This window comes from Taudactylus pleione, unplaced genomic scaffold (assembly GCF_031769625.1).
Source record: "Taudactylus pleione unplaced genomic scaffold, aTauple2 ptg000114l, whole genome shotgun sequence".
NCBI classification, from domain to species: domain Eukaryota; kingdom Metazoa; phylum Chordata; class Amphibia; order Anura; family Myobatrachidae; genus Taudactylus; species Taudactylus pleione.
The window spans coordinates 8,757,766-8,875,468 of record NW_028284516.1 but is presented as its reverse complement, the minus strand read 5'-3'; the positions used below and the strand labels follow the sequence as shown (position 1 = coordinate 8,875,468).

Below are 117,703 nucleotides of genomic sequence, written 5' to 3'. Positions count from 1 at the left end.
TTTCCCTCCAAAAAAACGGAACTCAGAAAGAGGCAAAACGTCATCTTGCATGGACGAACATCATCATTTCTGGACTTTTGTCCAGGAATGATGATGTTCGTCCATGCAAGATGACGTTTTGCCTCTTTCTGAGTTCCGTTTTTTTGGAGGGAAAAATCCGAACTCCACGTGCAAACTCGAACCTATCCGAGCCTGCACATCCCTAATTTAAACCATAAAGTATAAAATAATAAAGTATTGTACTGTACACCAGGCAGAGGTGATTTTCTTTTTTATATAGAGATACTATTCTGAAAAAACAGAACATTTTCCAAATAGAGTTTACACAAATGCACATATGTCCCTTACATGGCAAAGTGTCTGGTAGTATTATTTCGTTTATGTCATTAATCTTCTGCATCAATACCTTCTTGTACTGTCATCATAACACAACACGCCTGTACATCTAATGGGGATGTTTTTGTCAGCCCTCTTCTCTGTAAGTCTGCCATATAACTATGGCAAAATGAAAGGGCACAAACATTTCCTTCTGAATATGTAAGAGGGTGGTTCAATAAAAAAGGTAACAAGACCTCTCATTGCGTAAATTTATTCCACTCATACATATACGTATAATCAATAGTATTGCCTTGGTACAGATTATTTTTCCACATAGTCCCCATACTTGTATAACAATTTGTTCCAAGGCATCTATCTCGGCATAAAAGAAATCAGTGTCAAGCGCCTGAAGCCAGGACATGACGGTTGCTGAACTTCACCCAGGTGCTACTTCAATGGTCCAAAGAGATGGAAATCACCCGGTGCCAGGTCAGGGCTGTAGGGAGGATGGCCCAGTACCTCCCAATGGTAGCGCTGTAACAACTGACGTGTGCGGTTGGCTGAGTGTGGCCTGGCGTTATGGTGCAGCAATACGATATCTGTTTGCAGCAACCCAGGTTGTTTTTGACTAATTGCCAGCTCAATGTATCACAATAGCGGTCAGCATTCACAGTATCTAGCTTGGTGAGGAAATCAACAAGAAACCAGCCCTTGTGGTCCCAAAACACTGTCGCCATGACTTTCTTTGCTGATTAAGTTGTTTGAATATCTTTGAAGGTGGGGATGATGCATATTCCCATGTCATGGATGCTTGCTTCATCTCCATTGTCACATGATGCACCCACGTTTCATCGCCTGCAACAATACGCTGCAGGAACTGCACTCCCTCCTCGTGGTACCTCATCAACTGCATGAGAGACGATCCTATCCTATTATATTTGTGAACTTCTGTGAGATGCTTCTGTACCCAGTGTGAACACTTTTTCCTGTACCCCAGTTGCTCATGAACGATGTTGTGTACAGTTCAACTTCCCACTGAGATGTTCAGTTCGTCAGCAATATCACTAACTCGAATGCGTCTATCCTCCGGAATCAGACCTTTAATGTGGCACAAATTGTCATCTGTGGTGGATGCGCTTGGCCAGCTCGATCGCTGCACGTCTTGAATGTCTGTCCTGCCGTTATCAAAGGCAGTGTACCAAACCCAAACCTATTTCAGTGACATGACATTATCACCATACACCTCGACAAGTTGGCGATGAATTTCAGCTGCTGATGTGCCCTGTAGACGCAGAAATGAGATCACACTGTGCACCTCAATCAGGGCCATAGCTAGGTGCCACGGCACAGAGCGCAACAGCGCTGAGAGCGGAACACCGGCCGCCCACCACCTCATCTATCTGCTACAGCTGGACAGCTGCTACAGTGCGGCCACGGTGCCCATCACTGTTTAAAGAGAGACACAGCCTTGCCCCTCCTTTTCACAAAGTGTGACTCAATCTGAGTCTCCGCCTCCTGAGTCCCGGCAACCTATTGGGACGGGAGAGACATCATTACGTCTCCCTGCCCAAGGCTCCCAGAGTTCACTGAGGAGCTGCTGCTGCTGTGCGGTGCCATGCGGTCAGGATGGCAGGGATCGTGCGGCGCTGTAGGTGGAGTTGGACATTGGATGACAGGACCTGCCAGTTAAGGTCCGATCCAGTGTTTTAGAGACGGGTGAGCTGTATCTAAGAGCAGTGGCCAGAAGCCTGCCCTGGCCATTGCCACTCCTAGTGAGTGAGTCACTGTCTGTGAGGGAAAGTGAATTCTGGGTTTTGCTGTATAGCTGTGTATATAAATATATACCAGTGATCTTTCTCGCACAGGGCACCAAAATGTCTAGCTACGGCTCTGACCTCAATGTTTGACCATGTTTCCGCCATCTTACAACTGGTGTTGTACAGTGGTCTACCTGCTCTAGCCTGCTGGGAAATTAGAATGAAATAGATACACACGTTAGAGAGGTCTTGTTACCTTACTTATTGAACCACCCTCGTATATTTATGATACACAATGCAGAGATCAGTATTCTCAGATTCCATATAGTAGCTCAAATGTTGTGATACATTCAATGATTAAAGGCTTCTCTGCTACATAAAGGTAGAAAAAAATCTAAATGTATACCATTATGACTCTGCATAATAGCACTTTTGCAACATTGTGTAGTAATTAAATACACCTGACTTAAAATATATTTTTTCAAGTGTATGTAGAAGCTCTTTCTGCAGGACAGGATAAGAGGAATCATTTGTTAGTAATGATAGATACAGTAAAAAAAAGTGCTTAGGCCTTTCACTGACATCTAGTGGTAATATAAAATAGTGGTAAAGCATAGTCGATCTGAGGTGTCCAAACTTTCTTCTCAGTTAGCTGCAGCAATTAGGTTATGGTTTTTGCTGAGTAAATTTTATGCTAAAAAACACTAAGGAGGGAATGCAATTAGCTGCAATAAGCCGATTTTTTTCGAAAAAATGACTAATTAGACAAAAAAGTGCAAAGTGCAGGTAATTGTTTAATTGACGGGTTGGGTATGAAATGCAGACGGCCGGGAAGCCAACTCACTGAGGGGTCTATTTACTAATCAGTGTTAGGAGACAGAGTGAAAAGTGATAAGAAAGTGATAAGGTGCCAGCCAATCAGCTCCCAACTGTAATTTTTCATACACAGCCAGTGAGATGACAGTTGGGAGCTGATTGGCTGGCACCTTATCACTTTCTTATCACTTTTCACTCTGTCTCCTAACACTGCTTAGTAAATAGACCCCTAAATCCCAACGCCGCGAGCCCAAACGCTGAAGATCCCGACTGGGGTAGTAAGAACCCTAACTCTCCCCTCTCCCCCCCCAACCCTCCCTTCGTGGTGCCTAACCCTAACATCCCCCGGTGGTGCCTAACCCTAACCTCCCCCTGGGGGTGCCTAAACCTAAGCTGCCTTCCCCGCATTCTAGACCTAACCCACCCGAGGTGGTGCCTAACCCTAACCTCCCCCCAGGGGTGCCTAAACCTAACCTCCCCTCACCCACCCTAAACCTAACCCTCCCAGGATGGGGACTAATCCTAAGTCCCCCGGGCGTCCCTAAACCTAACCCTCCGCCCACACGGCTAATCGCTAACACTGCCCGGCTTACCTTCGTTCGGGAAGCCTTCTGTCTAGATTCCGGCGTTGGGATATAGACCGGCGTCAGGATTTCGACGCCTGTCTTTAGTCCCTCGTCGGTATTTAGACGCCGTGATTTAGTTAGATGGCTTCCCGGCCGTTGGCATTTTGACTGTTTCCCAAATGGGACAGGTGTTTTTAAGATTGCAGGTGGGTGTTAGAGGCGTATTTTGAAGTTTTTTTTAAAAGGGTATTTAAATGACTTAAATATAGTCTGATCTGCATTTTTATGCACCACCAATTTAAGTAGAAATTTTATTTAGCCAAATACACTTGCTTTCTATCATTATTTGGCTGTTTTAGAAATATTACAGCCATTTGCAACAATTTATGAACCCCAAATACTTTCATTAGGGCCACTAATACATTTCTGCATTGTTTTACTATATCACTTTGTCTTTTTTTGGGATACAGGCAGATTTCCCCATTTTCATCTTTACTTATCGCCGGTAAAAGCAGCAAGAATCTTTTCCGCGAATGCTTCGCGATTTTTGGGATTGAATTGCACGAAAAAGGGGTGCACACATAGATGCCATAAGCAGAGTTCGGACGTAAAGGTTACGAACCAAAAGTTACTGCATTATCGCGACTAATTGAATTCCCCCCCTAAAACTAATTAAAAAAAATGTAAATTCATTTTAGATTTACAATTTTACTCATTGTGATGAGATGCTATATTGATGCAAACAGTGTAGTTGTGTCTGACTACAGATGAGAGTCACTGGTCTATATTTTCCTCAGATACTGTCCCTCAGATAAAGGCTAGTCTCTATCCTGCTCATATTATGGCCATTTCCTTTTCTCCTCAAATAATGACTGTGGTACAGTATGTATAATTCTTATTTTATAGTATCTCTCTCCTCAGGTAATGGTCCTGGCCTCACTCTCTCCTCCTTAGAATATGCCCCCTGACCCAAGTCACCGTCCTCCATCAGATAATGGTTCTAATCCCTACAATAGCTATCAAGAACCCTATCCTACAGATGCAGCCTCCAGTCCTTGTCTGCCCTTCATCTGACTCTGCAGTTGGGTGGGAGGCCCAGGGCTGGGTTGTGGGATAGCCTTTGGGTGGGATACATGAGCAGGCTGCTGCTTCCACTCAGTGGGGCATCCTCTCAAACATTGCAGCAGAAGCTCTCCTCACTCACCAGGTGGAGGTGCAGGGGTGTACTGGCAGATATAAGGTTCCAAATTGCAGTTAGGTTGGTAGGCTGGATTGGTGCAGGTGGTGGGTTGCGTTTGGACCGTGTGTCGTAGTTTGAATGCCCCTGCACTAAATACAAGTCTAAAGTCATCCAAACACATTACAGTATGAACTTTCAAAATGTTTTACAACTTAATGACCACTTCAACCTTTCATGAATGGTGTAGTTTTTAAGATTGGAAGATGTGTTGGGTTCATTTTCAGAGAAATGTTATATTGTTTTATTTGTATTCTTTTCTGGGCGTACATAGCTTCCTGAAGGCTTGTATGGGGATTTTACAGCGTGGGGGTCTGAGTGCATGTTGGGGCATTTGTAGCAAGTTGGGGTTTGAGGACATGTGGGGCTACTTTGGAGCAAGTGGGAGATCTGAGTGGCATGTCATGTCCTTTTTTTGATCAAGTGTATGGCAAGAGGAAGCATTTTGGGTTGTGAGATGTGGATGTGCTGGTGTCTTTTTGGGGCTGTTTTTTTTTCATTTTTGAAATTAAGTGTAATAATATGCAGCTCTTTTGAGAGTAAAAGGGCTGCACATGTATTTCTTTAAGTATATCTGTTTTCTCGTCACTTCCTTAGAAAATATATTGCAATTAGGCAGTAATGCAAAGAACCTATATTCATAAATCCTTATCTTTTGGGTATGCCATTAGCAATCACTTCAGTGACTTCATCAGCCCAAGTGTACCACCAGTATAATGGTAAAACCATGAATTCACTGTTATTTAAAAAAAAAAAATGAAGAGCTGTAACGTATCCTTTAAGTTTTGCTGTGTCATTTTATCCGTGACACTAAAATGACAAGCTACCGTTCTCCAAAGCACAGGAGTCTGTGCCGGTAAGCAGCTGCTGCTGAGAGGCGAGATGGGTGAAAACAGGAAGGTGTAGAGGAAACAAATACAGATGAATAGGGAACGAGATGGAATCATTGTAACAAAACTAGTTTGGGAGTGTGAGGGGCAGAGTAGTAGGAAGTAATGGAGGGAGAGAGATTTGGTGAGAACAGGGAACTGAGGGCCTGATTCAGACCCGGTCGCAAGCGCTGAGCGCTCACAACCGGGTCGATGGTGGCCCACAGCGCATGTGCACGACGGAGCCGGCTCCGTCGTGAGCATGCGTGAGACCCGGGCAATCCGTCACTCCGGGTCTCGCACCAAAGGGGGTGAGCTGTCGATGTTGAGTGACAGCTCGCCCCTTTTGCTGGGCGGGCCGGGGGAGGGTGGCTGCCCAAACGGAGGGAACGCTTGCCATTTGGGGGCGGCCCCACTGACATCATGGGTGATGTCAGTTGGAGAGATTTCGGCTCTGTTAGAGCCGAATGCTCTCTGGGGCTTACGATGAACAACCACAAGGGCTTGCGATGAACGACCACAAGGGTCTCGTCGCAAGCCCGATGGTCGCGATGGTCTTGACCATCGCGACCATCATCATGGCCGCTCGCTATAGCTGTGAGTGGTCACCCACAGCTATGCGAGCGGCCAGAGCGTCCGGCTCTGAATCAGGCCCTGAGGGAGGGAGATTTTGTGAGGAGAAGGAACTGGAGGGAGAGAAAACCTGATAACGGGGAGAGTAGTAAGGACAGGAGAGCGGGCGTGTCAGTGAAAGCAGCTGCATTCCCAAATAAACAGCTGCATCCACAGAGGCACTCTAATTATCGTGCGGGAGCTCCTCTACCCCTCCATACTGGCTGGTCAGCTACACTGTGCTGCAGTCTATGGCCAACTTAAATGAGGCTGGTGTATTGGGGCGTGCTTCTATAACATGGGCACGTGTCTTGCATGATTCTGCGTGAGCCTGTTGGTAGATAGGACCGTGGGCCTATTACTATGACTTCCAGGGTGTCTTTTTTTTTTTAAGCACTTTTTTGCCCATTTCTTTAATAACCTTTTTGAATATTCAATAAAAACTAGATTTAAAAAAATAAAAATGAATAAACAAAAATGAAAACCCAAAAAACATTTAAAATTTCTTAAACATTTGATGCAAATTATAGTGATACTTTTAGGGGAAAAAAGATACATACTATGTGAATCCATGTTCATAGTCAAAACATTATTTTAAACATTTGTACATGTCTGTATAATGCAAATATTTTATTAATAAGAATATTATATACATGACATCGTCAATGCTGGCACGATGCGCTGTGAGGAATGTCCTTGCTGGCATGATATTTGGGATTGTTACGGGAATGAGGGTTATTTATAGGAAAGATGCTCTGACTATCCTGCCTTTGAGTGGCTGGATGGGACGGTGATTGGTTTCCATGCAGCAGGACGCTTCTCCATCTGTTTCACTGGTGCTCAAAAGGCTGCGGAATTTGGATAGCTGAAAAACAATTACATTTTATTATTGGTAAATACAGAGGACTGTAAGAGGTCCTAAGTTATTATATACCTGTATAACCCCTGATATCAACAGTCTAAGGGTTCTACTTTTAAAGATCACTCAGGTAAAACAGATTTTCTATAGCTGTTTATTGCAATTTATTAAAATAAAGTCACCAGGGTAGCTGAGAAGTGCTTTGCTGACCAGCAACACTGGCCAGCAGTAAAAGTAGTCTTACTGCTCTACAGGCCAGTTAGGAGTGAAGAAGCACATGCGTGAGCCGTCTTATCGAATCTCGAAGGCTGTACTCAGGCTAGAAGCCCAGGCTCGGACTTCCAGATTCAGATTCCATTAAAAAAAAAGTGCTTTTAAAAGGGTTTTTTTTTAGCTAAAATGAGAAAACTAGAACAAATGCTTTGTTTTAATATTTTTTTTTTGTTTGATTACTGTGGGCACCCACGGTTAATGCCATGCTGAGATGGTGTTAGTTATCGGTCAGCTGTAGTACTTGTACCACAAATGTACATGATGAATAGCTGAATGACCCACGTTAGGCCAGAGAGAGCATTCACAGGATGGAGGCTTAGATAAATAGGCCAACAAATCGAGGTTTTGCAGGGTTTAGGGCTTTATGGCTTTGATAAATTGACCCCTGAGGGTGAATAAAACTCTTTCCTTTCGGTACATATACAGTGGATGCTGAGGCCAAATACCGTTTTACTGCACTACTTGAATTACATCTCTGTGCAATTACCAAGTAGGCAAATGTGAGGTTCCTACTGTACATGAGGGTTAACTCTACTCAAAAATGACTTGTTTAGTTTACTCTAAGTAATTACGCTTGATATTATCAAATGGCAACAACAGTGTGTTTCTGGGTCTTCAACTTTTTTTCCAGTGAAATATATTTTTAACTAAGAAATTCTAACTTTCAATATATGTAGATTTCTCATGTAGAACAACACAAAAAGTACCATAACTACACACACATCATACATATGGGATGCAGTTAGTATGCAGGCGGGCCAGATGCCTGCCGTTATAATCCCGGCGTCGGTAGCCCGACCGGGACTAAAGATTGGCGTCGAAATCCCGACGCCGGAATCTCGACAGCCACCATCTTGTTAGCCGCGGGTGGGGGGTGTTAGGTTTAGGCACCACGGGTGGGTTATAATTAGGCTTTGGGGCTTTGGGGGCTTAGGGTTAGGCACTAAGGGGGGACAGATAGGTTTACGCACCAAATGGAGGGTTAGGTTTAGGCACTAATGGGGAGGGTTAGGGTGCAAGAAGGGAGGGTTAGGGTTAGGGGGAGAAGGGGGGAGGTTTAGTATACTTACCCGACCCCTGTCGGAATACTGAGCTTCAACCCCATATATAGTTACCTGTCTGGTGCTGACTGTTATTGGTTCCTTTAGAAAAATCCAAGTCACACACTCTAGTAGGGGAGGAACAGTAAGTGATCCTGGATAGGTCCAGAAATCCATGCAGCCAGGAAGTAAAGTTGATGGATTATAGTTGGTAAAAGATGACTGCTTGCCCTAAAAACATAATGCTCTGATTACGTGTGTAGACAATGATCAAAATACTGTGTGCGTGTGTGTATGTGTGTGTGTATATATACAGTATATATACATATATATGTAACTAGGTATACTCAATGTAGTATTTTGAACGCATCATAGTAGGACCATGCTTGCCGACATTCAGCTCCCTCATTCCGGGTGGGAGCTGAATGCCTGCATACAGCGGGGGGGCATGGCCGGACTATGACACCATTTTGGGGCGGACCAGGGGCAGGACCACACGATCGCGTCATCGTGGCCCTGTCCCCTCTTCACAATGCCGAAAATAAAGGCATTGTGAAGCAGGGGGCAGAGCCACGATGACGCGATTCAGCGCAAATCGCGTCATCGGGCCCCCCGCTACGGGGGTTTCTAGAACTAGTCTGGGGGGCAGGCGGCAGCCAGGAGGCTTGCCAGCCTTTCCGGGGGGGTCGGGTGTGGCACCCGATATTTGGGAGGCTCCCGACCAAATCGGGAGGGTAGGCAAGCCTGAGCAGGACTCAGGTTATGGGCCTTGACAATACTACCAAGAGACCTGCTGGATAAAGTAAAGCTATTTTTATGTTTGTTTCTCCCCAAAGTAGTCACAAGCCTAGAAACCACATTTAAGGAATCAGATGTTTATGGTCTATCAGGTCTTCCAGAACAATATCCTGGTTTAAATCTCACTTGGGAAAATAAGGGTATATTTACTAAAGTGCCAGTTTTTAGAAGTGGAGATGTTGCTCATAGCAACCAATCAGATTCTACTTATCATTTATCTAGCACCCTCTATAAGATAAAAGCTAGAATCTGATTGGTTGCTATGGACAACATCTCCACTTCTATAAACCAGCACTTTAGTAAATATAACCCTTAGAGATGTCATTTTATCGTCTTGACCATTGGGTCAATATTTTGTCTTTTGAATAGTGATAAATACATTATAAATGAATTAATTTAATACATTTTTGGTTTAAAATAAAATAAAGAGGTTGACTCTGTTGATGACCTTTATTTACTTTCCTATAGCTCCTGATTAGCCTACAAATACATTATATTGAATATCGATGCTTGTACCTTAGCGTTGATGGCATCAAATGCATCTGTAATTCTCTCTATGCTTTTGTTGTGGTCCCCAATCTGAAATTAAAATAAACACGGGTTTCATAAATGTGGAGTCATGATAAATACATATTAAAAGATCACATTGATCATAACATTTATATTTTTCTTGTATCTACTGTATATTCACAATGGTATTCTTAGTTACTTGTGTACTATGATTTTGTTGTCCTGTGCCGATAAAGTAAAGGAAATTACCATGGCCGTTTTTATTTGGGGGGGGGGGGGTTGTTGTTGTTGTTATAAAAACAGTATACCTAGATGAGTGACAACTTACAAATTTTTTGATAAATTCAGAGATAATTGGGATGCAGTGTATGGGCTCAAACCCATCAGACGCCAGTTCCCTCACGTTGCGAGTAAGTACGACTTTACGGTATGTTGCACTTACGGTCCTTCCGGACTCAAGGATTTTTGTTCACAGCCCCATAGGCCGCTTACAAAACGCTATTTCAACGGCAACTTGCTCCATTCGCAGCTAATATGATGGAGTCCTATGTATCATTGGTGTTTGGCCGTCAGCTCACTCAGTGAATATTTATGATGCTTATATACTGTGTGATTGAGGACTGCAGATTAGACACTCTCTCTGAATTCATAGTACAGTATGTACTATAAGATGCAAAGGTCAAAAGTAATACGTAACACTATAGTGTACTGTACTGTTCATAATGGACAAGTAAACTAGAACCGGACTCTCAGTAATAGAACTCACACAGGTTTATTTATTATTTATTAATAGTTATCTATATATCGCGCACATATTCTACAGCGGTTTACAGAGACTATTTCAGTCGGACACATCAGTCCTTGCACCAGTGGAGCTTACATTCTATATTCCCTACCACATGTACACATACACACTAGGATTAATTTTTTTGGGCTGAATATAATTACAAGTATGTTTTTGGAGTGTGGGAGGAAACTGGAGCACCAAGAGGAAACCAACACCAACACGGTGAGAACATATAAACTCCACATATATAGCCTGGGTCTCATGCCCTCAGGCCTATGAGGCAGTAATGCTAAACACTACACTAATCAGCATATCACCTGGTATACAGTATATACCACAAGCTGACAAAAGGTTTATATGAGATATTCTTAGTTTGCATTGTATTTAGGTTATTATAAATAATGTTCTCACTAATTATGACACTGGGGTTACTATATGCTGTGCAAAACTGATCTGTATCTTTTGCTATATTGATCATTCAGTAAATTAGCTCTGATGTTCAATTCAGATGTAACATGGATTTACAAGTTTGTTATTGGATAATAATATATAATTTTTCCAATACTGTAAGTCAAACAGCTAAATGCATGTAGGCACCAACCGGATTATCATCTTTCCATACAGTAGCTCTGCTGCTGCTTTAAAAATAACTCACTTCCGAAGCTCGCCATCGTTCATAGAATTAGAATAAATGTCAAAATGTGATTTGTCTGAAACCTTTACTTAAGGGCAAAGGACCATCACAATATTTAACATTTCCACCATTACGCCAACCACCTTCCCAACTACTGACATCTGCTCACAATATATTCTTCACCTTTTTTCCTGAACATCCGCAGAGCTAAGAGAACGTTACACCTGTAAATAATTTGGTCCTGGCCATTGGTTCCTTTGTTGCCCCAGTGATGGTAAGTACCTACAGTATTATAATTACCCATGGGAGTCCATTGATTTAAATCAGATTTTCACTATACTGTATATTTCTTTGAGCTTCACAGGAATATTTGAGTTTACAATAAATATAACAATTTAAAAGGACTTTTGACAAAGAAGATATCTTACCTTTAAATGTACCCCCAGAACACACAGCCCATCTGGCTTATAAACAGCCTCCACAAAATTGGAATACTTTTCTGAGTTCCAGTGAACGATGTGTAGCTGTAATACACAACATTGCTGGTAACTTGTAATAATAATCTATCCACTATTAAATGTTACCCTAAACAAAATATAGGGAAGCAATCGGGAAGCCGACTGCCTAAATACCGGCAGCCGGCTTCCCGACTGTCTTATCCCGGCATGGGTGAAATGCCGGGCGTCTAGATGTAGTGACGCCAGGCGCCGGGAGTGGACAGCCGCGCGGGGGGGGGGGGGGGTTAGGTTTAGGGCTCCCGGGGGGGACTTAGGGTTAGGCACCCCCCGGGGGACTTAGGTTTAGGCAGCGGGGAAGGGGGTGGTTAGGGTTAGACACTTAGAGGGGGGATTAGGGTTAGGAACTTGGGGGGAAAGTTAGGGTTAGGCACCCCTAAGGAGGGTTAGGGTTAGGGGGGTTAGGTTAGGTTAGCAGATACTTACCTAGCCATGATCGGGATTTCCAGCGCTGACGGGCTTCCGCTGCTTCGCACTCTGCTCCTGTCGGGCTGCCGCTGCCATGCGGCCGGCGGTATATCATACCCATTCCCAAAATATACATTTGGGCACAAATTAGTCACAAATAATAGTATTAATGAGCAACATCCCTTTAAACAAAATTGCTGCTACTACACAAATATATTCAGAAATATTCCTAAAAGTAGCACAATAAAATTAAAAGGTGTTTCTCAAGATTAAAAATAAAAGCAACCAAAGAGCATAACAAATATGAATCTCAATTAGGAATGTAACAATTCACATTTATTAAAGACACAGTCACTGTAAAACACCATTATAAACACATACTGTCCAGATTAAAAAATGTAAAGAAATATATCATAAATGTAACTATATAGACAGGGGAGCTGTAGCCTGAGGGCGCGGCCGCAGTCACCACGTCTGATCTGACAGCGACCTCCCGCCGTGCTGTCAGTCAGTAATACAGCAAAACCTCATTGATGTCCGGTTGCTCTCTCCTCCCACCATTTTCCAGAATGCTGGTGCCCACTGCCGTGCATGACATCATACTGCGTGATGTCATATAGGTCACACATGTCATTCTTGGACTGAGAGTGGCCACAGGGGAGAGAGGAGTGGCTCATGGAGGAGCAGCCTGAGCCTGCTTGCCTGACTCTGAGTAGGCAGGGGTAGGTGAGGCTCTGGGAAAGGGGGGGCATTACAGTGTGGCATAATGTGTAAAGGGCATTACAGTGTGACATAATGTATAAAGGACATTACTTAGAGTAGCATAATGTGTAAGGAGCATTACTGTGTGTGGCATAATGTGTCATAAAGGGCATTACTGTGTGTGGCATAATGTGTAAGGGGCATGAGCATCGCTATGGGGCCTTCAAAAACCAAGTTATCCTGATAAGGGGAATTACTGTGTGTGTCATAATGTGTTAGATAGTGCTTTACTGTGTTTGACCTAATGTTTAAGGGGCATTACTTAGTGTGGCATAAGGTGTAAGGGGCAATACTGTGTTGCATAATGTGTATGGGCATTACTTTATGTGGCATTATGTGTAATGGGCAATACTTAGTGTGGCATAATGTGTAAAGGGCACTACTTAGTGTGGTATATTGTATAAAGGGCAATATTTAGTGTGGCATAATGTGTAAGGGGCATTACTGTGTGGCATAATGTGTATGGGGCATTACTTAGTGCGGCATAATGTGTAAGGGGCATTACTTAGTGTGACATAATGTTTAAGGGGCATTACTGTGTTGCATAATGTGTAAGGGGCATTACTGTGTGGCATAATGTGTCTGGGGCATTACATAGTGTGGCATAATGTATATGGGATGTTGCTTAGTGTGGCATAATGTGTAAAGGGCATTACTTAGTGTGGCATAATGTGTAAGGGGCATTACATAGTGTGGCATAATGTGTATGGGGCATTACTGTGTGTGGAATAATGTGTTATAAAGGGCATTGCAGTGTGTGGCACAATGTGTAAGGGACATTACTATGTGGCATAATGTGTAAGGGACATTACTGTTTGGCATAATGTGTTATAAGGGGCACTACTACAGTGTGGCATAATGTGTATAAGGAGTATTCCTGTGTGGCATAATGTGAATGGGCTCTGTGTGGCATAACGTGAATGGGCTCTGTGCGGCATAATGTACAAAGTTCGGGGGCGCCATATTTACATACTGTGCTGTTGTTCCCAATCCCTTCCAGTCTCCCAGAAAGCCGGTGGTGGCATTGTCGCACATGGCATTCTGGGAGTGGCCACAGGAAAGGATGGAGCAGCAGCACATCCACTTTTTGCTGGGCATGCCCCCTAGAGTGAAGAAACAGGGGGCGTGTCATGAAGCCACCAGTGATGTGCGGTGAGGTGAGGCAGAGCCTTTCCTGTCATACTTGGGTATACTCCAGAGTTTTCACTATAAAAATTATAAGAGAAATTTTAAGAAAATATAAATATCCTCGTTGTATTATTCTAATAATTTGTATAGTCAAAACTGTTGAATAAAAAGTGTTTGGCAGGTGAGGCACTGCCTCCCCTGCCTATCTTTTCTGCACATCCTTGATCAAAACACTCCAAATTTACTGCACTATAAACTGCTGCACCTTCGTATAATGCCCACATGAACCCTCGGGTTCATATATTTATCTGTAAATCCGGCTCTGAGATTAGCCAGTGCCTCCCCAGCCATTTACCACACTTCACTGGAAGCCACTTCCCCGTTTTGGAAGTATGCCTCTTAGGTCCACAAGGTCTACAACTGACCCTGTATTACTGACCCCCAATGTATCTAATAAGGCTAAATTTGCTTCTTCATACCACTGCGGTTGGGGGGATACTTAAGAGTTAAAATTGCACAGGTAATACAATGAAACCTCCTTCAGATCACCAGTGTATAGGAGTATTAAATAAATCTGATCCGCAATGATCTTATATCAATCTTGGAGAAATCCTTGTATTGTTAAAGGGCAACTATGGAGCCTGCAGCAGTCATCAGATTGATTATTGGTGAATATGACTTTAATACCGGGACTGCTGCTCTCCAACAAACCACATAGCCCACGATGTCACCACCTATGGAGCAGGCACCACTCAAAAGTAAACGTGTGAGAATTATTTTAGGTTGTTCAGATGGAGAACGCAGCAGTTAATTGATACAAGACAGCTTGTTATGAAATACTAAAGTACTGCTGTAAAATGCATCTGCAGCCGTAATGCTGTTTTAGTATTTAAATGTCAGCTTCTTGAGACCACAATATAAATTGAGTTCCATATTTTTTGGGCACTTTGATTGTTTTTATTTTTATTCTTTAGAAACACCTTGTGAATTTATTGCAATAATCTATCCTTTAGTTGTAATGTACACAAGTTAATATCAATATACGGTATAATACACAAAATAATTTAAATATCAAAAAATTTGGTAGGACAGTCCCGAATTCTGGGGACCAAAAATGTATTAACATGCTTTGAAGGGCCGTCGGGCGGTCCAGGCTTTATCGCCACCTGAAGCCCCCTTGAGTGGGTGGCAGACTTCTTCTCCCTCTCCATCTTTTGGCTATCTATTTTTCTCACTACACGTAGATTTAGGACTTGTTTTTTCTTTTTTGTTTAAAATGGTTTACATGCGGCTAAAAGCCCTTAATTTTCTCTTTACTTGTAATTTATGTAGGTGGTTTGTAGTGCTGTGATTATATTTGTATGTTGTATATATTATAGTTGTGTATTGTCTAGTGTAGGTCATTAGGATTAACAAATTGGTAAGCCATAAAAAATATATGTAAGATTCTGTTGGTTTATGCTATGATTTATGTATAATATGTTATTTTGCCCTTAATTGTGTTTTGGCCTGGTTTTATGTTTTATTTATATATTGATCAATTCTATGTGACAAGTTTTCTAATAAAATAATTAACCATGCTTTGAAGGGGCATACTCTTGGCAGATTGGTCACTGTCTGTTTGGATTGGTGAGGAGGTACTAAATTGTCCTGATTTTGCAATTGGAAGTTTTGGCAAGTAGAACCGTGTGATAGAGGTATCATTATTAAGTTGATAAAATTATTTTATTCTGTGTTTCCACTATAGAAAGGGTTCTTCCCAACTTTTGTCGATTTAACACCAGAGAGATCAAAAATGTCTCCTGTGCTTTGCACCTTAGCTCTGTCAACCTACTGTGGATATCTCTGTGGGGATGAAGATACACCACTATTTAGCAAGCGACGTTACCTTATACCCATCTATGAAGGACTTGCAAAGCCCAAGATCTCCCTCCTTGTCAGGTTGGCCTTCATGCTAACCCGATGAACGATGATGACGAACGACATGCGCGTCGTCGTTATTGTTCATCGTTTTTGTGTTAAAAATGGACTATAAAGTGGACGACTGAACGATAACGATATCGTTATCGTTCAGTCGTCCACTTTAATCGCCCAGTGTGTACGCACCTTAATGCTCATACTGCAGGATCTCCTCAACGACTACATTAACCACTTAACAGGCTCATTTAAAAAAAAAAAACACACCCCTAGTGGCCACAGACTGCTACGTCACTGTCAGGCAGTGACGTAGCGGTCTGTCACCACTAGGGTTATGTTTTTGTTTTTTTAAATGAGCCTGTTAAGTGGTTAATGTAGTCGTTGAGGTCGAGCAGGGTTGGACAAGCAGGAGGAAATCCATTGTGAACATGTACAGTACAGAACGGATTTCCTCATTGACAGCTGGGGGACGGAGCGGACGGCACGGTCACATGGGATGTGGCAATGTCATAGAAAACCCAGCTGGCTGCAGCCACATCCCATGCGACCGTGTCAGGTAAATGTTTAAGCTGCTGGTAAAGTGGTAAGGGGAAAACCCTTATATAGAAAAGGGGTTTTTGCGGGGGTCAGGAGCAATAGATTGCTAAATACGGGCTCAATATAAATCTATTTTGCAGCAAATAAAACAGATGTACAGTTTGCACAGGGTTGCATAAATAGACCCCTAAATGGCACGGTAATACTATTATATAACATTCAGTATTTAACAATTAGCATGTCCTTCAGCAGCAATGATTTCAGTCTCATAATACCTATATCTTCATTTTCTCACTTGGAAAAGTACAAACCAGATACTTGTATATCACAGACATATTCTAATTGACATTTACATCTAGTTATAACCTGGCTCTATTTAGAAAGTAACAGGAGTACCCACATGCCATGTCCAGTGAGGTATTAGATAGAGAACCAGGCTGTACGCTGTGGAGTTACATAAGCCTAACAATAAAAAACAAGCTCATCAGAACTCAGGACATAACCAAGGACTCAAAGGACCAAAATAGAAATTACAGATTTTTGCAAGAAATTAAGAATAATCGGTAGGCATAGATACATGTGGGGCTTCAATATGTATGTTCATCGGGGATATATTATACCAGTATTTTTTCCCCATCATTTACCAGGTCACTTGTGCAGGATTTTTTTGTACATCTCTCTTTTTTTCTAAACACTGCTCAGAAATTGTCAGTTTTTTAATGAGTGAATTGGGTGAAGAACATGTATTTCAACTTATCCAAAATAAAAATCGTCATTTCAAACAACGGAACATCGGATCGCCATCATCGAAACATTGGGAACATCGTGACCATCGCAACTTTCCTTTTCTCAGTGGGTTTAGGCACCAGGTACACCTTAGGCGGTGAAGGAGGGGGGGGAGTGTTAATTTACTTTTTCCCAGCGGCTGCTAATCTCTGGTGACTGGACACTCTGCTACCCATGTACGTGGTGGAAAACTCTCCGGCGACTGGACACTCTGTTACACATGTATGTGATGCAAAGGGAATCGGTATGATATACCGGCGGAGGGGATGCCGGCGGTCAGAAGACCGATGGCAGCATCCCGATGGTGAAGATCCCGCGGGTTGGTAACCTAATCCTCCCCCTCTCCACCCCTAATCCTCCCCCGGTGGTGTCTTACCCTAATTTCCCCCCGGTGATGCCTAATCCTAACCTCCCCCGGTGGTGCCTAAACCTGAACACCCCTTCTCGCACCCCCCTTCCCGCACCCTAAACCTAACCCTCCCTGGGCGGTGAATAACCCTAGACTGCGAGCGTAATCGCTATTGCGATCGCAGTTGTGATCTGTACTGAATCAGGCCCAGTGTTCCCGCTTACCTGGTGTGTCAGATTTAAAATATACATTTTGCCTTTAATGTCAGCGGGCCCTTCACAAGCGTGCCAATAGCCATCACTGTTACAAAGATGAAGCTTTACAATGTAAGAGGAGACTTTTGCTGGGAGTCCTATGCTACTTGTAAATATACAGCCCGCAGCATTGTAGCTATTTTATGTCATTGAAATCCACATGAGTGGGATATTATTTATTTATGTGCATTCATGGGAAAAAAAAAATATATTTTTTTTAACATGAATCTCTGGGGCAGTCAGTTTTCCCTTGGCTTGTTTACTCGGGCTGATATTGCTGATTTACAGTTCTGCGCTGTTCCACAGTATCATGTGACTAAATGATACTTGATATAGTAAGCAGAGATTCTTTGGAAAACCCCTCTGAGCTGGGGGCCTGATTCAGACCCGGTTGCAAGCGCTGAGCGCTCGCAACTGGGTCGATGGTGGCCCAGAGCGCATGCGCACGATGGAGCCGGCTCAGTCTTGCGCATGCGCGAGACCCCGATAGCAACGGGCAATCCGTCGCTCCGGGTCTCGTACCAAAGGGGGCGTGCTGTCGATGTTGAGTGACAGCACGCCCCCTTTGGTGGGCAGGTCGGGGGGGTGGCTGCCCAGACGGAGGCGTTCCCATGTGAACGCCTCCTTTTGGGGGCGGCCCCACTGATATCATGAGTGATGTCAGTGGGAGAGATTTCGGTTCTGTTAGAGCCGAAATCTCTCTGGGGCTTGCGGCAACAAGACCCGACCACAAGGGTCTCGTCGCAAGCCCGATGGTCGCGATGGTCTTGACCATCGCGACCATCTTCCTGGCCGCTCGCTATAGCTGTGGGTGGTCACTCACAGCTATGCGAGCAGCCAGGAGGCCGTTCTAAAAAAAAAAAAGACCGGCCCTGATTCAGAGCGAGCGCACTGTCAGAGCGTCCGTCTCTGAATCAGGGCCTCTGTCTGCACTATAAAATCCTTTCACTCCTCCTCCCTCTGCCATCATATTACATGCTGAGACAAGTGAGTCTGGGCCTGATTCAGACCCGGTCGCAAGCGCTGTGCGCTCGCAACCCGGTCGATGGTAGGCCAGTGAGCATGCGCACGATGGAGCCGGCTCCATCGTGCGCATGCGCGAGACCCGGATAGCGACGGGCACTCCGTCGCTCCGGGTCTCGTACCAAAGGGGGCGTGCTGTCGATGTTGAGTGACAGCACGCCCCCTTTGGTGGGTGGGCCGGGGGCGTGGCTGCCCAGACGGAGAGCGATGTCAGTGGGAGAATGATGACAGTGGGAGAGATTTCGGCTCTGTTAGAGCCGAAAGCCCTCTGGGACTTGCGGCAACGAGACCCTACCACAAGGTTCTCATCGCAAGCCCGATGGTCGCAATGGTCTTGACCATCGTGACCATCATCATGGCCGCTCGCTATAGCTGTGTGTGGTCACCCACAGCTAAGCGAGCGGCCAGGAGGCCGTTCTGAACAAAAAAAATGCCCAGCCCTGATTCAGAGCGTCCGGCTCTGAATCAGGCCCTCTGTGTGTATGTAACTGGCTACCCTTCAGAGAGATTTTGAACCCTTGTTGGAGGACATTTAAAAAAAGATTACAATGAGATGCTTAAAATGTGTTTAATTTGCTATTTAAATGCAGCAATTATGATGTAGAGATTTATATCCTAAGCTCCGGATAAGTAGAAATACAGTAGCATACAGATTTAAGCTACAGTACATAAACCATGAATCAGTGATTGACCTACCTCTGCCGGATAGTCTTTACCATCCACCTTATGCTCAGCTCCATAGTCATCACATGGCCCCCAGTGAAAATGTGACTGACGCAATCTGTAGCTTCCATGAAGCGGTCCACCACTTACCACTAGTAACAAAAATTAGAACATTTCTTAGAACACAGTTCGGCAAATTGCTACTGATAAAAGAACCAAGCTAATGAACTTGATAAAAATCAGGTGTATGTGTTAATGGTAAATTATTAACTTTAAGGGCTCTATTTATTATAATAATTTTTACTAAAATAAAGTTAAAAAAGGTGTTTTCACAGCCTTTTCACATTATTTTAGTATCACCTAAAGTTACTAAAGGCCAATTGGAGTAGAATTCGTAAAATTCTACTCCAACCCCTAATTGTCACTTATTTTTAGTAATCAGATCTCATGTCCCATCATTGTAATGGGAAATGCAATCTGCTTGGTAGTTACTAAAAATAAATTGTGTAAAAAATACAGGGGGAAGCCATGTGATAATAACGCCACCTGGAGGTGGCGTTATCCAGGGTCTCCCCCAGTTACCAGACTCCTGCTCCACTCTAACAGGCAGAGCAGAGCCCGGAGCCGGCCCCAGTGATCAGCTGTGTGGTCTAAACAGACCACACGCTGATTCACTGTAAAAAAAAGTTTAAAAAAATTAACTTAACATAACATGCTGATACACTGCTAAAAAAATTGTAAAAAAATTGTAAAAAAATAACTTACCTGAGTCCAGGGACTGGAGATCGGTGCTCCGGTGATGTCCTCCCTCCGGTCAGCTGGTCTCCCATCCTGCACTGAGGCCCGGTTGGCACCTGACCGGGCTCCATCCGGGTGCAGGATGGGATGTCAGCTGACCGGAGCCATGGGGGACATCACCGGATCACCGGAGGTAAGTTCAATTAAGTGATGGGGGTCACAGGGGGGAAGGGTCGCGATCGCAGGGGCGGGGCTTAGTGATGGGGGGCGGGGCTTAGTGACGGTCGGTGCATGCATGGGCACTTGTCACGGTACTTTTTGCGAAAATACCGTGATAAGTGTGCGGAGGGGATTTGCAGGGACAGAGCTTTATCGCAAGCTATGTCCCTGCAAAGGATTTTTAGTAAATCCCTGTGATATTGGCTGAATTCGCAATGTGAATTCAGGGCCTGATTCAGAGCCAGATGCTCTGTCAAGAGCGCTCGCTCTGAATCAGGGCCCTCCTGACTAATATTGGAGCGGCCTCCTGGCCGCTCGCAAAGCTGTAGGTGACCACCCACAGCTTATGTGAGCAGCCAAAAAGATGGTCGCGATGGTCAAGACCATCGCGACCATTGGGCTTGCGACGAGACCCTGCGGTAGGGTCTCGCTGCCACAAGCCCAGGAGTGCTTTTGGCTCTATCAGAGCCAAAAGCACTCCCACTGACATCACTAGTGATGTCAGTGAGGCCGGCCCCAGACGGTAGGCGTTCCCATGGGAACGCCTCCGTCTGGGTAGCAATGCCCCCGGCACGCCCACCAAAGGGGGCGTGCTGTCAATCAACATCGACAGTACGCCCCCTTTGGTGCGAGACCCATAGCGACATACAATCTGCATTCAAAATGCGGCTTATAGTAAATAGAACCCTAAGTCATATAACTCCCGTGTTTATTTTGTATGATCTTCACTTTATAGTATCACATTACAGTATGTTTGTCAGTCTGCCAAATCGTTACTTTGAAACAAACAGATAAACAAATAAACGTTCACTGGTTTTGTTCTATTCACATCATTGGCAGACAGTTATAAACAGGTCTTTTTCCAAAAAAAGTAATGAAACTCACATTTTAATTTATGACAAGCTGGGTCGTAGTAGGGCGCATCCGCTCCCTGTGCCGGCCCCCACTGCCCAATGCCCACAGAACATGCGTTTTCATTAGCCCACAAAGAGGGGGCTGGGTCTTGAGCAGCCAGGTAGTTGAGCTATGAATGCTTCTCCTTGTGCTCTGGTGTGGTGGCACCTTTTAAAACACAGGGCCTGATTCAGACACACTCACTAGATGCGCATTCTCGCTCCCAGCATATGCAAATCTGGCACACACCCAGCAAGACAGGCGATCGCACGGCAAGGCATAAGCACGCCCACTATGTCTTTGCGCGTGATCACTTTGTGTATGCAGATGCCCACTTGCGCACGTCATCTCCGGGAATTGTATGTAACCATCGGTACATCGGGTACCATCGGAAGCAAATGCAGCGCTTGTGGTTGGCTATACCCTACCGCAAGCACTGCAAGCATTTCAGAGTGAAATGGCACCAAGTGACATGCACTATGACGCTGCCTTTTAATTATGCATGCCTCTGAAACGGCGTTGAAGTTCTCAAGCATGCCTGCATTCGCACCTTCACTCCTCCGTTAGTAGTGGCCTGCCCCTGTTACCACCCACAAATGGCCTCTCCTGTCACTCACTCTGCTGGGCTGTCTATGTGCAGCGAGCGAACGCATCCCGGTCTCTCGCTCTCATTCGCACACTGCGATGCATACGCATGTGCAGAAGAGCGACTATTGGCCAGCTACGAGCGTTCGCATCCTAGCGAGTGGGTCTGAATCAGGCCCACACTTCCTTAAGGCCCTGAGCTCAGGATTCAACAAATGTGACCCAAAATAAAGACATATATTGGTTTAGATATAGTTTAGCTTTTTAGAACAAATTCCAGCACTTTTTCTAGAATTATTTGGACAATTATCTATATATTATACGGACTGATTGATGTTAGGATCAATATACCACAAAACATGCAAAAATGCTCTGCAAACCAGTGTTAAAAGTTACAGTATATAATTCTGCAGTACTCTTACTATAAATGGTGCACAAGTACAAATACTGTCATTGTAGTGACGATATTTCCAGCAGGAAGACAGTATAAAATACATTCCGGATCACTGCTACCCTACAAGCAGCAGGCACTAAGGATATGTAGAATAATTGATGAACTGCACCACTGTATAGCCAGGCTTGCCTACCCTCCCGATTTGGTCGGGAGCCTCCCGAATATCGGGTGCCGCTCCCGACCTCCCGGAAAGGCAGGCAAGCCTCCCGGCTGCCGCCTACCCCCCCAGACTAATAGTAAAAAACCCCGCTGGCAGGGGGCCCGATGACACGATTCGCGCTGAATCGCGTCATCGTGGCTCCGCCCCCTGCTTCACAATGCCTTTTTTCCGGCATTGTGAAGAGGGGGCGAGGCCACGATGACGCGATCGTGCAGTCACGCCCCTGCCCCCAAAACGACATCATAGCCCGGCCACACCCCCCACACAATGCAGGCATTCAGCTCCCTCCCGGAAGGAGGGAGCTGAATGTCGGCAAGTATGTGTATAGCACAACTACTTACCTTAGGACACAAGGGTGTATATTTACTAAAGTAAGAGTTTTCAGAAGTGGAGATGTTGCCCATAGCAACCATTCAGATTATACTTAACATTTAAAAGCTAGAATCTGATTGGTTGCTATTTATAGTTCCCCAGTAGCCTCCCTCTGTTACTGGTGTCAGCTTTCATGGTAATTACTAGTTAGCTCTCAGCTGGATCCTTAACAACTCTCAGTGCATTCCTGTGTTACATTTCCCTGTGTTCTCAGTGCAAGTCAGCGACTGGATGCTTTACAATTCTCAGTGCATTCCTGTGTTACATTTCTCTGTGTTTCTCAGTGCAGAGACTGGTTCCTTTTCTCAGTGCATTCCTGTGTCAAATTTCCCTGTGTTTCTCAGTGCAAGTCAGCAACTGGCTCCATTTCTCAGTGCATTTCTATTCTAGTGTTTCTTAGTGTTATTACATTCCTAGGGTTTCCAGTGCTAACTCTTGTAAATATAGTTACCGGTCTTCCTGCCACTCTCAGTTACCTGTCCAGAGGGCCGCAACCTGCTCACTTGGTGCAGCGAAACCCATATCCCAACTGGAGGGGTCACCGGTGAAGACCACCAAGTGAGTTAGACTTCGCGTCTTTGGGCAGGTCTAGCCAAACCTGGGTTTAGCTGCAGTAGGGAGACCTCATCACTGTCACTCTCCTGATTGTTCCCTAGCCACACTAACCCCCTGGCTTTCTGTCCTCATCTGAGGAATCTCCTATATGGATCATGACTGACTCCTTGGCAGGCCTGGCAACATGGGGGTGCAAGGGGAACACCTGTACCAGGACCTGAGATTCTGAGATTCTGAGGAACCCTACCCACTCAGACCTTCCTCCCTTCCCCCAGTGCCAGTCCTGTCATTGTGACCAGACCATGTCTGAGCCATTGTTGTAAAGAAAAATGCACTCCTTCAATGGCATCACACAGCACAAAAAAGTTTTATTTCATTTTGTCAGACACAGCAAGCTTGACATCATGACATCTGTGCTCTGAAGAACAGTGGAGTGAGGAGCCTGCCACTGCCACCATGAGGAGGAGCAAGCAGAAGATCCAGGCTTTTGAGAGAGATGGGGGTGGCTGAGACTATGGAGAGACAGAGGGGGGTTGATCCATGGAGAGACACAGGGAGGGGGAAGCTGAGGTTATGTAGAAACACAGTGGTGGCTGAGGCTGCTGCAGTGGCACAAAGTGGCGCATAAGTTGCTGGAGAGACACAGAGGGTTAGCTGAGGCTATGAAGAGACAAGGGGGAGTTAAGGTTATGGAGAGACAGAAGGGGGCTGAGACATGAAGAGACTAAGGGAGGGGAGCTGAGGCTGCTGGAGAGACATCGGTGGGAGCTGAGGCTGCTGGAGAGACATGGAGGGGGGCTGAGGCTAACGGAGAGACATGGGTGGGAGCTGTGGCTGCTGGAGAGACATGGGTGGGAGCTGAGGCTATGGAGATATATGAAGGGACAGCTGAGGCTACTGCAGAGACACAGGGGGAGAGCTGATGCTGCTGGAGAGACATGGAGGGTAGCTGAGGCTATGGAGAGGCACAGGGGGTGGAGGGTGCTATGGCTGCTGGAGAGACACAGGAGGGGCTGACGATATGGAGAAACACAGTACAGGGTGAGCATAGGCTTCTAAAGAGATACAGGGAGGCTTAGGCTATAGAGAAATGGTCAGCTTAGTATGCTGGGAAGACACAAGGGGGTTGACACTATGGAGAGATACAGGGGGGCTGTGGGTGCTGGAGAGACATGGGAGGGCTGAGGCTGCTTGAGAGACACATGGGGAAGCTGAGGCACAGAGTGGAAACAGGCTGCTGGAGATACACAGTGGGGAAGGGGCTGATGATTTTCTGCAACTTTCAAGATTAGAAGGAAAAGACTGGGGAACTATAATCTACATTAAGACCAAAAAAGAACATATTACCTTTGTTCTATGATGATATGCTTTACCTGGCCCTAGGATTTCTGTTGCCTACCCTGCTCCTTGGTCACAGCTAGAAATCATTACTTTTTTTCCAATATTGTTCAATAAAATATTTCCTCTGTGGTAATTTAAAAACAGTTTTACAATAATTCCCCCAAAATACTATTGAATTATTTGGTTAAGAGTAAAAGGTAATTTCAATCAGGGACGTGCAGTCAGGGTTAGGCTGAGCCTCCCCTGTCATGTTCCTGAGATTTGATATGAAAATGATTAGAAAAATACAAAGAAGATATTTATAACTTATAAACATCTTGTTTATTATAATCATTGTTATAGTTAGCACTGACCAGCTTTGTGGAGCTCCCTGGGACTGCAGGGAGATGAGAGATGAAGCAGCAACAGCTGAGCCTTACTTCTGTATAGTTAGACACTGCTTGCGGAGGTGGGGATGGGGCCACACCATGGGCAGTAAGCTGCACAGAAAGAGAGCTAATAGAGGCATGCCTCTCAGTATGGAGGGCGTGCCTTGAGCACTGATGAACACCTTGAATGTGTCATGTGACCAGGAAGTGCACTGCAGTGTTTAGAGATCGGAGCTCAGCAGCAAGAGAAGACAGTGATGCAGGTAGGAGAGTGTCACGTGGCCAGGAAGGGCACTGCAATGTTTAGAGGGGATGTAGTCCAAGCATGCTGGATTCCGGCGGTCGAAATACCGGCGCCGAAATCCCAACTGCCGGCATCCTGAAGGTAAGTATTGGGGGAGGGTTAGGTTTAGGCACTGGGAAGGTTAGGGTTAGGCACTAAGGGGGGAGATTAGGGTTAGGTACCGGGTAGGGATGGTTAGGGTGAGGGTTAGTGTTTGCTTACTTACCTAAGGGTGTCGGGATTCTGACTGTCGGGATGCTGCTGTCGGTATTCTGACCGATGGCATCCCGACCAATAGAATCCAACCCATTTATAGCAAACTTACCTACTCTTCCGGCAGGTGCGGGAGGCTCCCACACCTAAGGGAGAGAGATAATTGCTGGGAATCACGGCATAAATGCCATGAATCGCTGCTCCATATGGAGGGGGAGAACTAAATGAAGTGAAAGTGTGTAATTTAGCCCCACCCTTGCCTCGTGCTCCCGCGATTCGCATCAGTTTGCCATGATGGGGGCAGGGCCTAATGACATAGGAACCCGGCCCTGACCCCCAAAGTGGCCAGTTGTGTCTGCTCTCCGGGCATCTCCCGGGGTGCAGATAATAAAAGTCGGCAGGTATGGTTTAGAGATCGGAGCTCTGCAGCAAAAGAAGACACAGTGATGCAGGTTGGAGAATCAATGGACACTGAAGCTTAGTGTAGTGAGTGGAGAGTTACTGTGAGTAGGGAGTGAGACAGGCTCCCAGCCAGAGCCAGCTCTAGCCAATATGGTGCCCTAGGCAAGATTTTGGCTGGTGCCCCCTAGCATATAACCCCACCACCAATTTTAGTGTTTATACGCTGACGCCAAAAGATTATATGTATATATTTTCTTAAATAATTCAAGTTCCAAACAGTCCTTCAATGTTTTGGGTTTATTTCAACCCTTCATCAGGATTGAAAAAAAACGAAACGTTGAAGGACTGTCTGGAACTTGAATTATTTAAGAAAATCTGATGAGTGCCGCTGCATGTGGGTGTATGTTGGTTTAAAATTCGTCTGCTGGCACCGCGGTGTTCCTATGAAGCAAAGGAGTACCGACCTAACAGAAATTGTGTGTGTATATGCATATGTATATATATATATATATATATATATATACACACTGTGTGTAACTGTGTGTATATGGGTTGGGTATGAAATCCTAGTTTTCGGGATGCCGCAGGTCACAATACCGACAATGGCATCCCCACAGCCAATATCCAGACACCCATTAGAAGATAAGTTTCTCCCTAACCTCTACCGTAACCCCCCTCCCTGGTGCCTAACCCTAACCTACCCCTCTAGTGCCTAAGCCCAATCTCCCCCTCCCCGCACCCTAAACCTAACACCCCCTCCCCGATACCTAAACCTAACCTCCCCCTAGTGACTAAAACTAACCTCCCCCTCCCCAGTGCCTAGCCCTCCCCCTAACACCCCAATACTTACCTTCAGGATTTTGGCACCAGTATTCAGACTGTTGGCATCCCACACGACAGGGTGCCGACTTCATCCCCTGTATATATATCTATTCTATCTATCTGTATAAATATATATATGTATGTATATATATATATATACAGGGCCGGCAACAGAAATCTTGGGGCCCGGTACACTGATGTCTCTGGGGGCCTCTGTTGACCACATCACCACCTCAACCCCTGCAACCACACATCCCTCACCTGCATGTGCTAATACATTAAACAACAAATATAAGGCACAGTAATACTGTAATGCCAGGTACACACTGGGATGATCGTATAAGTATTAATGATTGTATTGGAACACTCACGGCGTGAACAGTAGCAGCTCCAAAACCTTATCCTATTCTGCAAAACACAATAAAAAATGAACATAAATGATAAGTTTAGATAATGTCACAGGAGCGCTACTCAGAATATTATACTTAAGTTGAAAAACAGTCCTTATGTCGCTTGTCGCTCTCTTCAGAAATTCCTCTTGAAATATTCAATATATAAAATGACAAGAAAACAAGGAAAAAACACATGTGTAGAATTGTTTTGTCCAAATAATCATGCAGATGAAGTTATTTGCAGAAATATTTTCAGGAGATGGATCCTATCTTTCTCAATCAAACAATATGATGACGTACCATACTCATTTATATGTGGTATGGTTTAAAACATATATAGGTTTCTTTTATGTTCATTTTTTCTTGTGTTGGGCAGGATAGGATAAGGTTTTGGAGCTGCTACTGTTTTGAAATTCATGCCGTGAGTGTTCCAATACAATCATTAATACTTATACGATTTCTTTCCCAATTATATTGGAATATACAGGCAGCAGAATGTTCAATCATTTAAAAAATAGAGTAGAGAGTGTGAAGGAAATCTTTGATTCTAATATTGGTACTATACAGCCTGAAACAACTGATGATGATTTAGAAACAGCCATGGAAAGCCTGAGTTCCTTATTACTTAAGGAGAATAGTCTATGGTGGGAAGTAGCAACATTAACAAAATATCTATCCGATAATATCATTCCAAAAGGTTTAAGAATTAAAAAGAATCCCACTTTCCAGGATTCCAGTGAGAATTTCAAAACAGAATGGAGGGATATTTTGAGTACATGCTCATTTTCTTTAATAAACCTGATTATAAAAGAAAGGATAGATAAATTAAGATCTAACAATGAAAGAATAATAGTATTACAGACACTTGTACAACCCTTTGGAAATTCTCCAGAATTTACTATTATTGAGAAAGAAATAGAAATTCAGATAGAGAAAAACACTGTAGAATTGATTAAAAAGAAACAACGAAGATTAAAAAGGGATTATGATTTCTATAGGAAAGGAGGACAAGAGTCCGAGAGAATTAGAGAAATTGTGAAAAAGAAAAAGAAAAAACATAAATACAAGAGAGAAAGGAAGGAAAAAGAAATAAGACATGTAGGATTCTCCACTCGAGAAAAAAGTAAGGGCAACAGTAGATTATCTAACACAGACAGAAGAATTAACTCCAATCAAAAACTCTTCAAATATCATGCAGGGGATTACCAGAACCCGAAGAATGGGAAAAACCACCTTAGTTATCCAGGAAGTAATTATTATAATAAAGACACATCAGAATGGGCGTATCCAAAAAGATCCTTCAGAAGAGATAGAAGATGGTATGAAAGAGAACCTAGACCGCCCATATATCATTCAAATAGATTTGATGTACTAAGAGAAGATTGATATTTGAATAATGGTCCTAATTAGTCACCTTTTTTTAGTAAGGAGACACCCATCCAATTTTCACCCGATTCGGTAAAAAAACTAAAAGAACAAAGAGAGGCACCAGGGGAGGAAAGAGGAAAAAAGAAAAAGAATAAAAACTAATAAAAAGAACAAAGAGTGGAAGGAGATAAATGGGGAGGATATAAAAATCTTTAATTTAAGTAAGAGAATGCTAACAAATGAAGAAGAAAGTATCCTTAAGAAGGGTTTAAAATTTGCCCCAAGTAATCACATGAATGATTTCAACACTTTTTTAGATGTACATAAATTTTCAAGAAAATTAACGATAAAAAATTCTTTAAGTTAAAAGAAAAAGAAAAAGGAGAAAATTATCCCATTGAAACCGAACAAATTATATTTAAGAAAAAGTCAACATTTAACCCCACACATATGAGAGGTAGCATGATTGACTGTTTTACTAGATCAGTTTTAGATGACCTGAAACATTTGAATAATTTTAAACAAAAGAAAACTTTGGGAAATCTGACTAAGAAATAAAAACAGGCGATAAAAGATCTTAAAGAGGATGAATCAATTGTAATTAAACCCTGCGATAAGGGAGGAGGAGTAGCAATTTTAGACAAATAATACTATATAAAGGAAATTGAAGATCAGCTTAATAAAGATAATACTTATCAAAAATTAAAGACTGATCCAACCATTAGAATTAGAAAAAAATGTGAAAATTTTTTAAAGAAGTTCCTGGATAAAGGAACTATTAGCAAGAAAGAGTATGAATGTCTCAACATTACGAATCCCAAAACTCCAGGAATTTACACTTTACCGAAAGTACATAAAAACTCCACTGCCCCGCCAGGAAGATCAATCATTGCAGGAACAGGTAGTCTGACGACCAACTTGTCTGAAATGATAGATCATTATCTTCAACCATTGGCACAAAAGAGTAAATCATATTTGAAGGATACTTTGGATACCATCCAATAGTTGAAAGATGTAGTAATTTGTGATAATATGTGTCTAGTAACAGCCGATGTGGCGTCTCTCTATACGAGTATTAAGCACACAGATGGAATGGAGGCCGTAAGATGGCATTTATCCCAAACCGAGGTGTCAGTAGATAAGATCGATTTCATCTTGGAAGGTATTCACTTTATTTTAAACAATAATTATTTCTTTTTTGAAGGCAGTTATTACCTTCAGCGAATAGGGATGGCCATGGGTACCAAGTTCGCGCCCGCCTATGCCAACCTATTTATGTCTCATTGGGAGCATGATGTGGTTTGGAAGGAGGGCGCGGACTTGGTATCATGGAACAGATTCATTGATGACATTTTGTTTCTTTGGAAAGGAAGTGAAACTGATCTAAAATCCTTTTGTGAAAGACTCAATCAGAATGAGAAAATCATCAATTTAGTTTTTGACATTAGTAAAACGAATGTCAATTTCTTAGATCTGACTATATATCTAAAAGATAACAAAATCCACACTAAAGGTTTCATCAAGCCCACTGACTCAAACAGCTACATCCCTAATATCAGTAATCACCATCTTAACTTGTTGAAGGGAATCCCCAAGGGTTAGTTCCTACGTCTAAAAAGAAATTGTAGTGAAGAAGAACATCTAAAAACACAACTATTGACCATGAGTGGTAGATTTATTGAAAGGGGTTACAAAGTAGATTTTATCAAAGAGGCTGAGAAGGAGGTTTTAGAAATGAATAGAGATCAAATTATAGGAAAATCTGAAGATTATGGAAACAAAAACCAACAACAAAAAAATATTGAATAGGCATTCATCACAGGATTTAGGGCCTGTTTCCGACCCACTCGCAAGCGGCTGTCCGCTCGCAAGTGGGTCGATGTTGTGCACTGCGCATGCGCACGATGGCGGGAGCTCCGTCGTGCGCATGCGCCAGACGCAACAAGCGAAGGACTTTCCTTCGCTCATTGTGTCTGATCAAAGGGGGCGTGCTGTCGATGTTGATTGACAGCACGCCCCCTTTGGTGGGCGTGCCGGGGGCGTGCCTCCCAGACGGGGGTGTTCCCAAGGGAACGCCTACCGTCAGAAGCCGGCCCACTGACATCACTAGTGATGTCAGTGGGAGTGATTTTGGCTCTGATAGAGCCAAAATCACTCCGGGCCTTGCGGTTGAAAAACTCAACCACAGGCTCCGGCTTGCAGTGGCGATGGTCGCGATGGTCAAGACCATCGCGGCCATCAAACTGCACGCTCGTATAGGCTGTGGGTGGTGACACACAGCTATACGAGCGTCCAGGAGGACGCTCCATGATTATGGAGGGCGGCCCTCATTCAGAGCGTGCGCTCTGCTCAGAGCGTACGGCTCTGAATGAGGGCCTTAGTTCTAACTATAGAGATATGGAAAAAATCATTAAAAAACATTGGGGGATTTTATTAAAGGACCCAATATTGAGAGAGACCATACCGCCAAAACCCATGTTTATTTATAGGAAGGTACCTAATTTAAAAGATACTTTAGTGAGAAGTGCACTTCCGAATAAAGTACCAAACTTTTTTTGGCAAAGATCTGTCCCAAAATCAAACAAATTGGCCCAACATAACTGTTGACATAAACATACAACAAAAAATTAAAAACATTTCACAAGAAAGGAGAGGGAAGTTTTGACCAGAAAGGAATATGAGCCAAGCACAGAAGGATTGTGGGAAAAGTCGCCATTGCTGTCACCGTTTTTTCCCCTGTTTGGATGGGGGAGGGAGGGCGCCAGACCGGGTCCAGGATGTCATCGGGCTGGCCTGTCCAGAGGCAGATGTTGTGGCCTCTGGACTAGGCACAGGGCTAGGCACATTTGGAGGATTGGCTGATGTTGTGCCAGAGGTGGAGGATCCTGATGTTCCGGCAGGAAGGGAGGTCGGCTCCACCATGTGCTGGCGAACGAGCTGCTCCAGGGCATCGGCGATGCGGATGTTGGCCCTGGTATTTTCCGCCAGGGCCTGACCAATGGTCACGTTGGCCGCAGCATTTTGCTCCAGGGCCTCAGCCACCCGTAGCAGACTGGCGTACATCCTCTGCAGAATCTCCGTATGGAAATCCAATTTGAAATTGAGTTCTGTGAGGAGGGACACTGCCTGCGAGGGGGATTGCCCTGGACTGGCTTCTGCAGGGTCCTCAGCCGGATGTACTGGTTCCTCCCCTGCCGAGCCAGCAGAAATTCGGCGGCCAAGGCTCCCCTCTGGAGCAGACTCATCCGCCTGTGTCTCTGTTAGGAAAAAAGAGAAAAGACTCACATTATAATCTACATATTGGCACAATAACATTTCAGAGTTGGTGACATCAAAAGATTTACCTGGGCCAACATGAGGAGCCGCAAAGTCTGGCATGTCCGTATCCATGTTGGACACGCCAAACACCTCCACAGGCTGCACACACCCCTGTGCCAGCTCTTCTAAATCCGTCAACTCCAATGACACAGGGGTGGGACCCCCACCTGTCCCCCTTGCATGCCTAGCCCTGTCCGTGAGTTTTTGCTTTAGGCGATATTTGAAGTCGCCCCATCTGTGGGAAAAAATGGAAGCCATTATCCTTTAGTTTAAAATGGTGTTTGTTTTTAGGGGGGGCAAGTGTTTACTTACCGCCGTTTGACATCCCGGGCTAGACGGACATAATCACCCACCTTATTGACAGCAACGGCTACCTCTTCCCACATTCTCCCCTTCTGGCTTAGACTCATATTCCTGTCTGCCTGTGGCAGGATGTCCACACACTTCTGTATCAAAACCTCCATCTCCTTTCTTGTGAAATGTGGCTGCCTTTTTTTTTGGGCAGCTTTGGCCGGAATACTGGGCCCAGCAGCCTCTTCCATGTCATCCTCCTCACCTATTTGTGTAAATATTCATATTTCACAAATTCACAACTTGCCCAATCTTATGTTTCAAATTAATCATTGATACAAAATGCATGAAAGACTTACCGCCTGACTCTTGGGCATTGTTTCCCTGGTCTGTCGCCATGTCTGAGGTCCAAACAAGAAGTACACCAGAATTTTAATGTGTTTTCGTGACGTATTTATACATGCGTCCTTTTTTTGCGGCCGCATCATTGATTGTGCGTTCCTATGATCCCTCCTTAATTTGTGCGGGAAACGAAACACTATTTATGGCTTGGTGTGTCTCGAGTCGAGGTGGCGTTTTTGGATTGTTGGAGGTTACCTTGGCTGGAGTTTCTTGTTTGCGGATAAAGGAGTTGGCGTTTGGATTTTTTTTTGTTTGCTAGATTTGCGTTTTTATTTTCCGTTCTCTTTTTTGTTTTTTTGGCCTCGTTTCTTGATTTGGTAAGTTTTGTGAAGTCTAACTTTTGATCAATTGTTGTCTCATTGTGTTTCTTCTTGTTTTTAATTTTTGGATCCATAATTTCATATATTTTAGCTTTTTATTAATTTCGGACCCAAAGACCTTTTGATTTGGACTCTTATATATTTGCTCTTGGTAAGTCCATTTTTTATCTTGTATTTGTGAACTAATTAGCGCATTTTTCTCAGTTTGTATAGTTACTTGTATTTGCGAACTAATTAGCGCATTTTTACTACTTACTATTGTGACTTGTATTTGCGAACTAATTAGCGCATTTATACTACTTACTATTGTGACTTGTATTTGCGAACTAATTAGCGCATTTTTACTACTTACTATTGTGACTTGTATTTGCGAACTAATTAGCGCATTTTTACTACTTACTATTGTGACTTGTATTTGCGAACTAATTAGCGCATTTTTACTACTTACTATTGTGACTTGTATTTGCGAACTAATTAGCACATTTTTACTACTTACTATTGTGACTTGTATTTGCGAACTAATTAGCGCATTTTTACTACTTACTATTGTGACTTGTATTTGCGAACTAATTAGCACATTTTTACTACTTACTATTGTGACTTGTATTTGCGAACTAATTAGCGCATTTTTAAATGCTTATTAATCCTGTATAATTTTTTGTGGTTGCCCTTTCGCTTTTTTGGCAAACATTTCAACCCATTTTGATGTACTGTGTGCAATGTCGTTTTGCTCTTTTGCCAAATGTGTGTTTCGCATATTTTAAGTTTTGTCTAGCACAAAATTTAGAAACAAAAATGCACAGAGTGAAATTTGTCAAAATATTTTTGTGATTAATTTCAGTTTGGACGTATTATGACAATACCCCGGCATGTAAGCAGCAATGGATGGTATCATCAAGCTAAGTTGTTTTTAATTTTCTTTTGGGGTGGGTCCAAAGCCTTACATTCCAATCTTGCCATTTCAGGTTGATCTTGGGCGGATTGTTCTGGCCATGCTCCCGGAAGCCGACCAACCTCAATCTCGTCCCAGGCGTAGGCATTGTAGGCGTGCAAGGCCCCAGATATTTCGAACACGTGTCACCCTTTTTGGAATGCCCGATGATGAGGTTTTAAGACGCTACCGTCTTCCTCCCAAAATCATCATAGACACTCTCTCATTAATAGAGAGTGATCTTGAGCGGCAAATTGACAGTCCTACAGCAATACCACCACTTACGCAATTTATGGCGGTGTTACATTTCTGTGCCTCAGGATCGTTTCAAACAACGGTGGGAATAGTGGCGGGCATCTCACAATCCTCCTTTTCCCGGATCCTGAGGGCAGTGATGGAGGCACTTTTCAAGCACCTCCATCATTTTATTCAAATGCCTTTGGATATGGGTGCCCTTAGTGTGGCCAAGGCCAATTTTTACCAAATAGCTGGCTTCCCACACATCATAGGGGTTGTGGATGGTACTCACATACCACTTCAGCCTCCAGCACGGCTGGAGGCCATATTTTGAAACAGGAAACACTCCAGATCCTGTCCCTGAATGAAAAATTACCAGGAAGTGCACATGACTCCTTCGTCATTCGGCAATCAGGGATATGGCACAAATTAACCAACCTACAAGCTGGTGATGCGTGGCTTCTGGGTAAGTGGAGACCTTTAGTACATAACAATGTTAAGCTTGATACACAGTGATCCTGATGTTGTCTATTCTTTTTCACAGGAGACAGTGGATACCCTTGCATGCCCTGGCTGCTCACTCCTTATTTGGCTCCCACACCAGGTCCACAAAGTGAGTTTAATACCGCACTTACAGCCACCAGGCAAGTGGTGGAGCGCTGTATCGGCCTTTTAAAAGGCCGATTCAGATGCCTCCACCGCTCTGGTGGCGAGCTCATGTATTTGCCGGGTATGGTTTCGAAAATTGTGGTCCTGTGTGGGATCTTTCACAACATCGCCATAAGGAGTGGTGTTCCAATGCAGCCAGAGGATGCCTTACCTGAGGATGGCCCCCCGAGGTTGGTCGGAGGTCAGTATGTGGGGGGGCCATTCGCGATGATGTGGTGTCCCGATATTTTAGGTAATTATTGATCAAACAACAGTGTGTATACCCAATGTGTTATGGTTTTTTAACGTTCATCTTTTTTGATATTAATTCTTGCACCATCTTCTGTTTGTTTGCATAATCTTTGGCACTCCCACGATGACTACTTCCTGCTACCCTTCAAAAACCTTTCTGTTGAAACTTCGGGAATATATTCTGACACCAATATTGCAACGCCATATTTTTGAAATCATGTGGGCATGGACCTTCGTCAACCAGTTCTTGATTTGTTGTGTGTTTGTTTAGTGTTTTTGGTATGTGGTGTTTTTCTGATTATCACTGTGTGTTTTGTTTGTGAGTGACCACTTTGTATTTTGATTTCTGTTGTGAATAAATATTTGGAGAGTGTAATTTGTTTCCTTTTTGGGCACGTTAGAAGCAAGTGTAAACAAACTCCCAAACGTTAATTTTACCTAAGGGGTAACCCAGTAATGAAGCAAGTGGAGCTAAAATGTAATATGTTTTCGGGGTACTAACCAACACAACAAGGAATCGTGTACAATCAGTTGCCTTCGTAAGATTGTCCGAAGCAGTTTGGCCACCAAATAGGAACCTGAAAAATGGTGTAAACTATCATGTTGACCACCACAAAAAAGGAAAATGACATTGGTACTGGGAGGTGTTTCTTGTGTCTGTTTGCATTCAAAATAGAACACACAATCTGTAGTGAGATTCTGTGGCAAACCTTGCTTGAAGAGTCTACTTATGTCAGTGTAAAGAATCTTGGATTTACTCCAAACGCATGAGACAGAGCTTGATTTAAAACTGATTTATTAAGAAACAATTTGTAAAAAAATTAAAAAAAAAACTAATTCCTAAGGAGGACCAACAGATGGTCAAGGCCCTGCATAAGCCCGGTGACCTGCTCCCGCATACGGCCCACACAATTCACTATGTCTTCCCGACGCCTCTGTTCCTCTGTGGGTGACAAAAGTTTGGGGATTAATAAATCGATAATGAAGCAACATTGTAAAAAAACACAAAACAAGCAAACCAAAACTTACAAGCTTGTGGGCCAAAAAAACATTACACGGATAAAACCCAGCCCCCCAAAATGTATAAGGGCAAAAATACAAGGGCCCTAAAAAAAGGCACACAGGTGTGATATGTGTATGGTGACATCAGCAGGAACAGGTAAAGACAACCCCCAAAAATACCCTAAGGCGACAAAAAGTCAAAGAAAATGGGGACGACACATGATTACATACAAACAGTTTGTGGTGTCCAAAATAAACTTTAAAAACATACCGTTCTCCAAAACGACAGAGCCAGAAGCCACTCCCTGGACCACCTTGGAGGTGGCTACATTACCCAACCCGAGGGGCAAGGTGTTTTCGGGATCCTGGGAGGGGGTATTTGGAGGAGGGACGGATGGAGGAGAGGGGGAATTGGGCTGGAGGGGAAGTAGGCCTGAAATTTAGGCCACAGGGTCTGGGGAGGAGGGGGTAATAGAGGAATTGGGGGTTGGAGAGAGGGGCCGGGACCGGCGTCTTGTGTGGCGATGCCGCCGTAGTGTTTGCTGTGCCCCTAAAAAATGACAAAAATATTGTGGTTAGTTTCAAAAGGAAACCAAAAAAAAACACACAATAGGACAGACATGAAAACATGCACATGCAGATATGACTACAATGACTCAATAGGACAGACAAGAAAACATGCACATGCAGATATGACTACAATGACTCAATAGGACAGACAAGAAAACATGCACATGCAGATATGACTACAATGACTCAATAGGACAGACAAGAAAACATGCACATGCAGATATGACTACAATGACTCAATAGGACAGACATGAAAACATGCACATGCAGATATGACTACAATGACTCAATAGGACAGACAAGAAAACATGCACATGCAGATATGACTACAATGACTCAATAGGACAGACAAGAAAACATGCACATGCAGATATGACTACAATAACTCAATAGGACAGACATGAAAACATGCACACGCAGTTAGGGCCCACAAGATAAACTTGAAAACCACAGTCCAGAACACTTACTTTTCGCAATCTGCATGCGAAAGCATGCCAGCAAGCGGGGCGTCCGCCGGTGCAGGTCCGACCACCTGCGCTCCAGCTGGCCAATATGTCGGCGTGAGCCGAAGGAGCGCAGGCGTCGACGTACCTCCGCATATGCGGAACGCTTGCGCCTATTGGAGATGGGTGGAGGCTGACTGGTGATCCTCCTGTCCATCACCTCCGTCAGCACCAGCAGTTCGCGCCTGGTGAATGCGGCGGATCTCATGATGGCAATGGTGTTTTTTTGTCAAAATAGTTTTAATAAAGCACCACAAAAAAATTTGATTGGCTAATGTATTTGGGAAATTAACAGGACAAATTCTATTGGTTAGTGTATGAGTCATGTGTTCGACAGGGCCACAAATCTCTTGAGAGTTATGATAGGCTTGATGCAGTGACATGCGTAAGCAAATTTAAATAAAGAAATTAACCACAGAAAAATTGTGGGGAGACAAACAAATAGAACAATTGATTAATTGGGGCTAACATGTCTTTTGTAACAATAAAAGCGAAGGTTTCAGCCGTACGTATTCTGCGAGCAAATACAAACACGGACAAGATTAAAGTTTATTGCATTGTGTTGAAAAAAAAAACCAATTCAGCTAATTGATACATTGATTGGCATGATACGATTGAGGGAGGTAGGCCGAAAAAACGAGCAGGTAATCGGAATCTGACAGTCCCACTTCCGGTTTGTACTTGTGCGTGCGTTCCCTTCAAGCCATTTCGGGGATGTACGCTTGCTATTTGGCACGCTCGTTAGTCAGAGGAGGGGTCGCCTGAGTTTGGGGCGGATTTTTAGCTGCGTACGAAAATACGAGCGAGTGCTTGAATTTAAATATTTTTTTACGTACGCCGAACGTGCGTACGCCCACTGGCGAGTGGGTCTGAATCAGGGCCTAGGTGTGCTTTTTAGAGATCAGTCCGGACTGTCTCTGGATGAGCACATCTGAAAAATAACTGTGCCTGGATGTTTTTGTGATTTTTTGCACTCCTAAAGGATTTTCCATTTAAGAATTTTATATTGTGATACATTTTATATTCTTTACATATTTTATCAAAATAAAATCTATGAATCATTCACCATATAATTTTGGGAATTTTTTGGAATAATCAACTAAAAGAAACCTTGATGTGTTTTATCCATACTTATTTGAAATAAGTTCTGGTGCGTTGATCATCCTGCTAAAGATACCGCTATATGATTTACCCCACTCTGTTTTATTTGAGTAGGGTACGTGGTGGACCATATGTATTCTATGCCTATGCCAGATATACCATTGTTTGAGAAGTTGTGCCTTTAAAAGAAACCTATATATGTTTTAAACCATACCACATATAAGTGAGTATGGTACGTCATCATATTGTTTGATTGAGAAAAATAGGCTCCATCTCCTGAAAATATTTCTGCAAATAACCTCATCTGCATGATTATTTGGACAAAACAATTCTACACGTGTGTTTTTTCGTTTTCTTGTCGTTTTATATATTGAATATTTGAAGAGGAATTTCTGAAGAGAGCGACAAGCGACATAAGGACTGTTTTTCAACTTAAGTATAATATTCTGAGTAGCGCTCCTTTGACATTATCTAAACTTATTATTTATACTCACTGGGATGATGTCGATATGATTTGGCCAAACCATAATGAAATATCTTGCATATTGTGCAGTGTGTATGCACGATATGTGCGCTCCTGCGGTCACATGCAACGTCGTCAGGTTTGATGTGCTGCACTCACATTCATGTTAATGAAGGATGGAACGAGTAATTATTCCATCATTCATCACATCATTGAGATGTGTACCCGTGTTACGATATGTCGGTCCAATGGGCCGACATATCGTCCCGGTACACATCATCCAGTGTGTACCCACCTTTAGTGTACCCCATGTTCTGAACTTGAAACCATCAAAGATGTCGTTGTGTGTATATACTGTGTATAGTCCCATGTCATCTGCACTCCCATCCAATGGTAGCCAGCTGAGGGGGTACACCACACAGGAATTTCCAAATTCATTGGTCCAAAACAAATACAGTCAATAGAGAAGTCACTCACCAGTTCAAGTTGTGCAAAAGTTTCTTTATGATAAACTCATGTCACATGCAGTAACTACATGGTACAGGGTCACCAGAAACTAAAATGACCCTGTACCATGTTGTAATTGCTGGTTGTCTTGAGAAAAACTTTGCACAACTTGAACTTGTGAGTGCACTCTCTACTGAATATATATATATATATATATATATATATATATGTATATATGTATTCTCTCTCTCTCTCTCTCTCTATATATATATATATATATATTCTCTTTATATGTATGTATGTATATATGATAGATGATGTGTTTTTGATGTGTTTTTGATTTGGCTTGGAGGTGTGGAAAGGTTTGAAGTGTTGATGCGGGAGATTAATGTACTTAACTTACCTATAAAATTTACATACAGTTATAGCACCAGCCAGGTAAATTTTTTGGATGTGCATGTGAAGATTAAGGATGGTATGATACAGACAGAGGTGTTCCGTAAGCCCACGGATAGGAATACCTTGTTGATGGCCAGCAGCCATCACCCACCATATTTAAAGAAAGGTTTGCCACGTTCACAAATGATGCGGGTGGCACGCATTACTAGTGACCCTGCTAGGATAGAATTTGAGTTAGACATATTGATTGACAAATACGTTTCCAGGGGCTATGATATCAAGATGCTGCAGGAACAGAAAAAAGAGGTCTTGGGGATGGAGAGATCACTTTTGTTAAATCCTATGAGAAGGGATGAGGCCAATGTAATTCCGTGGATCAGTGATTACACGGTGGCCAGTCCGATAATTAGGAGAGCCACCAAAGCGTTATGGCCGATTGTGAGTACTGACAAAGATCTACCTATGTTCCGTAAAACAAAAGACCTTTACAAGCCTTTAGGAGAGGCCGGAATCTTAGAGACAGACTAGTGCGGTCTGATATCTCTGAGTTAGGTAAATCTCCCTGTCCTAATGTGTATTTCAAACCACCTGGATGTTACAAATGTAATGGTTGCACTACTTTTAAATTCTTGATACCGTGCAAAACGTTCAAGCATCCACACAATGATACTGTGTTTGACATAAGATATGTTCTCACTTGTCTTTCAACTCATGTTGTATACATTATTATATGTCCGTGTGGATTACAGTATGTTGGTCAAACTACCAGGAAATTCAGGGAAAGGATGACAGCACATCGATCGGCTATTAGGATGCTAGGGATATTGACCAACCTGTGGCACGCCACTTCCGGGAAGCCGGGCATACATTAGATTCGCTGCGATATTATATTATTGATCATGTCCCTGCCTAGGTGCGGGGTGGTGACCGGGCTAGATCATTGTGATTTAAAGAATCTCGTTGGATCATCAAGTTAGGTACTACTAAACCAGGGGGGGTTAAACGACAAAATTAATTGGAATAGTCTTCTTTAAAAACTGGTCTGTGCTTTGTGCTTATATGATTGATTTATAGCTACTTTCTTGTGGGATCTTGGGAATGACAGAGACACATATACTATATTTGTTATTTTTATTGATATTATGTTCAGATCTACTTCTTTAGTATTATGATGTCATTTATATTTAAGTGTTTGTCTGTATAGTCTAATGTATTTGTGCATTTGTAGATGGGGTTGTGTATTTATTGCTAGTCTATGTCTTCTGCAGCTGTTTCACATACGGGTGGCTCAACATGGTGCCCGTGGGTGACAGTTATGAGCTTGAACACGGCTGGAACGCACTAAGCCGGCCAGTGGAACGCAAGCCTGCAGTTCCTATGGTGACGGCTGAAAGGTGATACGGAAGTCCGGCAGTGACTGCATCCGGTGGGAGGTGCGTGCGCCCGTGGTGTTTGGTGATGGAAGACGGCTACAGGTGGGGTATTTATTGGTGGGGTAAGTGATGTCTTTGTTTGTATATATTCTGTCTTGATGATGGGGTGGTGACCCCGAAAACGTTTGATATTATACACCGTATTTGAACTTATGCTGACTCCGAGTGCCAGTTATTGATTCCTCTGGATTTTTTCTGTTACACTGGATGCACCGGAGCAAGTTCTTTTGAGTTATATGAGTGCCGGCAGGCTGTGTTTTCCATATATATATATATATATATATATATATATATATATATATATATATATATATATATTTATTATATATATATATTATCTCTATGGGCGGCATTCAATTGTTCTCAGACCCCTTTGTGCCCAACGGAGCTATTAAATTGTTGCTCATGTCGGGCGCAATCAGTTGGCAGCGCTCCATTTCAGCTTGCAGCCACAGGGGGGTGCGAACTGAAATGGGCGAAAAGTGACCTGTTTGGGCTCCCAAATGGCACTTTTCGTGATTGCGCCTAGCACTTTGGTCGGGGGAAGCTGATTTACGCAGCTAAACCTGACCACTTTGGGCGCGATCAGCGCAAAAAGCAGGAACAATTGAATAGCGGCCCGCGATCTCCCGTCACTTTAGACGGGAGATCCGGACCACGAAAACAAATGAATACCGCCCTATATATTTTCTTTCTCTCTCGCTATATATATATATATATATATATAAAGCAACAATACACTTACCACATGCTCGTTGCTGCTGCGGCTGCCACAGGGTTCGGGAAGGTGTCAGATCGCGAGGCAAGCTTGCTCTTGCCTCCATTATCTCTCCCTAGGTGGCCGCGGCTGCATGGTGGCAGAAGGCAGGGAGACAGAAGAGATCACACACCGTCAGATGAGACTGCGCACTGTCGCAAGAAATGACACCCCTGCAGGGCACTGTCACCTGATATGGCGCATCAGGTGACAGGGTTAGCTGAGGTGGAGGGGGTCATCGGGGAAGGTAGTCACGGTAGTAGGTCACTGCGGGCGGGAGGGTGTTACACTGACTGGCTGCATTTCTCTGCACAGCGCCGGTTGAATGGCCAGTGCGGTCAGTAGGTAAATTGCATTTAGGTGCCGCGGCCCAACTAGATGCCCCTCAGAACTCCTTCCGGGAGGGAGCTGAATGCCTGCATACTGCGGGGGGCGTGACCAGACACTGATGCCGGATTGGGAGCAGAGGTGGGGGCGGGGCCACACGATCGCATCATCATGGCCCCGCCCCCTCTTCACAATGCCAAAATTAAAGGCATTGTAAAACAGGGGGCAGGGCTGCGATGACGCGATTCAGCGCGATTCGCGTCATCGCCCCCCGCCGCTGTGGGGATTTCTATTAGTGGATGGGGGGGGCAGGCAGCAGCCGGGAGGCTTGCCTGCCTTTCCGGGGGGTTGGGAGCGGCACCCGATATTCGGGAGGCTCCCAACCAAACTGGGAGGGCAGGCAAGCCTGCTTTACTTCCAGGTTCGGATCCAGCCACAGAATTGCGCATAAACAGCCATAAAGCCACACATGTACAGTCCAAAGTAACTACAGCAAACCAGGGAGACATTACAAGATCCCTATCTGGCTGCGCTTCTCCATAGAGATAAGTAGGGTAACGTCATCTTCAGATCTTCAGATGGATTTACCTTACGCAGACAAGCTCCAATAACTTGGTTTTCAAAGCTTGTAAATTGCACTGCAGCGACATGAGTGCAAATTGCAGAAGATCTTTGTGACATGTCTTACTTTAGAAATTGGTAAAAAGATACCGATAGGCTTGACAAATAGGCCCCTATGCGTTCAACATTGCATTCACCCCTCGACTTACCTTACAGTAGTCCAGATTATGATGAGACTGACCTGACTCTCAGATCATGCAAGGGTGTAGTCTATAGGAAAATGAGTGTGGCTATTCTGAAATATTGCTGTGTAGGACAGATTTGGGTGGAGCTTAGTATTGGCAAATCATGGGTGGGGTATTATCTTTTTTTTTCCTCCAGATTGCACTTATACGTGTTGGATGGCATGTCTCTCTCAATGCAGAATTACTGCAGCTAATGTTTGGGCAATTGGTTTCTACAGAAAATGTGAACGCATTGCATCAATACATCTACTTGTGAGCACAGCCGCTACCACTATCAGTGTGCATGTGCACCAAAAATATCCTTGGTGCAAGAGTTCCATCTGAAATCATCCAGATCTCTGTGTACGTTTGACTGAAGATCCAACAATTCTGTGGCCAGGCCCACAGTACCCTTATCCTATGTACAAATGCCCTGCTGACACCCAGTTATACCCACTAACATACAAGTGCAGCTAGGGTTGAGGTGCAGATAACTCTGAATCAACGATAGTTGCTGAAAGTTGCATATGCAGGCTCCAATGCATGCACAGTTGCTAAAAATCATGAGATCCATCTAGGGGCATCTTAATGTATAGGCACACAGGGCAGCTGCCCAGGACCCCACAGTTCTATTGGCCTTCGAGCAGGGGCAGGCTGGGCAGGAGGGCATCTACATGGAGTGTGCATAGGGCCTCCCAGCCTATAGCCACAGAGCCAAATTTAGGGGGTACAATCCTCTGGGCGCATAATCCCCCGGGCACCCCTCTATCAGGAGGCCCCCAACTTTTATCACAGCTGCAGTGAAGAGCAGGAACTGCACTGCGAGCTGGAGAAGAGTAGAGGGACATGTAATCTGTAATCCTCGCTTTAGATCACGTTTTCTTATGTTTAAATATTGATTTTGTTGAAAATACAAAAAAATCTAAAGGTTTCACTTTATTGACAGATTACATTTGTATTCTCGTGAATGGTTGGGTAAGAGCCCCAGTGCATTGCTTTCCCCAGGACCTACAATGCTGTTAAGTTGCGTGCAAGTCCAAATCAGGCCATGACTTTATGAGTTCTACAACGGTTTTGTGTAATCAGAGATACTTAGTAAATGACAAGTGCACTTTTACACCCAAATAAACAAAACAAAACACACAATGCATTTTGCTTTATATAAATTAATAGTAAAGTCCATTTTTTATAATATGAACTCATTATAATCATAGATGTCTGAACAGGTTCATTAGTGAAGCTGGAACATTAATCAAGGGAGACATTGGGGGAGATGTATCAAAGTTTGGAGAGAGATAATGCGGAGAGAGAGATACAGTACCAACCAATCAGCTTCTAATTGTTATTTTTCTAGCACAGCCTGTAAAATGACAGTTAGAAGCTGATTGGTTAGTACTTTAAAATAATGGGTAGAACATAAAGAAATGCATTAAATAGCTATAGTAAGTGCTGTATATCATTCAGAAGAAAACGAGCAAGTGAATAATCTTTTATGGTTTATAAATGCATAAAGAATTTTACATATTTAAACATTTTCTCGAAGATTGGATCGAATAGATAAATACAGAGAACAAGTATGACTATTAATATTGTTTATCTAACAAACAAAAAAAGCTGCAACCAATCAGGATACAAGTCTACATATTCAGTTATCTGGTAAAGGTACAGCCTATCTAGCCAGAGGGCCACTGCTTATGCTGGGCATACACTATGCAATTATCTGTCAGATATCTGTCCAATCTGGCTGGTTGAAATGAAAACCTGGTAATGCATGGGAGCAAATGATAATAGAAATTTGCTCCCAAACACTAGAAAATGGACCAGATTTTCCTTCCCACCAGACAGATTTGACAGATATCTGACATATAATTGTATAGTGTATGCCCAGCATTAGCAATGGAACAACTACTTACCTGGTAATGCTGGGCATACACTATACAATTATCTGTCAGGTAATTGTCCAATCTGGCTGGTTGGAATGAAAACCTGTTAATGTATGGGAGCAAATGACAGTCGATCATCTGGTTTTAAACACTGGAAAAAGGAAAAAAAACAATTGTAAAAATTGGTTAAATACGTGTTTTTTAACCATTAACCATTTTTGTCTGTTTTCCAGTGTTTGTGAGCAAATGGTCGATTGTCATTTGCTCCCATACATTACCAGATTTTCATTTCAACCAGCCAGATTGGACAGATGTCTGACAGATAATTGTATAGTGTATGCCCAGCATAAGTCATTGACCTCTCCCTGTGGCACACCAAGGGCTCTATTTATTATCATTATTTTTACTAAAATAAAGTGAAAAATAATGTAGGTGATACTACATTATTGTAGTATCACCTAAAGTTAATAAAGGGCAATTGGAGTAGAATTCGTAAAATTTTACTCCAAGCCCTAATTATCACATATTTTTTAGTAATTGGATCGCATTTCCCATAATTGTAATGGGAAATGCGATCTGTCTGCAAGTTACTAAAAATAAACAGTGAAAAAATATCGGGGAAAGCCCTGTGATAATAACACCACCTGGCGGTAGCGTTATCCAGGGTCTCCCCCGGTTACCGGACTCCTGCTCTGCTCTAACAGGCAAAGCAGAGCCCAGAGCCAGCCCCAGTGATCAGCTGTGTGGTCTAAACAGACCACACGCTGGTCACTGCTAAAGAAACAAAAACAAAACTTACCTGAGTCCATGGACCCGAGATCGGGGCTCCGCTGATGTCCTCCCTCCGGTCAGCTGGCCTCCCATCCTACACTGGGACCCGTTCATCAGCTGACCGAGTCCCATTGCAGAATGGGAGATCAGCTGACCGGAGCTACGGAGGACATCACCGGAGCCCGATCACCGGAGGTAAGTGTAATTAAGGGGTGGGTCGCAATAGTGGGGGGCGGGGCTTAGGGGGAGGGGCTTAGCGGCAGCCGGTTCGGCACATGTGCGGGCACTTGTCACGGTTTTTTTTGCAAGGGATTCGAAAGGACAGAGCTTTATCGCAAGCTCTGTCCCTGCAAGGGATTTTTTGTAAATCCCTGTGATATTGGCTGAATTCGCAATGCGAATTCAGCTGGTAATATCACACTACAATCTGCATTCTAAATGCGGACTGTAGTAAATAGAGCCCTAAGTGTACTAATATACAGTATATGCAGATACACACAAAGCAGACTTACAAAAGTTAAATAATGCAGCCTCTGAAACGAAACTAATGATGCTTGTTTTTTTCTAAATATAATCTAGAAATTGTTTAAATAGGTAAGGCTTCAGTACTTTAAATTCCTAAAAGAGGCAGAGAGAGGGTAGTGGTCCATAAAACACCAGTTTGACAGGTGTACTCTGTAATAAGACTCTTACATACTATACACACCTTCCCACAAGGGTTTATTTGTTTAACTTAATACTGCAAAGAAGATGATTGTGAAAGAGTGGCTATAAGAAAAGACACCTATGCATTTCTGGACTATAATAAAATTATAGAATATATTTGAGCTCAAACTGTAATCAGTGCAAACAGAAGACCCATCATCGTAATTTTATATTTACTGCAAACCTCATGTTCCAAGTATTTTGCAATAAATAATAAGAATGACAAATCACTTACACAGTACTAGGCATATTCAACTTTTTGTTAAGGACAGTTGCACCACTAAAAAGCAAAGTTCAGGGCTTCATTTATCACACTAAGGTCCAGAATACCACCTACATGTATGCCTCAAACAATTCTATGTACACAGGGCCTGTTTCAGAGCCGGACGCTATTTGCGGACGGTCGTTCTGAAAAGGGGGCTGGCTATTTAAATTAAGCGCTAGCTCTTTGCGGTCTGTTGACGCCTCTATGTCTGAACGAGCGAACGAAACATGCGCTCACTATTTTGGAAAAAACGCCCCCTGGCCGCTCGCATCCTACGTCATCTCCGCTATTTATTTGATTAATCGAGTACATCGAAAGGCGTATGAACTGCTCGCAGTGCTTGTGGTTGGATTTTCCTACCGCAATCATGCGAGCAGTTCAGGCTAAAAAACAACCAAGTGACGTGGTCGATGACACTGCTTTGTTAATTATGCACACCCTTAAATCGCCCGTTTTGACCATTTGGCACGCCTGCGTTTGGATCTCCACTCCCCATTTTCAAGCACCTTCCCCTGTTACCACCCACAAACGCCTCATTCTGTCACTCAAATTAGCAGGCATTCGCCATTTTGCGAGCACACGATTTCCAACCGCACTGACCCATGCGCAGATGTGCGAACATCGCTCGGAGCGAACGAGCGGCCGCTTACGAGCGGCTCTGAATCAGGCCCACAGTTTCAGTACTTTATAGTTGAGATGAGCTGTCCAATTTTATCTGGCTAAGTTTGAATCTCAAACAAGGTATCTTATTGGCTATCTGGCTATCACATGTTTTGGATAGCCAAAAGATAAATTTGAACTTGCTCTAATTTGGCAAAAAGAAAACCGCTCATCTCTACTTTGTAGTAAACTGTAGTTTACACTAGAGTTGCCAAACAAGAAAAAAGTTGTATAACCCCCAAAAAACTAAATTTTGTTAAATTCTGTATGTTAAGTGTATGTGTTAATCACCTCCATAGCTTCACATCAGTTTCAGCAAACTCTCGCCCATACAACTACCTTATATCTTAGTGGACAATAGGTTGTGTACTCAGAGCTGGCCTGACCAATTTGGTGCCCTAGGCAAGATACTGGCTGGAGCCTCCCCCATGTGGGACCCAAGAATGGGGGTCAGCTCACGATTCGGCATGGCCTCATGACAGTGGGTGTCTGGGGAGATAGAGGGTGTCAGTGTCTCCAGCCATCAAATATCTCCCCCTTGCGGGTCTCCTGCCATCAAATCTCTCCCCATTGTGTGTATCCATTCATCAAATATCTCCCCCTTGCGGGTCTCCAGCCATCAAATGTCTCCCCATTGTGTCTCCAGCCATCAAATTTCTCCCCTTGTGTATCTCCAGCCATCAAATGTGTCCCCATTGTGTCTCTCCAGCCGTCAAATTTCTCTCCATTGTGTGTCTCCAGTCATCAAATTTCTCCCCTTGTGTCTCCAGTCATCAAATTTCTCCCCATTGTGTCTCCAGTCGTCAAATTTCTCCCCATTGTGTCTCCGGTCATCAAATTTCTCCCCATTGTGTCTCCAGTCATCAAATTTGTCCCCTTGTGTCTCCAGTCATCAAATTTGTCCCCATTGTGTGTCTCCAGCCATCAAATCTCTCCCCATTGTGTCTCCAGTCATTAAATCTCTCCCTCTTCTGTGTCTCCAGCCATCAAAACTCTCCCCCTTGTGTGTCTCCAGCAATTCAATGTGCAGCCTATCTCTTTAACAAGCACCATAATCTACTTACCTTTGCTGTTTACTCGAAGCTTTTATCCTCCGTGCCCTGCTCTTTGCTGTGAATGACGCTGAAGTGACCTTAGGTCACGCCAGCGTCACACTGATGAGCTGTGTGATTGGCGCTGGGCTGTAAAGGTTTTCTGCTGCTCTGCTGTCTGTCATACAATATGACAGGCAAACGACGGCAGTGCCGGAAAGCCTGTACATCCCATCGGAGGATGACTACTAGGGGGCATCTGGTGCCTAGGGGCACCAGATGCCCCTAGGCAGGGCCGGATTAAGGTTTGAGGGGGCCCTGGGGCAACAACTTTGTGGGGGCCCCTATCAATATAATTGTATATATTTATATAAACACATACACCACACACATATATTTATATACTTACTTACACACACATACATACATTCACACTGAAAAACACATATATACACCACACATGCATGTGTCACACATACTGTACATTACACACAAACATACATACACACACACAAGTCACACACACACATTTCACACACACACACTTACCTTGCACCATCTGCATTGCATGATGTGGATGGGGAGGGGACCTGGCAGGAAGGCACCAAGTTATTAAGCTCCGCCCCCTCGTTGCTTTGGCCGTAATTCGCGGGTTAATCGGTAAGGGGCGGAGCCAAATGACAATTGTAATGGCAATGCATCATACTGGCTACGCCTCCAGCTGCTGCTGCAGTGTGGGGGCCTTTTAGGAGTGGGGGCCCCGGGACGACCGCCCCTGTCGCCCTCCCTATAATCCGGCCCTGCCCCTAGGCTTTTCCAGATGCCACTAGGCATTTGCCTATACTGCATATGTTTAGGGCTGGCTCTGAGTGTACTATCCGGAAAAAAAAAGAGTAGGCTACAGTGAGTACTAAAACTGGGTACTTACTTCCTGTCATTGTATATGTCCTGATTCTGACAGAGTTAAGATACATTTGAGGCTCGTATGAGTTACAAAGTCAGCGCTGACATTTAATAAAGGGTTTTGGCAAAAAATAATGAACACAGCAGTGCTCAGACTGATTTTATACCTAGCTATAAGGGCTTTGGCAGGGTGGTGTGTAAATTTTCAAGGTTCAACCAAAAATGTCTCAAATGGGCAAATTTATGTCCATTGGTGTTCACAGAAGTGTGCACAAAGGGTATTCACTAAGGGTCTGACACACAGCTGCATGCAAGTCAATTTTATGGACAGATCTTGCAGGTTTTTTTACTTAGCTTAGAGCATGCATATACAGGCAATTCAGAGTTGTATGCAACTCAGTCGAATTTTAATCTGCGGCTAAATAGGTGTAACTGGGCATTCACACAAAGGCTAAGTTCAGTGAGGGCGTGCATACAGAATTGTGTGCTATGCTGAGCTGTGCGTTGTGATTTCAGGCAAAACTCTTCAGGCACTAAGGATAGGGCTATGCACGTGCGTACTAATAATGATGAGAGCTATGCACGTGCACACTAATAATGATGAGAGCTATGCACATGCACACTATTAATGATGAGAGCTATGCACGTGCGTACTATTAATGATGAGAGCTATGCACGTGCGTACTAATAATGATGAGAGCTATGCACGTGCGTACTAATAATGATGAGAGCTATGCACGTGCGTACTAATAATGATGAGAGCTATGCACGTGCACACTAATAATGATGAGAGCTATGCACATGCACACTATTAATGATGAGAGCTATGCACGTGCGCACTAATAATGATGAGAGCTATGCACGTGCGCACTAATAATGATGAGAGCTATGCACGTGCACACTAATAATGATGAGAGCTATGCACGTGCACACTAATAATGATGAGAGCTATGCACATGCACACTATTAATGATGTGAGCTATGCACGTGCACACTAATAATGATGAGAGCTATGCACGTGCACACTAATAATGATGAGAGCTATGCACATGCACACTATTAATGATGAGAGCTACGCACGTGCGCACTAATAATGATGAGAGCTACGCACGTGCGCACTAATAATGATGAGAGCTATGCACGTGCGCACTAATAATGATGAGAGCTATGCACATGCACACTAATAATGATGAGAGCTATGCACATGCACACTATTAATGATGTGAGCTATGCATGTGCACACTAATAATGATGAGAGCTATGCACGTGCACACTAATAATGATGAGAGCTATGCACATGCACACTAGTAATGATGTGAGCTATGCACGTGCACACTAATAATGATGAGAGCTATGCACGTGCGCACTAATAATGATGAGAGCTATGCACGTGCACACTAATAATGATGAGAGCTATGCACATGCACACTATTAATGATGAGAGCTATGCACGTGCACACTAATAATGATGAGAGCTATGCAGGTGCGCACTGATAATGATGAGAGCTATGCAGGTGCACACTAATAATGATGAGAGCTATGCACGTGCACACTAATAATGATGAGAGCTATGCACGTGCACACTAATAATGATGAGAGCTATGCACATGCACACTATTAATGATGAGAGCTATGCACATGCACACTATTAATGATGTGAGCTATGCACGTCCACACTAATAATGATGAGAGCTATGCACATGCACACTATTAATGATGAGAGCTATGCACATGCACACTATTAATGATGAGAGCTATGCACGTGCACACTAATAATGATGAGAGCTATGCAGGTGCACACTAATAATGATGAGAGCTATGCACGTGCACACTAATAATGATGAGAGCTATGCACGTGCACACTATTAATGATGAGAGCTATGCACGTGCACACTAATAATGATGAGAGCTATGCAGGTGCACACTAATAATGATGAGAGCTATGCACGTGCACACTAATAATGATGAGAGCTATGCACGTGCACACTAATAATGATGAGAGCTATGCACGTGCACACTAATAATGATGAGAGCTATGCACGTGCGCACTAATAATGATGAGAGCTATGCACATGCACACTAATAATGATGAGAGCTATGCACGTGCGCACTAGTAATGATGAGAGCTATGCACATGCACACTATTAATGATGAGAGCTATGCACATGCACACTATTAATGATGTGAGCTATGCACATGCACACTATTAATGATGAGAGCTATGCACATGCACACTATTAATGATGAGAGCTATGCACGTGCACACTAATAATGATGAGAGCTATGCAGGTGCACACTAATAATGATGAGAGCTATGCACGTGCACACTAATAATGATGAGAGCTATGCACGTGCACACTAATAATGATGAGAGCTATGCACATGCACACTAATAATGATGAGAGCTATGCACGTGCGCACTAATAATGATGAGAGCTATGCACATGCACACTATTAATGATGTGAGCTATGCACGTGCACAGTAATAATGATGAGAGCTATGCACGTGCACACTAATAATGATGAGAGCTATGCACGTGCACACTAATAATGATGAGAGCTATGCAGGTGCGCACTGATAATGTTGAGAGCTATGCACGTGCGCACTATTAATGATGTGAGCTATGCACGTGCACACTAATAATGATGAGAGCTATGCACGTGCACACTAATAATGATGAGAGCTATGCACGTGCACACTAATAATGATGAGAGCTATGCACGTGCACACTAATAATGATAAGAGCTATGCACGTGTGCACTGATAATGATGAGAGCTATGCACGTGCACACTAATAATGATGAGAGCTATGCACGTGCACACTAATAATGATGAGAGCTATGCACGTGCACACTATTAATGATGTGAGCTATGCATGTGCACACTAATAATGATGAGAGCTATGCACGTGCACACTAATAATGATGAGAGCTATGCACGTGCGCACTAATAATGATGAGAGCTATGCACGTGCACACTATTAATGATGAGAGCTATGCACGTGCACACTAATAATGATGAGAGCTATGCAGGTGCGCACTGATAATGATGAGAGCTATGCAGGTGCACACTAATAATGATGAGAGCTATGCACGTGCACACTAATAATGATGAGAGCTATGCAGGTGCACACTAATAATGATGAGAGCTATGCACGTGCACACTAATAATGATGAGAGCTATGCACGTGCACACTATTAATGATGAGAGCTATGCACGTGCACACTAATAATGATGAGAGCTATGCAGGTGCACACTAATAATGATGAGAGCTATGCACGTGCACACTAATAATGATGAGAGCTATGCACGTGCACACTAATAATGATGAGAGCTATGCACGTGCACACTAATAATGATGAGAGCTATGCACGTGCGCACTAATAATGATGAGAGCTATGCACATGCACACTAATAATGATGAGAGCTATGCACGTGCGCACTAGTAATGATGAGAGCTATGCACATGCACACTATTAATGATGAGAGCTATGCACATGCACACTATTAATGATGTGAGCTATGCACATGCACACTATTAATGATGAGAGCTATGCACATGCACACTATTAATGATGAGAGCTATGCACGTGCACACTAATAATGATGAGAGCTATGCAGGTGCACACTAATAATGATGAGAGCTATGCACGTGCACACTAATAATGATGAGAGCTATGCACGTGCACACTATTAATGATGAGAGCTATGCACGTGCACACTAATAATGATGAGAGCTATGCAGGTGCACACTAATAATGATGAGAGCTATGCACGTGCACACTAATAATGATGAGAGCTATGCACGTGCACACTAATAATGATGAGAGCTATGCACATGCACACTAATAATGATGAGAGCTATGCACGTGCGCACTAATAATGATGAGAGCTATGCACATGCACACTATTAATGATGTGAGCTATGCACGTGCACAGTAATAATGATGAGAGCTATGCACGTGCACACTAATAATGATGAGAGCTATGCACGTGCACACTAATAATGATGAGAGCTATGCAGGTGCGCACTGATAATGTTGAGAGCTATGCACGTGCGCACTATTAATGATGTGAGCTATGCACGTGCACACTAATAATGATGAGAGCTATGCACGTGCACACTAATAATGATGAGAGCTATGCACGTGCACACTAATAATGATGAGAGCTATGCACGTGCACACTAATAATGATAAGAGCTATGCACGTGTGCACTGATAATGATGAGAGCTATGCACGTGCACACTAATAATGATGAGAGCTATGCACGTGCACACTAATAATGATGAGAGCTATGCACGTGCACACTATTAATGATGTGAGCTATGCATGTGCACACTAATAATGATGAGAGCTATGCACGTGCACACTAATAATGATGAGAGCTATGCACGTGCGCACTAATAATGATGAGAGCTATGCACGTGCACACTATTAATGATGAGAGCTATGCACGTGCACACTAATAATGATGAGAGCTATGCAGGTGCGCACTGATAATGATGAGAGCTATGCAGGTGCACACTAATAATGATGAGAGCTATGCACGTGCACACTAATAATGATGAGAGCTATGCACGTGCACACTAATAATGATGAGAGCTATGCACGTGCACACTATTAATGATGAGAGCTATGCACGTGCACACTATTAATGATGTGAGCTATGCACGTGCACACTAATAATGATGAGAGCTATGCACGTGCACACTATTAATGATGAGAGCTATGCACATGCACACTATTAATGATGAGAGCTATGCACATGCACACTATTAATGATGAGAGCTATGCACGTGCACACTAATAATGATGAGAGCTATGCAGGTGCACACTAATAATGATGAGAGCTATGCACGTGCACACTAATAATGATGAGAGCTATGCACGTGCACACTATTAATGATGAGAGCTATGCACGTGCACAATAATAATGATGAGAGCTATGCAGGTGCACACTAATAATGATGAGAGCTATGCACGTGCACACTAATAATGATGAGAGCTATGCACGTGCACACGAATAATGATGAGAGCTATGCACATGCACACTAATAATGATGAGAGCTATGCACGTGCGCACTAATAATGATGAGAGCTATGCACATGCACTCTAATAATGATGAGAGTTATGCACGTGCGCACTAGTAATGATGAGAGCTATGCACATGCACACTATTAATGATGAGAGCTATGCACATGTACACTATTAATGATGTGAGCTATGCACATGCACACTATTAATGATGAGAGCTATGCACATGCACACTATTAATGATGAGAGCTATGCACGTGCACTGCACACTAATAATGATGAGAGCTATGCAGGTGCACACTAATAATGATGAGAGCTATGCACGTGCACACTATTAATGATGAGAGCTATGCACGTGCACACTAATAATGATGAGAGCTATGCAGGTGCACACTAATAATGATGAGAGCTATGCACGTGCACACTAATAATGATGAGAGCTATGCAGGTGCACACTAATAATGATGAGAGCTATGCACATGCACACTAATAATGATGAGAGCTATGCACATGCACACTAATAATGATGAGAGCTATGCACGTGCGCACTAATAATGATGAGAGCTATGCACATGCACACTAAAAATGATGAGAGCTATGCACGTGCGCACTAGTAATGATGAGAGCTATGCACATGCACACTATTAATGATGAGAGCTATGCACATGCACACTATTAATGATGTGAGCTATGCACATGCACACTATTAATGATGAGAGCTATGCACATGCACACTATTAATGATGAGAGCTATGCACGTGCACACTAATAATGATGAGAGCTATGCAGGTGCACACTAATAATGATGAGAGCTATGCACGTGCACACTAATAATGATGAGAGCTATGCACGTGCACACTAATAATGATGAGAGCTATGCACGTGCACACTAATAATGATGAGAGCTATGCACGTGCACACTATTAATGATGAGAGCTATGCACGTGCACAATAATAATGATGAGAGCTATGCAGGTGCACACTAATAATGATGAGAGCTATGCACGTGCACACTAATAATGATGAGAGCTATGCACGTGCACACGAATAATGATGAGAACTATGCACATGCACACTAATAATGATGAGAGCTATGCACGTGCGCACTAATAATGATGAGAGCTATGCACATGCACTCTAATAATGATGAGAGTTATGCACGTGCGCACTAGTAATGATGAGAGCTATGCACATGCACACTATTAATGATGAGAGCTATGCACATGCACACTATTAATGATGTGAGCTATGCACATGCACACTATTAATGATGAGAGCTATGCACATGCACACTATTAATGATGAGAGCTATGCACGTGCACACTAATAATGATGAGAGCTATGCAGGTGCACACTAATAATGATGAGAGCTATGCACGTGCACACTATTAATGATGAGAGCTATGCACGTGCACACTAATAATGATGAGAGCTATGCACGTGCACACTAATAATGATGAGAGCTATGCACGTGCACACTAATAATGATGAGAGCTATGCACATGCACACTAATAATGATGAGAGCTATGCACGTGCGCACTAATAATGATGAGAGCTATGCACATGCACACTAATAATGATGAGAGCTATGCACGTGCGCACTAGTAATGATGAGAGCTATGCACATGCACACTATTAATGATGAGAGCTATGCACATGCACACTATTAATGATGTGAGCTATGCACATGCACACTATTAATGATGAGAGCTATGCACATGCACACTATTAATGATGAGAGCTATGCACGTGCACACTAATAATGATGAGAGCTATGCAGGTGCACACTAATAATGATGAGAGCTATGCACGTGCACACTAATAATGATGAGAGCTATGCAGGTGCACACTAATAATGATGAGAGCTATGCACGTGCACACTAATAATGATGAGAGCTATGCACGTGCACACTATTAATGAGAGCTATGCACGTGCACACTAATAATGATGAGAGCTATGCAGGTGCACACTAATAATGATGAGAGCTATGCACGTGCACACTAATATTGATGAGAGCTATGCACGTGCACACTAATAATGATGAGAGCTATGCACATGCACACTAATAATGATGAGAGCTATGCACGTGCGCACTAATAATGATGAGAGCTATGCACATGCACACTATTAATGATGTGAGCTATGCACGTGCACAGTAATAATGATGAGAGCTATGCACGTGCACACTAATAATGATGAGAGCTATGCACGTGCACACTAATAATGATGAGAGCTATGCAGGTGCGCACTGATAATGTTGAGAGCTATGCACATGCACACTATTAATGATGTGAGCTATGCACATGCACACTAATAATGATGAGAGCTATGCACGTGCACACTAATAATGATGAGAGCTATGCACGTGCACACTAATAATGATAAGAGCTATGCACGTGTGCACTGATAATGATGAGAGCTATGCACGTGTGCACTGATAATGATGAGAGCTATGCACGTGTGCACTGATAATGAGAGCTATGCACGTGCACACTAATAATGATGAGAGCTATGCACGTGCGCACTAATAATGATGAGAGCTATGCAACTGTAGGGGAGATATCCAAAACCTCTAAAGAGACATTTTTGATAGCAAAATGTTATTGCATTTATAAATATTATTAATAATTTGGAGTTGTGCACCTGAGATTTTGTCTGTTTCTGTGTCTGCAATTAGTCTCATCAGGTAGCACCTCCCATTATATATATATATAGTCAGGTTGTGCAGTCCAAAAATCTTTTCCATATACTCCATTTAATGTGCTTTATTGCACATCTGAGGGAAAGGAGACACCCTCATTCTGGACTAGCACCCTTCCTTATTGGTTTAAAAGCATGGAGTATGGTAATGTATATGCACACTGTATTAGGCACAATTCTAGGTAAGTCCTACAAGTTATATACTGTAGTGCAATTTTGGTTCATTTTTGGGGCGTGGGTCCCCCTGGATTGTCTTGGTTGGTCTGTCTCAGGGCACTGCATTATAACACATTTTCCTTTATAACACATTTTAACACTTCACTGTGTGTCTAATATATATGTACTTCACTTTTTTTTATTTTCATTTTTTATATGCAGCTGCAGCTGCTCCTAACTATGGCCCTGATTCAGAGCCGCTCGTAAAGGGCCGCTCGTTTGTTCTGACCGATGTTCGCACATCTGCGCATGCGTACGGATTTTAATACGCATGCGCGAACCAGTCAGTGCGGCCGAAAATTGTTTGTTCGCTATATAGCGAATGCCTGCTATTTTGAGTGACAGAAGGAGGCGTATGTGGGTGGTAACAGGGGAAGATGCTTGAAAACGGGCGTGTGGAATTCGAACGCAGGCGTGCTTAAAGGTCAAAATGGGCGTTTTAAGGGAGTGCATAATTAATGCAGTAGCGTCATTAACCACGTCACTTGGGTTTTTTTTACTCAGAACTGCTCGCAAAATAGCGGTTGAAAAAACCAGCCACAAGAATAGCGAGCAGTTCATATGCTGTTCGATGTACTCGATTAATCTAATAAATAGCGGACATGACGTATGGTGCGAGCGGCAAGGGGGCGTATTTTTCAAAATTACAACCGCAAGTTTTGCTCGCTCGTTCAGACTTAGAGGCGTGAACAGACCGCAATTAGCGAGCGGTTCATTTGAATAGCCACCCCTTGTTTTAGAACGAACGACCGCAAATAGCGAGCGGCTCTGAATGAGGGCTTATCTCTTTACACTGCACTTTTCTTACTATGGTGGTGCCCTGGGGCGGCTTAGCTGGGCCAGTTGTGGGGGGTCCTGCGCTCTGGATTTGAACCTTAGTATGTTAGGGACCTACCCGAAAGAGGTTACCTGGATATGGTGGGTAGGCCCATAACCTTGGCCATGATTATGCTAAAAACCTGTATTGATTGCAAAATTTTATTGCATTTATATATATTATTAATAATTTGGAGTTGTGCACCTGAGATTTTGTCTGTTTCTGTGCCTGTAATAACAGTATTGGTTGTCTTTTTGTCATTTCTTTATCAGACAGATGCTTGACCTTGAATGGCTAGATAAGTAACAAAGTTACTGATTGATGCTGTTTTTATGATGTAATAAAAAAAAGTAAATGCCAACACTGTCTCTTTTAGGAAACCTTGGCATGCTGGGTCTGACCTGCACCTTTCATAATGTTTCTAGATCATTATCAAAAGTAATAAACGAGGCAACAATGTTATTTGTATTTCTCTAAGCTTTGATAAATCATATGAATGCCTGTTGAAGTATAGAGATGACCACCTGAATCCTGGAGCAGGTGCACCTCCTGACCTTGTTATCCTGGTTTCTGTCTGGTATATGGGGGTTATCTGTAAATATTTAACGTTTTAAGCTTCCTCCTAACTGTAGATGCATATTATATTTTACCTTCTCTACCATAAAACATGCACATGATTTTTATTCTTTTATCTAGTGCTCCAAAGATTATGCAAATATTAACTCTATAAATAATAATAATAATAATATATTTATATATAATGAGCCAGATTCAGAGTCGCAAGTCAAACATACTCCTCTCTGCTGTTCAGAGTAGCACGCAACTGAGCCGCATCTCCACTTGCAGCAAAATGGGGGAAACTGAATGGCATTTGGGTGTTTACACATATAGCAGCATAAAAGTGCAGTGGGCAGGCTGAAGTACCCACTAGGCACACTGGGTGCTCATCTAAGGCTCTGCAGGCACTGGAGGGCCCACCAGCTGCCGCTTCCAGCAACCAACAGCAAGGGGCGGCGGCTCTAGAGCCCCATCAACTGCAGTGTGCAGGGGGAGCAGAGAGGGCACGTGCCCCAGGCCCCCCTTTCATAATTGAGCTGTAGGCCTTAAAGTCAGTCACTGTCTCTTCTTATTCCCCATGATTCTGCCCCTTCTTTCCCCTCTGAGGCACTGGCCCTTTTTCTCTCTGTCCTGCTGCTCTCTCTCCCTGAGTCCCTGGCCCTGAGTCCCCTACACCCAGGGTTGGACTGGCCCACAGGGGTACAGGGGAAATCCCCTATGGACCCCACCCTCCCCCTGTGGGCCCACCCTCCTCTTCTAGGTGTCAGGTTCCAGACCTCAAATTATAGATTGTTATCTAGACGGACAATTACCTGGAGGAACAGAACCACTGATCAACATGGGGGCTTGGTTTCCTTCTATAGAAACTACTGTACATCAAGATTTGATTAATGGATAGTCAAGTGTCTGTAGTGGCTGGCCACACCCCTTAAGCATGGGCCCCTTCCCCTGCATTTTCCCGGTGGGCCCTTCATGTCCCAGTCCGACACTGCCTACACCCTATCTCTATGCTTCTTCTCTAGCCCTGTCCCTCCTCTACTCCGGCCTATCTCCATGCTTCGCCTCAGGAGCTCCACCATGTGTATAAACCAGAGAGTCATCTTTCAGCTAAGGTAAGTGTATATGAGGAGGGGTGAGGAAGTGTATTAATGCAACTTGTAGGTGTATTGGGGGGTGGATTAATGTTATCTGGGGGGTAGGGTGTATATTACTATAATTAGGGGTGGGGAGTAATTTATTGTTACAAAGGAAATATATAAAATGTTGTGTTTTTTGGGTGTGTAGTACAGTATGTGGGAGTGTATTAATGTTTTACACACACACACCACTGAACCATCCCGATTTTAGCGGTACAGTCCCACTTTTCGGGCACTGTCCTGTCATGCTACCCGTGGGCTGCGGGGTCCCAGAGCAAATGGTGAATAGATGCCATGCAGACACGACTCTGAATCAGGCCTAATGTCGTTATACCTCCAAACTATTGGGCACTAATGTATCCAGATAACCATAACCCATTTTTACTCTGTAGTGTTTTATTTTTTGTTTATTTTATTACAAAGGGAGGACGACGTGGGGGTCCAATCAGTAATGTTGTTTAATGCCACATAGGCTCTTAATCCAGATACGCCCTTTGCAAATTCCCCATACAGAGACACCCTTATACCAATATAGATAATGTTGTCAGTATTTGTACTTTTATCATTTTAAAAGTAAACAATACTGTATGTCAAAAATATTATGCCATGATAAAGATCTCAGGTTCTAACGATTGTATACACTCTTTCCTGTTTTTCTATATGAATACGATAATCTGTATAAAGTAATCTGTGGCTCGTATTCTGGGTAAATGTTACATTATTACAGTCTTTGCTGTAGAAACGCTATACTGCAAGGCAGTGTGTGCTAAAATAAAATCCAACCTGATTTCTCATCTCCATCATCAAATTCAACACTGAACGTGTGACCGCTGTTGATAATTACTTTCGCAGAGGATGCATCATAATCGAGGTGGAGAGGTTTTAAGCTAGGGTCATATATAGCATCTTTAGTTATGATATTGATAGGTGATTGACGATCTCCATTGGCAAGTGGGAACAATTCATGCCACACTTCAGGACCTGCATTTAAAGGGGAAAGGATGGTTCATTATTGTATGAAAGTTTGAAACAACCTACTTTGTTCTCACAATTTCTATGGCATATTCACTACTATTATTAATGATCATTTATAACTATTACATTTATTTTTGCATTAAAGAAACTCCATACATCTGATAGTAAGCACTTATCTCCCAGCTGACTTTTTATGCTCAAGATCCTCACAAGACTATCAACTTATTTTCTGTGTATTAAATGGATTTTGTTGGCACAAAAGCTTTATGAGACAGATTAAACATATTGTTAATGCTGTGTTTAACATATTGCTGACTTTTATTTAATAACTTGCATCTGTGTGGGGACAGACGCCATGCTGTGTAAAACTGCTTTGTTAAAATTAGAGATGAGTGGTTCGGTATTACTCGGATTTACTTGGTTATGTTTGGATTTCAAAAACAGCATCACATTGGCTATCAAGCTCTCACGTGTTTTGGATGGCCAATAGGAGAAATCCAAACTAATCTGAACTTGCACTAATGTGATGAAAAGTACTGAATCCAAACCGAACCGCTCATCTCTATTTAAACTTCCTCATATTTTGACAGTTGTATTTAATTAATGGGGGTGCGGGCCGAACCCTGGTGTCACCCACCGAGGGGTGACACCAAAGTGCCGACTTCTCAATGACAGGAGCCGGGTGCTGCACTGTAGCATTACATGCAACACTCGGCTCCTGACACAGTGAGGGAGCCGGCACTGCACACAGTATGGTCATCGGGGCAGTCTGCATCTCCGGGACCTCCTGAGTGGGTAAAACGGGTGTTCGGGCCGCGAGTTCACACACCCTACCCACGCCTCCTTTTACTGGAACGCGGCTTTGCTGTGGGCACTATATTCTCTCCGGAGTCCGCACTGGATGTCACCAAGGTGAGTGACGTTACTGATCAAGATAACAAGACTAATATGGTTAATTATACTAGTTCTCATTAACTATTTTGAGAACCTGTGTCTTTGTACTCCAGAACTGTTTTGATGCTTAAATGCAGTGGCAAACGCAGGATTTCCAGAGGGGGTTTCCAAATGCTTAATTTTAGAGCGTCTGTGGCCTGTCAATGAAGAGGGCAGAATTAGTAATTAACCAGCTTTAATAAGCGTCATACAAAGTGTATTGTGTGTATTAATTCCAGCATATACAGGACCAGTGATCACAGTAAGCCATTAGATACGCCAGTAGGCCATCCTGTCTGAGATGAACGTATTTATTTTAGATGTGGGCACCATTCCAGACTATTGGAGCAAGTCCAGGAGCCTGGAGGAGCAGAAGAAGAATGTAGCACTGCCCTGGACATACTGTATATGTACATATTGGGCTCTATAGCAGTGCATCTCTAACAGTGCATGTTTTCAAGATCTCCTAGTTGGTGCACAGGTTATTTATACTGGCTGATACATGTTAAAAGATCCACAGGTAGTGCTAATTATTTCATTTGTGATACTGAGAAGAACATGCAGCACTAGTAACAATCTATTATATTACTATTTCTATTGTGGTCATGGTGTGGGCTAGGGAGGGGGGTTTCCAGGCAGACAGAAACCCCCCCTGCGTTTGCCTATGAAATGTACATGATAATACCCCTTTGTACCCCTCTGCTTATGAGATAGGTCTTAACCGATTATAGATTAAGATATTTTAGATATTTGAGACTCCTGAAATTCTTCCCATATTTTTAAAGTGGCAATCATTTTAAAGGAAAAACCAAGCTGGATTTGCCTTTAAAATGATTGCCGCTTTAAAAATATGGGAAGACACGAAGGAGTGGCTGCAAGTCTCATCCTATAACATAAGCCCTCATCTCTTAATTTTTTCAGAATATTCTCACTCTATACTGTATGTATCAGCAGATGGTTGCTGCTGATTTAAACAATAATTTAAATGTATATGTCTGAACATGGTCGCTACTCTGTAATGACCACAAATACAGTATGTTCAATATTATTTTAATGTGAATTTATTAAAAGTGAAGTATTAATATTGACATAATTTCTTACATATTTCATAAAGTGTGCTGCAAAAAATGTGTTTCTTTATGCAACCCTGTATATTTGATGCTCAAGATCCTTGCAGCTCAGGAGTTACTTAGCACTGCTATAGTAACCCTAGACAGCACTTCTCTGGGTGTAACAGCTAGGATATGTCTGCAAGTAAACACTGCTTTGCGGAAAATAGTCAGTGCAGTAGCCATCCAATCAACTACACTGACAACTTTACCTTGCCGGGAGTTTAATTTCAAATGTCTCCACTCTGATTTGTCTGGAACAGCATTGATAACTGGCACCAGCAGCTCTAAGTGGTCTATTTATCGTTATGTGGCAAAAGAGATTTTCATATCAACACTTATCGCAGTCATAGAAAATCCGTAGTCGATGCAATTAATAATTAAAAGTTCACCAGGCCAGCCAGAACAAAAAATATAATAAAGCTGTTACATAAATAGGAAAAAAATATATTTGAATCATACTTGCCTACTTTTGAAAACGCATTTCAGGGAGATTGCAAAAGCAACACCTATGAGTGCGACGGTAAAGTGGGCATGTACTGCTACATCTGAGAGGAGTGCCGTAAAACTGACTTACATACAAATATAAAGAGCCTCAAAGCAGTTAGTAATATCTAATAATGTTGATGAAAACACACTCTTACTATTCAGGGTATGTAGCTATAGCGATCATTGGCCCTCATTCAGAGCCGTACGCTCTGAGCAGAGCGCACGCTCTGAATGAGGGCCGTCCTCCATAACTATGGAGCGTCCTCCTGGATGCTCGTATTGCTGTGGGTCACCACCCACAGCCTATACGAGCATGCAGTTTGATGGCCGCGATGGTCTTGACCATCGCGACCATCGAAACTGCGAGCCGGAGCCTGCGGTTGAGGTTTTCAACCGCAAGGCCCGGAGTGATTTTGGCTCTATCAGAGCCAAAATCACTCCCACTGACATCACTAGTGATGTCAGTGGGCCGGCTTCTGACGGTAGGCGTTCCCTTAGGAACGCCCCCGTCAGGGAGGCACGCCCCCGGCACGCCCACCAAAGGGGGCGTGCTGTCAATCAACATCGACAGCACGCCCCCTTTGATCAGACACAACGAGCGAAGGACTTTCCTTCGCTCGTCGCGTCTGGCGAATGCGCACAACGGAGCTCCCTCTGTCGTGCGCATGCTCAGTGCAGAACATCGACCCACTTGCGAGCGGACAGACGCTTGCGAGTGGGTCTGAATCAGGGCCATTGTACTTTATAACAAATGCAGGGAAATGATACTAATGATCCCATTTGAATGTATATATCTCTGTTTTTCATTTTATATAACAGCTACATAATGGGGGTAAGGTGCAATCAGGGAGGTTGCTAGACTCTTTAGGGATACAGGGAGATTGGTAATATTTCAGAGAGTCTTCCTGACAATGAGGGAGAGTTGGCAACTTTTATTTTAATATAACTATAAATGAAAAAATGCTGTATTTAATTAACACATTTTTCATTAACAATTTGAAAATAGGTTTTCCCACAGGAAAGTTATTGCTTGAGGGCCTGATTCAGAGCCGGACGCTCTGACCAGAGCGCTCGCTCTGAATCAGGGCCCTCCTACCTAAACTTGGAGCGGCCTTCTGGCCGCTCGCATAGCTGTGGGTGACCACCCACAGCATATGCGAGCGGCCAAAAAGATGGTCGCGATGGTCAAGACCATTGCGACCATCGGGCTTGCGACGAGACCCTGCGGTAGGGTCTCGGTGACCGCAAGCCCTGGAGTGATTTTGGCTCTATAAGAGCCAAAATCACTCCCACTGACATCACTAGTGATGTCAGTGGGGCCGGACCCAGACGGTAGGCGTTCCCATGGGAACGCCTCCGTCTGGCAGCCACGCCCCCGGCACGCCCACCAAAGGGGGCGTTCTGTCACTCACCATCGACAGCACGCCCCCTTTGGTGCGAGACCCGGAGCGACGGCTTCCCCGTCGCTAGCCGGGTCTCGCGCATGCGCACGACGGAGCAGCCTCCGTCGTGCGCATGCGCACTAGGGCGCCATCGACCCGCTTGCGAGCGCACAGCGCTCGCGAGCGGGTCTGAATCAGGCCCTGAGTCTGTTAGGCTTCTTAAATAGGGGGAAGCCATATCTTCATTCAAAGCATTAGTTTGTGCCATGCTTTAGTGCATAAATTTGTCATGATGATAACATGAATTGCAGGTTGAATTAAAATGTGTAATTTAAGCCATTAAAATGTAACATCAGACTGGAAAACATCTTAATCATTGTACATCTTGTCAATAGTTCATTTCACATTTTCACTACTTTAACTGTAAAACCCCCTTTTTGCTGAATATGAAATGTATATTCTATTAACACAAATGTATACCAAGAGATTTTACTTTTATATTACCGACAAATATAAAATATGTTATGTAGCAAATCCACCAAATGTGCTTTTTATACTGATGTCAATATATCCTCAACAAATTCTCATAAATACAGGGATTTGCACTTAAAATAAATACTGTACATGCTAAATGACACTCAACATATTAATGCTCTGTTATGGCTCTTCTAAATACAGTACATGTAAAATGACTCAATTGTATCGCAAAGTGAGAAATGCTGCTAGTCACATGTAGTCTTGACTCTTATCTTACATTCCATAAATTCCATTTTAAAAGTGTGTTCTGAAGATTAGAATAAAGTCAGACTGTTTTCTTTTATTGATTTTTTTAGTTTGGCTGAAAAGTGTTATATCATTTACTGTGTGATCCTACAACCAGCTCAGCTGCAGCACCATTGATTGTAAGCTTTAGAGAGCAGGGACCTTTAACATGAAATTTTAGGCTCCCAGTTGCGTAACCACTGTTCCCGTGTCCGCCATCATTTATCTCCCAAACTATCAGTGAAAGTCTGACTGCCCGATCATGCTAATCGGTTCCTGGGTCCGGATATATACTGTACACTGTCGGGGTGATTTACAGTTGCACATATTTTTGCAAACTTGGAACAAAGCAAATAACCACTGGTGCATTAAATATGTCGACCCGTATTTGCATTACACTTAAGGATACTGTCATGAACCTGACTAATTTGTCTCATATTCTATTAGTTTCTCCTGTGTTTTACCTCTGCAATGTTTGTATCTGGCTAGCGCTGAGGTCCGCTCGCGCTGTGACTGCACATCACACCCGGATGACACAGAGGTCCGGCCGCACTACACATCGCATCCACCTGGATATGAGTTCTGTCCACACTGTTCCTGCTCTGTACTCCCAGTGTTCTACATTTGGACATAGAAGTGGCTTTCCGCAGCGCTCTGTTCTCAGTGTAGTGTATTTGATCAGCATGCTAGCACTCAGGCTACAAGTCAGAGGCCCTCATTCAGGGCGGTCGTTCGTTCTAAAACAAGGGGTGGCTATTCAAATGAACCGTTCGCTAATTGCGGTCTGTTCACGCCTCTAAGTCTGAACGAGCGAGCAAAACTTGCGGTTGTAATTTTGAAAAATACGCCCCCTTGCCGCTTGCACCATACGTCATGTCCGCTATTTATTAGATTAATCGAGTACATCGAACAGCGTATGAACTGTGACGTGGTCAATGACGCTGCTGTATTAATTATGCACTCCCTTAAAACGCCCGTTTTGACCTTTAAGCACACCTGCGTTCGAATTCCACACCCCCGTTTTCAAGCACCTTCCACTGTTACCACCCACATACGCCTCCTTCTGTCACTCAAAACAGCAGGCATTCGCTATATAGCGAACAAACGATTTTCGGACGCACTGACTGGTTCGCGCATGCGTATTACAATCCGTACGCATGCGCAGATGTGCGAACATCGGTCAGAACGAACGAGCGGCCGCTTACGAGCGGCTCTGAATCAGGCCCAGAGTTCCCTCCAAAACTCAGTATGGGCGCAACCATCTTGGATTTAGTCACTTGGCTCTCTTCCACCACTCAGAGTGCTGCATCCGAACCAGCTAATCACAACATCCAATCCCCGGAGACTCAGTCCTATAAATTCCATTTCCTGACTGGCCCACATTGCCAGTACATGTCGCTTCTGCTGAAGGTACATCTCCGTTCTGAGCTCCCAGGTACTCTGGACCTCATTCAGAGTCGGCCGTTGCGGCCGCACGGTCGTATGCCACCGATGTTCGCTGAACTGCGCATGCGTAAAGTTCGCAATGCGCGTGCGCAAACTTGCTGCTACGATCAGAAATTTCTCTCTCCTTGAACACAGCCAGGTCGGTAGTTTGAGTGACAGATTGAGGCGTTTGTAGGTGGTAACAGAAGAAGGTGCTTGAAAATGGGGGAGTGGAAATCCGAACGCAGGCGTTCCTAATTATGCGAACGGCGTTTTATGGGAGTGCATAATTAACAAAGTAGCGTCATGCTACATGTGACATGGGAGGTTTTCACACTGACCTGATCGTAGAGCTTAAGAGAGGGTATGGTCAACCTTAAGCTCTACGACCAGTTCCGATGGTTCTCGATGGTCTCGATTAATCCTTATATGCCCGGAGATGACGTGTAATGCGTACGAGAAGGGCGCATATTATTTTGTCTTCCGGCCGCTTCCTCCCCTTGGTCAGCCAGCTACCGATCCGAACTTAGGGACGCAACTTGCGAGGGAATCATTTGCATATCCGGCCCCTTTTCCCGTACGACCGTGCGGCCGCAACGACCGACTCTGAATGAGGTCCACTGTATCTGTATGGTCCCAGTCCATCCAAATCGAGTTCCAGTCTGGTGAATACAAGTCTCCATCTATCCCAGTGATCCAGTTTGGTCTATCTACAGGACTTGCTTCTAGTGTTACCATTGTTCCTAGCTGATGCCTGTTACTATCGGTTCCAGCCCATAACTGTTACCATTGGTTTTTGCCTATACCTGTTACCATCAGTTCCAGTCCAAAACCACCAAACATCAGTCCCAATCCGATATCTCCAACATCGGTCTCAATCCGATGTCTCCAACAATGGTCCCAATCCGATACCTATATACATCGGTCCCAATCCCATACCTCCAAACATCAGTCCCAATCCGCTATGCCCATCCATCGGTTCTTATCCGATATCTCCAACCATTGGTCCCAATCCAATAACTCCAAACATCATTTCCAATCCAGATCTACAAGCATCGGCTCCTATACAATTCTACCTCATCAGTTTTGCATCATCAGCTCTGCATCCACGGTTTCAATCCGATTCAACATAATCAGTTCCAATCCAGTTCCTCATCATCAGTTCTAGTCCGAAATCTTCAACATCGGTTCCATTCCAATATCATCAACTACAGTTCCAATTCAACTTCCAGTATAATAATGTTGTTCCATATCTGTTCTCGCCTACTGGCTAACCCTCATCACATGAGGAAGAGCTGGTTCAAACCACCCAGCATCATACACGCCTCTTCAGTCTCCACTTCACCTTCCCACGCCTGTTCAAACCAACTCCAACCCTCAGGCGTGACAGGTACCTCCCAGCTTCCAGGATCTGGGAATCGGAACAGAGTGTGTGCAAGGAAAAAGGGAACATGTCACATCACATTGAGGGCATGTCACTTCACCCTGCAAGTTGTGTCTTGTACTTTGGAGGCATTGGGCCACTCTCATCCCCCTTGTTCTATCCTAAAAAACCCTTAAGCATGGCATCAAAGGGGCCTTATCAATCAACTGTCTCCGAATCAAGATAACAAACAGTCCCCTAATATCAGGGTTGCCAGTGGCAAACGCAGGATTTCTAGAAGGGGGGTTTCCAAATGCTTGAATTTAGAGTGAGTGTGGCCAGTCCATGAAGAGGGTAGAATTAGCCCTAACCAGCTTTAATATGCATCATACATAGTGTATTGTGTGTCATAATTCCAGCATATACAGGACCAGCTATCACAATAAGCTATTAGATGCGGCAGTAGGGCCATCCTTCCTGAGCTGAATGTATTTGTTTTAGATGTGGGCACCATTCCAGAGCAGGGCATCCCTAACAGTGAATGGTTTCCATATCTCCTAGCTGGTGCACAAGTTATTTATTACTGACTGATGCATGTTAAAAGATCCACAGGTGGTGCTTATTTCATTTGTGATACTGTGAAGAAAATTCAGCACTAGTAACATTCTATTACATTACTCTTTCTATGATCATGGTGTGGGCTGGGGAGGGGGGTTTCCAGGCAGACGGAAACCCCCCCTGCGTTTGCCTATGGTTGCCCCCTTAAATCGGAACAGTTGGGATGTATCACTTAGGACCAACTCAAATTTAATTGACAGTGTAACAAGTGCCCAAGTTAGAACATGCATGACAAGCATAGAACTACATCAATATACACCTACAAGTTCCACATTTCAAATGTAGCTGTAGACCTAAATATGTGGGCAGCTAAGCTGGGTACTGTAAGGTAAACTTACTACTCCACACCCTTTCTGTACTGCACTTACACAAGAACGCATCTCCTAGAGAAAGGGACTCACTCTGAATACCGGCACAAGTATTGCACATGCACAGTGTAACACATTTTTGTGACACACAGAACTGCAACACACAAATGCACCCTTATCCAACTCTACATATGTGTCCCTGCTAACATACTGTGGGCCTGATTCAGCAGAGAACGCAGTGGGAAAAATAGCGCAGATTCCCAATGGTTGGGAATCTGTGCATGCCCAGTGCGGTCTGCACATGCAGTCCGGCAGCAGACCGTCAGTGATTGACAGTCTGCTGCCATCTCTGGGTGGGGAGGGGGCGGCAACAGCTTCCATTTCCCAAAACGGAAGCGTGCCGCCACCATTGGGGGGGAGGAGTGAAGGGGCCAGGATAACTTAGGTCACTTAGAAGGCTGATGGGCTAGCAGATGATCCAATGCTGCAACCTAGGACGCAATGCATGCAGGAGGAATGGCGATCCCTGCTACTTTACCATATTAGTGCTGTGGCAGCTGCTACCATGTTAGCAGCTGCGATAGCAACTCTGTCCTCTGCTGAATCAGGCCCTGTATCCTCAAATTGCACCAAGTAACCCCGTTTTGCTCACCATGAAAAATACAACCAAGCTGCCCATGTATCCCATTGCTCAGTTTTTTTGTTTTTTTTTACTGAATTGATGTCTGTGTTGCACTGCTAATGCACTAAATGAAATACACAAAAATGTGTACCCTGTAACCCACTAGTGGATTTGCCAGCTATAGCTGTGTGATAAGGACGCTAATGTGAGAAAAAGGCAAGAGACCATAGCAGTGGCGTAACTAGGGCAGGGCGAGCGGGGTTCGTGCCCTGGGCACCGTTGGACCGGCGCCGCGGGGGGGGCGCCGCCGGCCACGGTACCGGCCCGCCCGCCCTAGATAGCCAGTGTAGCGCCGACCGCAATGAGTGCGGTCAGCGCTACACATTTGCACAGGACCGGCGCTAGGCTTCCAGCGCCGGTCCTGTGCTGCACGCCTGAGCCCGTTCCCTCCCCCTGAGCGCTTGCCCAATAGCGCCAGGAGGCGGGCTCAGGCTGTGCATAACAGACGCATCGCCGCCAGCGCTGGCGGCGATGCGTGTGTTAAACAGCAGCCAATGAGAGTCAGATAGACTTTCATTGACTGCTGCAGCACCCACTGCAAGAGCCGGACTTCCGTCCGGCTCCTGCAGTGGGTAATGGAACTTACGTCATGACGTCATGACGTCAGTCCCATAATGCTGAGCGCGCCAGCCCGGGCGGACTGGTGGTCGGGAGCGGCGTCGCGGACAGGAGCAGGAGCAGCGTGGAATCAGGTAAGTATATTTTTATATATATTTATTTATTTTTAAACCTATCTGCTCAACGGGGGAGGGGTTGGCTACTACTGGGGGGGACCTCTACTGGGGGTGCCATTGGGAGGACCTATACTGGGGGGGGGTACTCTACTGGGGACTACTACTTGGGGGGGGGACTACCACTGGGGGCATTCTAAAAGGGGCCTAGTATTACTAGAGGCACTGCACTCGGGGGACCACTACTGGGGGCAATAATAGGAAGGGCCACTACAGGGACCACTGGATAGGGGGGGGTCACTACTGGGAGCCTGCATCAGGGGGACCACTACTGGGGGCACTGCATGGGAGGGGGGGACACTACTGCTAGAGGCACTATATAAGGGGCTTACTGCTAGGGGCACTGCGGGGACCACTACAGGGGGCACTAGATAGGGGGGATCACTACAGGGTGCCTGCATAAGGGGACCACTACTGGGAAAACTGCATGGGGGGGACTACTGCTGGGGGCACTATATAAAAGGGCACTGCATAAGGGGATACCGCTACTGGGCGCACTGCATTGTGGGGACTGCTACTGGGGGCACTGCATAAGGGGGAACACTACGTGGGGCACTGCATTTGGGGGGCCACTACTGGGGGTACTTAGTAAGGGGAACTAATTGGGGGCTGTATAAGAGGGACCACTACTGAGGATACTGTATAAGGGGCACTACTATGGGCCTGCATGAGAGGGACCACAACTGCATACTGGAGGTACTGTATAGGGGGTACTACTGGGGTTAAGGTGCATATGGATAGGAATGTTCAGTTTGAAAATAAAGGGGTGTGTCATGTTGACACGCCCCATTTTTAAGTGACCACGCGCCTTCGGCGCGCACACATGGGGGGGGGGCTCCCTTTTCAAATTTGCCCTGGGCTCCAAATACCCTAGTTACGCCACTGGACCATGGGTCAATATGACTGAGCCACCGCCGCGCAGCATTGCACAAATTTACTCTGTTACTATTGCGAGAAAAGCACTAATTGAAAACCCTCAGTACACTACAATCCTGTTTGTATGAGAGCATGATGCAAAAAAGACACTATGCATTGTGAGAAAGATGCTAATGTGCCAAAGTCTGAAACTAGCTATACATGGCATGGTGTCTAGGTTTCACCAGGGTCAGACTGGCCCACAGGGTTACAGGGGAAATCCCTGGTGGGCCCTACTACCTGAGGGCCTCACCTCCTCTTCTAACGACAGGTTTCAGACAGTGCACTTGAATTATACATTGTTACTCTATTACAGAGTCAGTTACCTGGCAGGAACATGGATGAACAAACCATGCACTGTAGTATCCATGTTGTCTGCAGGCTGTGATCTCTATAATGGTTAGCCAAGCCTCTGTGGTGGCTGGCCACACCCCTCTGGAGGCTGGCCACACCCTTTAAGCATGGGCCCCTACCACTGCATTCCCCCTTTGGGTCCTTCATGCCCCAGTCTGACACTGGGTTTCACCATGCGTCTGATGACATATGGTGCAAAAACGCTAGGACACATCTGTACATCATCTGGGCCTATGTGTACAAGGCCCAGGGCATAACATGTGGTCACCATCTCCTTATAATAATTTAGGTAGTCCTCCACCCATTTTGAGCATTTCTGTAGCATTGCTGTTACTTCTGGCCTGACCAGGATCACTCACTGTATTGACATCTCCATCAGTGGTTACACCAGGTTCTTGGTAAACAGAATTGAGGCCTTGTGTAAATGGGGAAAAAGCAAAAGGGCATGTTAATGCATCTCCCCCATAGCTACCTATTACAACAGAATTGTGACAATTAATAATTGAAAGCCTTGGTGAATGTGTTGATATTCCTCCTGCAAAGATAGATGCAAAGGGGCCTCTTCTAGACTGTGCACCAGCTTTCCCAAAAATTGAAAGCACAGCCTCTGGGGGTGACTGATGATGGGGTGATTACAAGCAGCTGTACTGGAGCTTGAGGTTACTCTCAGCAGCCCTGGTCATTGGTTTAGCATTTCTGGATGTTCATCGCCATTAAAAAATTGTATCGAGGCTTGTGCTTGCTAGTTGATGAATTCAGTACAATACTACGAATGGGCTTGTCCCCTTTGTACAGGATATGGCCTACAAAATATTGTACCCAATAGGATATCACTTTATCACTAAATAAGATAACCACTAATTTTGCATGCGCCTTGTTTTATTAAAAAAAACTAGATCTTTCAGTGTGTAAGCTCGGTGGACGGTCCCTCCATCCCCGAGCTTACATACTTGTGATCTGGCATAATACACAATAATGTAGACTATACTGTCCATTTGTCAACCTCCTGTCTAGCCTGTAATATCTTTTTGTTCAAAATTTTTGTTGAATACCAATATATGTGAAAAAGTTTCACATGAATTTCTATGGGGGGCTGCAAAGCTGTCAGACTTACCGAGCTCCACCAAGAGATGAGCAGTTTGGATTTGACTCGGTTCATTTCAATCTCGGATTTATCTTATTGGCTATCCAAAACATGTGAGAGTTGATAGTCAATAAGATAAAATTTTTGAGATCTGAACATAACCAAGTAAAACAAGACCGCTCATCTCTAATAAAAATTATAAAAAAACTACATTTATAAAATATCAGGACTTGGTCCAATAATAATAATTTCTTATCACTCCTTATTGCGGTATTATGATTAAAGATCGGCGTCATTTCACAATTTTCCCATCCATGGACAGGGGCTCTGATAGCGATCACCAATGCAATCACCTTGCTTCCTAGTTCTAGAGCCAGTGGTGCTAAAGCGCATGCGTGGTCATCAGATCATGAGTGTGTGAGCGCCCATTGCTGGGGAGTACTCTATTGATCCCTGTCCCGAATGTTTTGCGGAAAGTAACCCATAGGTTACAATGACTAATGCCATCTGAACATGGAGACATTCACTTAGCCCAGGTACTCTTAGGTTTTCCTCAGAAGTGGCTGTACCCACCCTGGGCCTGTTGGAGGAGCCCAGGACAACTGCTGTCCCCTACAGCAGCTGTCCTGGGCCCCTCCAACAGGCCCAGGCCTGGTAATTAGCACCTGCCCCCCCCTTCTCTCTTGGTGCCCCTACACTCTGGAGCTTGGTACATTTGGCATTTTATCAGACAGCATAGAAACCTATGTGGACTATGGGCCTGATTCAGACCTGCTCGCGAGCGCATTGTGCTCGCAAGCGGGATGATGGTGGGCCAATGCGCACGCGTGGCGTGCCAACGTGCGTGCACAAGCCCCGTAGCAAGTGAGAAATCACTTGCTCCGGGGCTCGCAAAAAACAGGGCGGCTGTCGATGTTGATCGACAGCTCGTCCCATTTTGTAGGCAGGGAGGGGGAGTTGATGTACAAACAGAGGCGTCCCCGAAGGAACGCCTGCCATTTGTGGGTGGCCCTACTGACATTACTTGTGATGTCAGTAGTGGACTTCCTGCTCTATTAGAGCAAGAAGTCCACTTGGCATTGCGAGTGCAGAGACCCTACCACAAGGGTCTCCTTGCAATTCCGATGGTCGCGATAATCGCGACCATCGCCAGGCCGCACGCACAAGCTGTGCGAGTGGCCTGGAGGGTGGAATTTTGTTTAAAAAGGGACGCCCTGATTCAGAGCGAGCGCACGCAAATAGTGTGCGCCTCTTTATCAGGCCTTATGTTCATGAATAAAGCGGAGGATCACAGTAGATATCTCCATTTTCTGCTGCAGTCCCATGTACATAAATTCAGCAAATCCTTAATATTTAAAAAAAATAATATGACTACGCCCCATAGTGCCCGAGCATTCTATACCTGTATAGTGTGAAAAATATGATCAGAATGTTTGACCAGCTTGATATAAACTCAGTACAAGTGTAACTAAAATGGAGTTACAGTACATTAACTTTTATCAGTGGAAGCTCCTTAAAGTGTGTACAAGCTACACATTAGGTCTATGCACTTATCTTTATGAAGCAGAAAGTCTGTGATATCTTGTGATAGTGGAATAGTGCGATATGTAGAGTTCAAGGATCAAAGGAATAAATAACTTACAAATTAATTAGCTGCTATGCTGTCACTACTACACGTGTGAACAAAAGAACAGTCATTCTTCTTGCAGAAACAAAATACCATTATGCTGTCTGGGGATCAATGTTTATATAAAGTAAGAATCACATCAATTATCGATGCAGTATCAACACTCGCTGCAGAGCTGGTAAATGCTCTACTAACCACAACGACAATATCAAGGAAAATAGTGAAAAATACATTAGGATACCTGTAACCCATTTCAAATAAATAGTCATTGTTCTCCTGTGTTCCACATGGGCTCTAACAATGAAAGGGTTAGAAAGTGCAATCTAGTGCAGGCACAATGCTCCTTTGGTGAGCTGCTGTTCAGTGCAACCCTACACAATACACATTTTGCAACAAATCTTAGTTTTTGCCTCTTCCGTTTACCGCTTACCTAATTACATGGCACATAAATCCTAAAAGTGTTGTACCCCATTGTAAGCAATCAGGTATTTGCTTTCATTGGCCTAACTTGCACGGCATTGATCAAATAATAGCTAACTGGTTGCTAAGCGTTAGATCACCATTCTGCTACCTGCACCATGTTAGTAAATAAGCTGTGCGCAGGAATGCACTTACATGCAAAATCATAAATGAATTTGTTACTCTACTGTTACTGTGATTGCAACTCACTTGGTAAATATCTCATGTCATTAAAAGGGGTATAAATAAATGATAATACTGTATAAGTTTCAAAGCTTACCATTGTGCTCAGCATAGCCCCAGTTGTTCATACTTCTGCAGGCGGCTTCTCAGGAAATTTGACAAAGTTTGTGGAAAATCTGGCAGAGCTTTCAATCACTTGATCCTATGTGTTTAGTGAAATTCCTAACAGGGATGTCTGTAACACTTGTTCCTTGTGCAGCCTGGACCTCTTCACAGCACGCTGGTTAGTGGGCAGTGACTTTCCTAAGCTCCTACTGATTGTCTATACCTCTATCTGGGCTGGATCCTTGCCTCTGCTTTTATTGTATGTCAGTAGTGAGATATTCTGAGGAAATATTTAAACCAGGAGTCAGTAATAAAATCAGCAATAAAGAAATGACAGCTGTATGTTCAATAAATAGCTCAGTACTTCAATTTGAGCTCTAAAATTCTCATTTACTCATGAATATTAACTTGCACATGCCAATACATATTTTTGAAGGGTATGCAGTCAAGAAGCCGATGGTCGAAATGCCGACCACCGGCTTCCCGACAATGAAATCCCGACATGGGACTAATAATAGGCGTCTAAATTAGGGGTGAGCGGGTTCGGATTTCTGAAATCCGAACCCCCCCGAGCCCCCCCGATCCGAGGCAGATCCGAGTCAGGCTCTACTTTTCCCGCCTGACTCGGATCTGAAATCGAGGCAAAATGTCATCATCCCGCCTTCCGAGTCTCGCAGGTTTTGGATCCTATATAAGGTACCCGCGTCAGCGCCATTTTCTCACTCGGCTGTGGACAGTGAAGAGGGAGGGTGGGAGTTAGGGCTGGCTGGGCTGTGTAGTGTAGTGCAGAGTAGTGTTGTGCTGTGCTGTGCTGTGCTGCGCTGTGCTGCTGTTGTCCACTACTTCAAAGTCCATAGGGGCTGGCTGTGTTGTGCTGTGCTGCTGTTGTTAATAGGGGCTGTGTCCACTACTTCAAAGTCCATAGGGGCTGGCTGGACTGAGTTGTGCAGTCAGTTCTCCATAGGGGCTGTGTCCACTCCAAAGTCCTGTGCAGTGTCCCAGTCCTAAAGGGGTGCTGTAGTGTTGTCCAGGGGGTGCTCTGTCCATCAGGGGTGCTCCCCCCAAGTGCTAAAAAAATTATATTTTTTGTGTGTTTGTGAATTGTGTGCGCAGTAGCCGCACGTGCATCAACAAAGTAGTGCCAAGCGTGCGCCTGTGTCATAAGTAAAGGGCCGGCTGGCTTGACCGTTAAAGGGTGCTGTAACCCCCAAAGTACACTCCAAACCAAAAAAATATATATTTTCTGTGTATGTGAATTGTGTGCGCAGTAGCCGCACGTGCATCAACAAAGTAGTGCCAAGCGTGCACCTGTGTCATAAGTAAAGGGCCGGCTGGCTTGACCATTAAAGGGTGCTGTAACCCCCAAAGTACACTCCAGTCCAAACCAAAAAAAAAATTATTTTCTGTGTTTGTGAATTGTGTGCGCAGTAGCCGCATGTGCATCAACAAAGTAGTGCCAAGCGTGCGCCTGTGTCATAAGTAAAAGGGCCGGCTGGCTTGACCGTTAAAGGGTGCTGTAACCCCCAAAGTACACTCATGTCCAAACCAAAAAAAAAATTATTTTCTGTGTTTGTGAATTGTGTGCACAGTAGCCGCACGTGCATCAACAAAGTAGTGCCAAGCGTGCGCCTGTGTCATAAGTAAAGGGCCGGCTGGCTTGACCGTTAAAGGGTGCTGTAACCCCCAAAGTACACTCCAGTCCAAACCAAAAAAATATATAATTTCTGTGTTTGTGAATTGTGTGCGCAGTAGCCGCACGTGCATCAACAAAGTAGTGCCAAACGTGCGCCTGTGTCAAAAGTAAAGGGCCGGCTGGCTTGACCGTTAAAGGGTGCTGTAACCCCCAAAGTACACTCCAAACCAAAAAAAAAATTATTTTCTGTGTTTGTGAATTGTGTGCGCTGTAGCCGCACGTGCATCAACAAAGTAGTGCCAAGCGTGCGCCTGTGTCATAAGTAAAGGGCCAGCTGGCTTGACCGTTAAAGGGTGCTATAACCCCCAAAGTACACTCCAGTCCAAACCAAAAAAAAAATTATTTTCTGTGTTTGTGAATTGTGTGCGCAGTAGCCACACGTGCATCAACAAAGTAGTGCCAAGCGTGCGCCTGTGTCATAAGTAAAGGGCCAGCTGGCTTGACCGTTAAAGGGTGCTGTAACCCCCAAAGTACACTCCAGTCCAAACCAAAAAAATAATAATTTTCTGTGTTTGTGAATTGTGTGCGCAGTAGCCGCACGTGCATCAACAAAGTAGTGCCAAGCGTGCGCCTGTGTCATAAGTAAAGGGCCGGCTGGCTTGACCGTTAAAGGGTGCTGTAACCCCCAAAGTACACTCCAGTCCAAACCAAAAAAAAAATAATTTTCTGTGTTTGTGAATTGTGTGCGCAGTAGCCGCACGTGCATCAACAAAGTAGTGCCAAGCGTGCGCCTGTGTCATAAGTAAAGGGCCGGCTGGCTTGACCGTTAAAGGGTGCTGTAACCCCCAAAGTACACTCCAGTCCAAACCAAAAAAAAAATTATTTTCTGTGTTTGTGAATTGTGTGCGCTGTGGCTGCACGTGCATCAACAAAGGAGCAGCGCCAAGCGTGCACCTGTGTCCCATAAGTAAAGAGCCGGCTGTCTCTTTTCTTAAAGGGTGGTGTAACCCACAAAGTGCACTACTCTCCAGCAAAAATAAAAAAATATTTTCTGTGTTTGTGTGCGCTTTAGCCGCACATATATTTATCAATATAACATAAATGGAGGACCAAACTTTCTCCAATAAAAATAAAATAGGGAAAGATCAAGAACCACTTCCTCCTAGTGCTGTTGCTGCTGCTGGGAGTTGTTCATCATCCCAGAGAGGAAGTAGGAACATCACTACTTTTACTAAACAATTGACCCTCCAACAGTCCCTAGCGATGAGGATGAAGTACGACAGCAGTCATCCTGAAGCAAAACGTATAACTGAGGCCTTGACTGCTATGTTGGTATTAGACGTGCGTCCGGTATCCGCCATTAGTGCAGTGGGATTTAGACAATTGATGGAGGTAGTGTGTCCCCGGTTCCAAATCCCGTCTAGATTCCACCTGCATCCTCAAAGCAGCAGCAACAAGCGTGCGTCTGTCTGTTAAAGGATGGTGTAACCCTCAAAGTGCGCTCCACAAACAATAAAAATATTCTTCATTTTTCTGTCTTTGTGAATTGTGTGGGCTGTAGCCGCACTTGCATCCTCAAAGCAGCAGCGACAAGCGTGCGTCTGTCTGTTAAAGGGTGGTGTAACCCTCAAAGTGCGCTCCACAAACAATAAAAATATTCTTCTTTTTTTTTCTGTCTTTGTGAAATGTGTGGGCTGTAGCCGCACTTGCATCCTCAAAGCAGCAGCGACAAGCGTGCGTCTGTCTGTTAAAGGGTGGTGTAACCCTCAAAGTGCGCTCCACAAACAATAAAAATATTCTTCTTTTTTTTTCTGTCTTTGTGAAATGTGTGGGCTGTAGCCGCACCTGCATCCTCAAAGCAGCAGCGACAAGCGTGCGTCTGTCTGTTAAAGGGTGGTGACACCCTCAAAGTGTGCTACACAAACAATAAAAATATTGTTCTTTTTTTTCTGTCTTTGTGAAATGTGTGGGCTGTAGCCGCACCTGCATCCTTAAAGCAGCAGCGACAAGCGTGCATCTGTCTGTTAAAGGGTGGTGACACCCTCAAAGTGTGCTACACAAACAATAAAAATATTGTTCTTTTTTTTTCTGTCTTTGTGAATTGTGTGGGCTGTAGCCGCACTTGCATCCTCAAAGCAGCAGCAACAAGCGTGCGTCTGTCTGTTAAAGGGTGGTGACACCCTCAAAGTGTGCTACACAAACAATAAAAATATTGTTCTTTTTTTTTCTGTCTTTGTGAATTGTGTGGGCTGTAGCCGCACTTGCATCCTCAAAGCAGCAGCGACAAGCGTGCGTCTGTCTGTTAAAGGGTGGTGTAACCCTCAAAGTGCTCCAAAAAATAAAAAACTATTTTTTTAATGTGTTTGTGACTTGTGTGCGATGTAGCCGCATGTGCATCAACATAGTAGCAGCGCCAAGCGTGCGCCTGTGTCATAAGTCAAGGGCTGGTTTGGACATCTGGTCCGGACTGAAGGACGTGCCAACAATTTCTGACAAGTCTACTGTCACTGCATATGATACTGTCCTCAAAGCAGCAGCGACAAGCGTGCGTCTGTCTGTTAAAGGGTGGTGACACCCTCAAAGTGTGCTACACAAACAATAAAAATATTGTTCTTTTTTTTCTGTCTTTGTGAATTGTGTGGGCTGTAGCCGCACTTGCATCCTCAAAGCAGCAGCCACAAGCGTGCGTCTGTCTGTTAAAGGGTGGTGTAACTCTCAAAGTGCTCCAAAAAATAAAAAACTATTTTTTTAATGTGTTTGTGACTTGTGTGCTATGTAGCCGCACTTGCATCCTCAAAGCAGCAGCGACAAGCGTGCGTCTGTCTGTTAAAGGGTGGTGATACCCTCAAAGTGTGCTACACAAACAATAAAAATATTGTCCTTTTTTTTTCTGTCTTTGTGAATTGTGTGGGCTGTAGCCGCACTTGCATCCTCAAAGCAGCAGCGACAAGCGTGCGTCTGTCTGTTAAAGGATTACATCGGTGACAGCATCCAAGTAGGCATGTCAGACAGTCCATACCTGTACTGGCAGGAAAAAGAAGCAATTTGGAGGTCCCTGTACAAACTGGCTCTATTTTACCTGAGTTGCCCCCCCTCCAGTGTGTACTCCGAAAGAGTGTTTAGTGCAGCCGGGAACCTTGTCAGCGAAAGGCGTAGGAGGTTGCTTCCACAAAATGTGGAGAAGATGATGTTCATAAAATGAATTATCAACTCTTCCAGGGAGACCAGCCTCCAGAACATACAGAGGGACCTGTGGTTGTGGATTCCAGCGGGGACGAATTAATACTCTGTGAGGATGAGGATGTACACAACACTGAAGAGGGTGAGGAATCGGTGGATGAGGAGGATGAGGACGACATCTTGCCTCCGTAGAGCCAGTTTGTGCAGGGACAGATTAATTGCCAGCTTGTTTTGTGGGGGCCCAAACGAACCAATCATTTCAGCCACAGTCGTGTGGCAGACCCTGGCGCTGAAATGTTTGGTTTGTTAAAGTGTGCATGTCCTGTTTATACAACATAAGGGTGGGTGGGAGGGCCCAAGGACAATGCCATCTTGCACCTCTTTTTTTCTTTGTATTATGTATAGTTTGGGGCCTAGTTTTTCAAACTGCCATCCTGTCTGCCACTGCAGTGCCACTCCTAGATGGACCATGTGTTTGTGCCGCCCACTCGTATCTCTTAGCATAGTCATCCAGCTACCTCGGTGCAACCTTTTGGACATAAAAACACTATTGTGAGGTGTTCAGAATAGACTGGAAATGAGTGGAAATTAAGGTTATTGAGGTTAATAATAGCATAGGAGCAGAAAAACCCACAAATTCTGTGATTTTAGCTGTTGTTATGCTTTTTAAAAAAAAAATACAGATCCAAAACACAAAACCCAGAACCCAAAACACGGAAGGGTGGTTTTGGCAAAACCAATCCAGATCCAAAACACGAAGAAAGATCCAGATCCAAAACCAAAACCAAAACACAAAAAGTGGCCGGTGCACACCCCTAGTCTAAATACCGACACCTATTATTAGCCCCACACTGGAATCCCGACGCCCGGCATACCGAACGTACTGTAGGTAAAATGGGCGTCGGGAGATTATAGCCGCAGGGGGGCGGGGGGGGTGTTAGGTTTAGGGACTCCCGGGGGGACTAATGGTGGGTACACACTATACAGATATATCTGCAGATGATGGTTGTTTGTACACACTGAACAACCATCATCTGTGTCTGCCCGCAGGTCTCGGCGTCCAGGGGGCATGTCCCGGCGGGTGGGGGGTGGGGCGTGTCCCCCTCCTTGCAGCTGCCGCTCTGTGTGTATGGGCGGTCTGCAGACCGCCCGTACACACCTGCCGATGGACAGATATCTCTGCAGACATATCTCTCCATCGTCTGTGCAGCACAGCCAATGCGATATGTTGGTGAACGCTGCCATTCACCGACTTTTCGAGGGTACACACTGCCCGACTGGCAGCAGATACATTGGCCGATCAATTGATCGGCCAATGTATCTGTCAGTGTGTATCCAGCTTTAGGGTTAGGCACCCCCCTGGAGGGTTAGGGTCAGGCTAGGGGAAGGGGGGGTTAGGCACACCCGGGGGGAGATTAGGGTTAGGCACCCCGCGTCGAGGGTTAGTTTTAGGGTATGGGGAGGGGGGGTTAGGTTTAGGCACCCCTGTGGGGAGGTTAGGGTGAGGCACCCCTAAGGGAGGGTTATGGTGGAGGGTACGTTCCTGCCCTGATCTTCTCCCTTCGGGCTGCTAGCATCAGGATTTCATCCGCCAGGCTGACGTCTGGCACTCATCCATACCGATTCCTTTTTGAAGTACATTGGTCCCTATTCAGACTTGGATGCAATGTAATCGCAATATGAGACTGGAGGAAAAAGTCGCATTTAGCAACCTATTCTGTGTTGGACACAGACACGAAATGCAACCAACTCTGCAAAAGTAGCAAATGCTCCTCCCTCTCCATGCAAGTGGCAGGAGCAGATGTGACAGAAATATGATAGGAGATGTAGCTAGCCTTCATGTATAAAAGATGCTAAATATTGCATTACACCATAGACCAGAGGTTCACAAACGCGGTCCTCAAGGCTCCGCAACAGTTCAGGTTTTAGAAATATCCATGGTTGAACACAGGTGGTTAAATCCTATTGACTGAGGTACTAATTAAGTCACCTGTGGTCAACCATGGATATCTTTAAAACCTGAACTGTTGGGGAGCCTTGAAAACTGCGTTTGGGAACCTCTGCCATAGACTTTTCATTTCTCCTCTCTGAGAGAAGCCCGAAGAGGAGAAGCAGATGACTTCTCTGGGGACAAGGAAAGGCTTTTCACATCATTAAGCCCCGCCCCATAATTGCAAAAAGGGGGGCATCATATCTGCCCTGCCCCCTCCCTATGGACCCGCATTTCCGAGTATTAAATCCCAATCCTTCCCACTTCACTAGGAAACGGGCAGGATGCAGAAGATCCACCACCTCTTCCAGAGGTCCAGGGGACTACCAAAAAAATCATGATTCTTCCGGACCTTCAAGGAGAATAGGTAAGTATGCTGTACACAATGCATACACTTTACAGTAAATGGCCGGAGAGTACAGATAATAAGTACCCAATTCTGTCCCCCCACCATGATTCCAGCCATTCCCAAGCCAGGGTTGTTTTCCCATTGGTGGGGAGTCAGTACTGCAAAAAAAAATATGCAAGCTCCCCTCCTGGGAATAACCAACCCTAGTGTCAATAGCACTAGGGCTCTTCCTGTACCCAGTACCCATTAGGTTCAGGGTTATAGTGAAAAAATGGATAATTAAACGTTTTGTCATTGGTGAACTACAAGTCCCTGCATGGCCCAGCTGCCAAACCTGGCTGCCAGGGCATTCTAGCATTTAGAGAACCATAACAGCCAGCTTGCCAAAGCACATGGGTCAGCTGGAACTTGTAGTTCAGCAAGTAAAAATGTAAATAAAGACAGTCCATTAGTTTTTGGGCAACAAAAAAATTTTTAATAAATAAAGACACTGACACAATTGTCTTTCAACCTTCTTTTATTAAATACTTGTCTATGCCAATGGGCCTGAAGTGGTCAAAGTCAGACATGCAGACAGAGGGATAGTGCTCATGTGAAAAAAAAAACACCACAAGGTACTCTGCTGCAAAAATAGGCAAATGTCACAAGGACACAGCCACTGGCTTCAACACACCCAGAAAAACTGGGCCGGCATGCCCCCATTTTCTGGGACGTTGCCTGATGCTGCCCCCAAATGGCTGCAGCCTGTCACACAGGCTGTGGTGTCCGAGCATTGTGAGCGAGCTCGCAGGAGGAGATCTGCACATGTGACTGTAATACGGGACCTGCGCATATCTTCAAACATTGGAGTTGTACGTAAACCATCGGGTTTTGTGTACAACTCTGAATCAGGTCTTCACTTTGCATATACAAATTGGATGCGGCAGGGCTACCTACTAATGAGGAAGCTGATGTTGAAAGTGTTGTCGGTGAAGATGGGATATGGCATCGTGTTGCTGGTAGCAGGGCCGCTGACAGCAACGGCGGGCCCAAGTGACCAGGGGCGTGGCCTAATCGCGGGATGCATGGGACGCCTCCTTAGAAAAAAAAATCACTTTTGCAGCGCCGCGAAGTGGGGTTGCGTGCTGGTGAGGGGGGCGCTGTGTGCCCCTCAGCCCGGCGCACAGCAAATGGGGGGCGCGATCAGGATGATCGCTCCCTCCCATAGGCGTAGGAGACTGCTCCAACTACTGCTGTAGCAGCCGCGAACAGTCTCCCAGTGCAGCCCAGAACACAGCAGCGTGTGTTGGGCTGTTGTCACGTAAGAGGGAGGGGGAGAGGTGTAGGCCCCTCGAGCAAGCCCGGGCCCTGATAATTAGTACCCCCCTCTCGGCGCCCCTAACTGAGGCTGGACTGCTTGTTACCATGAATGATTTTCCTGCTTTTGATGAACCACTTGAATTGGGTGTGGTATGATATGTTGACATTCAGAGCCCTAACTCTAGACCTAACTGCAGCCCAACAGTAACATGTACTGTCGACATTTTCACTATCAACATTTTAACCATTGGACAATTCTGTTATGGACATTCTGTTATAGACATTCTATTATAGACATTCTGAATGCCAACAATATGACTGCATACCCTTAAATTAACTGTCTGCAAATAACAGGGAGGAAGTGCATAGATGATTGATATCCCTAACTCTACTTACTTTTTTGTATCAAAGGCCTTGACAAATGTCTGATTGGGATAAAAAATATTTCAACACATAGGGCCAAATGTAGTAGGGTCTGAGTTTTTTGTGCGGGACAAATTCGCACTTTCTTGCACATTTAAAGGTGCAAGTTTGTCCCACAACTCGGCAAATGTAATAGGGTGCTAGTTAGAGTGTCACAGTTTGACTCGCATGCAGGTGGGTGCAAGTTTTACTGCCGATAAGCTCGGACCTTTCATTACAAACTCCACACAGTTAGGGCCGTAGTGGGAATAAATACAGTATACAGTGAACATAAGTTATAGTAGACTCTGTGACGGTATCCAGTCATAATGAAAGCATACAGAATACATGTATGTCAGTATGTCCACACCAGAATGTTGGCATGTTCTGAATGTTGACATGGATGTAATGTTGAAGTGTGACATGTCAACATACACAATGTTAACGTGGTTATTGTGTCAACATTGTGCATGTCGACAGTCACAATGTCGAATTTACATTTTAGGGTTAGGATTAGGGTGAAAGTAGGGCTAGTGCTGGGGCTTAAGAAGTGAAAAAACGCTATGTCAACATTATGTCTCTCAACATGCACAATGTCAACATAATGACCATGTCACTAATATGTCCATATCGACATTGTGTATGTCAGGTTGACATATTATGTATATACAGTATGTAATTATATATATATACTCTGAACTGTCTTTTGTTCCCCACATTCAATCTGTCTCAAAATCATGTTACATACATCTAAAAAACATATCCAAAATTCGACCATATCTCACACAAGACACTACAAAAACTCTGATCCATGCACTCATTATTTCCCGCATTGACTATTGCAATAGTCTCCTTACTGGTCTTCCCAAAAACAGGCTATCTCCATTTCAATCCATTATTAATGCAGTTACAAGGCTTATCTTCCTTACCAAACGTTCATCGTCTGCTGCACCGCTCTGTCTGTCCCTCCATTGGTTGCCGATCTTCTACCATATTCAATAACAAAATACTTTTACTTACACATAAGGCTATTAACCAAACCACACCAACATACATCTCTTCACATCTCAAAATATCTCCCAACCCAACCTCTCCGCTCAGCACAAGATCTGCGTCTCTCATCCCCATGCATTACTTGCTCCCATTCACGGTTACAGGACTTTCTTTGGGCAGCACCCACTCTATGGAATGCCTTACCATGCACAATAAGACTTACATCTAGTCTCCAATCCTTCAAGCGTTCCCTGAAAACCCACCTCTTCAGGCAAGCTTATCAGATTCCAGAACCGCCCACATAACATTCATAGCTCCCATGTCTAATTACATCCCCTTTCACAGTCCACACATAACCTCACACACTGTCTTTCTTTCACATCCTCCTGACATTTGGCTGACATTCCTGTGTGACTGGATCATGCAGCCCACCTGCAGTCTGGTTGGACCAAATTGCAGTATATAGCACCTATCCTTGTGTATGAATGCCTATTTCCTTATAGATTGTAAGCTTGCGAGCAGGGCCTTCCTACCTATATATCTGTCTGTTATTACCCAGTTTTGTTCTATTAATGTTCCAATTGTAAAGCGCAACGGAATATGCTGCGCTATATAAGAAACTTAATAAATAAAATAATAAATATATATATCTACATACACACATATACATATGTCACACATACCTTACACACTCACAAACCTACTGTATGTCACACATACATTACACACACTAACCTTGCAGCAGCTGCAGGTTGAAGACCTGATAAGGATGGGACCTGGCAGGCTGGCTCCATGTCATTAGGCTCCTCCCCCTAGCAACAAAATGCCGTGATTCGCTGGTCAATCGGGAGGGGGTGGAGTCAAATGATGCAGTTCTAATGGAATCTCGTCATATTGGCTCTGCCTCCTCCCGATTGACCCGCGAATCGTGGCATTTTGTAGCGAGGGGCTGGGGTTGAAGAAGATGGTGCCTGCTCTCCAATCTGTCAAGGGGGGGTTCTGGGTACTCAGAACCCCCCTCCCCCTGTGTGTGCTAGTGTCACTAGCTTCATGCATGTTCAGGTCATGGGTTTTATTTTGACCAGGGCTCTGGAATTTTTATGTTCTCCCAAGGTTTGAGTGGGTTTGCATCAATGTGTAGTCTATTTATTTTTATTACTTTATTATTTTATTTATCTATAGTATTTATAATAGTATGGATATTCAATTCAGTGGAATGTACGTTAATAATATTAATAATCATAATAATCATAATATTTTTTAATATGATGATTATGACCTTGTATGAATGGAAATTGTAAAGTTATCAAAACCTGAAAGAACACTGTCTGAACTTTATGTAGGTCACTAGAATGTTTTCTATTTTACATACAATAGGTCATTATAATGCTCTCTGTTCATTAGTCACTAGAATGGTACCTGTATTGTATTTCAGTAATTGGAATGCTTCTTGTATTGTATACTGGTTACTAGAATGTTTCCTGTATTCTGTATTGGGCCCTGAAATGCTACCTGCATTGTATATTGGTCACTATAATAGTCTCTGTATTGTATATTGGTCTCTAGAATTATCCCTGTATTGTATGTCAGTCACTAGAATGGCCCCTCTACTTTGTGTCAAGAATTGTATAATTTCTCTAGAATGGACATTGGATTGTTCAATGTCAATAGAATAGTCCCTTTATTGTATATTGGTTACTAGAATGCTCCCTTTATTGTATATCGGTCACTAGAATGGTCCTTGTGGCTCAAGAATGTTCCCTGCACAGAATATCTGTCACTAAAATGCTGTGTGGATTGCTCTCTGTATTTAATAGTGGTCTATGGCCCTGATTCAGAGCCGGACGCTCTGACCAGAGCGCTCGCTCTGAATCAGGGCCCTCCTCCATTAAAATGGAGCGTCCTCCTGGACTCTCGTATAGCTGTGGGTCACCACCCACAGCATATATGTCACGGCCAGGGTATTTCAGCATGGCGCTAGGCGGGTGTTACCTGTGAGGTCGTTGTGGCGCGGGCTGTCTGGTGGCGGAGCTGGTGTCTGGCAGGGGGCTTTGGCTGCGCGCGTTGTTGTGCGGCCCTGTTGTCACTCTGCGCTGGTGAGGCCTGGCGGTGTCTCAGTTCCGTTTGGCATGGGCGCCGCCATCTTGCCTTCTGGCCATGTGATGCGGCTGGCCAATCCTGGTGAGTCACATGTTCCCTCCGGCCAGTAACAGCACGGCATGGGGTATTTAGGAAGGGTCAGTGCCTTCCTTCTTTGCCAGTGCAATGTGTATCTCAGCCTAGCTGAGAGGGAGTTCTCTGTGCTTTCCTGTTCCTGTGAATTCGCTGTCTGCCAGTCTGCCTGTCAGCTCCAAGCTCCCACTGGACTACCCCGCTTCCTGCATCACCCTTGCCCATACCTGAGTGCCTGAGCCTGCTGACATCCTGCGCTTCAGTTCACTACTTGTATACCTGGCTTGTTTATTTTCAGCTCACTACCTGCAAACCTGGCTTGTTTATTTTCAGCTCACTACCTGCAAACCTGGCTTGATTATTTTCAGTTTCACTACCTTCACAACTGGACAGCTTTAATTGTTTCTACTTGGACATTAACCCTTTTACTCCCACCACAGAACTCTTGTGCACAGTATATATTCCTGGACTTTTACTTACTGCCATTATCTGTCTACGCAAGCACTTATTAAAATTCTAGTTTTATTTTTAAATCTGCTTCTGTGATCACTCCTGCTACCACCCCAGGTCCACAAACAACCCAGAACATCACAATATATGAGCGTCCAACAAGATGGTCGCGATGGTCTTAACCATTGCGACCATCGGACTTGCGAGTGAAACCCTGTGGTCGGGTTTCTCAACCACAAGCCCAGGAGTGATTTTGGCTCTATCAGAGCCAAAATCACTCCCACTGACATCACTAGTGATGTCAGTGGGGCCGGCTTCAGATGGTAGGCGTTCCCATGGGAACGCCTCCGTCTGGCAGGCACGCCCCCGGCACGCCCACCAAAAGGGGCGTGCTGTCAATCAACATCGACAGCACGCCCCCTTTGGTGCGAGACCAGGAGCGATGGAAAGTCCTTCGCTCGCCGGGTCTCGCGCATGCGCACGACGGAGCTCCCTCCGTCGTGCGCATGTGCAGTGGGGACCATCGACCCACTTGCGAGCGTACTGCCGCTCGCGAGTGGGTCTGAAAGTTGCCAACCAGCAGCTGACAAAGGGCCTGATTCAGAGCCGGACGCTATTTGCGCTCGCTCGTTCATTAAAAAGGGGTGGCTATTCAAATGAACCATTCGCACTTTGCGGTCTGTTCATGCCTCTATGTCTGAATGAGCGAACAAAACTTGCGGTCGTAATTTTGAAAAAGACGCCCCCTATGTCATCCTATGTCATGTCCGCTATTTATTAGATTAATCGAGTACATCGACCAGCGTATGAACTGCTCGCTATTCTTGTGGTTGGTTTTTCCTACCACAATCTTGCGAGCAGTTCTGACTATAAAATAACCCAGTGACGTTGTCAATGACGCTGCTGTATTAATTATGCACACCCATAAAACGCCCGTTTTGACCTTTAAGCACGCCTGCGTTCTGATTTCCACTCCCCGTTTTCAAGCACCTTCCCCTGTTACCACCCACATACGCCTCTTCCTGTCACTCAAAACAGCAGGCATTCGCTATTTAGCGAACAAATGATTTTCGGCCGCACTGACTGGTTCGCGCATGAGTATTAAAATCCGTACGCATGCGCAGTTGTGCGAACATCGGTCAGAACGAACGAGCGGCCGCTTACGAGCGGCCCTGAATCAGGCCCAAAGCCCATAATGAAAAGTGGTGCATGATGAATTTGTCCTTGGGTATTCTCACCCACCCTTATGTTGTATTAAAAAGGACATGCACAGTTTAACAAACCAAGCACTTCAGCGACAGGGACTGCCTTCTTTGTGAAAAAAAACAGTGGTTTGATTAAACAAAGCTACCAATGGGTTTAAGGCTAACAGTGTTAATCATCTTCACAGTTGGAAGATGTCATCATTCTCATCATCACCATCATCACAAACCCTTCACTATGATTAGCTTGCAATCACAGTGAGCACGCAGCATCATTACTATTTTCTGATTGACAGAAAGTGACCATTCGAGGGTGTGACAGGCGGGTGGTCAATGAAATGCAGGTGTTCCAGTGCATCCCTACGTCATTACAAGGGTGTGCATAATTAAGCCACTGTGATGGAAGATGCAGCTTGAGCTCTAGATACACACAGGAAGTTTAGCAATTTCTGAGTGAGGTCTTGTCAGCCACTATTGTGCGTATGGGTCCGATGGTTCTCGATGTTACCAATGTTTTTCCTATCTTGGTATTTATTGAGGATGTAAGTAATGGTAAGGTGGCGGCATTATATAGTGCTGGGAGTCTGCATCTAGTGCTACAATTGCCATGCGTATGGATTCATGAGCATATTTTTGTAGTGGTTGGGAGCGTACGTGCGCAGTCTTGGGTTCCCTGCTGAATCAGGCCCTGTGTGACATGCTAATTTGTACATTATTAATAAAATAATCTTAAACCATTCTATTGATGTTTACTGTACCAGATTGAGCCATGGTAGAGGTGTTAATATATGTGGGCAATTCTTTTAAGTCTGACCAGCTGTCATAATATTTTATTCTGGTATGCTGAGCTGACTCATTGTCATCACCAGTGGCCCTTGTCAGTTTTTACCAGGCAGCAGCATTTGCAAAAGAAACTGAAGCAGGAGTTGTTATGCGCCACTTGAGCTGACAACTTGCTCGCAAGGAGCTCTTTACATCTTTTAAGATTACTACCTCTTGCTTTAGTTAGTGGCATGGCAAATGAAACTGTTCTTGCAACTGTTGCAATCTTCTACATGCATTTGCTGAATGCCGATAATGTCCAGAAATGTATGGTCCACAGCCAGTATGTCCTACACGGACCTGTCATTTTTTAAGAAATTCTGAACCACCAAGTTTATTGTGTGTGCAAAACATGGTACATGTTAAAATTTACCCAGTTGTAATGCTAGCACAATGGTAGTTGGAAATTACAAATCTTGAGGAGAGTCATAGCGGGGTAAGCCATATTCCTATCACTTCCAAGAGTTTGTTCAACAGATTGACACCGGTATGCCTCTTAGTGAAGCCAGTGATACAGAGAGTAGCCTGCCTGTGAATGAGCTGGTGTTGTGTGTTAGATACTGCTGCTGTGGAACACAATACACCCACCCAGTGGGCTGTCATAGTCATGTAATCTTCAGTTTGACCAGTATCACTTGTCCACATATCTGTAGTTATGTGGCTAGTCGGTAAAATGGTTCTGGTACAGGTAAGAATTGCTGTTCTGGTATAATAGAATTGAGATGGAATTTGTTAGTATGGACACATGACCTCAACTAATTGTCTACAACCAGATGCAATGATGGCAGTTACTAGACGCCATGGCTCCAGGATCTGCTGTGCAAAAGGATGGCCGCTGTGATACTTGGTTCCTCTAGCAAATGATTGTTTCACAGATAATTGTTGTGTAAAACTACTAATCATCTTTTTGTTTCCCTTCTGTGATAGAGATTCACCCCAGCAGCAGCCCTAGTGCACAAGGATTCTTTTTTGGAATCATGGCTAGGGGAGGAGTCAGTTTGTCTTTGCAAAGTGGGTGGAGGACTACCTCTGATCATTAATGAGGAGGTTGATGATAAAGGTGTTGACAGTGGAGAGTGCATGTGCTGGGATCTATCCATGCTGCTGGTAGCTGATGCTGGATGGCTTGTTATTATTTTTCATGTTTTATCAGATTTTGATAAATAATTTGCATGGAATTGCTGCAAATGACGTAACAGGGAGGAGGTGCCTAGATGCATAACGTCCCTACCTCTACTTACTTTGGCCTCACAAATGGTACATATGCCTTGGCAAATGTTGTCAGTATTTGGGTAAAAATATGTCCACACGGAAGGTAGGTTTTTTAATCTTATGCCCAGGCATAAGTCCTTATTCTTATCAGTCCTTATTCTTATCCATTGCAAGAACTGCTACCACTTGTGGCTAACTTACTTTGACACAAACAACATCATCCTCCTGAGGATCAAAATTACATAAAAACTGAGTCAACCTTTTCTGAACCGACCATTTGTGTGTCAACATTTTGACCGTATCGACCATTTGACCCTGTTGACCTTAATCCCCGCCGACATTTAACTGCTAACCTTTTGTCCCTGTCGACCTATTGCCTGTGGACCATCTGGTGTCGATCTATTGAATGTCTATGTAGATTACTCCTCAATATAAGGCAATTTCCCTATCAAATTGCCTTATATTGAGGAGCAATAGTAATTAAGGGAATATATATTTTCACCAACCAACTCATTTTAGAGATAAAAATTGTTGTTTGAAAGGAATAGGACACAATTTAACCCATATATAATATACAAATCCTTTTCCTACTGACTTTCAGATTGAATGCGTTTTTATTGGTATCTTAAAGTATTTCAATTGTTCTAGAACCTGAGGTTCTTTTCTATTTTTTAGGATTATTACGTATTAAAAGTTATGTTTTAATACTGTACAATCATATCATTATTATATTGTTACAAAGTGTGACCCAGTAAAATATATTTTTGTCTCTTTTTTGCTTCTTTGCAAAACCATAGCTAAACTTTCATTACTTAAATTCTGGGAGCACCACCAACTATATGCTGTTTATGATCTGATTCCTAGAACAGCGAAAATATTGCTTAGACGGTAATTATCTCTCTAACCAATTTTTCAGTTATGTTCTAGTGTGGATTCAGGCCCTGATTCAGAGCCGGACGCTCTGACAGAGCGCTTGCTCTGAATCAGGGCCGTCCCTGTTTTTTTGAGCGGCCTCCTGGTCGCTCGCATAGCTGTGGGGGACCACCCACAGCTATAGCGAGCGGCCAAAAATATGGTCGCGATGGTCAAGACCATCGCGACCATCGGGCTTGCGACGAGACCCTTGTGGTAGGGTCTCGTTGCCGCAAGCCCTATCAGAGCCGAGAGCACTCCCACTGACATTACTTATGATGTCAGTGGGGCCGGCCCCAGATGGTAGGTGTTCCCATGGGAACGCCTCTGACTGGGCAGCCACGCCCCCGGCACGCCCAGCAAAGGGGGCGTGTTGTCGATGGTGTTGTCGATGGTTTGGCCGTCGCTATCCTGGTCTCGCGCATGCGCACGATGGAGCCAGCTCCCTCGTGCGCATGCGCACTGGGCCAACATCGACCCGCTTGCGAGCACTCAGCGCTCGCGAGTGGGTCTGAATCAGGCCCTCAATCCCTTTGTGCTAATGAGTGTGAGGAACCCTAGCAGTGGAAAAGCCATTTGCAAATATGTACAATGTTCACCCTTTTTTCACCTTTCTTTAGCTGCACAACAGAAGAGACCTTTTACCAGGCTGCAAAAAGAATCCTCCACAAACCAATAACAGTGATACTGGTAAGTACAAAAAACATGGGCGTATCTATAGTGGGTGCAGGGAGTGCCATTGCCATGGTGCCCAGAAGCTTAGGGGGGCCTCGACCCAGGTTATATAGTTGCATTAAAATTTTCCAGATTTGCAGGGTAAGCATTTGAGTCTGATTCATTGGCCAGCCAGAATTGTGTGACATTACTTTTTCAGTGAGAAGTGTGTGTAGTGGATGTTTTATAGGTAAGGGGGCACTGCAATGTGGCATAATCTGATCTGCTCATCAGAATGTGGAGGAGACTATAATGCATACTAGCCTCCTTTTTTTTTTCCTCCTTGGGAGAAGTCCGGGGATGGGAAGCAGGTGGGTGGTGATGGGGGGAGGGACCTGATGTTTTGCATCATTAAGCCACGCCCCTCGCTATAAATTTCTGCGATTAGTGCATATTTAAGAAGGGGGCAGGGCCAAATGACCTGATTCGTGAAGAATCACGTCATTAAGCCCTGTCCCCTACTCGGAGACCCCCGATCGCTGTGGAAATTCTTCCCATTCTGCCCACTTCACTAGGAAGTGGGCAGGAATGTGGGAGAAGTGCCTACTCTACCGGTGGGTGCGGAGGGGTTACCCGAAAAATTGTGAGCCTCCCGTGACTTCCGGGAGAGTAGGCATGTATGCTATAATATAACATAATAAGTACTGGGGTACTCTAATGTGTGAAAATATTAAATTAACTAGGGCAATACTATGGGGCATCAAATTAATAACTGCAGCAGAGAGGTGTCTTTGAAGAAGCAAACTCCCCATCCAAAGATAACTTTAAAAACATGCTTGTAGTCTGGAAAAAAAAAATGAAGTCACTACTAAAACCACCTGTGCTCAAGCATGGATATCCGCAAGACAAGCATTGTTAGGAGGGAAAAACTTACTGGGAACAGTGTATTTTGTTTTATGGAAGTGTAACCCCCCTTTTATCACTAAAGGGTCACCAGGTTACTAAGGGCTCTATTTATTAACATTATTTTTACTAAAATAAAGTGAAAAAGGGTGTTTTCACACTCTTTTCACATTATTTTAGTTTCACCTGTAGTTACTATAGGGCAATTGGAGTAGAATTTGTAAAATTCTACTCCAACCCCTAATTATCACTTATTTTTAGTAAAGCAGATTGCATTTCCCATAATTATAATGGGAAATGTGATCCGACCATAGTTACTAAAAATAAATTGTAAAAAAATACCGGGGGAAGCCCTGTGATAATAACGCCACCTGGAGGTGGCGTTATCCAGGGTCTCCCCTGGTTACCGGGCTCCCACTCTGCTCTAACGGGGAGAGCAGAGGTGGGAGCCGGTACCAGTAATCAGCTATGTGGTCTAAATAGACCGTAAGCTGATTGCTGTAAAAAAAAGAAAAAAAAAATGAAACATTTTTTTTTTACTTACCTGAATCCAGGGACCGGTGATCGGACCTCCGGTGATGGCTCCTCTCTGGTCAGCTGGTCTCCCACAGTGCACTGCTGCCCGGTCATCAGGTGATCGGGCCCCAGTGCAGTATGGGAGATCACCTGATCGGGAAGCCCGGAGAAGATCACCGGAGGCCAGGAGGATGCAGGTAAGTGTAACGAAGGGAGGGGGGGGTCGCGGGGGGGAGGGGGAGTCACGGGGGTCCGCTATCGCGGGGCGGGGCTTAGTGCTGGGGGCGGGGCTTAGCGTCGGTGGGGGGTAAAAGCGACGGTGGGTCGGCGCATGCACGGGCTCTTAGTCGCGGTATTTTTTCCGAAAATACCGCGACTAGAGTGCGGATGGGATCCGCAGGGACAGAGCTTTATCACAAGCTCTGTCCCTGCAAGGGATTTATAGTAAATCCCTGTGATATTGCCTGAATTCGCAATGCGAATTCACTCGGTAATATCACACTACAATCCGCATTCAATATGCGGATTGTAGTAAATAGAGCCCTAACTCCTTTGTTACTCCTAATGTACCCACCCTTACCCTCTATTGGTGGTGTACATCCCCATTGTCAGTGCCTCCACCCAGGTTAATTATTTTGAATGTCAAAAGGGCTCACCTGGGAAAACCCAGTGATAGAATATATAGGCCCTCATTCAGAGCCGTTCGCTATTTGCGTTCGTTCGTTCAAAAACAAGGGGTGGCTATTCAAATGATCCGTTCGCACATTGCAGTCTGTTCACACCTCTAAGTCTGAACGAGCGAGCAAAACATACACTCGTTTATTTGTAAAAAACGCCCCCTGGCCACTCGCACCATACGTCATGTCCGCTATTTATTAGATTAATCGAGTACATCGAACAGGATATGAACTGCTCGCTATTCTTGTGGTTGGTTTTTTCAACCGCTATTTTGCGAGCAGTTCTGAGTTAAAAAAAACCAAGTGACGTGGTCAATGACGCTGCTAAATTAATTATGCACACCCATAAAACGCCCGTTTTGACCTCTAAGCACGCCTGCGTTCGGATCTCCACTCCCCGTTTTCAAGCACCTTCCCCTGTTACCACCCACATACGCCTCATTCTGTCACTCAAAATAGCAGGCACTCGCTATACTGCGTACAAACGATTTTCAGCCGCACTGACTGGTTCGCGCATGCGTACTAAAAACCGTACGCATGCGCAGATGTGCGAACATCGCTCGGAACGAGCGTACTGCCGCTAGCGAGTGGCTCTGAATGAGGGCCATAGTGTGGTGTATAGATAATGTGTAATCACATACAATACTGTATCATTTCACTTCACATTTACCACCAATGTCTTCTCCTTCCACAGATTCCGCAGTAATTGATCTCCCACCGTAATCACTCCAGGTAAGTAAACACACAGTAGTTAAAAAACATTAAAGTTACTTTTATAAGGAATATAAGTAAAGGATCTTCACTTGTACTTTGCATATAAACTGCTGTTAATATATAGAGAGGATAAACAACTCCATGTATTACATCAATACATTGCTTAATATACAAAACCCTTAAACTTAAACAATGTTATAACATTAGTTAGGAGACTATATTTATAAATAGTTCCAATCCAGAGTTTATAGTCCCAGTTCAGTTTCTGAAGTGTAGATATTGTCTTTGTTACTTATCCTTATGGGGCTTTTCCTCTAGCAAGCCTTCACTTTTCCTTGGTCGTATTATAGACTTTGTCATGCCATAGATTAGTATAACTGGACTCCCCTCCACAATATATCTAAGTCCATATAATGTGCTTATGCTGGTACCTTGGTAAGTATATAAGCCTTGCAATATCAACAAATATAGTCCTGGGGGGTTATTCCATTACAGTCACAATGAACATAACTATTCATACTCCAAAATAATTATATTTATACAGCAGTCCTGCCAATGCAAAAACCCGAGTTTGGTGCTGTGTGCTGTGGATTATAAGTGTAACTGGCACTATTATAGATAGTACAGTAGCTGCATACACCAACTCCCCCTGACTTATATCTGCCTCAGGCTGCAAATTCTTCCTGTATTCCCTGAGGGAAGAGCCTTTTTTTCCTAAGTCCCAGTCAGTTATAGATATTGAGTTATCTATCCCTTTTGGTGCCTCCTCTTTGTTGCCTCAGCTTGCTAGTAAGTCTGTTATATGATTAGGCAGAAATTAAGCCTTTGAGTAATGTTTGAAGGGCAGCTGGTGATTATTGTGAGTGTGGTGCTTGTATTTGTACTCACACCCCTGTGGTATAAAGATACAGCCTCCGGGCTGTCCTTTGTAGTGGGAGCTGCTGCTTGCTTCAGCCTCTGCAGTCAGCCTGAATTCAGGCTGATTTGCCTGCTCCATGACGCCGGCAGTCCCACTGCGACCATTGGCCTGCTGTCTGAGCCAGCCGCCTCCTCTCACCAGGGTTCACCCAGATCGGTGCGGGTCCACCTCCCGCGACGCCGCCTCTCTGGCATCATCGGCAAGACAGGGTGGGTGCCACTGTCCCACCTTCTTCCCCAGCTCCGGCTGGGCTCCCTCTCCGGCTCTGCCCCCCTGTGCCCGGCAGCTCATAGCTGCTCACTGGCTGCCCGGGTCACAGGAGGGCAGGCACTGGAGGGAGAGATCAGCAGACTGCTTCCCAGCTGCTACTAACAGCTGCTATATCTCCTCCCTCTCACCGGATCCTATTTTCCTGACAGGAACCAATTCACTCCCATCTATATTACTCCGCCCCCTTCTGCAACTATCACCAATGTCTGTGAAATGTATATCTGCAGCATGAAGCACCAAAGTCCACTGACATCATAGATATCTAACATGCACAGGGTACATACATTTCCACATATTTACATCACATCACATCTATCCCTACAGTATATTTAACATTTACCTCATAAATGGCATTTTGCTGTAGATAGATGAATGAAAATATATACCTGTTTCAATTGTATATATGAATTATCTCCGTAACCCTAACCAGGGTTACAGAAGTATGACAACTTATGATTATTATCCACTTTTCAGGTCTTTCTCGTGCGGCTCTGCCAAGATTGGTGGTTATACAAGAATACAACGATCAGGAAGAAATAATCCTCCCCCCTGCCCATCCAGTGTTGCCACCAGAGGAAACTGCAGCAAGCTTTGCGATGGACTCTGCAGAACACCAGCAGGCCCCGCCACAGCCCACACCTCAACCCACCCGTCTTTTTAAGAAATAGCCCTGTCCAGTACCGGACTGGGGCATAAAGGGCCCACAGGCAGGGCCGGCCGGCCCATTACACCATGTACGCAGGCGCGTACGGCACCAAGCTCTAGGGGCGCCGTGTCTGGAGTCCCACCGCTGTCCACCACAGCAGCGCCACTGCACTGCCCGCCGGCGCCGCGAGTGCTGCAACCTGTACTGTCAATCGCCAACAGTGTTTGCACTGCAGTGCATTGGAGGGAGAAGGAGGGGAGTGGCTGCACAGCACCAGCCGGCCCCACTGGGGGGCCCTGCACCTGCGTGCCGCCAGAGCCGGATTAGGGGAGCCACAAGGGAGAGTAACCTCGGACCCCCTGCCCAGAGCTGCACCGACCAAACTGTCACTCTCACCGCAGCAGCGCCAGCGCAGGACCCTGCGTCAGTTGATGGGTAGCGCTGCTGAAGGGGAAGAAGGAAGAAGAGGAAGTGGAAGCAGGACTAGTCGGGAGAGCAGGAGGTCCCAGCCCTGTTGCTGCTGAGGGGAGCCAGTAAGAGCGAGGACAGAGGCTGCCTGCAGATGGTGACAGTTCCCACCAACGCGCTGCCAGGCTGAGGAGCAGACAGGTGAGCACACATACAAAGTAGACACTACGGGGGAGGGGCATGGTTAGTTGATGTTTCCAGCACCCACCTGCTATAGTCAACAGGGGGCGACTGTGGGGGGTGTTGTTTGTCTTCTCATGCTGTATGACAATATAATAAATTAATGTCTCTGTCAGTAAGTGTGTGTGTCAGTGACAGTGTGTGTGTTTCAGTAAATGCGTGTGTCACTAAGTGGTGCCTGTCAGTAAGTGTGTGTGTGTCAGTAAGTGTGTGTATGTCAGTGTGTGTGTGTGTCAGTAAATGTGTGTGTCAGTAAGTGGTGCCTGTCAGTAAGTGATATCTGTGGGCTTGATTCAGCAAGGATCGCAATTGCAAAGCTGCACGTAGGCAACTTTGCAATTGCGATCCTTGCAGTAGTGCAAATGCAGTAGGAGGTTTATGACACCCCCCTGCTGCATTTGCGATTCCAGCACTGAGACAGAGGTCACAGGCTGGGATCACCATCGCAACCATCGGTGGTTGATGGTCACGAAGGTGGACGGCGCTGGGCAGCCTCAGCTTACCCAGACTGGCTGGCTTGCGAGGCCAGCAGACTGCGTATGCCCACGAGGTCCCTGGGCTGGCCACTCCCAGAAAACAGGGCGGACACGCCCTGTTTCCGGGAATGCTGGCAGCCCCTGCCCCCGTACCGCCCTTTAAAGGGCTTGCGTGCGACTTAGCAGGACCCATTCTGCATACCTCCCAACATGACCCTCTCCAGGAGGGACACAATGCTTTGGTCCTGGACTTCCCTGGTAAGAGGTTGGGCTGCAGCGCAGTTCAAAATTCAGATAGGGGAGTCACACCAACTGTCATTTCACACACTGCCAAACATCACTGGCTGGGGCTCACTGGCAGTTGGTGCGACTCCCCTATTTGAATTTTGGACTGTACTGCAGCCCCGCCTCTGGAGCCGCCACCAATCATACATTACCAGGGAAGTCCAGGACCAGAGCATTGTGTCCCTCCTGGAGAGGGTCATGTTGGGAGGTATGATTCTGCACACTCGCAGAATGGGTCCTGCGAACACACAGATTCCCGATAATTGTGAATCTGCGTTCAGCAGTGCACTTTTGTGCACTCCTGAATCAGGTCCTGTGTTAATAAGTGTGTTTGTGTTAGTAAGTTGTGGCTGTTAGAAAGTGGTGTGTCAGTAAGGTGTGTCAATAAGTGTGTCTGTATCAGTGTCAGTAAGGGTTCTGTGTCAGAAATTGGTGGTATCTGTCAGGGGTGTCAGTAAGGCAATGTGTGTCCGTGCAGCTAGTGTGTGGGAGCAGTGTGTGTGTGTGCGGCTATGGGGAAGTGTTTGTGAGCGGCTAGGGAGCAGTGTGTGTGTGAGAGGCTATGAGGGCCGTGTGTGTAAAATTGCATTCAGTTTAGGAAGTGGGGCCCCAAACTGATATCTTGCTTAGGACCCTATGACGTCTAAATATGGCTCTGCCACCGCCTCCTTCTAGTTTCCACTGTCCCTAAGACCATCCCACTGTCTCCCAGAATGCCTGTGCCACGCACCATGTGACATCATTGCGGCCGCACCTGGCATTCTGGGACGCAGGGGAGAGAACTAAAGACATGGACAGCCTGCAGAACCGGGACACGGAGGAGCTGCCTTTGCCTGGAGGGATACACAGCAGGTGAGTCACTGGGGGAATTAGGAGGCGGTGAGTTACTGGGTGGGGAGGATTAGGAGGCAGTGAAATGCTGAGGAGAGGGGTGGAGGCATTACATGTGTGTGGCATAATGCTTTATAAAGGGCATTACATGTGTGGCATAATGCATTATAAAGGGCAGTACATGTGTGGCATAATGTATTAGGGCATTACATGTGTGGCATAATGTATTAGGGCATTATATGTGTGGCATAATGCATTATAAATGGCATTACATGTGTGGCATAATGTATTAGGGCATTACATGTGTGGCATAATGTATTAGGGCATTACATGTGTGGCATAATGTATTAGGGCATTCAATGTGTGGCATAATGTATTATGGCATTACATGTGTGGCATAATGTATTAGGGCATTACATGTGTGGCATAATGTATTAGGGCATTACATGTGTGGCATAATGTATTAGGGCATTATATGTGTGGCATAATGCATTATAAATGGCATTACATGTGTGGCATAATGTATTAGGGCATTACATGTGTGGCATAATGTATTAGGGCATTACATGTGTGGCATAATGTATTAGGGCATTACATGTGTGGCATAATGTATTAGGGCATTACATGTGTGGCATAATGTATTAGGGCATTACATGTGTGGCCTGATTTGTATATTAGTCATCCACTGGCTGTCACCCTCACCCTGTCACCCATTGCTGCTGTCATTCTTTCCCAGCCATCACCCTCTCCCTGTTGTCAACCATTGCTGTCACCCTCACCCACTGCTGTCACCCTCTCCCTGTCACCCAGTGCTATCACCCTCTCCATGTCACTTAGTGCTATCACCCTTTCCCTGTCACCCTCTCCCTTTCATCACCTTCTCCCCACCCTCTACCTGTTGTCAACCATTGCTGCCACCCTCACCCAGTGCTGTCATCCTCTCCCTGTCACCCTCTCCCTCTCACCCAGTGTTATCACCCTCTCCTTGTCACCCTCTCCCTGAATATGCATCTTTGGGTATAATTGTAGCTTAGCACCCAGGGTGGTCCTGCTGCATAAGGACTTCATACATATTCATGTGGGGGCCTATGTGTGTGTTTAATTATTTTCATGTTTCTATGGGTTTTTTTTGCAAAGCATAAAAGTGTAATTATTTTCACGTGGGGGCTTATGTGTTTTTTTTTTTATGCATAGCCTATGGGGGTATTCAATTAGCCGCAGGGTTTCCCCTGTGACTAATCACTGTCAATAATCCCAGCTGCGCGGAGAAAGGCTGTACCATTAAATAGCCTTTTTCTCGTGCTGAAAAAAAATCGGGATTATTTCACTAGGGGGCGCCAAAATCTATATCCGCTTACCAAAAAAATTAGTCTCTGGCCGGCCCTGCCCACCGGGGGAATTCAGTAGTAGGGCCTATGAATACCTAATGATCTATACACCCTAATTGTCGCTATTTAGCGTTGTAAGTCGCACAAGACATAATTGCTTTCCAGACTTTGATTGTGATTCCAAAGCACAAAAAGATATTATTCACCAAAAAGCATATAGTTACACGCTGTGATCTAAATACAATTAGCGGAAACAAATTATACAATCACAAGGTACAGTCAAATACATACACATGCGCTCTGGATCCAGATTTCCCGGCATCAACTATGATACCCCCGTCAACAGAAAAGAAAGATGACTAACTATCAGATCCAGAGTGCTTGTTTATGTACCCTTACAGAGATAGGCAATACAATAGAACAAGTTGGCATAATCCCATTGGTTCTTCTTTCTGGTTCTTCTATTACGATACAGTTCATATGTCAGTTTGTATTGTAATAGTCCAGCCTCCAACAGCTCTTTGTGTCCATTTTCCCACCGAAGAACAAGTCTAAACTGGCTAATAAACATTACATTACAGAGTACATTTCAATGCCTAACTCTCTATGATCCATAATTTGCAGACACATGTTGCGATCTCCCTGCCGATGGAACCGTAGATCAGCAAATAAACAGTGGTTTAGAATAGCACCAAACACGGTCTGCTTATCATGTACTAAACCTGAGATCTTAAATACAGTCGCTTCATTACATAATTAATAATGAATAAAACCTTGAATATTAACCTTAATGGTAGGGAACCTTTCTATGTAAGTGTGCAATGTGTAAGTGTAAGGATATTAAGAAAAGACACTAGTTAGCGTTGTGCGTCTACGGGTTTGTGAAGTACACCATGGTACGTGTTTTGCAGGGTTGTTCATATTATATGTTTCAGTAAATGTATGTAGTTATATAATGAGGACTTTTAACATTGTTCTATTGCGTGGGAATCGCACGGCACTACATAATAACATCGCCGTATGTACTGATATTGTGTGAGATTCGCTAAAATGGCGTTGGGCGACCATTCGCAAAATGGCGTCTTGTTGCCATTCGCAAAATGTTGTCGTGCAGATTTTAATTTTAACAGATTCTGTCTCAGCCAATTATCCAACTTCAACAGTCCACCCTTTGATAGCAAACAATACGCTATCACACTCTGATTTTAAAATTAATTTAGGCTTACACTATGACATATTATTTAATGTTATATTATGGGATGGCACAAGTTGGTTCTTAAACCATCAATAATGTCTCTAGGAGGGACATAAAGCTACCCTTATACGCACACTGTGGATCTTGGGAGATCATGGGAAAGATGTGGGGATGCATCTAACCTATAAAGGAAGTCTTGGAGGGGATAGGGACTTACATTATTTAAGATGTTTAAAATAACATTTCATAATACATTTCATGCATGTCTTAATCTATACATCATCTGATGGTACATTCTAGTTCAGGGTTGTAATGCAGTCCTTCATTTACCTCAGTATTCATATTGTAACTACTGACCACCATCATAATTTCATTCCTTCAATTTACCTTCTCTTTACATTTTCCACATTTCAACACAGTAGGAACACATTTGACACATAAGCCAATTACTATGATGACAACCAATATGAGGATCAGGAGTTTACCTATGCTAGCAACTATTTCCTCGACCCACTCTCCTAGACCGGAGAACCATTTCACTGGGTTCAACCAAGAAACCCATTCCTCTAACTTCTCCTCTACTTCAGTCACTGAAGCATTATGGTTCTTCCGAAATTCCCATTTTAACTGCAGAATTTTGTCCATCTTCCGGTCTATCACCTCCTTGGGGTCACTAGTATCGTTTGTGATGTATGTGCAATACTTTACACCAAATTGGGTGGCTAAGGTCACACAGTACCCTCTATAGACAGCTGTTAGATAATTTAATACTAATCTGTGTTGCACCAGTTCTTTTTTGTAGGCCTGTAACTCCTTACCTGTGTACCTAAATGTGTCATCATACATCAGTGATATTATCTATTAATTTAGCAAGATCGTGGATATATCTGAAATTTAGTGTACCCCGAGCGATCCTGGTGGGATCCAATGCGACTAAAACTTGAAAGCCAGTTGTTTCACTAATTACCTGTGTGGCTTTATGTACATCACCAGGTATCATATTTATTTTGTCTCTATGTTCATACTGTGTGTGAAGATATGGTGATGGTGTGTTTTTATGAATACCAAGCATTTCACCATGTGTGAGGGTCATAACCTCTGGGAGTACTCTTCCCAGATAACACAAACCTTCGGACCTCGGAGAGAGCCACTTATACGCTTTTTTTCCACATATAAAATATACATCATCGGGGAGAACATAAGGAATAGAATGCATCATGATCATCCAATACATTTCCCTAACAAATGATCCTATTTCAGGTTCTCCCATCTGGCTAATACACGTTTCTGGTTGTATAACCCTGGCACAGGACCCTTCTGGTACTCTGCCAACCATTTCTTTAATGTCACTTAGTGTATACCGATACCGGAAGTGTTTCCCATGTAACCTAATTGTGCGTAACAGTTCAAAATTTATAGGCTCATAATCAGCTCTTAGTGAAGAGGTCATCGACTGATTATTCCCAGTCACCTCTCAACTTCGTGGTTTATTGAAGTTGGTGATGTTCAAACATAAAAGTGATTTATCTACTTGGTACTGGTGGAGTTTAAAATGAGGTGGTTTGGTGTTAAGAAATTTTCCATCCAGCGTCTTCCCTTGTTGCAGTTCTAAGACCTCAGAGACATTTAATGGAAATGGCACTAATCCTACATTATGCTGTCCCTGAGGCACATGAGAACACACCCAACAGTCAGTGTGGTTTAAAACTTTGCCCACCATAGTATCATAATCCTCTAAAGGATACCCACCCCAATACTGGTTATACTTAGGTTGGCACTGCTGGATGCAATTCTCATCAACTAAGGACCCACAAAACTCTCAAATACAATAATCCTCAGACAATAGACCTTCACATTGTCTCCGATTTTCCAACACAGCAGATCTCTTAACAATTACTGTGTGAGGTTCTGAATTTGTTGTGGACCCGGGGTGGTGATAGGAGCAGACACAGAAGCAGATTTAAATGAAAAAGTGGAGTTTTTAATAAGTGACTTACAAGACATGGAAATGGCAAATAAAAAGTCCAGGTATAGCACTAAAGTGCACTTGATAACTGTAGTGGGGGTTAATAGGAAATGTCCGGATAGTGACAGGCAGGAACAGTCCAGTAAACAAATATGTTGAGATGTAACAGAATGCAGATATGATGAGCTGTAACTGAATGCAGGAATGATGAGCTGTAACGAGTGCAGGTTTGGTGAGCTGTAACAAATGCAGGCTGAGGTAATGAAGTCCAGCTGGGAGTGAAGGGAGGCACGGTGCAGGGAACAGCAGGTTCAGGTACTCAGGCAGGTGAAAGGTATGCGGAGGGTGCAGGGTAAATAAAGCAGGTTGGAGCAGGCAAGGTTCAGGCTAGTAGAGAAACAGACAGGCAGGCAGGTAAAGGCACAGGTACTCTCTCTCAGCCGCAGCTGAGAAACATGTTGCACTGGCAAAGGAAGGAAGGCTCTGGACCTTCCTATATACTCAGTGCCGCGCTGTGACTGGCTGGAATGAGCACATGACCTACCAGGATTGGACAGCCAGAATCACATGGCCGCAGGCAAGATGGCGGCGCCCATGCCAACGGAACGGAAACACCGCCAGACCTCACCAGGCCTAGGGACAATGTGCCCACACAGAACCATGCGCAGCCAATGCCCCTCGCCAAACACCAGCACCGCTGCCAGAGACACCCCGCCATAATGATCTCACAGGTAATACCCGGTGATAACCATGCCGAGAAACCCTGGCCGTGACATACTGTACTGGGTTTGGTCAGATACCGCCCTTGTGACTGTATTGCTCCTTCTTCCAACTCCACTCCATTGATATCACCATCAGCTCCCCTCTCCGTCCTCTGTCTTCCGTCACAGAAACCAGAGATCCCGAAACAACCCAGGATAATGAGAACTCTGGGAGAAAACACAAAGATAACCACAGCAGACCACTCCATTGCTGAAAACTATGATCTACAAATTTCTTTAGCTCAGGTATCTCACTGTAACCTTTAACCCTCCCGGAAAAGACTCGCGATTGACAGGTCTACGTTATCTGCCTCGATTCCGCCTTGTCTCTCCACCGGTTGGTTGACCTTCTTACAGTGAGTGGAATGGACCCAGGTATCTCTCCCTGCCACTTTTAAGGAAGTTGTACTTGTCAGCAACACTTGGTACGGACCTTCCAACTGTTCTGTCAAACTACCTGAACGCAAGAAATTTCTGATCATAACAAATTCTCCAGGTTCAACATCATGACAGTTTGTTTCAGGCATATGATTTGACAACAATTTCAGTTTCTGCTGTTGCTGCTTTAACTGTTTACTCATTGTTATTAGATACCTTACAGTAACCTCGTTGTTACTTTTCAAATCTTCCTGCAGTCTTATAATCAAATGTCTACCAAACAGTATTTCAAAGGGGGACAGATTGAGAGGGGGTCTAGGAGTTGTCCTGATACTGTGGAGGACAAGTGGTAGTGCTTCTTGCCACCCCAGTCCAGTTTCCTCCATCATGATCTTACTCAATTTTTTTTTAATAGTACCATTCATCCTCTCCACCTTGGCGCTGGCTTGCGGTCGGTAGGGGGTGTGAAGTCTACTATTAATACCCATCAACTTACACATGTTTTGGAAGACATCACCTGTGAAATGAGTACCCCTGTCACTTTCAATAATTCTAGGGATACCATATCTGCATACAAACTCCTGAACTATTTTCTTAGCAGTAAACGCAGCAATATTAGTGGCAGCTGGGTATGCCTCAACCCAATTAGAAAACACATCAGTGCACACTAATACATACTTGAGATTCCTGCAGGGTGGTAATTGGATTAAATCAATTTGTATTACCTGAAAAGGTCCGTCGGTCGGAGGAATGCGAGATGGCTCGGTAGGGATTGTTTTCCCAATGTTTTTCCTCAAGCAGGTCAAACAGGACATTGCTCTCTTTTCCGCTTGGGACGAAAAACCTAGTGCACACCAGTATGCTCTCACCAACTTGCACATACCTTGCTTTCCCAAGTGAGTCAGACCGTGCGCTGCCTCAGCCAGGCTTGGGTAGTACACCTTGGGAGCCACTGGCTTACCTTGTCCATCTCTCCAGAGTCCAGAGGACTCTTGCCCACATCCCTTGGACCTCCAGACTGCCTTTTCCTGGATGGAACACAAATTTTGCATCTCAATTAATTTCTGCATATCAATTGTTTGAAACATTTGGTTAATTGGCATGTTCACTTTTAACCCTGCTACCCATTTGGCAGTTTCATCTGCCCTGTTATTACCCAGTGACACCGTATTGTCCTCACATGGGCTTTACACTTAATTACGGCCACTGCCTTAGGCAATTGGATCGCTGTCAGTAGTCCTTTTTTATGTTTTGAGTGTGCGACTGGTGTGCCTGCTGCTGTCATAAAATTTCTCAGATGCCATAGAGCACCAAAATCATGTACTACCCCAAAGGCGTACCTAGAGTCAGTGTAGATATTAGCAGATTTGTCTTTTGGTAATTCACATGCTCTCCTTAGTGCCACCAGCTCCGCCACTTGGGCCAAGTGAGGTGGACCAAGAGGTTCGGCTTCTATGATGTCTTCGTCATTTACCACAGCATAACCTGTACATAACTCTCCAGTGTCATTCTGTCTATAACAACTCCCATCCATGTAAAATGTCACATCTACATTTTCTAAAGGTGTATCTTGTATGTCAGGTCTTGCAGTAAAGGTCTGATTCAGAAATTCCATATAATCATGTGCATCAATATACCTGCAGAACTCACCTTCTGCCAGCTACTCACCTGTCTCTACCCTTTGTGCATCCTGAGGCACATACGGTAAATACGTAGCTGGATTTAACGTACTGCACCGCTTAATGGTTATGTTTGCAGGTGCTATTAGGGCTAGTTCCCCTTTTGTGAACCTAGCTGAGGAGACATGTCTGGTCTGAGCAGAATTTAGCAAAACAGATATAGCATGGGGAGTATAGACAATCATATCATGGCCTAATACTACATCCTCACTCTTACTGACCAATAGAGCAGTTGCTGCTACACTTCTTAAACACATTGGGAGTGATCTTGCCACAGTGTCCAGTTGTGCACTGTAGTTAGCTACGGGCCTACTGGCATCTCCATGTTTTTGTGTGAGGACACCTGCTGTGCAACCATCAGCTTCCGTACAGTACAAATCAAAAGGTTTTTCATAATCATGTATTCCCAATGCAGGTGCTCTTGTCAGACTATCCTTAAGGTTAAGGAAAGTCTGCTCTGTTTCCTCTGTGTGTATGACACAATCGGGCTTTGAGGAAGAGACTAAGGCCCTCATTCAGAGGTGCTCGCAAGAAGCGAGCGCTCGTTCTGAATGAGGGCGGCCACTTGTATTTTTAAGTGCGGCCTCCTGGTCGCTAGCTAAGCTGTGGGTTACCACCCACAGCTTTAGCGACTGACCAGGTTGATGGTCGCGATGGTCAAGTCCATCGCGACCATCGGGGCTTGCAACGAGACCCTAAGGTTGGGTCTCGGCAACCGCAAGCCCCAGGAAGCTTCCTGTTCTGATCGAGCAGGAAGCTCCGCACTGACATCACTGCTGATGTCAGTGCTGCCGCCCACAAAACAGCAGGCATTCCTTAAGGAACGCCTCCGTTTGTGAAACCACTCCCCCGTCACGCCTACAAAATGGGCTGAGCTGTCGATCAACATCGACAGCTGGCCCTTTTGTAGTGAGCTCCGGAGCGAGAGAATTTCTCTCTTTCTCCGGGGCTTGCGCACGCGCAGTGCAGCCACTGCGTGTGTGCAGGGCCTAAACATCGACCCGGTTGCGAGTGCTCAGCGCTTGTGACCGGGTCTGAATGAGGACCTAAGTCCTGTAATGGTAAAGCCAAAATAGAAAAACCTGGGATCCACATTCTGCAGTATCCACACATTCCCAAGAAGGTATGGATTTGCTATTGGTTCTGCGGCAGTGTCATGGTCTGTATGGCCTGGATTCTGTCAGTAGTCAGATGTCATAACCCCTGGGTTAGGCACTGTCCCAAGCATTTAACCCTGGACTGGCATGGCTGTAGTTTGTCCTTAGCAACCTTGTGTCCTGTTTGCGAGAGATGAAGCAATAAAAGTTTAGTATCATTTAAACATGACATAAACAAATCAGAACACAACAATAAATCATCCACATATTGTATTAGAACAGATCCATTGGCAGGTTGAAAAGATTGTAAACAGTCGTGTAAGGCCTGGTAGAAGATACTGGGGCTGTCAATCGTGTCCATGTGTATTGTACCCCCCTGTATGTAAATGTAGGTACTGACAGTCAGGATGAAGAGGGACAGAGAAGAATGCAGAACAGAGGTCAATGACAGTAAAATAGATTGCATTTGGTGGGATCTGCAGGAGGATGACAGCTGGATTCAGCACTACGGGGAATAGGCTTTCTACTACCTTATTAACCCCCTAAGGTCTTGTACCAGCCTATAACCCCTCCCACCACTTTTTTTCACAGGAAAGATGGGACTGTTGGCTACACTTGCTATACGGACTAAAATTCCCTGTTGTAATAACCGCTCAATTATGGGATAAACCCCTATCTCTACCTCCTGTTTTAATGGGTACTGGAGAATTTTTGGAGCTTGCCTACCGCATTTTAGAATTACCATTACGGGAGCTACGTTTGCCATCAATCCAGTGTCCTGTCCATCTTTGGTCCAGAGGGACCCCGGTATCTGAGATAACATTTGTTCTATTTGAGATGGATTTTTATCTGAAACAGTAGAGTGAAACATTAACCTTTGGGGAGTGTCCAGTATATCCCTCACCTCGTGCGCAACTCTCTCTGGGATATCTAGAGATAAATAACAGGGGTACAATAAATGACACATCCCATTTTACATAACAAATCCCTTCCCAGTAGGTTAGTAGGGGCCGCTGCTGCCAGGAGAAAGGCATGCCTGGTATGCAATGAACTGATAGTAACCTCTGCAGATTTGGTTAAAGGATAATGTTGCACTTTTGCTGGTACTGTTTCGCTGGTCAGCTGTAAATTAGATGGAGATTTTATCACTGATCTGATTGCCCCTGTGTCTACAACAAAAAGAATGTGTAGTACCAGCTACATCAATTAACATTACAGGTTCTTCTCTAACATCCCCAGTTAACCTGACTGACAGTAGACTACAGGTGTGACCTGACCCCTAGAGCTGACTATCTTCTTCCAGCAAAGCATTCACTGCTGCGACATGAGCAAGTGATGGCTGGAATTGTCCTTTCTGTTGTGGGTGCCCCTTCCGTAAGTATGTCGGTGTTCCCTGGTTTGGTGTTTCTCATTTCTTAGCCTTACAGAACTTACTTATATGGCCCTCCTGGTTACATCTATAACACCTTCGTGGTTGACGTGTTGTGAAAGGTTGTTGTTGTGTGGGTTGGGGAATGAGGAAAGATTGTGGTTGTATATAGGGATAAGGGTTTGGAGGTTGTGTGGGATGAGTGCATTGTGGCTGAGTGTGATAAGTGTGAGGTTCTGGTTTTGTTGTGGACCCGGGGTGGTGATAGTAGCAGACACTGAAGCAGATTTAAATGAAAATGAGGAACTTTTAATGAGTGGCTTAGTAGACATGGAAATGGCAAAAGAAAAAGTCCAGGTATAGCACAGAAGTGCACTTGAGAACTGTAGTGAAGCTAATGGGAGAATGTCCAGACAGTGACAGGCAGGAACAGTCCAGGATGCAGGTTTTGTGAGGCTGGAATTAATTTGCAGGCTGAAGAGAATTTGCAGGCTGAAGTGAATAATGTCCAGAGGAAATGCAAGTGGAGGCAGGGTGCAGGGTAACAGCTGACACAGGTACTCAGGCAATGGGAGAGGTAATTGGAGGAGGCAGGGGAATCCAGCAGGGTAAGGAGCAGGTTAGGTGAAACAGGCTTAGGTAGCATTTCCAAGGAGGCAGGTAACGAGCTCAGGAACTCTCTCTCAGCTGCTGCTGAGAAACACGTTGCGCTGGCAATGCAAGGAAGCTCTGAACTCCCTTAAATCCCCAGTGCTTAGTCGTGACTGGTCAGAGAGGAGCATGTGACACACCAGGATAGGGCAACTAGGTCACATGTCCAGAGGCAAAATGGCGGCACCCATGCCAGAACGGAATGGAAGCACCACCAGGCCTAACCAGACCAGAGTGACAGTATGCCCACACAGAACCACACACAGCCAATGCTCCCCACCAGGCACCAGCACCACTGCCAGACGACCCTTGCCATAGCGTCCTCACAGGTATCACCCGCCGCCCGCCATGCCAAAAAAACCCTGGTCATGACAATAAGAGTGCTGCTGTGTTATTTGCATTCCTTCCAGAGCTTGAATACTAACAGCCATTAGTTTCTCGCTCTGCATTTCTCTCTTCCTCAAGATGTTTTTATCATTCCCTGAGTGTGTCTACGGTAACTCCACTCCACCCAGGAAGTGAGGTCTGAACCCTGGCTTTTAGAGTGTCCTTAAGACCATCCATAAGCACTGTGATTGTCATTTCCCTGTGATGGGTGTTGTCTTTTATATCCTCTATACCTGTGTATTGGGTAATAGTCTGCAGCGCTCTGGTAAAATAATCTGCTGCAAATTCACTCTCTTTCTGCTTAATCGTGAAGATTTTACTCCAGTTAACAATTAATGGGAAAAATGCAGCCAATTGGGTAAAAATGTGGGTTATATTTTCCTGATTACCTGCATCAGTTATGGGACTATCTCCATCCAATACACAGGCCGTGATAAACTTTTCACGTCGGTATTGTGTGGAAGACATGCCCGTAATACCACGCGCCAATTTTTATTGGTTGGCTCATTACCTAAATCCTTTACAAATCTCTGGCACTTTGCTAGTTGTTTCCTAGGGTCAGGGAAATCTGTCATTATGGAACGTAGTTCTGCTCTCATCCATGGACAATGCATCACTACATCCCTTGTGGCTACTACACCATGTGTGTTCGGATTCCCATTGGGAACAGTTATTGTCTGGACAGGATGGATGCCTGCCATAATGCTACCTTTGGCCTGATTACCGCCGTGGCCATTTTCCCATTGTTTTAAAGCGCCGGACCCCCGCGCATATATGTGGGACTCCGGAGAGGTAAGTAATATTATGGGTGCAGGGCAGTGGTGTAACTAGGGTATTTGGAGCCCAGGGCAAATTTGAAAAGGGAGCCCCCCCCAACACCCCGAGAAGTGCGCGCACCATAGGCGCGCGCGTGAAAAAAAATGGGCGTGGCCACTTAAAAATGGGGCGTGTTAACATGACATACCTCTTTATTTTCACGCTGAACATTCCTATCAATATGCACCTTAACCCCATTAGTACCCCTTATACAGTACCCCCAGTATGCAGTTGTGGTCCCACTTATGCAGGCCCATAGTAGTGCCCCTTATACAGTATCCCCAGTAGTGGTCCCCCTTATACAGCCCCCAATTAGTTCCCCTTACTCAGTACCCCCAGTAGTGGCCCCCCCAAATGCAGTGCCCCACGTAGTGTTCCCCCTTATATGGTGCCCCCAGTAGCAGTCCCCACAATGCAGTGCGCCCAGTAGTGGTATCCCCTTATGCAGTGCCCTTTATATGGTGCCCCCAGTAGTAGTCCCCCCCCTATGCAGTGCCCTTTATATAGTGCCCCCAGCAGTAGTCCTCCTCCCCATGCAGTTTTCCCAGTAGTGGTCCCCTTATGCAGGCACCCTGTATTATTGCCCCCAGTAGTGGTCCCCCGAGTGCAGTGCCTTTAGTGGTAGGCCCCTTTTATAATGCCCCCAGTGGTAGTTCCCCCCCAAGTAGTAGTCCCCAGTAGAGCAGGTCCTCCCATTGGCGCCCCCAGCAGTAGCCACCCCTACCCCAGTAGCGGTCCCCCCTGTAGTAGCCACCCCTCCCCCAGTAGAGGTCCCCCCAGTAGTAGCCACCCCTCCCCTAGTAGAGGTCCCCCCAGTAGTAGCCACCCCCCTCCCCCGTTGTGCAGATAGGTTAAAAAAAAAAAAAAAAAAAATATATATATATATATATATATATATATATATATAAAAATATACTTACCTGAATCTCTGCTCCTGGTCCTGGTCCTGCTCGCGACGCCGCTCCCGCCCGGGCTGGCGCGCTCAGCATTATGGGACAGACGTCATGACATCATGACGTCAGTCCCATTACCCACTGCAGGAGCCGGACGGAAGTCCGGCTCTTGCAGTGGGTGCTGCAGCAGTCAATGAGAGTCTATCTGACTCTCATTGGCTGCTGTTTAACACACGCATCGCCGCCAGTGCTGGCGGCGATGCGTGTGTTATGCACAGCCTGAGCCCGCCTCCTGGCGCTATTGGGCAAGCGCTCAGGGGGAGGGAACGGGCTCAGGCGTGCAGCACAGGACCGGCGCTGGAAGCCTAGCGCCGATCCTGTGTAAATGTGTAGCGCTGACCGCACTCATTGCGGTCGGCGCTACACTGGCTAACTAGGGCGGGCGGGCCGGTACCGTGGCTGGCGGCGCCCCCCCCTGTGCCGACGGTCCAATGGCGCCCAGGGCACGCACCCCGCTCGCCCTGCCCTAGTTACGCCACTGGTGCAGGGTGTGCGGTGCGGGGCCCGTGTTCCCCACACACCCTGCACCCATTATAGATACGCCCCTGTGTGTCACATTGAACTCGTCTATCTAAAGCAAGTCTATTTTTTCACGATTTTCTTTTAATAGTTTTGTGCAAGTTCACAACTCACAACCTATTACATTGTAATAGTTGTAGGTTTGGAATGGGAAAACATCTGGATGCAAGTTTAGAGCATGTGAGAAGTGGAGATGAAAGATTAGTGTGAGTTTGCATGTTTTCGCAGCCTATTACATGTGCAAGTTTACAAAATTTGCAAGTTTCGCTGTAAACTTGCACCTTTTGCAAACTCAACCCTGTTACATTCCACCCAAGATTTTTTTTTTAAATAGGAAAAGATGTCTTCTTTGGGGTGCAGCTCACTCAGATACTGCACAGTATCTAGTCTTCAAATCACACTGTTTCTGCTCTCATACACAAGTGCCGCAGTGTAGAATTAGATATCCTTGTGAAAAACAATTGTTAGTGCAGCTCACTTCAAGTTCACTTCTAACAAACATACACAAGAGACTGTTTGCACTGGATTGTAGTTGCTACTAGTGTCTGACAAACAAACACGTATAGATCACTTGTCTTTGCTGCAGTCACGCCCCTCTTGGTGTGCTTGATTCCGTGAGACTCAGCTAGCGCCGGGCATCTTTTTTTACCGAAAATGCATCTAAGTCGCGATGCAACTACTGTAGGACGCACCAGGAGACTGTGCTGATTAGTGACACTTGTACAGTATATCTGTATGTGGCTGAGTCTCTCCGTAGTGCTATGATACAATGGCTGCAGATTTTTCCAGTACAAGTTCCGTTTTTCAGTCTCAGTTGCACAAGTGTCACATATTAAATGAATCAGTACAGTCTCCTAGTGAGTCCTAGTCACATCACATTGCGACTTGTATGCATTTTCAGCAAAAAAAAAAAGGATGCCCGACGCTAGCAGAGTTGCACGAGACCTGGTGGGCCACTCACGCCAGGCATATCGCGCTGCATGGCATATTGAAACTAGATGAGAAAAGACACATCTGTACACAGTGACAAAGATGTCTATAGTCTGTTACACCCTTACCAGTCACTTCATTTACCTATAACGCTTATTAATGGCAGAATGGTGGGGGCGTATTTATAAAGGGTGGAAGGTGTGCGGTGCACACGGGCTCCTGGGTCCCCTGCATCCATACTTGTTTTTTTTACTTACCTCTACGAAGTCCCACGGAGTAGCACTACAGAAAACATCTGGAAAATGGCCGGCGCTGCCATTCTCCCGGCATGTTGCGCATGCGCAGAAAGCAATCACCAGAAAAATGGCTGCTGCGACATGGTTTATGTGGTTTATTATACAAGCAGTAGTACAGCGTGTTAAAGGTCGCAGATCTCCGGAACTAAGGAGGAGATGTCCGTCTCCCACTATGTCACATATACACAGCAGGATGGTGCCGCACATGCGCAGTAATAGTACTGATGGCCATTTTGGTAAGGTAATGAAGCATCATCCCCAGAGGATCCATATTGGAGGCTGCACAGTAGCGTTCTCCACTTGGGTGTATTTAGTTTTCATAAAAACCAAACTGCTTATCTTGACACTGGAGTGATACCATCAGAACTTAATGATTATAAGGATATTTTGCTCATGCATTTATTAATCTCAAGTGTATTATCTTTCTCTCTGCATACACATTTGTATACACACACACTCACACACATAAAAATACTGTATATGATCCTGCATCAGGGCCATAGCTAGGGTAGTGCGGCCGATGCCATCGCACAGGGCACCACAGGTCAGGGGGCGCTGTTTGGGCCTGTCAAATTTCTGTTTATTATCATTCTTGCTTGTAGCTTCCTCTTACTTCATCCCCAGCATCTCCTGGTCTCTCCTATCTCTTCCCTGGCCCTTCCCCATGAAGCAATGGCCCTTTTTTGGGTGCATTATGTCCCTTTGAAAAATGAGGGGGCGCCAATGCTCTTTCTGGCACAAGGCACCAAAAAATCTAGTTACGGCTCTGCTTGCCATGTTCTGTTCGGATTGCGTCGAGAAGAAAGTCACGTGAAAGCTGGATGGCTTTAAATCCTGCTAGGAATGGTTAGGGATTTAACCAAAAGAACTAACACAACAAAAGCTTTCAGACACTGACATGTGATTTCCCGTATACGTCTCAGTAAGACACATTAAGCACATTCTCTTGCTTTAATACCTTTGTTACCAGAAAAAAAAGTAAAATATTTAGAAAGCTTCATGCTATTATAACATACCATGCATTGAAAGCAAACTACTGAGACTTGCCTAATTGCCTTTTATTGTAAATTTTCTCTTATTTTAATCCCATTGTTCTAGGTTCTATAAGGAAAATGAATGAATAATAAATAAGAAAACAGTGGATGTAACATCTTCAAAGCTTAGCACAGAGATCTATAAGTGCTATGAACACGCATATAGCACTCAAAGTATAAAATAAATATTAATGATTCAATGTTGTATGGCAGGAAAATATTTGTATATACTTTTATATACTATTATAATTCTAATGTAATATAAGGTAGTTGTGTACTTTATGGACTCATTGCAGAGAGAACCCAAGTGTCCTACACTCATTATTATTATCAATCATGGTAATGTCTAAATCCCCTTCACGGAGAGGACCCTGATGTCATCAGCCAGTGTACAGCGTCATTCCCAGTGTCCAGCGTCATTCCCTACCATCCAAGTGGGCATAGAGGGGGAATATAACTTTGTGGCCCGCACGCGCGCCCGCTTTTCGCTGTATTCAATTTGAAAGGACACGAAAACGGTACCCGGTGAAACTTAAACAAACGGAAAGTACAGTCAGTTTTGGGGAAATCAGCCTAACACCCCCCAAAAGATGCTCTGATGTGGGGGTTCCCTATGGTACCCCCCGATTTGGCTTGCTGAAGGTATTTGGTGTTTTTAAACGGGCTCAATAGCTGCTAAATAGCAATTTTTGTTTAAGTGGTGAAGAATAGTATTCTGGGGGGTTTTTTGGAGAAAATAACTTATCCCAGCATATTTGGGGTTCTTGAAAATGGGGGTCAGCATATTTTAAAGTTGCTAAAGTGAAGTTGAAAAAATCGTGAAAAATCCACCTTCCGCAAGCACCTGCAATGAAAAAAACACCTGGGGCATACTTGGGGACCCCCCCCAGAGTCAAGTTCACTAGTTTTTATCTTTGTCCCCCAACATGTATTTTTTTCACTGCCAAATTCAAAGTGATTTTTTGGGTGTCTTTAAGTGTTTTTTTTTTTTAATTTGACACAGTTTACCTTTGGGGGACTGTCTGAAGGCTGCACGGGGGTTCCCGCAACGTTGCACCCCAAAACCCCAATTCTGCACTTTTTTCTGCCTGGAATTCATAGGCGAAACTTTTTTGCCTATTTAATGGCGGAAAGTCTTCCAAATTGAATACGGAGTAAAATTCAAAACAGGAAAAAATGACGTCATCGGCGAAAAGTTTTCGCCAAAAACGGCTTTTCGCATCAAATTGTTCTCCTTCTGCTTACCCGGAGCAGTTTGTACTCCCCCCAACTTCCCCCCCACCACGGGACATTGAGGCCCATGGGTGGGACAGCGGGACAGTCCCAGAAAAACGGGACTGTCTTGCTGAATGAGGAACAGTTGGGAGGTATGCAATTTAGGAGACAACAGCACATGCTGTCACTCATCAGAAAACCGAAAGTGACGCTGTGCTGTCATAGTTACCAGTACAACAAGGCATTGAACACTGCAGACCCACGTTGTCCACTCCAGGAAATAACATGACGTCATCATGGTAACGGTAACCCAACTAATTTAATAGCAACTAGCAGTATGAAAAACTGCTGACAACAGCATTAATAAATGCTGATATATAAAAACTGTGCAAAACTATAAGACTGATCTCAGGTGTATATCAATCAATTAATCAATCAATCAATCAAAGCAAGCATATGTAACACCAGTTAACACATATTAATGATAAAATAATTGTGAAGTCCGCTCAGCTTCTTGGAGTTCCAAAGTCCAAAAGATTTTATTTGCATAAAGAATTACAAAGAGTACCGCCAATACAATGCGCAAGCGCGGTTGGCACCAACATAATGCTTCAATTTTGAACGCACTGACTTTCAGGGTTAGTGTGGTACAATTTATACACAAAAGACAATACAGGATTATCCTTAGTAACACATATTACAGTTTAGATAAACTGGTCACTACATAATAGATTACCGGTCAAACAATGCAACTGGTCAAGCTTTCAAACTGTCTTCTTGAGTCGTGGTAACCTCTTGCTTGTCATCATTGTCGTATCCAAATGTGCTCATGTCCTCAGGGGCTCACCACTCAGTGGGAAAGTGGCAGGTAACAGTTTACAGTTAAAAACAGGTTCTTATGGAAAGCATATACATTTACCAAACCAGCTGTAACTACAAGCAATATTGAATAAAATAAGTGATCACAAATCTGTGATCACTTACAAAAGCAAATATATTTTTATACATAGAATTGCAGTGCTATATTTACACACTGTTATTTTGGAAATTGTGCAACGTTCGTAAAGAATATAAACACTAATATAAAACAATGCATGATATTGAAAAGCAATATTTAGGTATATAAAATATGATTTAATGGTACAGAAAGTTGTTTATTGTTGTTCTTCATTCAATTTTGGTATTTGACTTTGACACACATAACACATAGAAAAATATATACAGTGGGGGACAAACATGATACAAAAATAAAAAATAAAAAGAGGCACAAAACAAATAATAACAATTACAATCATTAAGTCCAGATGCTGCAACAGTATTCAGGCAGTTCATCCAAAAACACTGACTTTGCAACAATAATTGTTACGATGCCCAACTCTTCTGAGGGGAGGAACGTGGTAATTGGCATGAAACGAAAATCCCTCAAGAAATGTTTACAGGATGCAAAATGTCTTGCCATTGGAGGTGTGTAAAGCCGTCCATACACGGTGCAATAGGCACCTTGTGCTGCAACTTGCGTTCCGACGGCCGATATATCAGGCGGTCCCCACACACAGAGAGGTCTGCTGCCGGCACCCCCCTTCCTCCCCGCCGCATAGCGCTGCATGGGATCGTACATCGCATCCCCAGATCAACTGAACATGCAGTAAGATCTGGAGGTGCGATGTACGACCCCACGGGAGCGCGCACTGTCCGATATCATGCCCACACACGGTACGATATAGCAGCGATATTGTACCAATCCGTCGGATCGGCTGCATTATCGCACTGTGTATGGGCACCTTTAGAATCCACAAACAAAAGTGCCTTCTTTATGGAAGAACGATGCAATACAATTCTTTCTTTTAATAATCTGATAGTCCAATAAACTGATTGCTCACATAAATTATGCTAAAGAGACACATCATCAAATAGACAACAAAACAGCTGTCACACCCATATTATCACTCCCAAGGTCCCATTCATCATCGGAGGCCGTATCACAACCCACTCTTCAGAGACCGACGTTAATGCA

General features: G+C 44.6%; 1 protein-coding gene across 1 annotated transcript; it reads right to left on the bottom strand.

Annotated features, from left to right (window-relative positions):
- Window positions 1-6,850: 6,850 nt before the first annotated feature.
- On the bottom strand, window positions 6,851-75,031 carry LOC148524938 (carbonic anhydrase 13-like). Its single transcript, XM_088471526.1, has 7 exons — window positions 74,953-75,031; window positions 60,240-60,437; window positions 19,452-19,570; window positions 11,505-11,600; window positions 9,662-9,724; window positions 8,423-8,578; window positions 6,851-7,040 (listed from the first exon to the last, which is right to left on the bottom strand). The coding sequence occupies exons 1-7, from the start codon at window positions 74,981-74,983 to the stop codon at window positions 6,915-6,917; spliced, it is 789 nt and encodes a 262-aa protein (XP_088327652.1). The 5' UTR covers window positions 74,984-75,031; the 3' UTR covers window positions 6,851-6,914.
- Window positions 75,032-117,703: the final 42,672 nt, after the last annotated feature.

Bases quoted from the DNA above. Each gene is read 5' to 3' on its own strand.
- LOC148524938 (XM_088471526.1), bottom strand. From the start codon at position 74,983: ATGAACAACTGGGGCTATGCTGAGCACAATG. The intron at 60,438-74,952 runs GTAAGCTTTGAA...CTTTAAATGCAG, and splicing joins GGGCTATGCTGAGCACAATG to GTCCTGAAGTGTGGCATGAA. The intron at 19,571-60,239 runs GTTGGATTTTAT...TTTTGTTACTAG, and splicing joins TGATGGAGATGAGAAATCAG to TGGTAAGTGGTGGACCGCTT.